Below are 144,179 nucleotides of genomic sequence, written 5' to 3'. Positions count from 1 at the left end.
ACAGTAGGGGACTTTAACACCCCACTTTCACCAATGGACAGATCTTCCAAAATGAAAATAAATAAGGAAACACAAGCTTTAAATGATACATTAAACAAGATGGACTTAATTGATATTTATAGGACATTCCATCCAAAAACAACAGAATACACATTTTTCTCAAGTGCTCATGGAACATTCTCCAGGATAGATCATATCTTGGGTCACAAATCAAGCCTTGGTAAATTTAAGAAAATTGAAATTGTATCAAGTGTCTTTTCTGACCACAATGCTATGAGACTAGATATCAATTACAGGAAAAGAGCTGTAAAAAATACAAACACATGGAGGCTAAACAATACACTACTTAATAACGAAGTGATCACTGAAGAAATCAAAGAGGAAATTAAAAAATACCTAGAAACAAATGACAATGGAGACACGACGACCCAAAACCTATGGGATGCAGCAAAAGCAGTTCTAAGAGGGAAGTTTATAGCAATACAATCCCACCTTAAGAAACAGGAAACATCTCGAATAAACAACCTAACCCTGCACCTAAAGCAATTAGAGAAAGAAGAACAAAAACACCCCAAAGTTAGCAGAAGGAAAGAAATCATAAAAATCAGATCAGAAATAAATGAAAAAGAAATGAAGGAAACGATAGCAAAGATCAATAAAACTAAAAGCTGGTTCTTTGAGAAGATAAACAAAATTGATAAACCATTAGCCAGACTCATCAAGAAAAGAAGGGAGAAGACTCAAATCAATAGAATTAGAAATGAAAAAGGAGAAGTAACAACTGACACTGCAGAAATACAAAAGATCATGAGAGATTACTACAAGCAACTCTATGCCCATAAAATGGACAACCTGGAAGAGATGGACAAATTCTTAGAAATGCACAACCTGCCAAGACTGACTCAGGAAGAAATAGAAAATATGAATAGACCAATCACAAGCACTGAAATTGAAACTGTGATTAAAAATCTTCCATCAAACAAAAGCCCAGGACCAGATGGCTTCACAGGCGAATTCTATCAAACATTTAGAGAAGAGCTAACACCCATCCTTCTCAAACTCTTCCAAACAATATCAGAGGAAGGAACACTCCCAAACTCATTCTACGAGGCCACCATCACCTTGATACCAAAACCAGGCAAGGATGTCACAAAGAAAGAAAACTACAGGCCAATATCACTGATGAACATAGATGCAAAAATCCTCAACAAAATACTAGCAAACAGAATCCAACAGCACATTAAAAGGATCATACACCATGATCAAGTGGGGTTTATTCCAGGAATGCAAGGATTCTTCAATATATGCAAATCAATCAATGTGATACACCATATTAACAAGTTGAAGGAGAAAAACCATATGATCATCTCAATAGATGCAGAGAAAGCTTTCGACAAAATTCAACACCCATTTATGATAAAAACCCTGCAGAAAGTAGGCATAGAGGGAACTTTCCTCAACATCATAAAGGCCATATATGACAAACCCACAGCCAACATTGTCCTCAATGGTGAAAAACTGAAACCATTTCCACTAAGATCAGGAACAAGACAAGGCTGCCCACTCTCACCACTCTTATTCAACATAGTTTTGGAAGTTTTAGCCACAGCAATCAGAGAAGAAAAGGAAATAAAAGGAATCCAAATTGGAAAAGAAGAAGTAAAGCTGTCACTGTTTGCAGATGACATGATACTATACATAGAGAATCCTAAAGATGCTACCGAAAAACTACTAGAACTAATCAATGAATTTGGTAAAGTAGCAGGATACAAAATTAATGTACAGAAATCTCTGGCATTCCTGTACACTAATGATGAAAAATCTGAAAATGAAATCAAGAAAACACTCCCATTTACCATTGCAACAAAAAGAATAAAATATCTAGGAATAAACCTACCTAAGGAGACAAAAGACCTGTATGCAGAAAATTATAAGACACTGATGAAAGAAATTAAAGATGATACAAATAGATGGAGAGATATACCATGCTCTTGGATTGGAAGAATCAATATTGTGAAAATGACTCTACTACCCAAAGCAATCTACAGATTCAATGCAATCCCTATCAAACTACCACTGGCATTTTTCACAGAACTAGAACAAAAAATTTCAAAATTTGTTTGGAAAAACAAAAGACCCCGAATAGCCAAAGCAATCTTGAGAACGAAAAACGGAGCTGGAGGAATCAGGCTCCCTGACTTCAGACTATACTACAAAGCTACAGTAATCAAGACAGTGTGGTACTGGCATAAAAACAGAAAGATAGATCAGTGGATCAGGATAGAAAGCCCAGAGATAAACCCACGCACATATGGCCAACTTATCTTTGATAAAGGAGCCAGGAATGTACAGTGGAGAAAGGACAGCCTCTTCAATAAGTGGTGCTGGGAAAACTGGACAGGGACATGTAAAAGTTTGAGATTAGATCATTCCCTAACACCATACACAAAAATAAGCTCAAAATGGATTAAAGACTTAAATGTAAGGCCAGAAACTATCAAACTCTTAGAGGAAAACATAGGTAGAACACTCTATGACATAAATCACAGCAAGATCCTTTTGGACCCACCTCCTAGAGAAATGGAAATAAAAACAAAGATAAACAAATGGGACCTAATGAAACTTCAAAGCTTTTGCACAGCAAAGGAAACCATAAACAAGACCAAAAGACAACCCTCAGAATGGGAGAAAATATTTGCAAATGAAGCAACTGACAAAGGATTAATCTCCGGGGCTTCCCTGGTGGCGCAGTGGTTGAGCGTCTGTTTGCCGATGCAGAGGACACGGGTTCGCGCCCCGGTCCGGGAGGATCCCACATGCTGCGGAATGGCTGGGCTCCTGAGCTATGGCCGCTGAGCCTGCGCGTCCGGCGCCTGTGCTCCGCAACGGGAGAGGCCACAGCAGTGAGAGGCCCGCGTACCGCAAAAAAAAAAAAAAAAAAAAAAAAAAAAAAAAAAAAAAAGGATTAATCTCCAAAATTTATAAACAGCTCATGCAGCTCAATAGCAAAAAAACAAACAACCCAATCCAAAAATGGGCAGAAGACTTAAATAGGCATTTCTCCAAAGAAGATATACAGACTGCCAACAAACACATGAAAGAATGCTCAACATCATTAATCATTAGAGAAATGCAAATCAAAACTACAATGAGATATCATCTCACACCAGTCAGAATGGCCATCATCAAGAAATCTAGAAACAATAAATGCTGGAGAGGGTGTGGAAAAAAGGGAACACTCTTGCACTGCTGGTGGGAATGTGAATTGGTACAGCCACTATGGAGAACAGTATGGAGGTTCCTTAAAAAACTAAAAATAGAACTACCATATGACCCAGCAATCCCACTACTAGGCATATACCCTGAGAAAACCATAATTCCAAAAGAGACGTGTACCAAAATGTTCATTGCAGCTCTATTCACAATAGCCCGGAGCTGGAAACAACCTAAGTGTCCATCATCGGATGAATGGATAAAGAAGATGTGGCACATATATACAATGGAATATTACTCAGCCATAAAAAGAAACGAAACTGAGCTATTTGTAATGAGGTGGATAGACCTAGAGTCTGTCATACAGAGTGAAGTAAGTCAGAAAGAGAAAGACAAATACCGTATGCTAACACATATATACGGAATTTAAAAAAAAAAAAAAAGTCATGAAGGACCTAGGGGCAAAACGGGAATAAAGACACAGACCTACTTGAGAATGGACTTGAGGATATGGGGAGGGGGAAGGGTAAGCTGTGACAAAGCGAAAGAGAGGCATGGACATATATACACTACCAAACGTAAGGTAGATAGATAGTGGGAAGCAGCCACAGAGCACAGGGAGATCAGCTCGGTGCTTTGTGACCGCCTGGAGGGGTGGGATGGGGAGGGTGGGAGGGAGGGAGATGCATGAGGGAAGGGATGTGGGAACAGATGTATATGTATGACTGATTCACTTTGTTATAAAGCAGAAACTAATTAAAAAATTAAAAAAATAAAGTGTATCTATCTTGCCTAGATCTTACTCTCTAAATATCATTCTCTGCTGAAAGGAACCAGGGCTCCTGAGAAACGGCCGTTCCAGGGCTGGGACAGATGAACAAGGAAGGTACCAAAGTCCATGGGGTCAGATTAAAAGGACACAAGAGCCGACCTGAAGAGGCTCCCTGTGGTCAAATATGGGATGATTCGAATATCAAAAAGAACAATGCAAATATGCAAAAATTCATATCGGCAGTTGTGTAGCTTTTAGAGGTTTTCTTTATTTAAAAAATAGTATTTCCATTGCTTATTAAACCTAGGTGTCCTCATTTTTCTTGAGCGTTATCAACAATGGAGGAAAGGAAGTTTGTATCATCTTGGTTAAGGTCCTGTAGTAAAGGGAGCCACAGTGAGAGTACAGAGTGATCACACAGTCAGCATCAAACAAACCATGGCCCTTGTCTGGGATGGTTGTAGCTTTTGTGTGGGAAAGAGAGCGAGAAAGAGAGGAAAATGTGTCAACAAGTGATTGCAGAATGGATGGATACATCTATGGTAGGGTACTTCAGCTGGAATCATCCTCTTATAACTGGAAACCCAACTCAAGTAGGTTTAAACAATAAAAAGAAGTTATTGACGCATATGCAAGAGGTCTAGACAGTGCAACATCACTAAAATACAACATCATCCAAAAACTTGAATGGTCCACAGTGAGACAGAACTACACTGCTGAAGCAACTACATGCATGATCATCTGTTTGGCTGCATCCCACATGCCTGAAAGTCTTGTAATTGGCCAGCTGCAAGACTGAAGAAAGACCCCAGAGACAGTGACAGAGACATCGGTGATAGGTTGGACAGGGGATCTTACATGTCCGAAGCAACGTCCTGGAGTGACACTCCACCGTGTACAGCAGACGGCAAGCAGGACACAGCAGCAGTCTTCGCAACTCTATGGGGAGAAGGACGTTACCAGTTATAGGGGGAATTGACATCAGGTTGGCTCATCAGTTACCAGGGAAACCAGCGGCTGGGGCAGGTGGGGGCGAGCACATAGGCAGTTACTATTAAAGCCCTATGATTAAGAGGATTGGACAGTCATGTGAGTAGGGTGTAGGTGAAGCAGGGACTGGTCAAGCAGGGGATGTACAGAGAGCAAGAGAACAGCCATCTTGAAAGGCCTGACCCTACATCATCTTTCTACAAACTTCCTTTACTCCACAGTTGATAATGATAAAGAATAATGAGAACACCTGAGTTTATGAGGCAATGGAAACACCACTTTTTATAAGGGAAACTTCTAGAAACCATATGGTTCATTTTCACTGTATTTTACAAAATGTTACGGTCAATGGGATAATAGAACTATAAAACTGGAAATGAAAACCAAAACTGTCTTTATCAGTTTGAGAAACACTGCCCTAGTGTGGTGATTGAAAATCCTGGCTACTCCTTAGACTCACCTGGTGAGTTTTGACAACTAGTCATACTGGAGCTCATTCCCAGAGATTTTGATTTAATTGGCCTAGGGTGGGGTCCAGGCACAGGTATTTTTAGAAGCCCTCCAGGTGGTTCTAATGTTGAGAGAGTTGAGAACCAGTGGTCTGCATTTAGGCTGGCCTCAAATGAGACTTGAACAGGAATGTCATCAAGGACCTGTGTTCTCATAGCACTAAATGCTTATATTAGAAAAGAAGGAAGATCTCACATCACTGATCTCAAGCTTCTACTCTAACAAACTAGAAAAAGATGAATAGATTAAGTCCAAAGTAAGGAAACAAAAGGAAATAACAAAGATCAAAGAGGAAATCAATGAATAGAAAACAGCAGAACAACAGAGGAAATCAATGCAACCAAAAGCTGGTTCTTTGAGAAAATGAATAAAACTGATAAACCTCTAGCCAGAGTGACTCGGAAAAAAATAGAGAAAACACAAATTACCAAATGTCAAGAATAATAGAGTGGACAACACTAGAGATTGTACAGCTATTAAAAGGATAATAAGGGAATATTATGCACAACTTTATATCAAGAAATTCTATAACTTAGATGATATGGATAATTTCCTTGAAAGACTCAAACTATTAAAGCTCACTCAACAAGAAATAGATAACTTGAATAGCCCTATATTTATCAAAGAAATTGAATTTGCAGCTAAAAAAACCTTCTCACAAAGAATACTCCAGGCCCAGATGGCTTTACTGGTGAACTCTACCAAACACTTAAGGAAGAAACAATGCCACTTCTATACAAACTCTTCCAGAAAATTGAAGAGGAGGGAATACTTCCCAGCTCATTGTTTGAGACCAGCATTACCACAATACCAAAACCAAAGACACTACAAGAAAACATATAAAAATCCTGAAAATCCCAACATCTACTAAATAGACACCCATTCCTGATATATTCATCACTTGTTGCCTGCCCCTCCACAGCTCTTTTGAAAAGAAGTTATCCTAACTCAGGACTTAGCTCTTAAATGACCTTGAACTGTACTATGGCCTCCTTCTTCCTGGTTCCAGATGTTTGGACCCAACGTTAGCCATTTAACTTGCACCTGAAGACTGGCTTAAAGAGGTGTGCTGGAACCCAACCAAATGCCCTTCTCAGGAGGCTGACCTAAGAGACACAAAGGAAAGGAATAGTTCATGGTGGAAGCTGAGGATGGAGACTCATATTGACTAAGCAGCTGTGGCAGCCATATTAGAACCATGAGGAAAAAGGAGAGGAAATGGATCCAAAGAGTGGAATGGGGCAGATGCATAGGCACAGGCAGAAACTGCAAGAGAGAGAGAGAGAGAGAGAGTGAGTGAGTGAGAGAGAGAGAGAGAGAGAGCTAGTAATGAGGGAATACCCCAAGTTTCTGTCCCTTGTGAGGCCTAGCTCTTCAGATTCTTTGGGATTCATATAAGACACTTTATACTTGACATATGAGTGAACTTCTGTTTCTTATATCCAGAACCACCCTGACTAACCAAAATGCTCAATAAAAGAAGTTTCTTCCCTTCCTACAGGTTAAGTCCTCGGTGTCACTTAGCCTAAAGACATCAGAGGCTACCTTCTTCATTCCCAAAGGCCTCAGAGCCTTAATTGGATTCTCTTTTTTGTGTGTGTGCTCATTAAACAAAAAATGTTTTTATTGAGGCATAACACAGTAAAGCACACAAATCTTACGTATATACATCAAAGAATTTTTACACACACACACACACACACACACCCCTTTATATAACTACCACCGAGACACAGAACATTTCCAATGCTTATAGAAGGTTTACTTTTTCTACTCTCTGTGGAGTCGCAGATCAGATTATGAGCAGTTGGTTGGGTGTCCATGTGCTACGAACTGAATTGGGCTCTCCCATAATTCATATGTTGAAGTCCTAACCTCCAATGTATATATTTGGAGATGGGGTCTTTAAAATGTAATTAAGGTTAAATGAAGTCATAGGGTGGGGCCCTAATCTGATAGAATTGGTGTCTTTATAAGAAGAAGAGACAGCAGAGCTCTCTCTTCCCCCTCCCCCTCCCCTGCACACATAAAGAAGAGATCATGTGAGTACCCAGGGACATGGTGGCCATCTATAAGCCAAGAAAAGAGGCCTTAGAATGAAACCTACCTTGTTGGAATCTGGATCTTGGACTTCTAGCCTCCAGAAGAACTGTGAGAAAGAAGTTTCTGTTGTTTAAGGCACCCAGTCTATAGCATTTTGTTACGGCAGCTCAAGCTGTCATACCATGTGACCTATACCAAGAATGAAGAGAGGAGAAAGAAGTTTTGAAAAGAAAACTACCCTTGGTAGGAGCTTGGGCAGTTGAACCTAAAATGCAAGCAGGCGGCCTGTGCCCAGCATGGGACAAGGTTGAGGGGGAGAGTGATGGCAGCACAGCCTGGAAAACAGGCAGCCCCTCGGGCCTCCAAGTCCAGTCTAGTTCCAGGCTGATGTGGACATATTGCAAGGAGACGTTGACAAATTTGGAACTACAGTTAAATGTCAACCAACAGCCTCTCGTTCATCTGTCCCTTAGGAAGTGCTCCAAGACAGCCCAACAATCCATTTTATTTTCCTGATCCAAATGTGAGCCTGGTGGGTAGAACCATCTGAGCACTGACTTAACAGGAAAAACTAACCCCTCAGCACAGAATAGACTTAGCGCAATTTAGCAGCCGGATCAGCCTGGACCACCTCTGAAAAGTCAAGCTGTGCTGCTACTTCCTTCTGCTATTAAACGGTCACTACTCCTCACCTGGATATTGGGGAACCCTTGGCCAGGAGTAGCTGGGAGGGGTCAGTCCTGGTCCAAGCTCCCTAACTTTGTCATTGCCCTGTGGGTTGTCCCCTCATAGGCTTCTGTGTCCTAAGATGGCCACTCACTAAACTTGTCACTCCTTGTGTCAGAGCTTTTGTATCAGTGACTGAGAGCTTTTGGTCTCTGCCTCTGAAACTGCTCTATTTCTATCTCTAAAGGAGAGTTTTCTTGCTTCCATAATTTCTCTTCCTATTTGTTATGGCAACGCCACAATGCAGCCCCTTCACCCACCCGCAACGTGACCCACCACAGACGGCCGTCCTCTCTGGGCTCCCATGGTGGGGAGCAAGGGAAGGATACACCCCAAACTCGAGGTAGCGGGTGCCTCGAGGCAGGGGGAGGGGATGCAGTCAGAGAGGGACACTGGGGATTCACCTCTATTAGTACTTGTTTTTTTAATGAAATTATCTCATTTATTGATTTGTTTCTTTATTTCTGTCTTCCCTGCTCTATGAGAACAGTGACCCCAGTGAAGAGTGTTTACTGGTGTATCCTTGCCATCTAAAACCGTGTCTGGTAAGTGGTAGTAGGTATGTGATATTTGTTGAATGATCTTGTTAATCCAGGAGCAAGGCTGGTTCTCAGCTCTGAAGGGGAACACGATCTTTGATAATAATCATGAAAACAAATTCAAACACAAGGAAAGACATGGATTCCAATGGAGATATCTCTGAAATCAAACCTGACAAGCAATCTCCTTTTCCCATGATTATCTTTATAGCTCAAATACCATAAAGTCTCTGCAGCAACTGCCACCCCGTGAAGTGCATTTAAAGAGGGATAACACAGAGGGATACATCTATTTCTGCAGACGACGGAAAGTCTGTTTAGTCTCTGCCAGACTGAAAGGTGGAAAAGGCACCAAGGATATACCTCCACTTTCTCACCTCTTCTCTGTCTAGCTCCGACTTGGCTTTCAGGAGTCAAGGGAGCCTCCCCCAACCTCACATTCAGCTACATCTCCCCTGAGCTCTCACATCTCCCGGGCTTCGCTACCCCAGGGTAAATCCAGCTTATATTTGTGGGGTTACCTGGCTGTCTCCCTTGACACGCTCCGGGCTCTAGGAAGGCAAGGGCCTGGTGTTGGTCATGGCCATGTCCTTGGCCCAATTCATGGCACAAAAGAAGCTGCCGGAATGTTTGCTGACTGCATGAGGGCGGCAGCCGCACACCGCCTGCCCCGGAGCGCCTAGAAGCCCACCGCCCGTGACCCTGACGCGCAACACGGCACAGAGGCCAGAGAGCCAGTTGGAACCCACAGGCCCAGGTTTCCCAGAACAGTTTCTCTCCGGAACGTGGGTCTTCCACCTCGCTCAGAGTAACGGGGCAGGGCCTAAGCTTCTGAGATAGACGCCGGCCTTAAGAGAGAGGCAGCGCGAATCCTCTGTTGGCCTCTTTTCGGGAGGCCTGAGTCTGTGAAGGCGCCAGTGGAGCCGCCGGGCAGCCTCGAGGGAGACTCCCCGGGTGGGAGCTCTCTCCAACTGGTGCGAAGGGGCGGGCGAGGGCCTGTCCTCCTCTCGGAGGGCATTCCCTTTCTCTGGACCATGGGTACTGGGGTACTCCCCTCTAAATTCTGGGGGTCAATAATGTTTAGGGGTGTTCCTCAGTGGGGGACGCTCCGGGGGTTCCCCCCACCCGGGGCCCCGAGACCCCGGGGCCAGCCGTTCCCCTCGGACGCTCCCCGCGGCCGCCCTTACCTGCAGCCCGAGGAGGAGGGGCCGCTGCCCACGCCCCGCCCTGGCCCGGCCCGGCCCGCCAGCTCAGCGCGCCCGCCGCCCGGCCGCCCGCGTCCCCCGCACTCCGGACCCAGCCCGCCCACTCGCTCCGCGGCCGCCGCGCGCGTTCCCGCACCCCCCGCCCGTCCTGTTAGTATGTTTGTGTTGTTCTCCTTACGCCGGGTGATAGGGCCGTGGGTGTTTTGTATTTTTACGCCTTGTTGTATGTCCTGTTTCAGAAAAGCTGTGTAAAAAAGATTAACACAAAGAAAAGTCGACATACATGAATATTACCAACAGAGTGTAGAGCAAAACTCGCCCAACGGAGCTGAGCGGCCTCCTTCCCTCCCAGCCGAGCCCCGAGTGGCGCCTCGCAGGCTGGGCTGTTGATGGTGCTGGAACCCCTGTGCAAGTGGGTGCAGGGTCCCCGGAAAGCCTGGATCGGTATTTGATGCGCACTGCTCGGGCTGCAGACACCAGTCTCTCTCGGAATGTGTTTTGGGGCTACTCCAGGCTCTGGAAAGGAGGTGCGTGGTGGACATGGTCGGGCTAGGGAAAAAACAAACAAGCAAACACACAGAAACAAAATCCCAACCCTTGTTTCTGGCCCTTGGGTGACCATTAAATCTTCTACCACCGTGAAAGAAGGGGGAACGGTTGCTGGGGGGCCTCCAACTTCCTATCCCGACACCCCAACCTATCTCCCTGGTCAGCACTTTTCTCCCTTTGCCCACATCGGCTTTTCCAAACTCCACCTCCACCTCCACCCCCATCTCCCCGCGGTGGCTCTGAACACACACCCTCCCTGCCTGCTGCACAGAGCAGAGAGCACTCCTGCCTCCGACCGGACTTCTTTCAACCTCCTGCCCTCCTTCCCCCCGCCCTCACCAAACTTCGCTACGCCCCCGCCCACCTTTTTCTCTCTGTCTAAGGCCAGACCTCCCGAGCTCTCAAGCCATCCCCTCCCATTGGTTCTGCAACCTCAAAACCTTTCATTGTCTTCAGCCTCTTTCCTCTCAACCGTGTGCTTCTCATCAGCCTTTAAACAAGCTCAAGTCCTTCCCATCGAAGTCTCCCCCTTGCCTCCCCCTCCCCCTCCGGCTACTTCCAATCGCTCTGCTCCGCTTCCACATAAGCAGGAAGGACCCCCCTTGTCTATGCTCAGCCTAATTTTTAGTTCTGTTAAAATGAGAAATGAGGTGAAAATATCTAGACACCAAGAAACCTAGAGACCTGTCCAGAAGGTTTATTCTACATTCCCTTTTCTCTCTAAACAACATCATGCAGGTTTGGTTGTGACCGCACTGGTTTCCGTCTTCTCCTTGGTGTATTTAAAAAATAATCCGGGGAGAATTGGATCCCCTAACTTTTAGGGGAGCTGCCCCAGGGTGTCCACAACCAATCAACATGTTTCAAAGGGAAGGGGGAGGTCACCTTCAGATCAAATCTCCATTTTCTCCTCGAGGCAGGCCCCTCTGTTCAGTCATTGGCACAATTTTGGGACGAGAATTTCCCTCGGAACTTTTGAAAACGCTGCATATTCATTTTGTACCAATGATGTAAAATACGTCTTCGTGCTTGAAAGGGGAACACAGATTCTGGTGAGACTTTGAATCATAAACCGTCACAATTTGCTTTGTTTATCTTTTTTTTCCAGAAAGAGAAGAAAGCAATATAGCTCAATGGTGGTATTACAGGGTTTTCAGGGCTTTGGAAGAGAATTTAACCACGGGGCTCCTGGAGCCTCTTTGAAGCCAAGATTCTGGAAAGCATCGTCTACCTATGTGCTTTACTTTCTCGTCTCCTGGTCGGTCCGCCTCTGTTCTGCCGGGCCTCAGCCCCCACTGAGGCAGTGCTCCCTGGGGCCTCCCCACCTCCCTTGTCACTCCATCGCTGGAACCCCTTCAGTCCTCAGCATTCTGGCTGCTTATTTGGTTCCCTGACATTTAATTACACCACACTGTGGGGTCCTTGGGCTTTGCCAAAGGGTTCGGTGGGGGTGTTGTACTAAGTCAGGATCACGTTAGCCTTTCCTGGCCTCCTGCCATCTTGCTTTCTTGCCATCAGCTCCTTATCCCCTTTACCTTTCATTTTGCCATGGCACCTGCGAAACCTACCTCCCCATCATCTGAAGCATCTCCCCCTCCTTTGAATCTTGAGATCTACTGACACCCAGGCCCTCCCGGGAGGGAGTGGCTGTTTCACCTTCTGAAACAAGCCCTCAGGGCTTCCCTGGTGGTGCAGTGGTTGAGAGGCCGCCTGCCGATGCAGGGAACACGGGTTCATGCCCCGGTCCGGGAAGATCCCACATGCCGTGGAGCGGCTGGGCCCGTGAGCCATGGCCACTGAGCCTGCGTGTCCGGAGCCTGCGCGTCCGGAGCCTGTGCTCCGCAACGGGAGAGGCCACAACAGTGAGAGGCCCGCATACCACAAAAAAACAAACAAACAAAAGAAGCCCTCAGCATGATTTGTAACAGAAATGCTGGAGCCAGCTGTTAATTAAAAAGTATTTATCCACCTGTTCCAGCGCTGCTTTTTTCTCCTAGCTCCAGACTCACGCAGCCCGTAGGCACCTTGAACTCAGAATGCCCAAACGAGAGAGAACGCATCACCCTCCCTTCTAAGCAAGCTTCTCCTTTTCTCTGCTCTCATGATCGGCGTCCACATCCAAACAGGTGTCTGTGTTTTTCCAGACTGCTTCCTCCAGGCCAGTGCCAGCTCTTGCCCAGATAAACTGCTTCTGGGCACACCCCTTCCATCTGTCCTCACAGGGCAGCCACAGGCATCTTCCTAAAATGCAAATCTGATCCCAACACTACTCTGCATCAAATTCCCCAGTGGCTCCCACTGTCTGCTGACATCGCAGCTCATCTTCCACTGCTCCCTACCCCTCACCCCACGCTGCAGTCCACAGAGCTCTGTCGACTTCCCCAGTGGACTACACTCTCCCTCCGTCTCTGGGCCTGTGCATTTCCTATCCAGGCTCCCCTGTCCCCTCGCCATCTTAGGCTTCATCTTCAAGTCTCGCTTTTATCTGTTACTTCTCCCAGAAATCTTTCCCTGATCCCTAACTTGGAGTTAGGTGCCCTTCCTATGGTGGGCAGGGCATTAATAGCCTCTTCTATACAGCCACTATGGAGAACAGTATGGAGGTTCCTTAAAAAACTAAAAATAGAACCACCATATGACCCAGCAATTCCACTACTGGGCATATACCCTGAGAAAACCATAATTCAAAAAGAGTCATGTACCAAAATGTTCATTGCAGCTCTATTTACAATAGCCAGGACATGGAAGCAAGTTAAGTGTCCATCAACAGATGAATGGATAAAGAAGATGTGGCACATATATACAATGGAATATTACTCAGCCATAAAAAGGAACAAAACTGAGTTATTTGTAGTGAGGTGGATGGACCTAGAGACTGTCATACAGAGTGAAGTAAGTCAGAAAGAGAAAAACAAATACCATATGCTAACACATATATATGGAATCTAAAAAAAAAAAAAAAAAGGTCAGAAGAACCTAGGGGCAAGACGGAATAAAGAATAAAGATGCAGACCTACTAGAGAATGGACTTGAGGATACGGGGAGGGGGAAGGGTAAGCTGAGACAAAGTGAGAGAGTGGCATGGACATATATACACTACCAAATGTAAATTGGATAGCTAGTGGGAAGCAGCCTCATAGCACAGAGAGATCAGCTTGGTGCTTTGTGACCACCTAGAGGGGTGGGATAGGGAGTGTGGGAGGGAGGGAGATGCAAGAGGGAAGAGATATGGGGACATATGTATATGTATAACTGATTCACTTTGTTATGAAGCAGAAACTAACACACCATTGTAAAGCAATTATACTCTAATAAAGATGTAAAAAAATAGCCTCTTCTGCAGTCATAATAATATAAACGCTATTGGATTAGTTAAAATGGCGATGAACTGTCTTGGGAAGATAAGGAAGGAAAAGGAAAGTGTAGGATGTGTGGGTGCAGGAGCGTGCAGGCGGAGAGGTGTGTGATAAGACAGCTTCATCTTCTAGAATAGGAGGTTGGAAATCAGCAGATGATGGTGCAAAGTGAAAAAAAAATCAGTCAGTTATCATATAAGCATATGATTGAGAATTAGGGAGGTAAATACCAAAAGAACTGGCTTAAGAGTTTGAACGTTGCAGGGCTGGATTACGAGACTATTGCTATTTAACCAATATTTATTGTACAACTGACCAAATAAAAATTAAATTAGGAAGATAAGTAAAACAGGTCAAACCAGAGCCTCTCTGCTTGGGCTAGGACAGCAGAACTCGGCTCCAGCCCATCCCTGGCACTCTCACAGCATAATTCGACACTAGACAAACCATGGTTTCAAAAAATTCCCAGGAAACAAGAGAGAATCGCCAAATGACTTGGATGAGAAACAGCCACTTAAACAACAATTAATCTCTCTGTGATTCAGGATGAGAGAATTTTGCTGTATTTAGTTTCTACAGAGAAGCTAATGCAGGCATCTCCTTTCTGTAGTTTATTCAGCACCCAGAATCTAGAAGAAGCTAGAGTTACTCCCGCCCCGAAGCTAGAGCACCACCCCCCCACCCCGGTTCTCCTGGCTGAAGATGTGCCTTTCTTGTCCTTCACAGACATGTGAGGAGGTCTTGATAAAGCAGGTAGGGAAAAGCCCTGTTCCCCAAGCTGTCTCTGACAATGTGTAGAATTTTTCAGACACAATCTCGGCCAGTTTAAATCAAGGAAACTATATATTTTGGTTAAGTCCTTCCTGGGCCAAGTTTTTAGATAGATTTCCAGCAATGTCAATGCATGGTATATAATTATAGTATCTTCAAATTAGGAAGAGGCTGCATGAAGATGCTAATGCAACCTACTGCATTTAGAAAACCTTTCAGCCTGAATCACGTAGAACAGGGATGTATTTTTCACTATTTTATTTCACAGTCACATGTGAAACATGTCCTTTTTAAGCATTAGGAATTTATATATTTATAACATCTGCAAAAGAGAACATTACACGTGGGGTCTGCCCCGAGGATTTCCAGGAACACCTCTTTCTGTGTGGTTTGTAACACAGAATTTTTTGAGGTGTGTCCCCAGGGTTTGCCTCTTTATCTGAGAACTTTCACACCTATGGCTATTCCCAAGAATGGGCCCTGCCCTACGCACACACACACACACACACTCACAGAGCCACAGAACAGAGAGGTGGCCAACCCAGAGGAAGCACTCCAGAGGCAGCTGAGCCAATTGCCCTCCCTGGCCTGGGGATTAGGAATTGGGTCACCTAGAGACGGGTCAGTTAGTACATTCACCAAAGTTTAGGCTCATGAAAAGACCAGCTGTGTTTCAGCAGAGATGAGAAAGCCAGTCTGCAGGGAGAGAGAGAGAAAGAGAGTGAGAGAGAAAGAGAGAAGGGAAAAAGCAGATGTACTGGGAAGCAGAGATGAGAGATCTCGTGTTCTGAGAGAGACAGGTCATTGGGCAGAGACCAACAGAGGCCAGGAGACAGTGACCAAGCAGTAGAGTGAAGGACAAAGACACAGAACACAGTAGGAAGAAAAGAGAGACAGAGTCATAGACTGAAAGACAAAGGGACAGGGCGATGGCACCGTGGCTCCCCACATGTCCCTCCACCCCTAGCCTGGCTGCTCCTCGGCCCAGGAGGTAAAGCACCACTTTCCTGTCCTTTTCAGAATAATCCGAAATCTGGGTGATTCAGTCACCAGACAGTGCTTGGGACTGAAGGGAGCTCGGCTTCAGTTTTGTGTCTGTTCTGATAATTTATTTTTACCCTTTTCGGGGAGGGGGCATTCAGTGTTTTGTTTTGTTTTTCTCCAAAGGGAAGGGAATTAAGCATGACAGTCAGTATAACAAAACTTGCTATATATGCCTCTGTTCAGACAACGGTATTTTTTCTCTAACTGCAGTCATTAAGTCAATGCTGCTGTAGGTGTGACACTTAAGTGACTGGGTTTTTATTTTCGTCCCCAAGGTAGAAAACTCTTGCCTACTTTCTTACTGTGCACTGGTTGGGTGAGGTGTCCAAGATTGTTCTGCAGCTTCAGAGAGCCAGGAACGGTTGATCCATGTAGGGCTCTGCCTTTGTCATCCCTGTGGAGTAAAAACCCCACAACAGCGGGTTTTGAGACTGTTCTGTCCACCAGCTTGTAGTGTGTAGTAGGTACTCAGTAAATCCTAGAATGGACAATAAATCCTGGAATGGACAAGGAACACACAAACAAGTGCCCGTGGGTATAACCAGGGCCCAGGCATGGGAGGAGGAGAGCACAGGGGGCCGAGGTCCTGGGCTTCAGGGGTCTCCCCCATTTCCAGTTGGGCCCCAGTGGCCCCTTTCCTGACGTGGGGCTGGCTGTGACGCTGCCTGGATGGAGTCAGGGCGGGTCCTGGGTTATGCCTGCCCTGGGATAGCGGAGGCTCAGGAGGAAGTGGGAGCGAGCAGGCTCACTTCCGGTCTGGCTCACGGCAGAGGAATAAAGCCGGCTCCAGGGTGGAGCTCACAAGGGTGGGAGCCACAGGGATCTGAGAGAGGGACCTGGGCTGCCCTTTTCTCATCACAGCGAACATGCTAGGCTGGGCTCCGATGAGGCCGCTGCCATCTCCCCGCCCCATTTCTTCCTGTGTCCCCGCCTCAATTCTGCAGGGGCAGGGGGGAAGGGAGGGTGCCCAGCCCAAGCCCATCCCAGCTGTGCAGAGGGGTCGCAGGGTCTGGGAAGACTGCCCCTCTGGTCACCACCCAGGTGACCTGAAGTGTCACAGAGCTGCAGTTGCCAGTGGTGGGCTGGGCTGCAACCTCCCCAGCTGTCCCAGGGGGAGGGTTGAGGCTGCCCCCTCCTGCCCCGCCAGCCCCACCAGCCCTGACAAGTTAAGGCAGCAAGGCCAGCGCTGCTCTCCCAGTTTTGATTCAGTCGTTCCTTCACTTGTTCATTGACTGACTGCCTCCTCCCAAGAGAACCCAAGGCCCAGTGGCCCACAGAAGGTGCTCCATAAGCATCAGAAGCAGGACGAAGGGCTCTCCCTTTTCAGGTGTACTTTAGTCTCTGCATTTCACCAAAGGCTGGTGAGTCCATTTTCTGAGTTTCTGGGTCCGAGATTTCCTTTAATTTTCTTCCTGGCTTCGGGAGTCCTGGGGGGCCCTCGTCCCCTAAGGATCCTGTAGTTTTCACTCTATTGTCTCAGGCAATGACTGTTGCCACATGAAGTTCAAAGCTGTACTGGTTATCAACATTTTTGAAAGTCATCTGACTTTGTTTCCTCTGCTTGAAAGTTGGGAGAAGGCTTTATTTTTCCATCAAGTTTAGGAATTTCACCAGAATATATCTTAGAGTCGGGTTGGCTTCTCATTTGAATTGGTACAAGATGACCCATCTTACTTCATTGTAACAATTTAGCAAATATTAAGGGCTTACTATGTGCTAGGCACTGTTTTAAGTTCTGGGAAGATAGCAGTGAAGAAAACAGAAAAAACTCTGCCCTTGTGTGCAAGGGAGGGTGGAAGGGAGGGAGAGGGAAATAGGAAGAGAGAAAACACACAAGTTTTGATTACTGATTCCGTTCCATTGATTTATTTAGAAACTTCAGGAACTTTTCCCCCCATATTAAATCTTCACACTTTATCCTAAATGTCCGGCATTTGCCCCGAGCTTTGCTTCCATCTCTCCATTAATTTCCCCCATTTGCCACAGAGGTTTCTCTTGCCTATCTCGTTTAATAATCCAATCTCCTCTAATCCTATTCGTCACAGCTTCCAGTGACAAGCTAATGTGACGGGCACCCACTTGCCCTGCACTGTCCTTGTCTGATCACCCTGAGAACTGGTAATAGCTGTTTTCTAAAATCTTCTTTCATTTCATGTGAGACATCCTTTTCAGAGAATAGGATTATCAATACAATTTCACTGCTTTCTTCTTTTACTTCTGTGCTTGGGGCTTTCTCACTGAGATCAGATTAGTTTTCTTCCTCTTATATTCAGACTTCCTTGCAGTTCATGTGTAGATCCAATGAGAGCAAGTGTGTTTTTTTTTTTAAATCATTAAACCTTGTAATATATATTCATTCAAAAGGGAGGAGAGAGAGGAAATCGGGAAGGAGAGGAGGGGAGGGGAGAAGACAGGACGATTTAAATAGGCCCCCCCCTTCTACTCAGAGAGCGCGTGCCCTGCAATGAGCAGAGATCGGAGATGTGATGGGAACCTGTCGTTCTCTCCGTGGTCTAGCGTCCCACGTGCCCCTTATATGCGAGCATCTCATTATGACTCTAATATCTAAAGATGTGTTTTTCAAACAACAAGACCCATAAGATAAACCAACTACTTCATCTGCCCAACCAAAGAAACAGCTATCTCTTCCCAACTGAAGGGGAAACTGGCTGAAGTGGATTTTCAATAGATGGTACTATACCGTAGAGAAATTTATGGGTAATTTAAAGGGTTTTCATGAGTGACTCTGACTATATGGGATAAAGTCTTACATGGAGATTTTCGAATCCAATCCTCAGGTAAGATGTGACCCCCTTGTACTAGACGTCTCAACCGCAGTGTCTGGGATGCCATAGCCCCTTCTGATGGCCAAAGTGGGCAGACCCCTCTCCTCAGAGACCCCAATTTATAGGCCCCCCCTGATAATCTATGGCTTGGTACAAATAGGCCACATGAGCCAATCAGATTCTCCCTCTCTGAAACCTGAAACTGGAACCACCAAAGAAGGAGGCTGCTAGCTATGGCAGCTGAGGCTTGAAAGTCACACACTGCCACTTCTGCAGTTCCCTACTGGTCACACAGGTCAGCCCTCTTCACTGGGAGGGAACTTCATGGACACAATTCACTAACTTAACATTTATGGGTACCTGTGATGTGCCAGGCACTGTTCTAGGTTGTGAGGATATAGAGATGAACAAGGTCCCGGTTCTTATAACACTTACCCAGAGGGCCGCTCTAGGCAAGCAAGAAATAGGTACATGAGCAAGGTGGTCAGAGAACAGCAGAAAGCCCTGAGTTTTGGAGTGAAGCCATGAATTTTCTCTGCAAGTAACTATTTTCTTTTTGAGAAACAGCTCTCAGCTTTCTATTGGGTTCTGTTGTTGTTTGTAAGATTAAGTATGGAAGAAGGGTCGATGATGAGGTTAAATAGCTAAGGGGGTAGATTGTGGAGGATAAACGTCATCAACTCACTTTGGCTTCAAAACCAAGGAACATGCTTCCTATATTTTGAGAATTCCCCACCCAATGAACTCACACCTCCCCATGGCGGAAGCCAGATCGTTTCCCAGCCTCACTTGCAGACGGGGCAGAGCATGTGACTTAAGACACCACCAATGTGATGCATTTGCATGAGGCTAAGTGTCACTGAGAAGCAGGTGCCAAGGCATCTTCTCTAGAGAGGATGACAGCAGATCCACCCGGCTCTCAGAGGCAGCAGGAGCAGGCACCCCAATGGTGGTGTCCATCATCAAGTGCACTCCCAGGGCAAACGACGGTGTGAGTGCAATGGGGGTTATCCACACAGATGGCCTCCTTGCCTGGTTCTCTGTTTTCCTGGAGATTTTATGAGGTACCTAATATCCTTTAACAAATTCCTTTCCAGCTTAGACCAGCTAGAGAGGAGTCTGTTGCTTGTAAACAAGAACTCTTGCTGGTACATGAAGGGAGAACAGCAATAAACAAGATAATTTCAGATAGAGGTCAGTGCTAGGAAGAAGTTAACACACAGTGATATGGATGGGCATCTCCTAAGGAAACCTAGCATGACATTGGAACTGACTGCGTGGCAAACCATAAAATGCAAATTATGTATCATCACTCACGTAGTATCTACAAACATGTAACAGTGAACAACAACCAAAAACACAAGATGTGAAATGATGTGAAATGAGAGTGACAGGCTAGGGCAGGGGCTATTTTTGATAAGGTGGCCAGGGAAGCCTGTCTGAGGAGGTGACATTTGAGCTGAGACCTGAAAGATGAGAAGGAACCAGCCACGCAAAGATCTGGGTAAGGAGAATTCTAGGCAGAGGGAGCAGAAAATATAAAGGATGAACTGGGGAAGTTGAGGGATAGATGGAAGGTTGGTGTGTTTAGTGGGTAAAGAACCTGATGAGGGACTTCCCTGACGGTCCAGTCATTAAGACTCCGAGCTTCCACTGCAGGGGGCACAGGTTCGATCCCTGGTTGGAGAACTAAGATGCACAGGCCGAGTGGCACAGCCAAAAGAAAAGAAGGACATGATGAGATTGGACAGTAGATAGGGGCCAGTTCATGTAAGGCTTTGCAGGCCATGGCCAGGCATTTGTGTTTGATTCTAAGGGTGGTGGGAAGCCATCAGAGGCTTTAAACAGGGGGTGATATGGTACTGTGGTAGCCAGTCTCTAAAATGCTCCCATTGATTCTCACCTCCTGGTATTTACATGCTCGTGTGGTCCCTCCCACACAGAATATAGCTGATGAGTGTAACCCTAGAATACTGCAGAAATGAGCATGTGACTTTCAAGGCTAGGTCATAAAAGACATTGTGACTTTGGGACTTCCCTGGTGGTCCAGAGGTTAAGACTGCACTCCCAATGCAGAGGGCCTGGGTTTGATCCCTGGTCAGGGAACTAGATCCTGCATGCCGCAACTAAGAGCCTGCATGCCGCAACTAAATATCCCACAGGCTGCAACTAAAGGAGCCTGCACGCTGCAGTGAAGATCCCTCCTGCCGCAACTAAGACTGGTGCAGCCAAATAAATAAATAAATACTAAAAAAAAAAAAAAAAAAGACATTGTGACTTTGTCTTGCTCCCTGAGTCATTCCCTCTGGGGAAGCCAGCTGCCATGTTGTGAGGATGCTCAAGCAGCCCAATGGAGAGGCCCACTGGTGATGCACTGAGACCTCCTGCCTACAGCCTTGTGAGTGAGACACCTAGGAAGCAGATCCTCCAGGCCCGGTCAAGCCTTCAAAAGACTACAACTCCAACCGACATCTTGACCACAACTTCACGAGAGACCCTGAGCCAGAACCACCCAGGTAAGCAGCTTCAAATTCTTGACCCATACGTGTGTGTGATCATAAATATTTGTTGTTCTAGGCCACTGAGTTTTGGGATAATTTGCTACCTGTACCCATTGTTACGGCTGGTGTCTGTTCTGCTTGGCAGATGCCCATGCTTTAGTAGTTGTTAGGTATCTTGGCTATTAGCCCTGAGTAGGAGTAATGACACAGAGAGGAGGTAGAGTCATGAGTGAGGGGAGACCAAACGGTGGAGGCAGAGAGAAGGGCAGCACCCTGGGGAGGGCTGGGCCACTCATGCTACTTTGGGGAGGACAGAGCAAAGATCTGCATCCAGGTTGTTTTCCTGGGTTCCCAAGTCTGTGTCCTCACTGTAAATGCCCCACGACTTCGGGTGAGATGGGTGAGCTCTCTTCCTTATTCCACTCCGAGCACTTTCAGACCTGAGGCTGGAGGATGGGGCTGTTGTCCTGGTTCCCTCTCTTGGGCCGAGTAGAGCGCTCCATCCAGATATGTGCACCGGCCACCGGCCAGCTTCCTCCACGCAGTTATGACCGCATACTCACTGCACGTCAGCCTCCCCAGCCAGGTGGGAGAGGGGCTGTGTGAAGGGAATCCATTTCTTCATCTCCTTCCATTAGGAGGGGCTGGATTATATGGACTCAGATTCTGAGCTATGCTCCTCTTTAAAAAAAAATTTTTTTTTGTTTATTTGGTTGCGCGGGGTCTTAGTTGCAGCAGGCGGGCTTCTTGACTGTGGCTTACCGGCTCCTTAGTTGAGGCACTCGGGCTCCTGTTGGGGTTGATTTCAAGGACATTTTAATGGGATTTAGGGATGGGAGGTGCTGGAATTTCAGCTCACTCTAAATAATTTCTTGAAAATCAGACACATGGCATTAATTTAAAAAACACTAAATAGAAAAAGTTAAAACAATACAAAAATATAAAAAGTGAACTCCCCTTACTCTTCCCACTCTCTGATTATTTAGATTATCTTTGGTTTTTCTCTAATACAAATAGTTCTGTGATGCACATACTTGTTCACATTTCCACAAAACCTTGAGCAAATATTTCTAAGGAATAGATTCCTAGAAGTCTATCTGCACATTTTACATATGCTGATGGGTTCTCCCCATTGTCCTTCAAAAGACTGTACCAGCACAAAAGCCCACGCTATACAGGAGCACGCCTTTCTTCTTTCCAACGTTAGATATTATCACTTTAAAAATTTGCATTTCTCTGATCCCTAGTGAGCATAAATGTCATTTCTCAACTAGTGGTCATTTGAATTTCTTCTCTTACGAATTGCCTGTTCTTGTTCTTCGACCATTTATATCTTGGAAAATAAAGCTTCATCCTTTGATATGAAGGGACTCTGCATATTTCAGGTTATTATGCATGTTGTACCTAATGTCTATCATTTGCCTTTTGTCTTTGATATGGTCTCTAGCCCTACAGAAGTTTTCCATTTCTATGAGGTCAAATCTGTCCACTTTTCCCTTTAGGGCTTCTAGATTTTGTCTTGCTTAGGAAAGTTTTCCCCACTCCAAGAATATAAAAAATATCATATTTTCTTCCAGTGCCTTAATAATTCTGTTTGATGGCTGATGTCAAATTGTCCTCCAGAAAGGTTTACCAGTTTACATCCCATCAGCCGTGTGTATGAGCCCTTCCCCACACCCTCACCAGCCCTGAGCATCCGCAATCTTTTCAAATCCTTGCCAGGAGTGAACAATTTGTATCTTGTTGTTTTAATTAGCATTTCTTTAATTATCAGTGAGATCCAGAATCTTTTCATATGGGTATTAGTTATTTGTATTTCTTTTCCTGTGAACTGCCTGATGGTATCTTCACCTTGGTTTTTCTGTTGGCTGTCAGTCTTTATCTTTTGATAAAGCGCTCACTGTTTCTTAAGGAAACAGTCTGGCCCCGTGTGGTAAATTAGTGCCCCCGGTTTGTCCTTATATCTCTGCTGTCTGTTAGCAGCATCCGTTGCCAGCTGCTTGGTGCAGTGGGGTGGGGGAGGAGCCACACGCCCCCGGTCACCTTGTCAGCCTCCTGGGCCTCTCCTGCTTCCTGTGCCTGCCTGCCCTGCCCTTGGTGCACCCCAAAGGCCAGCCCCTCCCTTTACAGAATCCTCTTCTGAACATTTATGGGTAGATTTTCACCTTCAACTCAATTCCAGCTATTTGCCTTTCACTCTTCAGCATCCTTTACTCCTCATAAGTTCTGATAATGAGGATATACCTTTGTAGTTTCTAGCCCATGATAGATTTTTAAAATATATATATATATAAAATTAATTAATTAATTAATTTTTGGCTGCGTTGGGTCTTTGTTGCTGTGCGCGGGCTTTCTCTAGTTGCGGTGAGTGCGGGCTACTCTTCGTTGCAGTGCTTAGCCTTCTCATTGCGTTGGCTTCTCTTGTGGAGCATGGGCTCTAGGAGCGTGGGCTTCAGTAGTTGTGGCTTGCGGGCTCTAGACCGCAGGCTCAGTACTTGTGGTGCACGGGCTTAGTTGCTCCATGGCATGTGGGATCTTCCTGGACCAGGGATCAAACCCGTGTCCCCTGCATTGGCAGGCGGATTCTTAACCACTGCACCACCAGGGAAGTCTGTTTCTTCTGGTTTTAAACTGTATTTTCTCCAAGATTTCAGGTCTAAAATCATTTGGTAAAATGTTTATTTTACCCAAGACATTTTAACAAGCTTGCATTGTCAAGCCACACTCTCATTCACGCAAACCAGATGACCACGGAGACGTTTTTGTATTGGTAAATAAATAAATAAATGAATAAATGAATAAAATCAGCTTCTAGACCAGAGGCTGCCAATCAACCCATCCTGGGCTGGGTGCCCGGTAACCCTGACCACAAGGAGGTGGAAGAATGCCAGGGGGCGCTCTTTACAGGCCACAGACCCTTCTCCAGTTAATACTAAAGTCTCAGGTGTGGCTTCTTGGGCAGTCATTTATTTGTATTAATATTGGCCATCAATAGATGTAATAATAATATCCCTGAATTGGTCAGAGGCATCTTTCAGGCTTCCCGGAGCCTGGGCCCACTGGATCTTCCATGTTGGAAACTCTGGGTGCCCTCTCATCCTTTTCTTGTGCTCTTTTCTGTGCTCCATCCTCTCCCTTCTCCTTCTTTGGTCCTCTCAAAGTCTGATTCTCCTGCTCTCATCCATCTCTACCTGTCTCCATGCCTTTCCCAGTGTGTTCCACAGAACATCAGACTCACCAGATGGTCCTGACAAAAAGGACTCAGGGGTCGAACACATTTGAGCAATGCTGACTTAGTCAACCTCTTGGAGGTGGGTTGGCACGTGAGGGCCCCTTGCGAAGTCCTTCAGGGAAGACAGCTTTTCACTGTGCTTAAGCAGCCAGTACCCCAGGCCTGCAGGAGCACTGCTCTGTGCACCCCTTATCAGCATTCTGCAGAACTAGCATTTGCCAGGCCTTGCCATGGGGAGCGCTGGTTCTCAGGCCCCCGGGTGGGAAGTGATTAAACAGCGCTGTTTGTAGTGGCTAGAGGTGTGTGCTGGTGTAACCGTGGATGCCCAGGGAGTTCTTTCTTCCGAAAGAACCTGGAGCCAGAAGTGACACATTTCACCAACTCCCACGGCTACCGGCTGATCTGAAAGAGAAGGCAGAGTCAGAAGCAGGAGCCAGATGGCAGACCAGCCTCCTGGGCCGGGGAAGACACAGAGCTGCAGGGATTCCCAGGCTGCTTCTTGGGAAGTTCAGCCTCACAAGCTGGTGAACTGAAGCAACTCTTCGCTCCAGGGGACTTATGAGAAAGTTAGTGGGGCAGCACACAGCCTGGGAGAACTGCTGAACAACCAGGCCTCCCGATGGCAGAATAATGGCCGCGCAGGGGCCTGGGGAACCTTCTCTCCAAGGCACTGCCATTAATGTGGCTCAATTTCACTGACACCCCACCCCCACCCGGCTCTCCCATTCAAGCTTCAAAGTCCTGGGAGGGAACATCTGATTGGCCAAGTGGATCAAGCAAACATGCCAGGGGACCCTGTGTGCACTGGTCTGGCTTCTGGGAGGGGAGGGCCCAGCAGCCTCCAGTTTGCCTGGCTCCTCCTGCAACCAGTAAATGGGCCCCTGGCAGTGTGCCAGGCTTGTTGGGGGGAAACCAAGGCCCTGCAGAAAGCAGTTAAGGAAGATTCAGTACTTACAAGGCCAGGTTTTGAGCAGGTGAAGAATAAGCATCATCTGAGGTTAGTCCTGAGGCTCCTGAATCAGGAAAGCTGATGCGTCCAGAAGATCCAAGTTTGGCTGCAGGTGCCCTGGCCAGACTGGTCAGTGTCAGTCACACCAGCTCCTTAGAGAGGAGGGTGGAGGCTCCACAGGAGCCCTCTGTGCGTGGCGAAAACTATTCAGGGCTCCTTTCAGAATGTGGGCTTGTTCTTCTCAAGAAATCCTTTTGTTGTGTTTCTGAGATCTAGCAATAAAGGTCCCATTTAGTGAAAAGAGTAACAGTGAAAACGACAGCTAACATTTAGGAAGTGGTTACCAGGAGCAGGCACAACCCCATCATCTCTATTTTATAAATCGGGAAACTGAATCACACAGAGGCCACTCGCTTGCCCTGGCTTCAGACTCACAAAGAGGCAGATTTGAACCCAGGTCTCTTAACTCTGGAGCCTACACCCTTGGCCCCTGAGCAGTACTGCTTCTAGGTCTTGGTCTGATACACAGGCTGACCATATGTCCCTGTTTATGCTGGTTGTCCTGGCACAATTATTAACAGCGTCTCCTTTCACTCACCAAAGTGTTCTGGTTTGGATGACAAATTTTAAGGAAAGTAGGGTAGGTGGAATCAGGATTAGCATCGCAAGATGCTGATGGGCACAGTTTGGAAAACCCAGTCCACAGCTGCTCTCATTGTCCCAGAACTCTGGCTCTCAGTACTTTCTCCCAGGGTGGGTCTGTATTATATTAGTGACATGGCCTTCACTGCCCCTGGATACTCGGGCACTTTGTAAGGAAGGCTTCCAGGATTTCCATATCCCAAGGCTCTTTGTTTCTATTTGGACAAAGAGCTTAGTTTTCTCCCACCCCCCTACATCTACTTACCAGGGTCTTCTCCCTGTTTTCATACACTACCAGGCTAGGAAAGCAGCCACTGTGGTCCCTGGTGCTCCCAGGTAAGGGCAGCTATGCCCTGAGTGTTTTCTCCAGCGTTGGGTACCGAAGATTAGGGCTTTGGAACCTTCTTGTCCATACTTGCAGGTGAGTCCTGGAAGCAGAGGCCTGGGCTCTCCACTTGGACTTGGCTATCCTGGACAGAGTGCTGATGGAAAGAATGATATTGGGTGCCATCTAGCTGGGCACTGAGGAGTCAGAATTGAATGAGATGCAGTCCTTTCTTCAAACTGTTCACAGGCTGGAGGGAGGGCAGACTCTGCTACAAAATCTGCCCTACAGTTAATAAGTAAAGCTGTGGGCACAAAGTGCATCTCAAGCACAAAAGAGGAAATGAACAGAGAATGTGTATCGGTCAACTACTGTCATAACAATGCTGCATAACAAATGACCCCATAATTCAATAACTTACTGTTACAAGCATTTATTTCTGGCTCATGTGTCTGCACACTGACTGGGGCAGCCCTGACAATTTCAGCTGGGCCTGGTTAGACTGGCTCCTGGGCATGGATTACATGGAGGTCTACCCTGCCTCTCATTCTCCTGGAACCACTGGGCCATGCAGGGAAAGGTGTGCTTGTGGCAATGGCAGAAACATGAGTGGGCGGGCTCTGCCACCAGCTCATGCCAAGGCTGTACTCCAGGTTTTGTCTCCAAATATCTCATTGGCCGACGCAAGTCACATAGCAGAGCCCAAGAGCAAAGGGGCCTGGAGGTATACCACTGCCAAAGTGGGAAGGCAGAGAAGTAAATATTTGCCAAGCAATAATCCAGAACATACAAAAGGCTTCACAGAGGAGGTGTCATTTGACCTTGCTCTTGAAGGAGAAGTTGGGTTTTTCCAGGTGAATATGGGATAAGGCACTGCTGTCAAAGGGATGAAGTGTGCGTGTGTGTGTGTGTGTGCGTTGGAGGCAGGTGCTGTTAGGGTAGTGGTGGTGGCCTGGTCATAGAGGCCCCCTGAGCCAGAAATCTGGCATGTCCTTTCTTTGAAAACAAGGGACTTCCCCGGTGGTCCAGTGTTAAGACTCTGTGCTCCTAATGCAGGGGGCATGGGTTGGATCCCTGGTTGGGGAACTAAGATCCCACATGCTGCGTGGTGCGGCCAAAAAAAAAGAAAAAAAAAAAAACAATGCCCTCTGGGTTCCCCACCCTAGTCATTTTCTTTATTTCCAAATTCTAAGACTTCAACTATGTGCCACCAAATACAAGTTGAAGACTCTTTTCAGCAAGGAGTCATACTGGAAAGTATTAGTGCTTGTCCCTACGTTGGGGATTTATGCCAGTTTCACTGGGCATAAATCAGCCAATTTTATAGCCCGCCCACCCCCTTTTCAGAATTGAGGTCTCCAACCTTGCTCCTAGCAGCCACCCTTCTTGGCTGTGACCACCAAAGCCCTCCCTGAACAGACTTTGTGGGGACAAGTCAAGTCAAAGATGAGGTGAATCAAAGTAAAGAACTCAAGAATGGAGGGCTGGGAAACCCATTCTAAAAGGACTGGCAGTGAGCAGGGGACCCACGCACGCACAGAACAGGGGCCAAACAATGGTGGGAAGGATGGTTACAGGACAGGATGCAGGTAGTTACAAACCTTGACAATGTAAAAATAAGAACTCACAACATTTGGGAGGGGGGAAGAGATAGGAAGTGGGTGAGCTCATTTCCTCATTCTAAATCCACAGGCTGTCAAGAGATGCCATCTACGGTTGAAGCATATTTAAAGAACGAATTCAGTCTCTGGATATTTTTCTTTCCTTTTAATTATTTGCAGCTTGGCAATTTCTTTAGTTACATTTATGCTTCTTATTTATTTATTTTTCCTTTCTGTTAAACACTTTTTCCAAAAAGAGCATGTACTGTGTGAACACTTTTTGGTAAAAATTTCCATCAATCTACCTGTCCTTTTCTCTGAATAGGTGCATAGACAGATGTCTCCATCGATGCTTCTGGGGGTGCTGGCTTTCCAGAGCACTTGAAAATTTTCTTTTTTGTGCTCTTCAGTGTTACTGGAAGTTCTTTCTTTTTATTTATTTATTTATTTGGCTGCTGCTGGGTCTTAGTTGCAGCACGTGGGATCTTTTAATTGCTGCATGTGGTCTCTTTTAGTTGCAGGGCTCTTTTAGTTGCAGCATGTGGGATCTAGTTCCCCCACCAGGGATCGAACCCGGGACCCCTGCATTGGGAGTCTTAACCACTGGACCACCAGGGAAGTCCCTTGAATTTCTTATAATGTGCGTGCACTATTATTGTAGAAGCAAAGCCTTTTATTTAAAAACTGAAAATATATTTCTGGAAAAGAGAAAATCGGGCGCTCCCTTCTGGCTCGTTCTTTCTGCGTGCGTTGCCGGACTGTCTGGTTCCCGGGTGGGTGAGGGGGGCGGCCCAGCCCCTAGGAGGCGTGGGTGCGTGGCCCGGGCACCAGAGGCCCGGCGGCGCCGCTTCCCCAGCTCCACCAGCACGTTTGAACCTTGGGGACCCGGCCGCGTGCAGGGTCTGTGCTCCATATGTCGCCGGGTGACTCAGTGCTGCTCTGGGCCTACTTCCTCATCCGGAAACCCGAGAAGCCATCCTTGGCCTACCTCATGTCCAGGTTACTGTGAGGGATGTGTGATGTGCAGGGTGTGAGTGTCCACAGTGGAGTGGTCACTAGAGAGACATTAATACACTCTGCCATCATAGGATTCGATTCTAAGCCACGGTGCCGCCACCCCAGGCTAAAGGTTAAATTGGAGAGGAGAGGGTCAGGTGGCACTGCCGGCTGTTTCCAGGTCCCAACAGCCACTCTATGCTGCAGCTCCATCTAGTGTCCACATGGGGACACAGGCCCATATAACTGGCTTAGGGTAAAATTTCCATACTTGCAAATGGTAAAAGGCTCATTAGGCAAACAGGACCTAAATACGACCAGTTTAAAACATTCCTCCCATACAAAGGTTTGGTATTTCAAAGCAAGCATTATACAAATTCAGCACTTATAAAGATGTGTGCATCCTTTGTTTGATAGGACAGCAAATTCGTGCAACAAATGATATTTATAATAATTGACATTTATTGAGAGTTTACGATGTGCTTGGCACAATTCTAAGTGCTTTCATTATGAGTTCATTGCTCTACAAAGCTATGAAACCAGGGGGGGGTTGGAGGTACTTACTGTTTCGCTTTAAGATAAGAAGCCTGGGGCACACAAAGGTAAAAGTAAAACCTGTCACTCTGCTAATTTCTGAGGGGAGGCAGAGGCTGCCTAGTGGGCCAGAGAGGAGGAGGGAGCCAGATGGGAAGCTACTGCCAAGCTCAGGAGAGGGAGAATGGGGGCTGAGACAGCCCTTAGGGACTCAGGCTGGATCTGAGGGGAGAAGGAGAGCTATGCGGAAGGGCTCACTCTCCAGTTTGAGCATCAGGGTAGTTAGAGGCTGTGATCTGAGAAAGCGGACAGTAGTTAGCAGTTTGAACATATTTACAGTAATTCCCCTACATACAAACCTGCAAGTTGTGAACTTTCAAAGATGCGAACGTGCATCTGGTTGCAGCAAGGAACCTGTGCCATCAGCGTCAGGTGTGAGTGAAATTGCAGCTTGCCCTCCGTCTCCTATTGCTGACGACGATCCTTCAGCTCTACCATCTCCCACCTCCTCTCCCTCCTCCAGTCAGTAACTCTTCTTGCCTGTTCACTCGATGCCGGCCCCTGGATGCCAGCTGTTGTACTGTACTACTGTACTTCTCAAGGTTCTGTACTATAAGATTAAAAATGTTTTCTTTGGGCTTCCCTCGTGGTGCGTGGTTAAGAATCTGCCTGCCAAGGGGGCACAGGTTCGAGTCCTGGTCTGGGGAGACCCCACAGGCCGCGGAGCAACTAAGCCCATGCGCCACAACTACTGAGCCTGCGCGCTAAAACTATTGAGCCCGTGCACCTAGAGCCCGTGCTCCACAAGAGAACCTACCGTAGTGTGAAGCCCGCGCACCCTGTGCACCGCAATGAAGAGTAGCCCCCGCTCGCCGCAACTAGAGAAAGCCCGCACGCAGCAACAAAGACCCAAGGCAGCCAAAAATAAAAAATTTTAAAAATGTTGTTTTTTTGTTTTTTATGTATTATTTGTGTGAAAAGTATGATAAACTTATTACAGTACAGTACGATATAGTTGATTGTGTTAGTTGTGTACCTAGGCTAACTTTGTTGGACTTGCGAACGAGCTCTCAGAACGGAACTCGTTCATATGTAGGGGACTTACTGTATTGAGCACCTACTACATGCCAGGCACCATGGCTGTAGATTTCAGGTAGAAGACACGGCCCCTGTCCTCATAGAGTCGAGAGCCCCGTGGGGAAGGCCGGTGTCCCAGGTGATGATGAACGCTTGCCGGTGTCCACAGATCTGTGAAGGACGGTGCAGCGGGCCGCACAGGGTGGAGTGCGGGTGCGCCTGCGCTGACAGGCAGGTGGGGTAGGAGGCTGGATGTGGGAGGTCATCAGCTTGGAGGTGATGGCCTGGGGACAGTGGGTCTGAGAGAAGAGATGGCAGGGGAGGAGGGTACACATCGGAGATGGATATGCCCTGAGAGAACAAGAGGAAAAGGATTTACTGGAGCCGGAGAGAGGATCTGGGGGGAGAGGGAGCGGCCACAGGGCTCAAATGTCAGGGGAGGGCCAAGGAGGAGAGGAACTGGACAGGCCAGAGGAGTTGAGAAGGGAGCTGAGCATGAGCAACTCTTCCAGGAAGGGAGGGAGGGAGGGAGTCAGGGCCATGGTTGGAGGAAAGTGTTGTTTCACTGTTTGTTTTTAGCGAGGAGGAGACCATCTACAGGCTGAGGGGAAAGAGCCACTGGAGAGGATGAGAAGGAGGCCTGGCGGAGGGCAGGGAATCCTTGGAGGGAGCACAGATCAATCACACATGAAAAATGAGAACCAGGTAAGGCAGAGGGGAAGGTGGGAAGGATGGGTATAGATTTGGGCAAGTTTACCAGGAAAAAGGATGGAGTAGGGTGCAGGTGGAAGCAGCTGGGACGCGGAGGGAGCTGCCCCCTGAAGGCTTGGAGTTCCTGGTCGTGAGGAAAGCAGGGCCCTGATGAGGGCCTTGAGGAGAGGAGAGGTCTGGAGTGCCCCTGGATGGCAGGAGAGGGATGGGGTTAAGGACAGTGTGTGGTGGTTGGTTCTGGCGGGACTCCTGGCAGAGAAACTTTAAGGATCAGAGCAGAGGAGGGCTGATGAGAGTGTCACGAAGGCCTCTGACCCAGTGGGCCAGGCCGGGGAAGGAAGGGACAGGAGAGGACAGGCAGACTGAGAGGAGGGACAAGGAACAGTATATCCTCGGTGGGGTCAAATAACAGGGTGTGTGTGGACCAGAGTAGAGATGGTGGCTCAGGAAGTTGGGGTCAGAGAAGGGATTTCTAGGATTTTAGAAGAGTCACCTTTATGACAAGCCCTGCGTGTGGCTGGGGAAGTGGGTCTCTGAAGGCAGGTGAGGCTGTTTGCTGTTGGATAGGCCGGGGCTGTGGGCCCTGCTGGGACATGGGGAGGGGGTCTGGGGGTAGAAAACAGAGTCCAAGTCTTTGGTGAAACGGGAGAAAGGGCTAAAGACCCGGTACATGAGGCAGAGTAGCGTCAGTGGCCTGAACCTCAGAAGGGGAGGGGTTTTAGGGGAGGGCAGGCGGGGGGGTCTGGAAGGGGCGCCAGCAGGGGGAGCAGAATCCTGAGCCCCTACAATGATGTCTCTGTCCTGGGTCCACGCGGCTTCAAAGGAACAGCGTGCCTCCACTTCCTTCTGAACTTCTCTCAGGACTGGGCGCAACAGCAAGTATTAAGAACACGTGAGAAGCAGGCCACGGACCAGAAATCTCTAACTGCAGGCTGAGCTGAGCGAGAAGGGCTCTCCGCCAGTTCACCTCACCCGAGGCTGAAGAAAAACACCAAATGCACATACAACCTTATTGTGCTGCTTTTAATTACGAAAGATGTAAAATGATGCATTATAAAACTTGGAAGCTACTTTATACAAATTCCAATCTTTAAATATTGTTTAACAAGGGACCTGGGAACTAGGATACTGGCGGGAAGTCTGATTAGTTGCTGTGATGGTTCCATCACGAAGCAGTGGAAGACACATGCTTGGAACCGTCTGTGCATGAATCAGAAGAGCCGATGAGAGGCGGAGTTGGAAATGTCTTCAAATACGCAAATGGACTGGAATATAGATTTCAGTTCGGGTAATATACAGTAGACTTAGGAGAAATGAAACAGGACAATGGAGAATTCATGTTGACCTTGACATCATCAAAGTTTCTCCTGACACTGTATGTCCTAAAAACCACAAACGTACAGAAGGGAAAAATAGAAAATACAGATAGGTTTTTAGTGCTATGCTGTTTAACTGCTAGTAAATGAGAGTAGTACAACCATCGATTTTTTGTGAAAAACTAAATACTGAAAAATAGTTTACTCTGAAGTCTGCAGCCACTTCAGATGCCAAGGACCACGCCTGGTTTGTTGCAAAGGCAGCAGTGAGAAGGTCAGGGCGACCCCTGTCCATGGGTGTCCTTGACACCATGTAAGCAACGTGGGTTATATAATGCCCAAAACCTTTTCACAGGAAAAGATGGGATGGATGGACCTCAGGACAAATTGAATTCAGTGCTAAACCTCACTGTCATTATACCAACCCAAACAAGTCACTTTTCCCAAGAGCCTCCGTTTCCACGAGTCCCTGGTGAATGCCCAGGGGGAGCACACTTCGTCCTGTAGGTCTCGGGGTCTCTAGCTGTAAGACTGGGCTGCTGTGCAAAGAGTTGGGACCCTGACACTAGTGATCCCTGTGGGTAAGGCACTGTGTAAAGAGCAGACTATCCTGGAACCTCCATTTTTCAAAAAAACCTCTTACAACATCAGCACTCCTCCCTGTCTGAAAGGCCAGATCAGATTTGGGGGTCTCTGACACAGGAAAGGCAGCCAGGATCTGGCTTTTTTTGGCACACTGGGGTGCTGTGTATGATGAAAGGCCCTTTTACTTTAACAAAAAGTCACTGCCCTCTGAGATCGGGAAGTTTAACTGGGAATATGGCTTCGAAGGGGAGGCCAACTGCCTCTCCCTGAGCCAGAGCTCAGGCAGGGAGGACTCTGGTTTGACTTCCTAATTCAGTAGCGGGGGTTCAGGGTGAACGTGAGGCGGGAAGACTTGGGCTCCACAGTGAAGATGGAGCAGTGCACGATCGAGGTTACTGGAAAGACTGGAGGGAAGGGATCCCCCTGAAGACAGAAGGAAATTGGACAAGGTCTGGAGAGGTTAACAGCCCAGGACGCTGTGACAGACCCCTCCGGCCACCAGGCACATGTGTCAGATTCAGACCCACAAGGTGCAGCCTTGCTTCTTTGGGTGGGAGCAGTCTGGACCCTTCAGCAACACCCCTGGTGTCTCCTGGAAGGACACCGGCTGTCTGGGCAAAGGCTCCGACATCTTCACCCCTCCTTCAGTGTGTCTGTCCTCTCTGTGCTGTCCACCCATGCCCGCATTCGGCCCCGTTGCCCACCCTCCTCCCCAGACGGCTTCCAAACCCACCCATCAGGTTTCTGGTCAAGGGCTGGCCTGGACTAAGTCAGAGGGGGCAGGTGGTGGTGGAAATATAGTAATACTGTTTTGTGCTAAGAAACTGATGACTAATGATGGTTTCATAAATTAGGCCTTCATTTTACTATAGACTATTTCTTCAACCTCAGAGAATGAATCTCTTCCTAACACAATCGAGAGCAAAACCTGGGTCTGAGAGGGAAGATCTTTTGAGGTGGCCAGGACCCCTGAGGTCCCGGCAGGTGGGAGGCCTCAGTTTGCTGACCCATTCTGGATGCACTCAGAAGACAGTTTCCACCTACCTGCGTACTCTGGAGGAGAACAGGGCGTGCAGTCTAACCATGGATTTGGTCACCTAGTGTTAAAAGCATATTAAAGTGCGTGCTTAACTTAACCACAGGCACAAGTGTTAGAAAAGCTGAAGCTCTGAGAAGATTTGGTAAGGGATAGGAACAGTGAAAGATTAGACTGCCTCACAGCAAAGCAGATTCATTCATTTGTGCATTCATTCACTCATTCACGTGTGCATTTGACGCACGGTTCTGCAGCACCTGCCCAGCGCCAGGCACTTGTTAGGTGCTAGGGGTTCGATGATGACTAAGGCACAGTCCCTGCCCTCAAGGAGCTTAACAGTCTAGTGGGGTTACATGAACCACCCCCATTCCACAGAGAAACAACTTCCCTTTGCTGCTGTGCAGCTGCTGGATGGGCCCGATCCAGACCTCCAGCCACTCCCTCCAGCTGGTCTGTAGAGAGGGAGGACTGTATGGTCCGGAACTTGTCTGGAGGACTTCGTGTGTCTCTGAGATACTGCAGCCCCCTTTCTCTCTTCCCCAGCCTCCAAGAAGAAGCACCGTTCTCTTCAGGCTCATCTATTACCAGGGGATTTTTTTTTTTTTTTCAGTGACTGAATAAAATAGTCTTCCTTTTCCTCTTGTCCATAGGAAAAGGGGTTCTGAAGCAGCAGAAAAGAGATTACAAACTGGGGCGGGGGGAAACAAATTAGAATTCAGTTTGCTTAACTCAAGTCTGTTCTTGGACTTGTGGTAAAAAGCCTTCTTCACGTTAGAATTGAGGCCTCTGAGAGCCCTGGCCCTCCGCTCTGCCCTGGAACATCCTGCCGCCGCTGAGCCACGATGGCTGGATCAGAGAAAGCATCGTGGGGCTGTGGTACCGTTGCTGGAAGCTGAGCCAACTTCCGAAGGCCTGTGGCCCCTAACCGCCCCCCACTCCGGGTCCTTTCTTCAGTGTTGATTGAGATCAGTGGTTCTGAGCACTACACAAGGCTACTGAGGCCTCTTGCTATATTTTTACACACTGACCGATTAGATGGCCAGTAAAAGATTCATCGGAAGCCCCAGAGCAGCCTGCCTGCAGCAACAGGACCTGTGCCGCAGGCCTGAGGGGCGGCGCCCAGCTCTGTGGTCTAGAATGAGCCACGGCATCTGAGATGGGACCTCGTCTGAGAGCTGGGAACCAAGGAATTGGTTCCTTCGGTGTCAGAGCCCGTGATAACTAACGCCCAGGGCTGCAGCTGGCTCCGTCCTATTCCGTTCTGTCTCAGAAACAAGCCCTCCCGCCCCGTTCCCTTCTGTTCACAGTCGGTCAGCTCGAAGCGCCTCTTCAATAGAGGGGTCGAGCAGGCCCAGGCTGGAATCACTTAGCATGCTGAGTCCGTCCAAGCTCAGGGGTTCGATCTGGAGCTCTTCTTCCAATGGAAACGGAGTGTCCACGTTTAGGCTGACCTCGGGCATGCCTGCCAGAGCACTGCCGAGGTCTTTGAACAGGCTGTTGCTCGAGTCTTCTGGAAAGGGCAGCGGGAGGGGAAAACAATGCGGATTAGGAGGCGTGAGGGCCCAGGTCACTAAAAGGACACAACTGATGACAACCCCCAAAATGCCGTTCCTGTCATCTTCCCGACCAGGACAGTCATAACCTGTGTCCCAACCACTCCTGGGCCTATGGTTTTGCTCTGGAATCCATGCTCTTTTCAGTCAGCCCCACAACTCCCAGTTTTGCAGGTTTTCTCCCTTGGAACAGTTGTCAATCACGGGAAGTTAAGTAGTTTGGAAAAGGCTTGGGTCACCAGGCCCCTTCCCCACCGCCTCACAGGCTCTGGGGCTGGACACCTGCATCTCAGAAAGGTCAAGTTGAGCTGCAGGACTTTCATTTTCTGCTTCATATAATGTTATGTCGTCTAAACTATCTTACAGTGGTATCTGTAGAAACACAGTGAAATAAAAGAAGCAGCACTCACCTGTCAGTATGGTGTTTGGGAAATTCTCGCAGTTGGAATACAGGTTTGGTCTCAAATGAAAGGAGTCCTGTGGTTCTCGGGGACCTTGTTGCACCAGGGGCACCTGGAAGCAACAAAGGTCACGTTGTAAGGGACCATCTCTGTTTCCAAGGACAGAACAGTGCATGCTCCGGAAACAAAACCAGACATGAACGCTCTCTTACAGTCCCTTCTCTCTAGGATCCCAGAGTACCCGGCCCCTGCGACAGCCTACACAGAACATTCTGCTCAGGCAGGGGGATGCTGCGGTAGAGGAGGGGTCCCTGAGGGCCACACTTGTCCCTGTTTGCACACTGCCTGGCCCTCTATGTCATCCCAGGAGACACCACTGGCCATGGTTTCTGTGGGCCCTCTGGTCTCAGCTACCTCCCCTCCTCAGCACACAAAGGCCTCTGGAAACTACCACCTGTGGAGCCCTTCAAAAGCCCTGTCTGTAACCAAGGAAGTGATGGGCTCTTTTCCTCTTTGGTTTCTAGAAAAAAGAGAAAGCAGAACCTTCTCCTTCGCTCAGAGGGAGGAACCACAGGCAAGCCCCTCTCTGCGAGAAAGCCTCTATGAGGATGGGTTAGAACTGGGGCCTACTTTACTTATTTATTTTTTTTATTTTTATTTTTTTGTTAATGAAAATTTATTAACTATATAACCTTTGAGTACCAGAGAAACTTCAATATGTACAGATCACCATGAAGTTCCCAGTTTCTGGGGCCTATTTTAGGTGCCGTTCCTGAAATTAATTTTTAAACTATTTAAAAAAATCTTTCAAAAGTAGGAGTTTCCATCATTTTTTCAAACACACGGATTCACCTAGACTCAAATGGCTTCTTTAGAAATTGGGGAGGCAAGGACTATTGGTTCTTACCACGAGGCTTCCCCATGGCCTGTTCAGGAAACATCTGTCTTTATTTATTTTACTGTTATTATTATTAAGTTCTGGAAAGTGCTCTTCCTTCTCTCCATAATATATCCTGGAGCCCAAGCCATAATTATTGAATATTATAAAATCTAGGGATATTAAAAAATGGTCTGTGTTAGGAAGAAACTAAAAAGCAAAAGCAAAAGCCTGAATGAAAGTACCTTTGGGATTGACCCCTGCCCCAGCCAGGACGAGCTCCCAGGAGGCCACACACTGTGCGGGGCACAGCAACTCAAGCCGAGGCAAAGCCCCTCCCTGGGTCTGAGTCTCCTCAACATGACAGACAGATCTGTGAGTTGCTACGGTTCCTTCCAGCATCAATGACTCTACAATTCTATGGCTAGAGTGTCATCACAAGTCTTCTACCACTTGTTCAAACAGGTCCTCTGCTGAGGCCTGACAATTAAATAAGGCAGCCAGCACCAGCCTCTAGGGCTTGGGGCAGTGCCAGGCTCTCCCAGCCGCTGAGCACACCTGAGGTCAGAGGAGTGCAGTACTGAGTCTGTTTGGTGGGGGTTCCACGCATGGAAGAGGCCTGACTGTAGCAGTTCCTGCTCCGAGGAAGAGGCAGGCCCCAGCGACCACTCACCTGCTGAGTAAAGGCTGGGCCTGGCCTCATGGACTGCTGGTCAAAGCTCACATCTGGGAAGAAGCTGGTCAAAGATGAGCCCTTCAGGAAAGAAGGAGGGGACCATTTAGCTTGGAATTCGGGGAGACCTAAGCGTTCCCTCCTCCTGGTGTTCCCGGTGGGACTCACCTGGGCCGTGAGGAGCTGGAAGTCTGACTGGGGCAGCGATGGGGCTGCCTGGGGCTGCTGAGCAGCGGGCTCCTGGGCGTGGGGCTGCTGCAGCAGAGGCTGGGGGAGGTCCTGGGGTGTGGGGTAAGGAGGCGGGGGTGACACTTGGGCTTGAGCTTCTGTGGACAGGAAGGAGAGCGGGCTTCGATCTGAGGATACCATCTGAAAAACAAAGCCACCAACTACTTAGCTTCTGAGTTTCTAGTAGTAAGTCCTTTATGATTAGGAAATGTCAAAGTGAGGAAAAACCCTGAGATTTTCCTCACCCTGATAGTCTATACTATGCTCTGAGAAGCCCAGTTCTGTATGCTTCAAAGTATATCTCAAATCTCACTTCCCCAAAAAACATTTTCCATTCAATGACAACTTCTATTGTCTTAAAAAACAAACAAAACAAAACCCAGCCAATTTAACCAGTTTCATCTCAGTTTTCTCAGTGAAAATCATGTTTGTGTTTTCACAGCCAAAACTTCTGGTTAAAAATGGAAGACTGAAAAAAGTATTTAGCTCTGCTGTCTCCCAAAACTCTCCTAAAACCCCTAAAACAACATTAAACAACCATAAACATTAATAAACAACACTAAAACGTAAACAACATGAAAGGATAAGTAACAACACGAGGACAAAGATAATGAGAAAGAAGAAAATGGCAACAAAATTTGGAAAATGAAAAGCAGATGGACAAGTAGTAGCTGGTTGAGCAGAGCTGAGAAAGCCAAATGCTAAGCTGGCAGCGGGGAAAATCAAGAGACACTCTGGTTTACATCACAGAATCCCTAAAGGGGTCTGGAACTGGGGCAGCAGGCAGCAACGGGTGAAGATGGAGCTAAACCTGGAGGAGCTCATGGGCAGCAGTTAGGTTCCAGAGCCCTTGCACGGCGGGAGACTGAGGGCTGTGCTCTGGAGAGAGTACAGCTCAGGGTCTCTGGATGGGGTGCAACACACCCCAGAAGGCGAGGCGCTCCTGAAAACACAGGGCTTCTGAGAAAGCCCACTATCGCATCTTGAGTCCTCCACCTCTCTTTCCCAACTCAGCGCTCAGAGTGCTGGGATCCAGGCACATGCCAGGAGCAAGATCGGGATAGCATCCTTTGGGGATCTGACCAGGCTGGGAGAAAATCCAACTTATGACACCAGAGGTTCCCCAAGGAAATGGCTGAGCTAGATCACTCTACCATGAAGACCATATTCAACAAGCCCACCCACCTACACAGAGCTTCCAGTCAGTTTTTGTGTGTGTGTGTCCTGTTCATAAACATGAGCACGGTGCCAAGGATCACCAGACCATGAGGAAAACATGTGAATGAAAGTCAGAGACCCAAGCAGTCAAACTGAGAAAAGAAACTTGGAGAAGTCTATGTAGGAAGAAGTAGTCATGAAAAACAACATTATCATTAGAATATTTAGAGCTATTAAAAAATCCTTATCTGTTAGAAATACATATTAAACTATCTGTAGTATGTACCTCTATATACATTTTTTTAAAGTAGGGATATGGAGGACTTCCCTGGTGGTCCAGTGGTTAAGACTCTGCACTTACAATGCAAGGGGCGTGGGTTCGATCCCTGGTCGGGGTACTTAGACTCCACGTGCCGTACGGCACAGCCAAAAAATATATACATATAAAAAAAAAGTAGGGATATGAATAAAACAAGATTATAAAAATGCTGATGATTGTTGAGGCTAGATGATGGGTATAGAGGATTCATTATATTATGTTCTCTACTTCTATGCAATTTGGAAAATTCGTATTACAAAAAATAAAAATAAAAGAAACCGGAATAAAAATGACCACTAAAAACCTCAAAGAGATCAAAGATGATATGGCATCCATGGAATAAATATGATGCTATAAAAAAGGAACATTCAGAGAAGAACAAAAAAATTCTTGGCAATTTAAAAGTATGAGAGCAGACATGAAAACCTCAACATAAGGGTGGAAAATAATGGTGAGAAACTCTTCCAGAAAGAAGAGAAAAAAGACAGAGAGAGAAAAGAGGAGAGAAAAAATAAGATGTTAGAGGAAAAGTACAGGACATCCAACATTCATACATTCAAGAGAAAACAGAGAAAACTGAAGAGAAGAAATCGTTGAAGAAATAATTAAGGAAAATTTCCCAGAAATGAAGGCAATGAGTTTCCAGATTGAAGAAACTCACCAAAGAGCCAGACTCATATAAAGCCACATTATCTTCAAGTTTCAGAACACTAGGGACAAAAAGAAGATTCCACAAGCCTCCCGAGGGGAAAAAAAAGGAAATTTAATTCAAAGTATTAAGAATCAGAATGGCATTGGAATTCTCAATAGCAACTCTAGAAACTAAAAGGCAATGGATTAATACCTTCAAAATTTCAAGAGAAAATTATTTAAAATTTGAATCGTATGCTTAGCCAATTATTAGTTAAATGGTGGGCAGAATGAAGACACGGTGAAGTCACACCAGGTCATATGTACTCTTTCTTATAAAGCTACTAGAGGATTCATTTTTAACTGTATTGAGAGATCTACCCACCCCTGAGAGCTTGGGATTGAATAAGTAATACATACAGAGAAAAAAGTAAGACATTTATTAACTCCCAGGAGAAAAAGATGTTCATTTTGTTATTTCATAGTAAACTATAGTTCAACTCTGATTGCATTATTATAACCATGAAAACACTAAACACTGAGTACTGCTCTAATCAAAACTATAATAAACCACATTGTGAAGATGAGGAGGGTGAGTAGGAAATATGTGTGGGGAGTGGGGAGTGAGGGGATTGGGGGAGCTGAAAGAGAACTAACCCCTAATCTTCCATGGTAGGATGTCATTAGATAGTACCTAACACTAAAAATCTAGAACAAAATAAGCATGAAATAATGCTGATATACCAAAAAGAGTAGCTAGTCAAAAGTAGCCATCTCCACGCAGTGAGATGGGGAGGAGGGGAAGGGAGGGGAAGACAACTGTAATTTCACAACAAGCCCTTTAGAAGTATTTGACTTTTTAAATTATGTGCACGAATAACATTGATTTAAAAAAAATATTTTAAAATATTAAGCAAACAAAAAATGAAAATATCTTTAAAAGGATGCTTTTTATCTCTCCTTAAAATGTAACTAGAAAGCAGGAGTAATATTTAAAATCCTATAAAATAATCGTGCAAAATAGAATAAAAGGCAATCCAATAACATGAAAATAACCATTAAAAAAACCGTGAAATACCCTCTTACCCTCTCCCGAAAGGGATTACTCATATAATAAAGATCCCGTAGCTACTAACTGGTAAAGAGTGACTAATAACTGGACCTGCTAACTCCTTCTGCTGTGCTCTGTCAACTCTTTCTTGCTAAATCATTACTCATTTATAGTGAAGTGGTGAGTAAGTGATGTTATAATGTATCTAGGGAGTGACCAACAGGTTAAAAACATATTCATGATGGTAGTAAGAGCCACCCTAAGAACTTAGAATAGAAACAAAGTCAACAAGTCAAAATATGACCTTCCCACCCTAAATTTCTTTCTTTTTTTTTTTTTTTTTGCAGTACGCGGGCCTCTCACTGTTGTGGCCTCTCCCGTTGCGGAGCACAGGCTCTGGACGCGCAGGCCCAGCGGCCATGGCTCACGGCATGTGGGATCTTCCCGGACCGGGGCACGAACCCGTGTCCCCTGCATCGGCAGGTGGACTCTCAACCACTGCGCCACCAGGGAGGCCCCCCACCCTAAATTTCTGTAACAGGCTTGTGACTTCAAAATGTGCCTCTTTCTAAACAGATTTATTTGGGTCCTTTTACAGAGATATGATCCTATTGTACTTAGTATTTCATCAACAATAGAAGTATTGTTGATGAAATCTGTTGTTGTAATTAGGGAAGAGGTCTAATCCAATATCAAAGCTTCAGGAAGGTATTTAAATGTCTTCCTTGGCTTTCCTCTGTGGCTCAAAGTGCTCATAGAGTCAATTATTGATTTTCCATACCAAATTTAAAATCCCAACCTGGCTTCCCTCAGCTATTTCACACATGCCTGGATTGAGCCCTCTATACCCAACCCTTTCCTCCAGCTCCAACTTCACCAGAGTGCTGCAAACTGTTCAGCGTTTGCTTAAGAGCAATCAACACAACAAATCTGCTGTTGGAAAATCATTAGTGCATTCTGAATCATTTGATTTCGCACAGAAGTGAGAACTGACTGCATTTCAGACCTCACCAGACAGTGCTCGGTGTGAGGACCTAATCCAATTCCTAACTGCTTCAGTCTGTTTCGCTGTTCATTTGCTTTTACCTGCGAGGCAGGATACGGCTTCAGTGGGCTGGTTGAAGAGAGCTGTCTGCTGAAACTCTGATGTGCTTCGGGGCCAGGAGAAAGCGTGAGAGGGCTGACGGGAGGCTGCCTACGCCGAGAGGGGCCGCTCAGGTTTGTGGTGGAAAGAGACGGGTTGCTAAGGGAGAAGAGACGGAGCGAAGAGTGAAGCGCAGAGGCCTTGGGAGTAGATGCCTGTGGGTGGCTGTTGAGGGAAGAGGAAAGCGCTGTCTTATTGAGCGTGGCCTGGATGGAGGGGTTGCTTCGAGAACTCTGCAGACCTAGAAGACAACACATTCACAAGTTACTTGTCATAATTTCAGACCAAATCTTCTGTTTTCCAAAGATTAAAGAAAACTCGACTTCCTACTACTTGTATTTGATGATGATTCTGTATGAGAAGGAGCTCTGGGCAACTCTCCTACTGAAAATGGTACCAACAGCAAAGAAAAGGTACACTCAGACTGAGAGGGACGATGCCATCAAGATGAGAATGGCTTTTTTTCAAGAAGGAGACTGTGTAAACCACACTGGGAGAGCAGGACTAGGTAAGCGGGGTGGGGGCAGCAGAGGCGAATGTTCAGTGTACTCTGTTCCCACCCAAGGAACAGACCCCAGGGCTGGACAACCAATTCCGCGCAGGGCCCCTGGAAGCCTCTGTCCCAGGCGCACAGCCAGGACCCTCAGCTGCCTTCACTGAGACTCGTGGCTCTCGGGGAGCTGCCTCACTGGGCCTGGCCCTTTAAACACCCTGAGCACAGCAGCTAAGGGACACTCTCCCATGTCTCCTGCCCCAGGGCTCCTTTCTCTTTGTTTTTCTGGCTCCTGAGAAGTTGTTATCACGGTCTACTCCAATTCAGGGAAAAGGAAGCTTTTGTTGGTGCTTTGTTTTATCTGAAGGGGAGGGGTGTGAATTTTAGCAAGAGAAAGAGAGTTTGGGAAAGGCATTTCCATGACACATGCTGCAAGGGCACAAGCTCCACGAGGCCAGGGACCCTGTCCTATGCCCTGCTGACTCTTTGGCACCTGGCCTGGAGCCTGACAGAGTGGCTTCACTCCATAAATGAATGCTGCTGCTGCTGCTGCTGCTGCTGTGGTGCATCTCAGCGGGCGACCCCCATTTTTCAGAGCTCGGCCCACTATTCCTGTACCAGCAGCTGGGGTGAGCAGAACTGTGTGTTGTTTCATGTCGATAAAAAGTTAAGTACTAGATTAAAATTATGGAAATGAAGAAATGACAAAATAAAGCATTTTCAGCTGGCAAGTGATTTTTAAAAGGTAGGAACAATGTCTCTTCGACCGCTCAACTCCCCATGGAAAGGTCAGAGATGGAGCTGGCTCAGATAAGAATTAAAATTAGAGCTAAAGATATGAATTTAGACTTTTTAAAAACCCACCCATTCAGAAAGAAAGCACACACATCTTAAAAAATGTATGTGCAACCTTGCGTACCATGAATCTTTAAGGAGTGCATAGAAACTATAAAAACTTAAGCACAAAGGCTGTACTGGAGAATGCCAGCTTCCCCAAAACCCAAGGGAGCTAAGTGCCAATGCTGCTTTACTCATGTGACCTTGGATGTCCTTGTTCAGAGCCTTCACCAAGGTCACATAAGTAAAGCAGCAATATAATAAAATGACCCCAAAGACCCCAAAATAAAGATGGTCTCTGGGGCTTCCCTGGTGGCGCAGTGGTTAAGAATACACCTGTCATTGCAGGGGACACGGGTTCGAGCCCTGGGCCTGGAAGATCCCACATGCGATGGAGCAGCTAAGCCCGTGCGCCGCAACTACTGAAGCCTGTGCACCTACAGCCCGTGCTCCACAAGAGAAGCCACCGCAATGAGAAGCCCACACACTGCAGAGAAGAGTAGCCCCTGCTCGCCACAACTAGAGGAAAACCCACGTGCGGCAATGAAGACCCAAATGCAGCCAAAAAAACAACAAAAAAAGATGGTCTCTGAAATCGATTCTTCAAACCCAAAATTATGTAGCACAATGGCAGCATTGCTGTAATCATCAGAGAATCTTCCAGGTAATCACACTGACAGACCATAACTGAGGATCCTTTCTAAAGGACATGGTCTACACCATCATTCCCAGACCCCTTACGGCCAGGGCTGTAATACCTGTCCTAGACATTGACAAGAGTGTCCGTCAGGGTTCAAACAAAAGTAGTCATGTTTCAACATGTGGTCTGAGCTGCAGGCACTCAAACTCATACAGTAACAGCCAAGTCACATGATGGGTAGCTTTTTAGTACAGCTAGATGCTACATCTTTAAGCACTTCTGAAAATCTGAACCAAGAATTTTGAACTGTGGTAGATTTCTATTTAATATACATATCTATTAAGTATAAACATTTTCCTTGTATCCATTGTAAATTTTCTAAAATTCAAGATATTCTCTTTTGAAATCCAATGGGAAGTTGGAGGGATCTAGAGAGATATTTGTAATGATTAAAGATCATCATATGTTGATAAGAGCTACAAACATTGTTCAGCTAACACAGAATAGAATGGACACTTATTCCTTGACTCTCAAATCTGATTCTCCAAGTCCCTGGGACACACGGGCTGGTGAAGACAATAAAGAATGAGGTTTCACAGAGCTCTCCAGAGCTCATCAAATCCAGCAGAAATAGAACCACCAAAGTGAAATGTCAGCAGGGTTGAGAGCTACAAGAGCTAGTGAGTTATTATCTCTAACTCAGATGCAGTCATTCTCATTCTATGATTTACTAACATGCCACCTGGCCAGGTACCACCTACGGTTAAGCCACCAGGGGACACAAACAAGGTCCTTATGGAGTGGGGAATACTTACCAGAAGAGTTTCTTATGCCCAGGTGAGTCATGGCAGCGGGAAGGTTGCCCACACTGTTCCCCACACTCATACTACCAAAGAGGTGGTCACTGGTGTCCAGGGAGGCAGGCAGGGGTGCTGAGTAGTGGAGGTTGGTTAGATCTGGCAATGACCCCCCAGTGTTCAGGGTTCCCAGAAAGGGTGAGAGGCCCATGTTTTGACCACTGTGTGGAAAAGCGCTGAGAAAGGAAAGATAAGTATTACTTTCTGAAATGCATTCCGCTGCTCGGGGGAATAGGACATGTATGATACTTTTCCTTGTTCAATAAAAGCAGTTGGTACCAAAGATCTAAGTCCTCGTGTAGACTCTGCCTCTTCCTTGTTCTGAAAACGTGCATCCTTGGCTTAACCTCTCTGAAGTGCAATTTGCTTACCTGGTATGTTGGACTAAGGATGCCCACCTTACAGGAATATTTTCCGAGATAAGAGCAGATTATTGATGCAAAAGTACTTTGAAAATTATAAAGCACTATATACAATGTGAGGCACTGCTTTGTATTTATTCAGTTCCTTTTGCTACAATGCTAAATTATCTTTCCTACCAAAAAGAGTATCTCTGTATCAACCAGGTGCCTTCCAAGATATATTTTTTCAATTACAGTTTTCATAAACTTTAAAGTGAGAAAGAGATGTGACCATTCCTTTGTCAGAATCTGTTGGGTGGTCACTCTGTGCCCAGGCACTGGGCTAAGTGCTGGAGGTGGGATGATGAATGAGCAGGGTGTGTGCAGGCCTGGAGCAAGAGTACAAACGGAGGACTAGTACACCGTCTAGTTTAAATTTTTTAAAGTTATAAATCAAATCAATAAATCTTTAAATGAGTTATGTTCTATGTTTCTGTCTTGACAAATTGTACCTTTGTAATAGCCTGGAAGGCCAGATTCGAGTTTAGACTTCTCCGACTCCTTGGAGCTCCACACTAGAACGTGCAGAGAGGCAGCCCCGACCCTCAGTCCACGCCACCGTCTCTCCCCCAGCCCTGTTCTGCACCACAGGGCACGCTTATGGATAGCCCAGCCTAGGGGCCAGCTCTGGCCAAGCTCCGCATCCCCTGTGGCTCCTTGGACTCCTCACTCCACGGGAGCAGAGACCTCTGAAATGTGGGCCCAGGGAGGGGCTGTGTGGCCCCGGGCTGAGGGGGCACTGCTCTTAGAGCTCACGGGCAGGCCGGAGACAGACCGGTAAGGCAAGCGATTGCAGTACGGCAGGAAGCTCGCTGGGCCAGGTCTGATACAAATGACGCTGGGAACGCAGAAGCGGGAGTTGGGGTTGTGAGGATGGGTGGGGAAGGGAAGCCTTGACCAAGCACATGACCCTGCGCACATGAAACTGCAAGCAGTGCAGCATGGCCAAGGCGTCGGGGCAGAGTGGGGAATAGGGGACAGGAGATGAGGTGGGGGAGGCAGGTAAGGGAGAAAACAAGGGCACGATGACATGATGCTCTGAAGAGTCTGGGTCAGGGATGGCAGGAGACAGGGAGCCCAGGATTAAGCTGGAGCATCAGAATCACATTTTAGAAATGTCACTGTGGTTGCAGCGTGGAGGATGGCTTAAGGGGGCAGAAAGAGAGGTGCGGGGAGCCAGTCAGAAGCGCCTGTGTGGTTCAGGTCTGATCTAGGAAGAGAACAGAGAGGCTGAAGAGGAGGAGAATGGTTGGAGGAAGTGCCGCTAGCCAGGAATGGGGCACGGGGAGAGATTATGAATTCGATTGAGGACACCAGACTCAATACAGCGCACACCAGCAGAGCGCCTCCCGGGGCCAGCCACTGGCATCAGTGCCTCAAGAGACTCGGACAGAGCAGAGAGAAAGAGCCATAAAGAAAACAACCTGCAACATAATACCATTTAGTAGTGCAGTAAGTCCCCTACATACGAACGAGTTCCATCCTGAGAGCACGTTCATAAGTCCAATTTGTTTTTAAGTCCAACAAAGTTAGCCTAGGTACCCAACTACCACAACTGGCTATATACCACTGCTTTTACGCTTGCTTCCGGACATGCTGGGCTTGAAATAAAGACACTGTAGTACTGTACTCTATACAGTACTGTAAAGAACACAAAAGCACAACCACTTGTAGAGGATGCACGCACGTGACCATGTACACCAGATACGTGAACTAACTTACGTGATTGGACACGTGAACTCACGTTCACATCTTTGAGAGTTTGCAACTTGAAGGTTCATGTGTAGGGGACTTACTGTACAGTGACAGAACCTGATGGTATAAGGTATGGAGGGAATGACCAGCAGGCTGGAGGGGGCCTCCTGGAGGACGTCTGAACTGAGTTGGAAGGCTCGAGAATTCAGATGCTCAAAACAGGGAAATCATTTCAGGTAGAGTTCCCAGCACAGGCAAAGCAGAGAGGCACGTGATTATATTGTGTGCCCTAGGAACTTAGCTGCCACAGGAAGGTCAAGTTTAGGCGGGGTGGATATGATGGGAGATGGGCCTGGAGGAGGAGGGAGAAAGCACATGAGGCTTAAACTGACGCGTTGATGACAAGAAGCCAGTGGAAGGTTGAGAGCAGGGAAAAGACATCATCATTCTTAGGACAGACTTGGGGGAGGAGGACAGGGTGTGAGGAGCAGAGCCTGGAGGCAGAGAGGTGAGTTATGCTGCTGCTGAAAAGTCAGACAAGACACAATGAGAGCATGGAGGTGGAGAGACAGGGAGGGGTTCTGGAGATATTTAAGGAAGTACTCAAGGATGACTCCCGATTTTCTGCCATGGGGACCAGTGGAACCACCCCTACCAGGACAGGGAACACGGAGGCACACCAGCAGACTGGGGATAGGGGTAGGTGGTGGGGTCAGACAACGAATTCTGTTTTAGACACTGAGTTTCTGTAATACGGGAGGACCTGTCATGGGATGTCTCCTGAGGACAGCTCCATCGGAACAGTGCGGGTGGAAGCCCGGCCACAGTGGGTTGAGGAATAGACAAGCAGTGAGGGGGGCCTCGAGAGTAAATACTCTTTCAGAAAGTGTGGCTGAGAATTCTGGAAATGAGAAGGAAGTAACTAAAAGGGAATGCAGGGTCACGGAGGGGCTTTTTAGTGCAGAATCCTTAAGTATATTTAAACACAGAGAGAAAACCTTGTAGAGAGGGAAAGGCTGAAAACATAGAAGAGGGAAGGATAAGCAGGAGAGAGAGGCCTCAGGAAGGGTCAAGGACATGGGTGAGGCTATCAGTCTTGAACAGAGGGACACCTGTATCCCTAAGACTAGAAACAAAAATGGATGGCGAGGGGGGAAGTAGGGGCAGGAGGGAAGCTGAGCATTCATTCCTGATGGTCTCTCTTTTCTTAGTAAAAGTAGGACTGGGATAACTATGGAGGCTTGAAAAGAAATGGGGAAGCAGGAAAGGTGTCCGATTTGATGGATGAGGAAGAAGGATGATTTTGGTTGTAGAAAAACTGAATGTGATACTTTGTCTCTCGGATGGCTGGTTGCAGTGTTAAGGCCAAGGACTAGGAAATAAACTTGAGACCCCAGAGCTGCTTGCTATGAGGGCAGATGGGCTCTCTGACTGAGAGAAGAAAGCTCCATGGGTGCTTAGGTCGGAATGAAGGCAGAAGGAGGCGGGGGGAAGGCTGAACAGCGTCTGGCGGCACAGAGCAAGGATGGAGAAGGTAACTGTGACAAACATGACCCAGGTCGTCAGTGACATTCAAAGCAATTTCTCTCCAATTGAGAGGAATACAAGTTGTAACTTCCCAAATATAGTTGTGACCTGCTGGAGTCATCTCTTGGATCTGATATAAGGCAGATTATGTTCTCCCTCATTCAAACCCCTCTGATGATCCTGACCTTACTCTGAGTCAGGTTACACCAGCCTCCATACTCTGCAGGCACGCTCCCGGCTCACTCAGGGTCTTGCTGCCCCCTCTGCCCTCCCCTCCCCTTCATCCAGGTTCTGGTGAAATATCATCTGATCCCAGACACCCATCATTGCCTCTCTCCTTACTGTGCTTTTTCTTCATTGCATTTACCAACACAGGGCATATATTTATTTGCTTAATTGTTTTTGCCTATTTCGCTCCACTAGAGCATTAGCTCCTTGAAAGCAGAGACGTGATCTGTTTTGTTCACTGCTCTACCCCAGTGCCTAGAATTAGGGGGTCAATCAATACCTGAATGAATAGGAGTCACTGAATAGAATTCTATCTCTAAGTAAGAACAAGAAAGCAACTTTCCTTATCTAAGAAACAGCTCCTTCAAGATTCTCGGGGGTGGGGACAAGGACAAGGGCTTTAAAGTACCGTAGCCCCCTTCTGAAATGTAGGCCTTAGGGGCCTCCCTCACTCACTTGTCTGAGGATTGAGCCAAAATGAGCTCTTGAGAAGAATCTCAGCCCTATCTGTGGGGACATCCTACACCTCTAGGGGTGCTGGTCTTCTCTCCAGGCATGTGTCCTGGCTGGCTTTTTGAATTTCCGATCATCTCGGCTCAGCGGGCTGTTAATTACATGCGTTTGTATTTAACTAGCCAAGAAGAATGCCTGCACTCCAGCTACTGAGTATGGAGTGCCCTGAACTCACTGCAGTTAGATACCCAGAGAAGGCTTTACTGGGGGGAATGATAAATAAGACGGCCTGATGTAGATTTAGTTCCTCTGCAGACCCTCTGAAATGCGTGCTTGCACTCAGCTAGATCAGGCAAGGGTCCTGATTTCAAACCACATGATCTTGGCCCCGGAAAGAGCTGCTGCTTCTGAGCGGGTTTTGGTTCCAAGCCCGTGGGGCAGCCCTGAGGGATGCTGTGGTCAACAGCCCCAGGTGGCCCCCCCAGTGCTCTCGGGACACCGCCGTGCGTCCCAAGGGCTCAGTCCTCTCTGCGAAGACCTGTGCGAGAGTCGCCCAGCGTCTGTGTCACTCAAGTGATGGCACTGATGGGCTCTGTCTTCGCGTCTTCACGGTGTCTGTCAACGTGTGGGCTTCCTTAACTGTCGTCTCCGTGTTCTTCCTTGGTCCCAATTTCCTCAAGAACGTCTTAATCTTTTAGTACTACATATATTTTTGAAAGCTGTCTCAAATCTTTCAGGGAGTAAAGTTGTATACTCCTAAATACGTTAATTAATTGTTCCATAGAAATTCTTTTTATATTGCAAATTTTCCTATTTATGCATCTTGCATTAATTAAAAAAATTGTGGTAAAACATATATAACATAAAATTTATCCCTTTTAAGTGTACGGTTCTGAGGCATTCAGTATATTCGTACAAACTCTCCAAGTTAACTTCTGTGTCAGCAAGTTGCCAGGGGCCCACAGCTGCCAAAGGTGCGAGGCTGGTGGGCCCCTCTCAATGCGGACACGCTTCTGCTTCTACCCATGGAGTTGTGTGTTTACTGAGAGTCAGCTGTGTTATTCTCTAATATATTTATGGTGGTTTTATTTGTTATTGCAATTATGTAATATAATTACTTTAAATGAAATATGAGTACCAAAAGGGAGTTGTTGTTTTTGTGAAAATTCAGTTGACTTTCAACTTATGTATAACAAGTGAAATTTCTCAAGAGTTCTCTGATGAAACAGTAAGACTATCCTTTTGGGAAAACCTTCAGGTTGCCCTCTGAGCCAAGAACTGAAAGAACATTGCTTACCTGCCACCTCTGACATCACAGGATCGAGGGCGCCCTGACAGGGACTGGATCTGGGGAGAGACACAGAAAGCTGGGCTTACTCACTGTCAAGCCAAATTCAAGTTTTTAAAAAGTGTCTTTGCAGGTATCTTGGGACTCTAGTCAGTGCAAATGAGAGTCAGCACATATAAACAGCATCCCCACAAAGCAGCCATTTGAGCTTTGACTAGACTTTTCCAGGCATAACGGAGGCATAATATTAACAAATTTTCTTAATTTGATGCTTTATTAATTTATCTTCTAGATGAATATTATTTTCTTATAAAAGGCCAATATTTTTCATACAGAGCTTTTAAATAAACATTCATTTTCCAGTTGGCCTGAAAGGAAAAGAAAAGAGAAAAATAAAACAGGGTGAAGAAAGAGGAAATTAATGTCAGTAGAAAAAAAATATTTCAACTAGAATCTAAATTCCAGGATGGGGGGGATTTTCATTTTGTTTATTACTGTATCCCTGCACCCAGGATGCCTGGCAACAGGTGCCATATATATATATATAAAATGAATGAACCTATTAACTCAACTCTTCGCCCAGAAATGATTTATGGAGAACTGCAAATCCATAAGAACTAAGAGAGATGAGGGGAATTCCCTGGCGGTCCAGTGGACAGGACTTGGCGCTTTCACTACCATGGTCCTGGGTTCAACCCCTGGTCAGGGAACTAAGATCCTGCAAGCCGTGTGGTATGGCAAAAAAAGAACTAAAAGAGGAGACGAACACCTCTTCCCAGAGAGAGCACGTCTTCCCTGGTACCTGGGGAAGAGTGGATGCCACTGCCCCCTTTGTGGGGAAGATACAGTTGTCCTCTGATAAAAGCGTCCAAGACCACCTGGGCCTCCATAGCCAAAGACAGTGGGCTGCTTCTCCTATGTTTAAGTATGTGAATTTTAAATCTCTTTTTTTCCCCAAAAGACTAAACATCAAAACATCTTGCTTTTTACAAAAGACCATTCAAGCCCACCCTAATGCTAATGATGACTTTGGTAGACTTGGCAGAAGAAACTGGAACTGACTAAAGGAAGCCTGAACAGGTGGTGATGGTCAAGCACGAGACAATACAAGCAACTGCAACAGCACATCTCAGGGCCAGGGCAGACACACTGTTTTCTTTCAAAGGCAACAGCTTCTCTATGGGAAGAAAGGCCAACTCAGGTACTGCTGGGACCTCCCTCTCTTCCACAGCAGGTGAGTTTACAGAGGGAGCCATGGTGGAGACAGGGACAAGTACTCGAAGGCTCTCAGAAACCATTTAACAGAGGACTTCCTTTCTGACTTCTGGAGGATTCGGGTCAAATCGCCTTGATTAAAGAAAGTAATATCTGGTAAACCAGCAATTCTGGACAGAAGCTGGTGACTGGCAGGCGGTGTTGGCTACAAAACAGAAAATTCTGCCTGTGACTTGTAACCAGGTTTCAGTGCTTCTTGTAATACAAATGAGATGTGAGGGACCAACAGGTTTTTCTGAATGGGTAAATTCAGAAAATTAGGAAGGCAAGAGATCGCTGTACTAATTCATCAACACAACAATGATAATTTTTATTTGAACCATCATTCCCTAGTACATTCTTCCTATCTCTGTCCCCAGACATCCGCTCTGCCTTTTTTCCCAATTCCTCTTGTTTTCTCCTCAGCAGAATTTGACGATGACCTCTGAAGTACAAATATTCAGTGACAACAAACATAGCTGTCCACCCACCTCCTTGGTCTCCCACAGCTGTTTTGGCAGTGGCTTGGGAACGTTTAGCAGATTCTCTTCCTTCAGTGGGCTGGGGAAAGACACAACTAAAGGGGAGAAGAAACACATTCACTATGTTAGAAGGAAGCCATCCCACCTTTGGCCAAACCAATTATCTTTGTAAAAATGATGGATTTAACACATATTTATTGACTGTCTACTAGGGAAGGTGTTTTGAGCGTTACTATGGGTGTGGCATAGGTGAGTAAGACATGGATTCAGCCCTTGAGGACTTTATACTCTAGTCAGGGGAAAGGACAAAATGTGAATACCCATGTCCGGAAGGAGAAGCTGGGGGGAGGCCCACAAGAGCGAAGGCTCAGTGTTGCTCAAGGGTAGACCAGGAAGAGCCCATGCCGGCCTCTGGGGCTTGGCACCGAGGCGAGTCCTTTAGGGACATAGGAAATGAACATCCCCAGAGAGGGAGGAATAAGGACAAAGGCCTAGAGAGAGAGAAAGTGGTGGATGACTACTGAGCAGAGCTGCTCTTTTCAACTGGAGTGTAGGGAAAGTAAAGGAGAAGGGTAGGAAGGTCGAGGCGAGATCAGGAAGGGCCCTGCAAACTTGGCGAGGAGAGGATGGAAGGAAAGGGATGAGGAGAGACCCACAAAAGTCCAGGAGAGAGGAAATGAGGAAGATAACAAAGAGAGAAGAATATTACATGGAAGACATGGTGGCAGTAAAGCTACCTGGTCATAGGCTGGGACTGGGGGATAAAGAGGAATTGAGAACCCAGAGGACTGAGGCTGGGCAGCTGAAGGGCCCTCTCCTGGCTCTTAAAGGCTGTAGAACAGCCTGGCTTTGTATCAAGGGACCAATCCAGGGCTTTCTGCTTCAACATTCTGCCAGGTAAAAGAGGAGTGCTGAGCCATAAAAAAGGGAAAACTTGTTCTCAGAGACAGACAAGAAGACAAAGGGCCAACGCTCAGGAATTAAGGGATCTGATGTTAGGAAGGGGATTCATTAGAGAGACGGGGGACGCTCAGAACTAAGAATGCTGTTAGGTTCTGGCGACCATGTAAGCTCCAGGGTGACTGTCATGACTGTCCTGTCTTAGCCTCACACAGGATGACAGACCCCAGAGAGAAGCCACTTCAAACAGACTGAAGTTTCAGAGTAAATTCTGAGAATGAGGCAATGCTCTTTACAGGTGACCTACTCAGCAACGGCAGTCATTTCTGCTCAAATATTCCAGGCTTTATCAATGATCCCAGGTGTGTCTTAATCCTGATAGTCAAACCACTCTCTTTGGAAAAGCTTATTTTGTCAACCTTCTTGTTTTCTTCCTTTTCTTGGCTTCCTTGTTAACTTGTCTAACTGTCAATGTAAACTGCTTCAGAAATGGAAGTTCCACGATGGCAGGGCCTTTATCTTATGCACTGGTGGGCAGTGCTTAAAATAGTACCTGGTAAACACTGGCCCTACAGCCCTCTCTCAACAAACTGGAGGACAGGAATAATAGGTTTGAGAGCCTTTATAAAGCCATACAATGACTCAAGAATTAAAAATTTTTTCTGTAATGTACCGCTAGATGATAGGAAAAGTTTCAAGGGCTGAGTGAGGTAGCTTCATGACTCAAGGCTGCTTCTTGTAAGAGTTTGGTCACAGGAGTATGGCTGGAGTGTATTCCAGCACCGTAAAGGGGATTGTTTCCTTAGAGTAGTTCATTGTTTTCAGTCTCTTCATATCCAAGATTGGTTGGGAATTCTTCAGAGAAGTTATTGGGGGAATGCAAACAACCTTGAAGCCATTTCTTTATCTCTGTCCTAGTGGATTAGATATTTATTGCTGTTTCAACTTTTCATGGTTTTACTCATGGCCTAAAATGGCTTGCCCAGAAACGAGTATATAAGATGATGAAAGAGAACTGTGCCTCTGGCGCAAGATGCTCCTCATTTATCATATTCCCCACGAGTCCTGACCGCTGCGATACATAAACCTAATTTAGTTGTTCACTTCTAGTTTATGAAAATTAAATTCCAGATTATAAAATTTTAGGGAAAAGAAAACAGTGCCTGGTACTGAATGAATAAATGAACTGTGTCAGACCTTCATTTGTCAATGGCTTTGAGAGTCATTTAGTAGATCTCCAACATTACTTTTTTTAAAAAAATTTATTTAATTTATTTATTTTTGGCTGCATTGGGTCTTCGTTGCTGCACGTGGGCTTTCTCTAGCTGCGGCGAGCAGGGGCTACTCTTTGTTGCGGTGCATGGGCTTCTCATTGCAGTGACCTCTCTCATTGCGCAGCACGGGCTCTAGGCACGCGGGCTTCAGTAGTTGTGGCACGTGGGCTCAGTAGTTGTGGCGCACAGGCTTAGTTGCTCCGCGGCATGTGGGATCTTCCCGGACCAGGGCTTGAACCCGTGTCCCCTGCATTGGCAGGCGGATTCCCAACTACTGCGCCACCAGGGAAGCCCTCCAACATTACTTTAATCAGCTTTATGAAACTCATTATCTTCTGCAAGATTTGCAATTTCATTCTGCAATCAGTTTGCATTTTCCTCACATTATTTATATCTGTCAATTACTGACTCACAAAACTTTCTAAACAGGCAGAGAAAGACAGCTGAGGAAGGAAGGATATTGGAACAACTAATGGCTTAAGTGACCAATTTATTAATATTTTCATGTGATTACAACTTCTGCTTCCCTGCACAACCTTGTGATTGTGGGACTGTGGGACTGAGATGATGAGGAGCCTTGTAATCTAACCACACATTTCCTTTCTCGTGGCCTTGATCATGGCTAGCCTTAATTTTATAGAGCATCTCAGAAAAGTAAACCAATCAGCAGTTGTCAGCGTTTTGGGAAGTCCTAAAAACACGAGTATTAACTAGTTCAGATGTTGAATGAAGGTTATGAATACTAAAGTCAGTATCCCACTCAGCACAGGTAGGTGAAATCAATTCATACCTTCCCCATGTATGTCGTTCTCACCATCACAGAAACCTAGTGGGAAAGAAAAAAAAACACTTTTATGTGGTGCTTTCACCTTTATTTATTCATGAATAAGTAAGTCTTTCTGATTCAAAATAGAATTTCGAAAATTCCAAGGCAATTTCAGTACACTGATGGTCAAATCAGTGTACATTAGCATTTATAATAAAATTAAAATAGATATGGCTAATTTAAGTCTAAAGTTGGTGCCTCTCTACTTTTCTTTAAAATTATCTCCATCTTAAAATTTTTTACTGCCTCTGTCCTGAAAGAAGAACAATTTACAAAGTCTGAGAACCTCTAACCAAATCACAAAGAAAAGGAGTATATAGATCGAAACTCTCTTCCAAATGCTTTATTGTGCGGGGAAGGGGAGGTAACTAAAAAAGTCTACATCACTGTTTCACACTCACCATGCGTGTCTAGAGAAACAAACTGGAAGTTCCATGCTGTGTACTGTTATTTATATTTCTTGCAAACAGTCATTTTAAAAAGAAACTTGGGACTTCCCTGGTGGTCCAGTGGTTAAGAATCCACCTTCCAATGCAGGGGACGCGGGTTTGATCCCTGGTCGGGGAACTAAGATCCCACATGCTGTGGGGCAGCTAAGCCCGAGCGCCGCAGCTACCGTGCACGGGAGCCAGAACTAGAGACTGCGTGCTGCAAACTACAGGGCCCATGTGTTCTGAAGCCCGTGCGTCACAACGAAGACCCCGCATGCCGCAACTAAGACACCCCGACGCAGCCAAAAAATAAATAAATAAATAAATAAATAAATGAAAATTTTTTAAAAAGAAACTTATCTGGAGTCTCAGTCAATTTAAATAGTATATATGATAGCTATTCACAAAGTTTTAAAAAATTTGACTTGTAAGGAATTCTGATCCATAAAATATATTGCAGATGACAAGTAGAGTATATCCTATTGCTCTAAGCTAAAACCAAAGAATTGTGCCAAGAATGTAATACATTAGCATTCTCTGTGGAGCAATCAAATATACCATATGAGTTTTCAGTTAAGATCAGGACAAATTTTTAAGTTTTAAGCCTTTAAATATAACTTACTTAAGGTTTAAACATGTTTCTGAATAAGCTTAACCTATAAGTTAACCTGATTAGTCTATAAAACTTAAGCCAAATGTCTAATAACCATACACTGAACATAATTAAGTTCCTGCACTGACTGCTAGGTGTGGCCAGATGATACAGTGTAGGTGAGAAGATAGAACACGGAAGCAAATTCTGTAACACAGGCAGAAGATATAAAATTTTAGTGGCGCCCTGGGGCTGGGCAATACTGAGAATCCCCAGAAGCACTAAAATTAAAAATTAAGAACACTCATAAAGACAGCATTTCTCTCAGGCCCACAGAACAGAATCCAAGTTAGTGATTTAAAACTCTGTTTAGTGCACATAAAGACTATTTGGGGAAGCTTGCTAAAATGCAAGTTCATGGGACCAAACTGCAGAGATTTTGGTTCAGAAGCTGTGAGAATGGGCCCGGGAATCTACATTTTTAACAACCAGCTCAGAGGACTTTACTGCAGATGGTCTCTTAGAGAGACCTGGACTAGGCTGTAGCTTAGTCATGATCTAACACGCCTACTGAAGACAGGCAGTGTGAACCGAACACTAGGAGACAGGTGCGGGTAGACGAAAGGTGTGGCTCTACAATCAGCACATCAGAAGGAGGGGGAGAAGCTTCTGATTCCTAGTTTGGCTTCCCTGGGACCCTCATATTGGTAACTTGACCATTCAGATCACTTAAAAAGTGACAATTCTATTACAGATAAAAAGTGAAGTTTGACACGGCAATCTGGTATAGTATGTTGAAGCATCTCTTTATCATTAAGGCACCAATCACTCTGGGTTTAATAAATAAGGCCAGTTTTCCATTTAAGTAGTAAGTCTGACCTGTCCCTGGAACAGACTCAACTGATGGCTACCTTGTGGAACTGCCTGAGTGGGGAGCAGACACCCCACATAATATCCTCTCAGACTGGGACAGAAAGAAAGCCTCGTGGAGGAGGTGGCACCTGAGTTAGTCACGGAAGGACAATGACGGGGATGATAATAACAAGAGCCACTGTGACTGTTCTCTTATTACATGCCAGGCACTTACATGGATGATCTCAGGTCATCCCCACAGCAACCCCATGAGGCAGGGGCTATTATCACCCCCAAGATCACATGCTAGGAAGTCTGAAGCACAACTCCGGCCTGTGTGCCTTCAGAATATCCAACTTGCTTCACCTGGAGGAATTTAGACACTCAGGAATGAGGATGAAGGGGATGCCCCAGTGTAAAGATAGGAGGACAAGGAAGAGGGGGAGGGTACAGCAGGGGTGGAGAATGGTGTAGTCTGGCTGGAGCTCAGGATGGGAGGAAGGGGAGATGAGGCTGGATTGAAGGTGTCTGTGAGTAATCTGGCTTGATGCAGGGAATAGAAGGTTTTGGTTAGAGAAGTGACATGATTAGAGCTAAGCTTTAGAGAGACTGTTCTTGCAGCAGTGTGAGATGGATTGAAAGGAGAAAGCCTAAAGGCAGGGAGACCAAGTGGAAAAACCACTGTAATAGTCCAGGCAAGAAGGAAAGAAGTAGGGTATTTATTGCCAGTGAGGACAGAAAAGAGGCGGCAGATCCGAGATACCCTGCAGGGAGAACGAACATGACCCGGCTACTGAATGGGTGTGAGGGGTATGGGAATGAGAGTAATTCAAGACAGCTAACTCCTGGTTTAGAGTTTAGGTAACTAGAAGGATGGTGGTGGCAATAACTGATATGTTAGCATCAAGCTAATGTATAACCAAAATATCCACGGTTGGATGTTTACTACTGGGTAAAAAATATCATATGATACAACTATAAGTAAAGGGATAAACATAAAAAGGAACGAGTTGTGACTGGATATCTAGAAACAGAGGAAACTCATATCAGTTCCACAGGGGATGGAACAGCCATGACCAAGGCTGCATCTGTGTTCCAAGAAACCTCGAAGTCTCAGAGTCACTGAGGGCTGACCTAGTGTAACGGAGACCATGTTCCCTCTCCCTACTCCCATGCCTGACGAATCTAAAATAACTCCTAGCACAGCCTTGATTTGCTGAAAAGAGGCAGAGGCAGGGGGTAGATCCCTTAACCAGAGTGTGTCCTTTAAGAAGTCTCTGGCTTCAGCCTCCCCATTCTGGGCCCTCCTGTCATCTGGGTGACACTCTTGCCCCACTTTAGATCTGGGATGCTTTTGCCATCCTCCTCTTCCACCTATCCGTGCAGCCAAGCTTCTTTCAGGGTTACTTGCATTTTAAACGTTAAACGAAATTGAGTTATTTGTAGTGAGGTGGATGGACCTAGAGTCTCTCATACGGAGTGAAGTAAGACAGAAAGAGAAAAACAAATACCGTATGCTAACACATACACATGGAATCTAAGAAAAAAAAAAAAGGTCATGAAGAACCTAGGGGCAAGACAGGAATAAAGACACAGACTTACTAGAGAATGGACTTGAGGATACAGGGAGGGGGAAGGGTAAGATGTGACAAAGCGAGAGAGTGGCATGGACATAAATACACTACCAAACTTAAGGTAGATAGATAGTGGGAAGCAGCCGCATAGCACAGGGAAATCAGCTCTGTGTTTTGTGACCACCTAGAGGAGTGGGATAGGGAGGGTGGGAGGGAGGGAGACGCAAGAGGGAAGAGATATGGGAACATATGTATATGTATAACTCACTCACTTTGTTATAAAGCAGAAACTAACACACCATTGTAAAGCAATTATACTCCAATAAAGATGTTTAAAAAAAAATAGTTAACTGCGCTGGTCAAAGGTGTTGCCTCTGGCAAGGTCACTGAGGTGGGAGGCAGGCCTCTTTCCCTGGGGAGGAGCTCAGGGCTGTAGTTCTAAAAGCTGGTGACACTCAGCATCTACCGCTCTGGGTGCAAAGACGACAACCCTCATGCCCTCTTCTGCCCGTAGCTCTAGATTGCCCCCTGAAAGGACAGGGACCACTGCACTCGCTGGTGAGGAGTGGAAGGGAGATAGGGACAGTCCCTAGGCTATGGGACAGGGCAACGGGGCAAGTGTCACAGAGTACCCTCATGCTTACCCATTGGGGGGTGTGTGTGTGGGTGTGGGTGTGTGCCTGTGAAATGACAATTAAACTGCACATGCTGCCAGGGAAATTATCAATATTTCTCTTTATAGATTCTGGATAATTAAACAAGAAGAGAGAAATTATAAAAACCTTGTTTGGATGTATAAAAGTTTATTTCTAGCATTTACATCAACTGCTTACCATGGATGCCTAATTGCCGTGCAACTCAATAACCATTATGAAAATTACTAACTACGTATCAGTCTAATGGCTTTATTTTCTTGGGACACAAACCTCTGCTCATGAATGTATCATAGTTTATTGTTTATGTAGTTAAGCTGTGAGCAGATGCTCCCTTATCATCTGCTCATAAAAATAAATAAGTAAGTAAGTAAGTAAATAAATAAATAAATAATGGGAACATTAACTGAGGTTACATCATTATGCTCAGGAAAGATTCCCAGGGAAAGAGCAGTTATTGCTTCTGCTCTGGAGCCTAATTCTGGGCTTCAATTATATTTTCCCATCACTTTTTAAATCTTTACTTTATTTGGTTGGTCCTATAATAAGAAATACCTTTTGGAAAGCTAGTCGATATTTTTAAAGTCCAAAAGGAAAGAAAATGAAAAACTTTAATGAATGACAGGGGGAAAAGTACATGAAACTATTTAAAATAGCTCCCACCAACAAATATAATTCTCCAGAAATAATTCCTATCCTTGGAGACTTGAATAATATTTTAAACACACTGGCTTTCCCATGTAAACACATCCATATTTGGATGTGTTTCTGAGTTCTGCTATACTTGCAAGGCAACTTTGCAGAAGCAGGCACACAGTTCAGACATTCAAGCTGGAGGTCGGCCCACCTTCCACGGTTGAGAGATATTGGGGCCCAACGGTTTCTAACTGCTGATGTGAAAAGGAGTGACCCAGGAATTCTGCTCCAGGATTTCTTTCTTTCTGCTTTTTGTTTTGCTCTGTCTACTAGGATCAACACAGACATTCTTTTGCTTTTCTTATTCATCCTCACTCACACCTTCTGACATTTCTCACCTCTTCCCTCAGAGGCTACATAACTCTTGGCATAAATACTTTACTCAATTAATCACTTGCTTTAGGTTTTTTTTTTTTTTCTCTCTGCATGCAGGCCTCAAGATCTTGTTACCTATGATTTCCCTGTTCTCTCTAGGCCTTTGGCCCTTTCTAGAGAACTGTAAACTTTAAACAGAGGGTGACACGAATGAAGGAATGGCAGAGGCAGAAATGCAGCTCTTTTTTGGGGGTTCCAGGTTAAAGCCTATCAGTCTGGCTCCCTCCCAATCTGGGGAGACTAAGCTCTTGCTGCACCTTGTTTAGGCTTATACATGCCTATAGTCTACCTATAACCCTACCTATATGGAAGCTAAACTACTCTATCTTCCCGTATATCCTACTTCTCTAAGTGGTGAGCAGTGGACCCATATCCAATTCCAACATAACTGCCAGCTTTACTCTCATATCCCCATGTGTGGAAGCATAGCTAGGCGGTCCTAACCAATTCTATAAGAGCTCATACTTGACAAACTGTTCGGGTAAATGTAGCATCTCTGAATTTCACCAAGGGAACAAATACAGTATTATTACAATGATACAGGGATTATTAAATCCCATCCCTACTATATGCAAGGAAATAAGACCTGGAATATTCTCCTCATAAGGAAAAGAGACTATTTAGGGTTTAAACTACCTAAAAAGTAAAGAAAACTAGAAAAGCTAGCATTATCTTGGCCAAAGATTTATTTATTCCCATTTCAAGACCAAACACACAGCCCTATTTATGGACAAGAGTCAATGTGCATAAGGAATGGATAGTTCAGGGCCATTGTTCCTACTAGATTGTAAGCCCCAGAAAGGCAGGCTTGGTCTGTGTCTTAGAGAACCAGACTTGGTTCACGTGCAGGTTAGATTCAGCAACTAGAGTGTGCTCTGTATGCATAAGCCACTGAGTAATTTCTCCACACTCTCCGTCACTGAGGACTCCTCTGTGCCAGGCACTGTGCGGAAGGTAAGACCATAAGACGCTGACTGTAAGAAACCTCCTGGGAGCAGAAGGAGAGAAGCACATCCATGAGAAAGGCAGTCAAGTGACACAGGTGCCGAGATGGCCATCTATAGGTAGGAGCTTTGGGATGTTAGAAGGACATGGGGAGTTCTGGGCTGGCAAAGGGAAGAAGGTCAAGGATGGCTCCACAGACGTGGGGACAAAGCTGAGGGCCCTGGTCAGGTAAGCCCGGAGTAAGTTAAGAGAGGAGGAGATGGGAAGAGGATGGAACATTAATAGAAACCGAAGTAGTTCACCCACTTGGGGGGAGGGGCTGGTGAGTGAGCAGAGAAGGGAGAGAGGTGGGCAAGGGCCAGATCCTGGAGTTTGCGTCATTCCAAACTGAGAGATTTGGACTCTCTCTGGGAGGTGAGGGGGTGGCACTGAGATTTTAAGCAGGAGAGGAATATGATCAGAAGTGGGTTCACTCTGGAAGCAGACAGCATGAATCTTTTCCCCACTCCTGGTCCCCCCTGGCCTCTCTCCACTCCTTTACTCACTCTGGTCCCAGGGAGGTGGAACGATGACCTGCAGCAAAGAGGGGAACAAGTGAGCGGGGGTGCCGGCTCCACTCTGGCTCGCGCTCCTCCTGGCCAGGGGCGTGCCTTCCCTCGGAGAGCAGCCTCCCTGCCGGCCCTGCCCTGCAGTCTGACCTCGGTGCTCCTGCAGGAGGCGGGGGCAGAGGGCGCCCTGGGCCAGTGCTGCCGGCCACTGAGGGAGCCAGTCTCCCTCTGGGGTTCTGTCTTAACAGCCACAGACCCACAGAGAGAAGTCACTTCCTCTTGTCAGGAAGAAAGGTGGTATTTACCTCCACCCGTCACTTCTACTTTTATTTCTCAGTTTGTCCAGACTCTGGATGGGAAAAAAGGACTTTCAGAGAACCCAACATAAAACTGGATTGGGAGGACATAAGACTGGAAATAAGGAGACCAGTTAGCAAGTTGTTATGAGTCCCTATAAAAATGATGAGGGCCTGAAAATGGAAGAGTGTGGAGTAGAGGAAGCTGGAGGGTCAAGAGATGCCAAGAAGAGAGAATTTGCAGAGGAAGAGGCAGGAGAGAAGCTCCATTCTTATTTCATCATGAGCACACACGCATCTCCCCTGCCAGGAGTTTTTCCCTGAGGACCACGAATCGGGGAAATGCACTCGCAGTTTAAGCTTTTCTCTCTCCCGGTTCCCATAGGACAGAATGAAAAGGCACAGATGCTGTTAGCATCGGGCCTGCATGTCTTACCCATGTATGAGGCAGGCCAGGCCGACTGGCCCCCTCCTCCATAGGGGTCCTGGGGCTTGGTGCTCAGAGCACTCGTGTGAAGAGCAGAGTCAGAATTGGTCCTAATGGGGGGAGGAGAGAGTCTGGCTGAAAATCCATTTTTCCTTAGTGAAAATGCAATGTTCTTTGCTGAAAATTACCAACAGGAAAGAAGGCAAGAATAACAGATTTGCAATTATCCATAAAATGAGGGGTCTGGACCTACCTGAAGTCCCTTAGATCAGTAACAGCCTCTGAGGATGGCCCACACCCAAAAGATTGTAATTTGTACTTGTATGATCTTTTCCTTTGAAGCTAATGGCATAATGATCTGGTTCAACAAGGCAGACCCTGGATTCATGGCTTCCTCTAAGAAACTTCCCAGTTTTCCTCGCAACTCAGAAGATCACTGTGATCAGTATATTCTCTGTGGCTGCACTAGCTTTTCCCCATCTGAGAATAACTCCTCCTATACGAAGGATCACCGATAGCAGTGACTCTCAAACCCTTCCAGGGAGAATGCAAGGTCGAGACAACTTTCAAAATAACCCTAATGTGTCCTTTGCCCTTTCACTCTCGCTCTCTCATGAGCACAGTAGTTTTCCAGCAGCCTTGTGACCTGTGATGTCACCGCAGGCTGAATGCACAAGCAGAGAATCGAGCTATCTTCAAGAGATTTGTAAAAGGTACAACAATGCCACTCTTCTCAGTAAATTTTTTTTGTTTCAGAAAATATAACTGTGCTTCTTAAAAAAAGATATTTATTGACATGTAATGAGTTTATTATTATTTTATTTCTAAATGCATTAATAAGTATCTTCTATAAATCTCTCAATTTAATTTCCAATATCAATAGCGAAATACAAACAAATATACTCACACAAACAAACACTGTTTGAGGGCCTCAATGGCTTTTAAGATTGCAAAGGAGTCTTAAGACAAACATTTTGGGAACCGTTGAACTATAGCAAATTTCTGGAATTCTCCCAGACAGCTCCAATTTATATTTAGCTTCAACTCTAAGAGATATTATTTACTTATCTCATCCAAGGGTCAAACTGTCTGCCATTAAAAGAACTTGTGAGAGACTTGAAATTAATCTAAAATGCTTCTTTGTGGGCTGTTCCAGGTGATGGCCTCCTGTGGCCACCAAGCCATGTGGCTTGATTGTGCACCATGGCTGTGTTGTGTTCAGACAAAGGGAGAGGCGGTTCAGAACCTGCATGAAAAACAGGAAGAGTGTGGACTCTGGGATCAGAGAGCCCTGGGTTCAGATTCTAGCTCCTTTACAGATTCAAAAAGACTCAGGAGAATATCAATCAAATGCAGAGAGACAACTGGGAAAATCTGAATACAGACTGGGTATTAAATAATGTTAGAAATTACTGTTAATTTTGTTAAGTGTAATAATGGCATTGTGGTTATATTTTTTTAAAAAAGGTTCCTATCAGACTTATACTGTTAGATATATTTACAGGTGAAATACTTTATCTGGCCAGTGGTGGGATGGGGGTGTGGGGGACGGCGGGGTAGAAATAGAAGCTGAAGGATGGGCACACGGAATTCTTACAATTATTTTCTTTCCAACTCTTTTTTGTATATGTTAAAATTTTGCACTAATTTTTTTTTTTAATCCCAGTTCCATCACATATTAGCTAAGTGGCCTTGGACAAGTCATTTATAACCTCTTAGAACAGAAACTACTACTCATTCTTGTAGAATGTTATCAGGATCGAAAAAAATGACCTATGTAGAACACTTACCACTGGGGTCCAGCTCAAAGTGATCATTTAATAGCTAATGTATACTGAATACTTACGATTCCCAAGTTCCTTATGTATCTTATTTAATCCTCACAACTACCCCTTGATATTGGTACTGTTATCTCCCTTTTCCAGATGAGTAAACTGAGGCATAGGGAAGCTACATAACTTGCTCAAGGTCACAGAGTAAGAGAGGCAGACCCTGTTATCCACTCAGACCTCATGTTCTCACACTGCTGTAGTGTCCCGAGCAGACGTTCACTACCTGGTGGGAGATTTGGGTTCCTTTTTTTTTTTTAAACACTTCATATAAACACAACTGATATAAACATACTCTGGCAAATGGATGATATATTAGAAAACATCAGGACAATCAAGGTGACTGGCTTAAAGTTTATTTCTACTAGAAAACAAGCCATGTACCTGTTAAGTGCAGATGTTAGCCTGAACCCAGGGTGCTTCTCTTCCTTCCAAGGAGGCTGCTGCCTTTAAAAACCAGAATAACATAAAAAGAAAAAGAAGTTCAATCCACGGGGAGCAAAGGAGAACCTCCAGCCTGGGTTTGAGAACTGGCTCCTCTATTAACCCAGCTGCAAGGCTGACCTCTCCAGCTCCTGTGATTTCTGATTTCCATGATAAAAACTATCACAAATCCATGGGAACAGCAGGAGCAAATGAGATAGCTGGGCACATAACAAGGTTTTTTTTGGTTTTTTTTTTTTTTTTTTAAAGGTTAAACAAGCACCTTTGAATGCCTTTTGAAATGTTTCAAATCTATGACCAGTTCCTCTCTGGGGATGTGAGGTCTTACTCCAGATGTGTGAAAAACTACACCTTGTCACATACCCCGAGTGCGTGGAGTGTGTGCTTGCGGGTGCCTGGCCAGACTGGAAGCAGAAATGCTGCAACCCCACACAGATGCCCATGAAGAGGAATAAAACTGTTACAGTAGCCCAGTTTATGAAACTATGAATCTGACTAATCCTCATGCTCTGGAAAGCCTAAGACAATTTTTCTTGAATACAAATTTTTAGAATCTCAATTTGGAGGTATCCTTTTATGATTTAGAATAAAATATTGTGCTTGCCCTACAACCATGGATCCCAAGATTCTTAAGCGCTACTGAAAACCTACTTGAGGTAGGGGCCAGCTGTCACCCATCTTCATATCGACCTTTTCCAGGTCCTGACTACATTATCCACAGTAAGTGTTGCCAGGGTTTGTCCCGAGAATGGATGGAGAATAGATCTCAACCCAGAGAGCTAAATTTTCTCAATACGTACATTTCAAATGCCTCTTAAATCTGACTAGGTGATCTGAAAATGATACCATGTATCCACCGGATGTAACAATCTTTTCAGTTAATTTTATATTCTGTCACCCTCAGTATTCAAAAACACTCAACGTTTTGGTATATATTCTCTATATACAAAAATACTCAGAGAGGCCCTAGGTCAAATCCACTATGCAAATTAGTTTTAGGAACTTACTAAAGCCTTACGTTTCTTTCAGTAGCTTATCAAGACACGTTATATATTCAAATATAAGAATAAAAAATCAGAGTATTATGTTGGTAATTGTATTCGAAATGTGTTTCTATTTGGTCTTTAAAATGAAGATCTAGATTGATTTAAATAACTTAATTTTAGACTTTCATATAAGTCTATGATTATACATGGAAAGACTTAAGTTTTATAAGAGAAGACAAGAGTCTGTGCTTTAGATTAGAAATTTCTAAAACAACATTCAAGGCAGATACAATAAAGTGAAACCATCCAAAAATAGCACATGCTCCTCCTATCTTTGAAAATAAGGCTTGCTTACCTTGGCCAACTCTCATCCAGGGGCTGCGAGGCGTAATTAGCTCCAAATGTACTACCATCAAAGTAGAATTTTCAATAAAGGAAAAATATAATGAATGGAAAGTTGAAGCATAACTAAGAGGCTGGAATCGTGGGGGAGTTCAACAACTTTTTTGGCTCTTATCTTTATCTCTACACCCGACATCTCTTCCTCCATGCTTTGTCTTATCAACTTCCTCTGGAAAAATCTATTCTATCTTCTAACCAGTGCCATCTTTGCATGATTCACATGGGGTGTTTCTTTTTTTTTTTCTGCCTGCCCAACATCTTTTACTTTCAAGAACTGCTTCCACCCCGACCCGAAACCTGGTAAAGCTGTCATTCTGTGTGGGCCTGCCTGCCCCACAAAATGTACACAGACCCAGTATTTCCAGTCAAGGTAACTTATCCCCCTGTGACTGGTTCAGGGGTGGGCTCATGATACAAACAAGGGGGAAAAGGAGTGCCCCCAGCTGAGGTGGTGAGCCCAAGGACCACGTGGACCTGGGTTTCTCTCCCTGGAAGTCAATTCAGAGGTAGCACCTCACAGATACTGAATCTCGATGCTATTGTACAAACTCCTGGATCTAGCCCCTTGGGCTTCTAGTGACATAAGCCAATAAATTTCCTTTTTTCCAAGTTGAGGGTTTCTGTTTCTTATAACTAAAAGAGAGCAGCATTAGGTTTGTGGAGAAATGTGAACTTCCTTGGGTTGTCAGGAGCCCTGTTTTATAATTTCTGTATTCTTCACTGGGTCTAGCCTGCCTTGGAACATATTCCAGGTGAAATGGAAATATGGAAAAACAAATGTGATGCTACACTATACATGCTGAGCACAGTAGAGCCGTTTTGGTTAATTTAGTTAATTATACCTATAGAATAGACTTCTTAAAACATTTTAAATCATATTATTCTCCTGCTAAAAAATCTTCAATGATTCTGTATAAAAGAAGCCATCATCAGCTAGGGCTCAGAAGGAAATGGGAACCAACAGAGAAGGACCCTATCCTACAGACAGAATCTGGCATTAGTAAAACATGGGCACTAATGAACTCTTCATGAAATATTTCCTTTGCCAGAAGCATTAAGATCACAAGGTTCACTTCCTGTGTATTAGTTTTATCATGTCTAGTTACCTTCTTTCTTAATCTGAATCTTAGTCAAGGCAATAAAACAGAGATATTTTCAAAAGAGAGACCAGATGTTTCTTCAACACCAAATATTAGGCTGAATGTATGCAAAGTACAGATGAGAACAGACTGCAGAAGGAGACAGAAGAGGAAAAGGTGATAAAGAAATAAGAAGGCCCTCTGAGAGGAAGCACATCAGTATCTCTGTTGGCAGAGCCATTAGGGAGAAGGCATTGAGCCTTTCTCTTTCCTGCAGAGTTTGATGAATCTCTGTCCAGAAAAGATAAATTTCAGAGGCAGAAGTTTACCACTTCCCTCAGGACACTGCCACCCTTAAAGTCCTTAATCCACTTATCTGGCACCTGTAATACAAATTAGAACGCAGTGGTGTAATAGTACTGCAATGACCAAACATCGATTATTTCAATGTTGAGGTCTAAGCCAGCATTTTAGCCTTTCTGATGTATATTAACAACATGGAAATATAGTAAATTCCTGAAATTTTAATATGAGTAGGCTGAGGCATCAAAAGTTAAAAGATGTGACCTCTGAGCTCTCCCAATTCTCACCATTCACATCTCACTTAATGGATATTCGGAAACCCAACAACTGTTGGCACCAAGAGAACCACTAACGTTAGTAACCACTAATGTCAATAGCTTACAGCTAAACTCAACAGAAGAAAACCTAGAAAAGGTTTATTTGTTCTTCTGAAGATTTCAGAAAACTTTGCTCAGGTGGCTTTAATTACTCTACAACGCTAATATGTCCTAAAGAACATCCTAAAGACAGAAAAAATACCCTTATCTGTAAACTTGAATTTACCATTTAATTCAACAAACATTTCTAGAGTGCTTGCTAGCTGCCAGCAAACAAACAGAACAGTAGCAGAGGTGACAGGGTTTTTAACAAGCCAGATCAGCTCCTCACCCAGTACTACATTAGTTAAACCTAGGTCAAAAAACAGTCCCACAGGGACTTCCCTGGCGGTCCAGTGGTTGAGACTTTGCCTTCCGGAGCAGGGGGTGCAGGTTTGATCCCTGGTTGGGGAGCCAGGACCCCACATGCCTCGCTGCCAAGGAGCCAAGGCATGGAATGGAGGCAGTATTGTAGCAAATTCAATGAAGACTTTAAAAGTGGTCCACATTAAAAAAAAAAATACAAAAACAAACAATCCCACATTATAATGGGCCTTTTTATTTATCCCCCTGTGCACTCCTTTTCTGGCTCCTCCTCTTCTGCCTTCAACCCTGATGGTCCAGAGTTTCTGTGGCCTCACAGCCTCTCAGCCCACATCTGCTTACACTGCTCTCAAAAGGACAGGATGGGGAGAAGGGTCTCAGTATCATGGGTGCCATGTAGAGTGGGAGCAGGGCGAGAGGCTGGGGACTCCGGGCACAGCCACTTTGGGAAGAGTGTCCTGCCTTCCATGCTCACCTTGGTCGGTCCCACCCATGCCTCTGGCTCCATCCATCATCCATAGTCCAGTAACTCATAAATCCATACCTCCAGCTCCCAACAGTTCTCATGAACTTCAGTCTCAAATTTCCAACTGCCTACTCAGCTTCTCCACCAAAAGTACCTAAAACCCACTCATCATCTTGCCTCTCGCCTGCTTGTCTTGTTAGGAGTCCATCGTATGTAATGGAGGGTGCCGTCCACCCAGGTGCTCCAGGTGGAAATGCCAGTCATCCCGGGCATCTCTCTCCCCAAGTCCCTGCAGTTCTGTAGTGGAAAATCCTTCCCCTAGTGTTCCTGCCTCAGTCCATCGACAAGGGGACTCCTGCTCCTTCTCAGCTCGGGGAGTGTCAGAGGGAAAGTTCTCACGCACTCTTTCCCAAAGGAAGGGGAGTAGCCCTTCTGTTGATATGACAGGACACCTGCTGGCCCATTTCCCCGTGGGTGGGGTCACTGAGCCTCAGAAGCTCCAAACAAGTCCGACCCTGTCTCTTTCTTGTGCTGCCTGCTCGTGGCTGGTGAGCACAGCCAGGTTCTTCTTTTGGCTTCCTGTTCCCATGAGGTAAGGGCACCTGGGGAAGGGCTCAGGAACTGCCTTCTTGAGCAGCCTGGGGGAGACCATGTTATCTCCTGCCCTCTGTAGCTCCATGTTCTTCCAGGCACAGAGTTTGTGGGGCAGGTTCATTATGGTCCATGCAGCTGGCGGGGTAAGTGAACTCCAGGTCTGGCGGGTTAATAGAACCCACCCACCAAGACAAGTGCCAGAGTCAGATTTAACATATAAAACTGACCACAATTTGGTTCCTTCCTAATTTCTCAACCATGTCTTCACCATCACTCAACTTCCTCTTATCCTTTTATCTCCAACTATGTCCTACCAGAATACATCTAAAAGTCAAACATGAAGGGAGGTACATGAGTGAGATCTTTTTTGAGTCCCTATGTGTATGAAAATGTCTTCCTGTTTACCTCAGCACGTGAGTGACAAATAGGCGGCATGTGGGATTTTGAAGTCTAACTATTTTCCCCTTAAAACTCTAAAAACTAGCATTTCCTTATCCTCTGAGATGGAAATCCTTAATGGGCGTTACGTAAAAACTGGGTTTTGTGATCAAGTAAGTTTTGGAAACCCTGGATTAAAGACAAGAAGTTTCTTAACTGCCAGGCTTCTCAGAGCCCTAATATAAACTGTGAAGCTTCAAGAAGATACAGAGAACCCAACATTTCTCAAATATAATAGGCAGTGCATTTCAAAGAAACAGTGTTCTATAAACTGACATCCTAAAATTTTCATCTCATTGTATGAAAAGAATCAAAGCAAGGCCTGTTCCAAAGAGGAAACCCATTCCTAACTTTGGCGGGTCTTAAGGCATCTCTTCATGACTGTTCACCCTAGTTTTCTGGACACAATATACTCTCAAACCTTGTTGGGAATGTAAATCAGAAAATTTCTAAACATTTGTTTTTCTTTCTTCCTAAAAACACATCTCTTTTAGAGGAAGGTGCTTCTTATGATTCTTCAGTGTGTCCCCCTTTTCTTCAATGTATTACCCACAGGTCTGAGATAATATTATATTTGCTGTAAATTTATGTTAATAGTTCAGAAATTCAACAGGATGGTGTTGGGGATACATGTTTGCTGCCTTTGAGGAGTGAGAAGGGCTGCTGAAGACACGAGCAGCTGCAGGAAGGTAGGAGAGCCTCTCCTCTGAGTTCTCAGGCCCAGGCCCCCAGCTGGGGACCAGGCAGCACCTCTCCGCTGCCCTGAGTGCAGCCCCAGGCCAGATCTCAGGTGGGCAGTGCCCTGGTCTCTGCTTGTGGCGGCCCCCATGCCAACAGCAGAGCCCAGAGCCCACTGTGCCAGCCTTCCCTGCTATGATGGCCGCCCACTGCCTACCGCGGGAGGAATGCCCTTGTGCCAGGTCTCCGCTGCTTGTGGCTGCCCACACTGTTAACAATGTTCATTTGAGATCATAGGACTGAACCCTTCTCTAAGCCAGTGTGCGCGTTCTAAAATAACACCCAAGCCAAGAAACAGCTGGAAGAAGAAAATTCTGAATACATTTCTTCTCTTTGTTCTAGCAAAGATTCAAACCGGTGTTAATACTTCCGAATAATAAAACTTCATTAAGGAGGTAATAGACTGGTGAGAAAGGCAACCATTTTAAGCAGATTATTGCAAAATCAAATGAATGCAGGCCAGGAGAGGAAAGATGGAATTGCAGCCCTCTTCCCCATCTTCTCCTGAATATATTCATATCTTCGACATAAAATCATCCCACTTTTATATTTTACTAGGAGCTCAAGGTCCCTTGATTCTTCAAGAGACTCGCTGTTTATTCATGGGCAGGCCTACGCTAAAGAACTCTTTTGAGTCAGCAGATGTCAGTCTCAGGACCCCCGTTAGGTGCTTCAGAGAGACATCTCATGGTCTGTGAATCAGACTTGTACTGTCTGATGAACAACTTTAATTCATCTGTATATTTATTTGGTTCTTGCTTCTCCTGCCCTTAGGAATTGATCTGCTTTGCTGCTGCTCTCATGAGTTGACCCGTATACACAGTCAAGTTCTAACCTATGACTTATTACCTGAAAAGAGATAGAGTCACCTGAACACACAGTGAAGTCTTCCCTCCGGCACTTTGCACAAGCTGTTCCCTCCGCCTGAAACATCTTCTCCCGGCTGTCTTCCTCCCTGCATATCACAACCACCTGAAGTTATTTTCCTTTAATAATTTTTTCTTTTCTTTTTTTTTTTGACCTGTTTGTTGTCTGTCATCTCCCACAGGACTGTAACTCAAGAAGGCAGGGACACGTCTGTCTCATTCAGCTCTGAGTCCCCAGTGCTTAGAACAGTACCTTGTACAGAGAAGGGGCTCTGTGAATACCTGTTAAATAAATAAACATGCTACCCCCTCACTTGTTACCTATCCTTCAAGCCTCAGATTTTCCTCTGGGATGCCTTCTCCGTCTCCCCAAGACTGCTGTAGGCTGTGCTCCTCTGAGCTTGCACAGCCCCTACGCTGCATCACCTGCAGCTTGCCACACTGTGCTGACACCGTTCGCTTGCCCAGCTGCCTCTCCCACTGAGCAACAAGCAACTTGAGGGCAGGGACTACGTTACGTTTCCCATGATATCTAGAGTGTCTAAATGGTGCCTAACACTAACTGTTGTTAAGTGAATGAACATTTTCCTCTGTTGCTTTTCTTCAATCTCCTCCTCTTCTAGACAGTCCTCTAGTTTAAAAAGCTGTGAGTACATGCATATATTTAGACTATACTTGCTGCAAAAAGGATTTGAGATAGCTATAAATATATCTATATGTATTATAATATTTAGAGAGAACACCTACAAGGGAAAGAGGGAATTGAGAATTAGAAAAAGATATAATGTTAGTTACATCAAGAAACACTCTTTTACTTGAAAATTCCAAGCAATTTAGACAGTGGTTCCAGGTACTACTCCACCCGCACACGTGTGAATTAGCTGAAGTACTGCCTGAATTCTCCTTTCCTTTTGCATTCTATGTAAAAGTTATTACACATTCCAGAAAGGAATTTGAGGGGTACTGGTGGTTAAATGGTAGAATTCTCGCCTCCCAGAAAGAAATTGGAAAAATCAGTTATCAACTTCATTTTCCCTGATAATGGTCACATAATATACAAAATTAGAAGTCAAGGTATCTCAATGGACCAAATGTGGTGTGTCCCTGGGGGTGGAAGAGAGGAGAAGTAAACATTCATTGCCTCACATTGACAGAAAACTGCAAGAAGCCCAAGGGCAAGAGAAGCAGTGGTTTCCTCTGTGCGACCCCCACCCCCACCCCGCAACTCCTCCCAGGGGGTCTCTCTTGAGTGTGGTCCTGGGGACCACTGAGTGCTGTAGCGAGGGAGGGGCTCAGGCTGGGGGGTCAGCTTGACCTGGGCTGAATCTGGGCCCCTCCAACCTCAGCAGTGGAATTTTGGGCAAGTTACTCTGACGCTCAGTTTCCTCATTGGAAAATGGGGGTTAAAAAAAGTAAACTGCTCAGTAAGTATTGAGGACTAAATGACATATGAATTGCCCAGCACAGTGTCTGGCATGGTTAGGTGCTCAGCAAACATAAGCGTCCTCCCCCCACTTCCTGGTTTCTAGGCTGGTGAAGCGAACTCTACCATCACTGCCAGGAATCCAGCTCTGCAGTAAGACTTACCCCGCCTTTCTCGTCTTCCTCCACCCCTGCGGGTGAGAAGAGTGAAGTGAGAATGCAGGCCCTCCTCCCACAAAATCCAGCTCAGGTCTGTTTCCAAAAGCCCTGAGCACAATGCTGGACCCCCAGCAGCACACCCCACTCTGGCCTCATAAATAAAATTGTCAGATGAATTCACAATCTCCTTTTCTTTCTTCCTACTTAATAGCATAGAATTTGGTGTGAGTGAATATCACTAGGTAAGATTTTCCTAAATACCAGCTTTATATTTCAGTTGTCATCTATTGAGTTTGAAACTCCATAAATAGAAAATCATATAAAATTTCTTCTGTAAGTTCTAGCAGCAGGTCAGTGGGTCAACAGAAATAAAAACAAATCACCTATCTGACTGTTTGTTTTAGCTAGACAGATTAAATCTATCTAACCTGATTCAAAGTCATGTTTAATTCTGACTTTGCTGATTTCTGAAGAAAATGCTGAGAAGGCCTTGCAATGGGGCTGAATTACATGTTGTTTATGTTCAGTTACTTCATTAAACTGAACTTTATTGACACTTTCATAAAGTAAACACCTACAATGATCCTTCCAATTTTTACCTGTGGAGATGTTTCTGGTTTCCAACTCACTTATTTTTATTGCCTCCGTTCATCAGATAAAATTAAGATTTTGGGGCTTCCCTGGTGGCGCAGTGGTTGGGAGTCCGCCTGCCGATGCAGGGGACACGGGTTCGTGCCCCTATCCCGGAAGATCCCACATGCCGCGCAGCGGCTGGGCCCGCGAGCCATGGCCGCTGAGCCTGCGCGTCCGGAGCCTGTGCTCCGCAACGGGAGAGGCCACAGCAGTGAGAGGCCCGCGTACAGCAAAAAAAAAAAAAAAAAATTAAGATTTTGAGGCCAAAGGGGAATGACAGGGAAGATACATCCTGAAAACCTTTCAAAACTTATCCTCTCCTCAGACAATGAAAAAGGATATTTGTCGTCCTGGCTTGTCCCCAGACCGTCGGTGGAGGGGGTGGAAGCGGGTCCGGGACGGCCTCTCCACCAGCCCGTGGTGGCGGGTTCCACGCACGCTGTCAGCTGGGTGGAACGCCGGCTGCGGAGAGAAGGAAGAGAGTTGGCCTGTGACCGTGACATTGCCACTCACCCTCAAGAACACCAACTGATCACAACAACAGATGACAAGGCTGACTTTATAATTTTACTGGTGTCTATGACTGTGCCTTGAGTCAAGGTAAATAAAATGCAGCACATGGAGCTATTTCTACATCATTACAGAATAATTTAAAATAGTGTTTAGGGTGTGAAGATGAAAGCTGAAAGAATGATATATTAAAAGTTGTCACAATTTAGAGACTATGGATTCATACATCAATCCCAGGAACTGGGAGATAAGCATGAAATGTAAAAGAGGTATACTTAAGACAGAAACGAACTGAGTACCTACAGCGTGCAGTGTGCAGAAACATAGATGTGGCATCCAGAAATAAAATGGAATACCTACTGGGGACTGGGGACTACTTGCTCTATACGGTGTCTTTTTATATTTTTGATTGACTCGACAATGTTTAAAAATTCAGGTTTGGGGCTTCTAGTGAAAAATCTGAACATCTTGGCCACACTGGTCCCAAATTCCCACTTGGCAATGGGGACTGAAATTGAGAGTAGCTGCTCTCTGCAGGTGGGACACCGGACCACTCACTTCTTACGTTAGACATCTGAGTTTGTGACCCGAGTCAAGGTGAGAAAAAAGAATACTACCTGAATACAAGTGGGAAACAAGTCATTATCAACTCATTACACCCCAAATGGCACAAATGAAAATACAAACAGATTAAAGATAAATCCATGGTCAATAAATACAAAGTCTTTTATTAATGGAGGCTTGGGTGACATTCTTAACATTTTTGAGCTTGGCATCATAAAAGGCCACCTTTTTTTTGTTTTTAACATCTTTGTTGGAGTATAATTGCTTTAAAGTGCTGTGTTAGTTTCTGCTGTATTACAAAGTGAATCAGCTATATGCATACGTATATCCCCATATCCCCTTCCTCTTGCGTCTCCCTCCCATCCTCTTTATCCCACCCCTCTAGGTGGTCGCAAGCAAAAAACCAAATCCTAGGCTGGACCATTCTACCTCACATAATGGGGCAATGTGTATACAATATTATGCCAGAGATGTTTGTGAAATACATGAAAACAGATTTTCTTTTATGTAAATTGAATCATATGTCAAATACCTAGCTTACTATGAAAGGAATCCTTTGACGGAGTATGTCTTTCTGGGGGAGCTTCTTTTAGTTAAGAATTGGTCGCTAATTTTTCTTTGTTAAACACACAGATTTTCTCATGTTGGACTTGGGAATGACTCCTATTTCTCCCGAGTGGACTGATAAAATGTCTGGACTAGTTTAGTTGAACAGTTCTGTCAACAAAGGGTCCCAGGTCCCAGCCTGTCTCAGTTCTTCTCTATTTTTACAATCCAAATCTATTAACTCCTAAAATAAAGAGATCTTACTGAGGAACAACCCCTGGTACTGGAAGAAAAATATCCATTGTGATAGGTAAGGTGGATGTTGATCTCAGACAAGAGAGCACACTAGTCTAGGGAGTGACAAATTGAAACATCTTTGTTAATCAAGAGGATGAATACCCAAGGCACACTTTATCAGGACCTGCTTACACAGTAGACATAATTTTAAGAGACAGATTACTTTGTTCCAGGATAAAAGAAGAGGGAGGACTCTCTGGTAATAAAATCACACGAATGTTAACTGTACTTGAAAACAACATTTTCCTCTAGGAGTCATAGAGCACAACTACTGCCAGACTGAGCTCCCAGAGGCCAGCCTACAGAAGGGGCACTGAGGGTCTTTAGAAGGGGATCCAAGGGGACTTCCCTGGCGGTGCAGTGGTTAAGACTCTGTGCTTCCACTGCAGGGGAACTGAGATCCTGCATGCCGCACGGCGTGGCCAAAATAATAAAATTAAAAATTAAAAATAAAGGGGGGGGATCCAAAAAGCAGAAAGCTCTTGGAATGTCTTCTGGACTTCCTATTACACATATATTTTCTATTTACACTTGCCTGTTTTGCCTTAACCCCTGCTGGCCCAGGTCCTCTATTATTACTTGGACTCAGTGTGTGTGTATGTGGAGGGGGGAAATCTCTGGCCACATTTGAAATTTCCTTCTCTTCCTCACCGTGGAACAAGTTCAACTCTCTGCCCCTGTAGTAGCTGATCTTCTTCCAAACTACATTTGACTTTAGCCCTCTCAACTCACAAGGCCTTGCCCATCAAATGAATTAGAGCAGTTCAGCCCAGGAAGCTGGAACTGGAGGAGGTTTCACAGTGAAGGAGTCTGTTAAACACTATGGTGTTTGGTAGTTGGCCTAAGTCTCTGGATCCCAAAAAGCTAGGGACAAACAGACACACAGTTCTCCTGTTCCTACCAACTTCCAATCTCGTCCTTGATAAGAGCTAAAATTCTGTTATTTAAAAATGTATTTCTTAAGCTAACTTTAATACAAAAAAGAAATAAAACCCTACCACCCTGAAGGTCAAGTACTTCATTTTTTCTGTTCCTTTTCAAGTTTTATCCATAGTTTTTACATGGTGGTACCCATAGCACATTTATTTTTGTGATCTATTTTCCGTACTTAACATTTTATAAACAATCTTCCATATATTATGTAATCCTTACAGCTATTAATTCAATAAGCATACAGTATTTCATTTCCAACGTTCATAAGGCCAAAACTCCATTATACAGTTCAAAGAACTTGTGGTTTGGAATCAAAGAAAACAGTCTCAGTCCAGAATCTTTCACTTACTAACAAGTTACTTGATCATCTGATAACTTCCTCACAGGCTTGTTGAGAAAACGAAATTAGATTATGTGTGTGAAAGCTGCCTTATCCCAAGGATACTGGGTGTTACAGACTGAATTGTGTCCCCCAGAATTTGTGCATTAAAGCCCTAATCCCCAATGTGACTGTATTTGGAGATGGGGCCTTTAAGGAAGTAATTAAGGTTAATTGAGGTCATAAGGTAGGATCTAATCCATAGGGCTGGTGTCCTTTTGAGAAGAGGAAGAGACACCAGGAGGACACGCACACAGATGAAAGGCCATGTGAGGACAAAGCAAGAAGGCAGCCATCTGCAAGCCAGGAAGAGAGTCCTCAATAGAAACCAACACTACCAACACCTTGATTTTGAACTTTGCAGCCTCCAGAACTATGAAAAAATAAATTTCTGTTGTTTAAGCCACCCAGTCTGTGGTATTCTATTAGGGAAGGTCAAGCAGGCCAATACACTGGGCATCAGAAGGAGGATGGATATCCAGGTGGTGGGACACTGGAGAGCATCTTGTTAAAGGTGAGGCCACCCTGCAGAGCCCTTCTGTGGACAGCAGGAGTGACATCATCGTTAGGGGCATCCTCCAGCATTCTGAGCCTCCCACACCCATCTGCTGCCCATGCCATGTCACCTCTGAAAGCTGCAACCTGGGATGAATGCCTGAAAAGAATGTTGGCAGGGCCTTGTGACTTGCTTTAATCAATGGATCATGAGCACACGTGATATACATCTTGTCCAAACAGAAACTCTCACACCCTTCCTTCTGCCATGAGAATGCCATGTCCCAAAGAGCAGATGCTGCTTCAACCTCAGTTGCAGAAGGGGAAGATACAGGGAGGAGGGCACAGCAGGGAATATGAGTGAAAAACAAAGGTTTGCTGAAAGTCCCAGAGTTTTTGAATTGGTTGGTACTGTAGCAAAGCTGACTGATATGGCAGTGATGGCAGAGAGACTGCAGTGAGATGGAGAGTCCTGCTTTCCATGAAGAGCAACAAGCCAAGTGTAAAGTCAAAAGATCCTGCAAATTGGTGCCTACATGTTTTAAGGAGGGCCTCAGGCTCAGGTTCTGACAAGCACCACCCTATCTGAAAACGTGGGACCCAGACGCTAAGCAGAGAAGAGAGGACTCCTGCGCACCCGTATACAAAAGCTCCTCCACACTGATATCTGGGATCTGGTGCTGGACTACGCATAGGTAGACCGAGCACATTCTTAGGATACAAGCAAGAAAAGGGCAACACAGAAGAGGAAGACTCTATTTGAGAGACTGTCCAATAACATTCAAAGTATTCATTGTGGGAAAAATCAGAATTTAGCTGGATTTCCTTATCCTTTTGTTTGTTTGTTTGTTCTGGATGGCTTAATAGTTTTTATTCTGAAATACATAGGGATGGGAGATCCAATAACCTCTTCAAGGCCCGGGCCAGCACTGGTCTTACTGCAGGGCCCCAGGCACTAGAAAGTGGATGGGAACGGCACATGGGGAGCGGCAGTGTCCTTGCTGGCTGTCTGAGATAATGCAGGGGTGAGGTTGCACCAGGAGGCTCAGTAGGAACCTGAGCAGTGAAGGGGTGGCCAGAGAATTCTGTTTCACATTGTGACTGAACTGCCAGGGCCTGAGCATGGTGAGGAATGACCGAGTGGTAACCCAAGGCAGGGGAAAGGTGGATTCTGGGCTTAGGTCCCCAAATCTGAGAGAGGGTAGACTAGGTGGAGCACAGACCAAACACCAAGGTTCCATGAACCTCAACAGTGAAGGACAATGAGGCCGGGGCGGGAGGGTACAGGTGCTTCCTGAGTTGGCAAGTAGCTAGCCATAGGCAATTCTTAGTTTCTGTGACTGGGCTTTGTGGGGAGGAGGCGAATTCAAAGCAGTTCAAGGTACTTCTGGGAATTGAATGTCCACTTGCAGAGAGCCCCCGTCTCAGGCTCTCCCCGCTTTGCAGGATTGCATGCTCCTGATTGTTTCTGAAAATACCTCTACGTGGATGGCAAATTGGTTCAGGTTTCCAGGTATTACGGTGGCTGATAGAGCAGGGGTGACATGGCTAATGCTGATAGCAGAACTCTTTCCGACGTGAAACAGGACACGTGAATCCTCCAAAAGAAGCAGCGTTGTGGATTTGCAGGGCAACGGCAGACAGGACCACACTCTCAGAGCACTCCCCCAGGGACCGAGACCTCACGCAGGTGTCTTGACATGCAGCACCATCTGCAGTCACCTCACATCACCTGTGAAAGCTGCAGCCTGGGGTGAATGGCTGAACGTGGCAGCTGGATTTCCCTACCTTTCCTGGGAGGAAGATTACTTCCTCTAATTAGACACTATTGATCTATCAATGTGACCTACATTTGCATTGATTCTTTTAGCAGACGTACCGCATCACTGGCAGATCATTAAGTTTGTGGCTAATTAGAAACCCCAGATCTTTCTTACATGACTAACAAACCACAAGCAGATTCCTACTACTAAGCCCATGTTTAGTCATGAAATGAGCTAAGTTTGAGAATTGGAGAGTTGTTTATTGCCAACTCAAGGAGACTGTCATTATTGAAGGTATATATGCTATAGCATATTCTTTATACGTGAATGACCAAGCCACACTTCTTTCTTGCAGCAAAATCAATTCTCGCTTACAGCTGTATTTCTATACGATGTTATTAAAAGCAGGAAAAATGTAATTTGCAACTTCTCTCAAGTGAAATATAGACTTGTAAATGCTAGTAGGATGACCAAGTACATTCCTGAATTGTAAGAAGTTCTACTGAGTTTTTAAAAATATATTTAAAACATTTGAGAAGACAGAGATTAAGCATATTAATGGTTCCTTTGCAAAGTCTTGATCCAGAATACCATAACCTCAGTATCTTTACAAGGGGATGCCCAATCACTATTCTCAAACAGAAACAATTCTACATGAGACAACTCTCAGCAGCTTCATTTGTAGACATTATGATAACTAAAGCGCAAGAAAAAAAAAAATTCCTGTCAGAGCAACAGATATTTTTCTGGAATACCACTGTCAATACTAGAAATACATATTGACAGGAGTTGCACTGGATGTGATGATACCATTATTTTACGGTATGAGGACAATGTGCTAGCCTGAACCAGGGGTCATTTATGTGACAACTTCACCCATCTCAGCAGAAAACCAGGAAGCAAAGAGAGTCTCCAAGCAACAAAAACAGAACCCTCCAGGAGAGCACTTGGAAGGGAGCCCCTCAGGGTCTCCACTACACCTTACCTGAGCCTAATAAACTGGACCACCTGGCTTTTCAGCCCAGAGCAGGTGAAAATAAGGTGGGGATGAGCAACACAAGGGAACAGGGGCTGCTGGCTTATCAGAGTGATAAGCAAAAGGACTGCTGACCATGATGGAATCCAGCTCCGTGCTTTCCTTCTACAGATGAGAAACCAGGACGCAGAGAGATGAAGTGATTTTTCTCACGGTCACACAGCCTGGCAACTTGAACTCAGGATTCTGAGCCTCCTTCAGGGTTCTCTTCACCTCACCATTTTGCCTCCTTTGTTCAGTCGCCCACATAAAATTTTTGAGACTGTAAGTGGATTTTTGCTGACATATACAGAAAAAATAAAAAATATTTTTCCAGAAATGTTCCAGACAAAATTCTATTATGTTCTCATAAATCTACTGATGACCCAAGATTCAATTAAAGGGTAAGAGCCCTGCTAGGGTATCTGGCTATCTTGCAGTATAAACAGCATACTTACCTTTTATATTGGATCCAACAGTCTCATTTGGGGTAAGTGTCCGACAATATTTTAGAAAGGTTAGCTACAAGTCCCAAGGCTATTTATTGACCTTCCCATGCTTCTCCTATAGAATTAAAATGCTATCTCAATCCTTCTAAATTCCTCTATATATTTGAGCCCCCATCTGTTTCCCTCCTCCCCAGTAGAGCTAGAGGTGGAACAGGAGACTGGGTAGAAGTTTAACAGATCATAAAGGCACTACTAGACATGGTGTGTTAATGCTTGGCTCTGAGGTCACCCTCGCACTCACTAATTTGCTCTACAGGACCTCCAGCCCGCCCACAATGCTGTTTAGCTCTTCTTTCGTTCATGAAAGACTAACCCCTGGTTCTGAATACATTTCTCTGGGGGAAGAGTGGAGACTTTAAAAGGGCAGGAAGGCAGATTCCCTGAGTTTGTAGCGCTTCTTATTTATATGCAGGCTATAGTTAATGGACGATGTTATAGGTCCCCTCTTTTAAAAAGAGTCGAACAAAGGGACAACTGTGCCTCTCTTGGGAACCCAGCTGGAGATCATTCCAGCCACAGCCAGGGCTTCCTCTGGTTCTCATGATGAAGGGAGGGAGGGAGTCAGGAAGACCTGCCCACTGCAAAGAAGAGGCTATTAATTCACTCCCTGGGGGCTAAATGGAGCATTTTAATTCTACCTTACAAAATGAGCGGAATAAAAAGGATTTCATAGCTTGGTTAGAGACTCTATTATATCACCATCAAAACAAAACGAAACAAAACCACCTTAAAATGTAATTCAAAATACTTTACAAATCTCCAGGATCAGACGTGCCAGCGCTCTGCCAGCCTTCCCTGACCTCAGCTCCCCAGCCTCTTCCTTTGCCTTCTGCAGTGTCAGAATTGGGCAGCAGCTGGTGCTCAGCCACGCCAGAGGGCTAGATCTTGAGTTCACAAAACTGTAAGGCTCCTAACTTCTGGGAATAAGGTCAGGCTTTTCTCCCAGCAGTCGGCAAGTGCTACACTATCTTCAGGCTGGTCTTAGTCCAGTCTCACAGGGTACTTTGACTCTCAGGGCCCCTGAATCACCTGAGTGGGTGGTTTTAATTTTATTTTTAACATTGAGACTATGCCTTTTTTTGCCAACTGAATTTGGGATCCAATCTTCTCCCAAGGACCAAATGGGTCCTGCTGTAAGGATGAAAAGAAGCTACAAAGAGCAAAGCAGAGCAGAGAAGGTGCTGGCACCCAAACCTTCTAACCTGTGACCTGGCCTCTCACCATATCTGTATCCCATGTGTTGCCCCTTCCTAGTCCTTATTTTTAAATGATAGGTAAAAGGGAAAAAAAGCTAAGATAAACTAAGGATAAAGATTACTCTAAAAAATGACAGTGATAAAACAGCTTGTTTTTTAAGGCAGCAAAAGTCCAAACAGAAAAAAGAAATCAAAGCAGTCAAAATTATCTCAGAGGACCGGGAGGAATAATCTGTAAAAATAAGAAATAACAACAAAGCATAAAACATGCCCAGAGTGCAGGGTTTAGGGTTCATGGTGGGGCTCTTGTTCCCGGAAGAGGCAGTTGAGAAGGTCAATATCCCAGCTGGGGCTCGCACAGGCATCTCACCTGGAGAGGCTGGTGGGTGACATTCCGCTGACCTAGCGGACTGCAAGCAGTGAGACCTGTTATTCTGCCCCAGCACCTTCCCTCTCGGCCCCCACATGGTGTCTGTGACAGTAGGTTCCAACACACATTTGATGAATTATTATTATGTTTCTAAATAATTAGGATCCAAAGCAGAGTGTGTGATGTATATAGGGTGTAGAGAAGATATTAGAAGCCCTGTTTCCACCACTCAGTTTTCTATTTTTTTGTGTAATAATATAACAGTACAGGAGTATGTATATATAACTAACAAACAAAAACGTAACCAGATTGGGGATACAAAACTCTTTTTTACTACTAGGATGCATGATCAAAAAGTTTAAATGACAAAATGTTGAGAATTATTGAAACTGGTGATGGCTATATGGGAGCTTAGTATTATATTCTTTCTACTTTGGGGGATAGCTAAAATTTTCCATAATAAAAAGAATTTCCACTTCAAATCCTCAGGGATGGGGATGGGCATGGGCACGGCAGAGGTTAATGCAGACCCCAAGCCCCTGCAGGCATATTACTGTCTTTCCTGGAAATACCACACAAGCACCCACAGAGGTAGAAGTTTTAAACTGTCCATTCCCATCCCCACCTTCCTGCCTGGTGCAATGTCTTCAGTGGAAAGAGAGGCCTTCTGTTGAGTGCAGTTCCCCTTTGGCTCCTAATATGATCATGACTAGAGAAATTAGTTCTGGGTCAATTGGGTCTGCCCATTTATTTCCTCCAGAAGAAGCTGATTTGCTTCTTATGTGATGATGGAATGATGGAAAGGAACTGTGGAAGGGAGGAACTGGTTTTTGTGAGCTAAGACTTGAGCAGTGACAGGACAGGGCAGCAGGTGCCTGGCCTAGAGGCAGGTTAAACAGGAAAGCAACTGGCCAGTAGAGTAAGGCCAATTGTGTCCTCAGAGGCCAGAGGGGTCAGATAGGTATTTTAGGTCAGGTAGGAAAGGAGTCGAAGCATCTGAACGCGGCTTCACCCCATCACCTGCCTCTTCCTGCCGTATGAGACGGAGGTGAGGAAGAGTCATGTGTGGGCGGGGACTGCCCTTCTTCCCTCTTCTTTCAGTCTCGCTGCATCCTGAATCACGCCAGATACACCACTGTGATTAAACTTGGTAAGATACTTCACTGAGTTTAAAAGTGATCTGTAATTTGGAATTAAAAAAAAAAAAGTAAGGGGGATAAATGCAACAGAATTGACAAAGTGTTGAAAATTATTGAGGTAGTCAAAAGGCACAAACTTCCAGTTTTAAGCTAAACAAGTTCTGAGGATGTAATGTATGACATGGTGACTAGAGCTAATAATGCCATAATATCTGAAAGTTGCTAAGATAGTAGATCTTAAAAGTTCCCATCAATGAAAAAGAAATATGTAACTGTGTGTGGTGATGGATGTTAACTAGACTTATTGTGGTAATCATTTTTTTGTGTGTGTGTGTGGTATGTGGGCCTCTCACTGTTGTGGCCTCTCCCGTTGTGGAGCACAGGCTCTGGACGCGCAGGCTCAACGGCCATGGCTCACGGACCCAGCCACTCTGCGGCATGTGGGATCTTCCCGGACCGGGGCACGAACCCGTGTCCCCTGCATCGGCAGGCAGACTCTCAACCACTGCACCACCAGGGAAGCCCTGTGGTAATCATTTTTTAAAAAATCACATGCAGGGCCTCCCTGGTGGCGCAGTGGTTGAGAGTCCGCCTGCCGATGCAGGGGATACGGGTTCGTGCCCCGGTCTGGGAGGATCCCATATGCCGCGGAGCGGCTGGGCCCGTGAGCCGTGGCCGCTGGGCCTGCGCGTCCGGAGCCTGTGCTCCGCAACGGGAGGGGCCACAACAGTGAGAGGCCCGCATACCGCAAAAAGAAAAAAAAAAAAAAAAAAAAAAAAAAAAAAAAAAAAAAAAAAAAAAAAAAAATCACATGCATATTTAATTAAGAAACTAATAATGCAATATTACCCAAATAAAAGTAAGCACATGCTTATTTATCATGTTCCATATTTCAGAGAAGAGACATTAAGGATTTATGCCATAAGTTTATTTACAAACATATCTAGGATGCTGAGTTCAAGAGTTTGATCCTTTTTTCAAAGAGACTGCACATCTTAAAATGCTCCTCTTCATATCTGTCTCATGGATTATTTTTTAAGCAGTTGGTGTCTTACTATAAAGAAAGGTGCAGTAAATCCAGACCCAAAGTACAAAGTCATCATAGCTAGTAACCACCACTTGTTTTCCACTGAAAATGGTAGATTCTTCCCTGGACCCTCCTCATAGTGGCTGCTACGGACCACTGAGGCTGTGAACCTCCGAATGCTCTGTCCCAACACAGTGCTGTTGGGAAGCTCGGCGAAAGGCTCAGAGACAGAAGGTGGAAGAAATGGCAGCGGCACACCAAGCCCTCCTTTCCTGATGACCTTGCTCCCCTGTGTACTGTGGTAATCATTTTTTGCAATATATACACAAAGCAAATCATTATGTTGTATACCTTAAACTAATACAATGTTATATGTCAATTATACCTCAATAAAACTGGAAAATATTAAGACTGGTGATGAGTATAAGGGGGTTCATTATTCTATTCTCTACTTTAGGGTATATTTTACATTTTCAAATAAAAAGTTTAATTTTTTAAAATTAAAATTGTGACACTATAGTAAATTAAGGGTGTCTTTTTCAGCTTTAACCCAATAACTTACAGACATGCAAAAAAAGAGATGAAAGCTAAGTGTTTTACCATATGGCCTGCAAAAATTATTACTAAAATACTTTTCTTCACATGACTTTAAAGGACAAAATAAGTGTATAATTTCACAAAGGGACTAGGAAGGTATATCATAAAAGAAAATGTTTCTAGAGGGAATAAAATAATCTGGAATATTTAGTTAGATATAACAGCACATGGCAATTCTAAACAAATCATACTGAGTTTAAAAAAAAACAGCAAAATGTACATCCTGCTTTTGATTTAAAAGAGCCTTGGGGGGCTTCCCTGGTGGTGCAGTGGTTGAGAGTCCGCCTGCCGATGCAGGGGACACGGGTTCGTGCCCCAGTCCGGGAAGATCCCACATGCCACGGAGCGGCTGGGCCCGTGAGCCATGGCCGCTGAGCCTGCGCGTCCGGAGCCTGTGCTCCGCAACGGGAGAGGCCACAGCAGTGAGAGGCCCGCGTACCGCAAAAAAAAAAAAGCCTTGGGTACTTTTCCTCACCGGACCCACTTGCTCATGAAGAGGCACACATAGTGTCCTGTTCATCCTGGATTCATACAGTCAGTCACAAGAGTTAGGAACGCCCTTCCAGGCCTGTCAATCCCACTACGCAGCACCCTCGCCGCGGCCATCCAGCCTCTACTAGACCCCACAGGGGATGGGACCTGATGATTTTCCCAGGCAGGCCACTCCTTTTTCATACAGCCCTGCTTCTGGTATATCTTCCCTTAGGCTGAGCTGTAAAGTATCCTTGGGGGAATCTCTTGGGGAATCTGCCCAGATGAGAGGTTTCTAAAAATTCATCATTATAAGGTCGTTCTTCTCCATGAGGAGCCAAGTTACCAAAAGTAGGAGGACTGGTCTGTGGGACCAGGTTCTCCATTTAATTTGAGTTCAAACTGCAAATGAGTCTGGGTGCTTGTTTGGAGACTCCAAGTTAAGTGGGTTTGGCATTCCTTTTGTCACCTAATACAAAAACTGGCAGGGCTCATAAGGAGGAAGTCTTTTCTTCTCACCTGCAAGTGCCCCCCTCTGCCTACAGACAGGGGAGAGAAATCCAACCACTCAGACGTGAGCTGGTGAGAGCTGGTGAGAGCTGCCATCCTGAACCGGGCCCCTCCTTTGGATGGGTGAATGTGCTACTGACAGCTTCTTGGTTCGCAACAGTAGGGCAGGGTCTCTCCCTTACAAGGAAGGTGGGCCTTTCTCCAGCTCTGGCCTGTGACTGGTGAGGTAAGCCTGGTCAGCCCTGCCTATGCAGGCGCAGGTGGCCTCACTTCCAGGAAGAGGGAGGCGTGAGGAGGGATGTCCCATTTTGATCCCAGAGCCCCGCCCAAAAGGGCTCTAGGAGCTACCCAGCAGCTAGTAATAAAGCTAATAAAGCTAATGATCTGGTCCTCCATCGGCTCCCTGAGTCAGCTCCCCACCAGTGAGAACCCAGAAAAGGGAACGGTGATCAATCAGCTTCCTCAACTGCCAGAATGTTATGGTTCAGCTTCTCAGATTAGGCACCATTAACACAGCCCTAACTAACTACTTTACCTGGCACCCTAAAAAATGGATAAGGAAAATTATCATCAGTGAATTTGGTTATTTTTGTGGGATTTCAAAGTTTTGAGGTGACTGTATTTCATCTGATGCTCCAACGGTGGAGGTGTGCAATCCGCATGGAGTACAAAACCAGAGATTAAAAGTAAAATGTTTCATCAATGCAATAATTCAGGTGTTTCCTCTAAAGCCACCAAGAAACTTATTGAGAAATGCTAAAAAAAAATTTTTTTTTCATTTTCTGTGTATTTTTACTTGTTTGTGCTTAGGGAATTTTTGACATGTTTTGAAAAATTTTGGAGTTTCTGGAAATAATTTATGGTAATGGAGAGACTGACAAGTCATAGGATTAACTGTCAGTGAGATGTGCCACAGCTGGGAAGGGGACAACCAGTGGGAGACTTCTGCCTGTGTCAGGATAATGACTGCCCCCTTTCTCCTTTCTCTTCCCTATAAACCAGCTTTACAGCTGTGGGATTGTGACTTTTAATAAGGAAAATATATTTGGTCTTCCTCCTCATTTCTGGCACAGAGCTCCTTTGGAATTTCCTAAGTGATGAGAGCAGCAAAGGTGTTTTTCGTTATGTTAATCAGGCGACTTTTGGAACACACCAAATGGTAGGGGCTGGTTGTCAGAGAATCAACCCTGTGATTAGAGGGTTGAAACTTTTAGTGTCCCCTCAGCACCACTAGAGAGGGAAGAGGGACTGGAGGTTGAAGCAATCGCCAATGGCCAATGGCCAATGATGTAATCAATCATGCTTCTGTAATGAAGCCTCCATAAAAACCCAAGAGGAGAGGGTTTGCAGAACTTCTGGGTTGGTGAACACATGGAGATTTGAAGACAATGGTGTGTCCTGGAGAGGGCACAGAAGCTCTGTGCCCCTTTTCCAAATACCTTGCCCTACACATCTCTTACATCTGGATGTTCATCTGCATCCTTTATCACATTCTTTTATAATAAACTGGTAAGTGTAAGTAAATGTTTCCCTGAATTCTATGAGCTGCTCTATTAAATTAATTGAATCCAAAGGAGGAGGAGGTCATGGGAACCTCCGATTTACAGCCAAGTTGGACAGAAGTTGTAGGTAACTCGGGGACCTAGACTTGTAACTGGTGTCTGAAGTGTAGAGGCGGGGCAGTCTTATATAGGACTGAGCCCTTAACCTGCATCACTGGATGCTGTCTCTGGGAAGATGGTGTCAGAATTGAGTTGAATGGTAGGAGAATTGCTTGTTGGTGTCGGGAACCCCCTTCTGCCCATGGTGGAATTGGGTGCAGAACCCTTAATAGCCCACTCAGTCAAACTATGGATAGTAGGGCCAGGACATGCCAGGCCAGGGCACAGTCCTTTTCCCTAAACCAAAATCTAGGACTGCCCACTTCCCCAGGGCTGCTGTTCTCCAGTGGGGAAGAGCAGAGAAAAGGCAAAGATCCACACCTTACAGGCATAAAGCAAGAACTTGCTTCTTGGTGGTTCTTAGATATGGAAGAACACATGGATCCCACTTACAGCCATCAGTAACTAAGAAAATTCAGGCTCTGCTGGAACCATTACTTTTAAAGACAACCAACCCGCTTAGATCAAATTATTTAAATAAGAAATATATTTACATTCTTAAATAAAAGATGGACAGTGAAGAGACAACCTCCACCCCTTGTTCCCCTCTCTCCAGTTCCCACCTCTCAATGGGTAATTACATTATTAGTTTCTTGTGACTCCTTCCAAATACTGATTATGCATGTACAGCAAATACGTTATTATTTGTACCCCCCTCCTTTTTTACACAAATGGTAGCATACTAATACACTGTTCTGTACCTTTTTAACTTAATTGCCAATTAAATTTCTAAACCTGATTCCAATTTCTTAGAAGTTCTTTCTCTAAATTCTCAAGATATAAAAATAGCCAAACAAGGACTTCCCTGGTGGTGCAGTGGTTAAGAATCCACCTGCCAATGCAGGGGATACGGGTTCGAGCCCTGGTCTGGGAAGATCCCACATGCCACGGAGCAACTAATCCTGTGCACCACAACCACTGGACCTGCGCTCTAGAGCCCGCGAGCCACAACTACTGGGCCTGCGTGTCACAACTACTGCAGCCCGTGCACCTAGAGCCTGCGCTCTGCAACATGAGAAGCCACCGCAATGAGAAGCCTGTGCACCGCAACAAAGAGTAGCCCCGGCTCGCCGCAACTAGAGAAAGTCCATGCGCAGCAACAAAGACCCAATGCAGCCAAAAATAAATAAAGTAATTAATTAATTAATTTTAAAAATAGCCAAACAAAAATATTAGAAAACTCAACAAAATTAAAAGTAAAAACCATCAGAGAACATATACCAAGGCTATAACTGGATCACTCCCTTCTAGACAGTTCATCTTGGCCAATTTCTCTAAGCCCTTATATCTATCTCAGGATTACCTAGTCCTCAAAGCCTACGATCACTACCCTCTTCCCTTTCACTGCCTCCCTCTCATCTCCATTTAACCACAGCCACGCCTCTCCCCTGGGGGATGGGGGTGGTGTTTGAAATAAAACTTCATGCTCTGTTCTTCTCCTCTCACCCCTGTGTCTCTTCCCTTCTCCACAGCTAAGTTTCCTGATGAAGGAGTTGCCTCAACTACCTCCTCAACTCCCACTCACCCCTCAGCCCCTGACCCTTCTACTCCACTGAAACTTCTCTCCCCAAGATAACCATTGACTTTCCTTGTTACTAAATCCAACTGGACGTTTTTCAGCTCTTAAGTTACCTGACCTCTTAGAACCATCTGAAATTACTGACAATTCACTCTCTTTTGAAAATGTTCTTCTTCTGGCTTCTGCGACTCCATGCTCTCCAGTTTCCTTCCTACCACGGTGGTGTTTCTTTCCAGTCTTCTGTGCTGACTCCTGAACTTCCCGACCATCCTTTAAGTGCTGGCCTTCTTCAGGACTCTGTCGTGTAACTCTTTATCTTCAGCACGGACCTCTCACCAAAGCTTCAGACTTGTAGTTCAACAGCCCACTGGACAACTCTTCTAGGACTGCCTGGCAGGCATTTCAAACCCAGCATGTTTAGAAACGAATCTGTCATCTTCCTCCCATACCAGCTCTATCTCGTGTATTTCAGATGTCTGGGAAAGGCACCACCCCACAGCCGAGCCCTGGAAGCTTGGGGTTCTCCTTGAGCACTTCCTCCCAGCCCCTCCCCATCCCAGGCATCTCCATGTCTGGTCACTCTGACCTTCCAAACACTTCTCAAACCTACTACTATCCTCAATTTCCCATCTACCCATTCCCCGGAATTACTGCAACAGCCTTATAATTGGTCTTTTTGTCTCTAATCTTGTTTCCTCCAATCTAGCTTTCACAATGCAGTCAGAGTAATCTTCCTAAAACACAAATCTGATCACATCATTCAGCTACATAAAACCCATTAATGACAGGATTTTAAAAAATAGATCCTAACAAGCCAATTAAAGTTCACCTGGAAAAATAACTATGCAAGAATAGCCTGAAAAAATCACTGAAAAGAAGCATGAGAGTGAATTAATCCTACTAGAATTTTAAAGTGTAATATAAAGCTACAGTAATCAGTTAAAACATTGTGATTCTGATGTATGAATAGACACATAAATCAATAAAAGAGAACGGGAAGTCTCGAAATATAAGCAAACACATGTGGCAATTTAGTATATGATAAAAGTGGCATTTCAAATTAGTGGAGAAAAGATGATTATTCAATAAACAGTGTTGGGACAACTGGCTAGCAAACTGAAAAAAAATTAAGTCAGATTCACATTGCATACCCTACATTAGCATAAGCTCCTGATGGATCAAAGATTTTAAATCTAAAGATGAAAGTACAAAGTATTAAAAGAAACAAAGAGAAGAAGACTTTTTACAAAGCCCTAGAAGCCATTGAAAAACATTAAAGTTTGATACATAAAAAAATGTAAATGCCTGCATGGAAAAAAAAAATCCCATCACAAAAAAAGATAAACGGCAAACTGGGAAAATATTTACAACTTATAACACAGATAAACGACTACTTTTTTTTAATATATAAAGAGCTCCTAAAAAGTCAATAAGAAAAAGATCAACCACCCTAAAGAATTAAGGGCAAAAGAGATGAACAGTTTGTTCACAGTAAAGGTAATACATAAACATAAGAAAAAAGGTACCTCACTCATAGTAAGAGAAATGTAACTTAAAAGAACACAGAGACATGATTTTTCATCTATAAGATTGACAAAGATCAGTTGATAAAACACTGAGCTGGGGAGGATGTGGGCAAACAGGCACTTTCATACATGGCAGGTAGGGATGTAAACTGGTGCAACTTCTATGGAGTGTGAACTGACACACCTATCAAAGCTATAAATGCATATACTCATTGCCCCAGCAATTCCACTCCTAGAAATTTTTCTTGCAGTTATATTTGCATGTGTATAAAATTATATGTGTATAAGGTTGTTCATTGAAACTTAGTTTGTATTTTTTTTAAAGTCTGTAAATAACTTAAATGTTCATCATTGGAGAACTAATTGAACAAATTATGGTAAATCCATACAATAGAATACTGTGCACTCAGAAACAAACAAAACAAAACAAAATAAGAATAAGGATGCTCTTGGGGAGCTGATATAGAAAGATCTTTAAGATAAATTAGTGAAAAATGCAATGTACAGGACTGTGTATGGTTAGCTACCTTCTGGGTAAAAGGGTGGGGTGAACTGAATTATATATTCACATTTCCTAATACTGCATAAAATATCCCTGAAAGAATAAACAAACTTGATAACGGGGGTTGCCTGTAGGGAGTGAACTGGGTGACTAGGACAGAGATGGAAGGGGTATTTTCACTGCACACTCTTGATTATCTTTAATTCTGAACCACATGAATATAAATACATATATATTCAAAAACAACTAAAATTAAAATTGAAGAGCATATTACAAAGCTACAGTAACTACACTCATATGGAAATGGACAGAGGAAATGGGCAGCCATATCAATGTAACCAAACAAACAGAAAGGGACTTCCCTGATGGCGCAGTGGTTAAGAATCCACCTGCCAACACAGGGGACACAGGTTCAATCCCTGGTCTGGGAAGATCCCACACGTCTCAGAGGAACTAAGTCCGTGCACCACAACTACTGAAGCCTGCACACCTAGAGCCCATGCTTTGCAACAAGAAAAGCCACCGCAATGAGAAGCCCGTGCACCGCAATGAAGGGTAGCCCCTGCTCACCGCAACTAGAGAAAGCCCATGCGCAGCAATGAAGACCCAGTGCAGCCAAAAATAAATAAAATAAATAAATTTTAAAAAACAGAAAGAATCATATAAAAAATAAATTATTCAAGAACTGAGACAACAGGTTGGACACAGAAGAAAAAGGGTGGGATCTCTGTCTCAAGGCTCAAGACAAAATAAATCCCAAAGTAATAACAGTATTAGAATACTAGTATTTGTATTAATATGGGTTAAAAAAAATGGGTGAGTGTTTGAGAAATCTTGACACAATAAAGGCCATTTAAAAAATACAGATTATAACACGGAAGTCACAAAAAGATCAACACATTTGCCTCATAAAAATCAAACAGAAAACTCCCAAACAAAAAAAAAATTACTAAATGGAGAAAATATTTGGAATATATATGGCAGATTGTGGTGGACAGACTCTAAGGTGTCTCCTGATGATCGCCACCTCCTGGTTCATGCCTTTGTGTAATTCCCTGCCCTTAAGTGTGGGCAGGACCTGTGACTTTTTTCTCACCAATAGGATATGGCAATGGAGTGATTCCATTTTGATATTTGAAAGTCTCTGTCTTGCTAGCAGAGGCGTTGGAGAGACTCCTCTTCACTGACCTGGAAAAAGTAAGCTGCCCTGACATTAATGGCCATGCTGGAGAAGCCCACGTGCCAAGCAAGTGTGGGTGGCCTGTAGGAGCTGAGGGGAGTCTCAGGCAAGAAACTGGTGCCTCAGTCCTGCCACCACAAGGAAATAAACTCTGCCCAAGGGAGCTGGGAAGCGCATTCTTGGTTCAGCCTCTGATGAGCCCAAAGACTCAGCCAGTATCTGCACTGCAGACTGGTGAGACACTGAAGCAGAGAAACGAGATAAGCCGTACCAGACTTCCCACCCACAGAAACCGTCAGATAATAAAATGTGTGTGGTTTTGAGCTAGAAGCTCATGGTAATTTGTTACACAGTAACAGAAACCCAGTACACAAAAAGCCAATTTCCTTAATACATAATAAAGAAGTCTTAAAAACCAATGAAAGCATAGAGTACTCAACAGAAAAACAGACAAAAGACTTAAAAACATAGTCTACAGAACAGGATATAGACAAACCGTCAAAGAAACATAGAGATGCTCAACTTGTCTTTTGTGTTATTGTCCTTAGCACCTTAGAACAGTGCCAGACAAGTAGGGGCTGCTCAATATTTATTTGTTGAATGAATGAATAAACTTCACTCATAATTAAAGGAATGTCAATTGAAACAATGAGATGCCATTTCTTACCCAATAGATTAGCCAAGATTAGAAAGATGGATATAATTTGAATAGATGTTTCTCCAAAGATGATATACAAGTGGCCAGTAAGTACATGAAAAGATGCTTAACATCACTTTTCATTAGAGAAATGCAAATCAACTACAATGAGATATCATCTCACACACATTAGGATGGCTACTATGAAATCCACAGAAAGTAACAAGTGTTGGAGAGGATATGGAGAAATTAGAACTCTGTACACTGTTGGTGGGAATATAAAATGGTACAGACAGTATGGAAAACCATATGGCTGTTCCCCAAAATATAAAACAGAATTGCCATAAGATCCAGCAATTCCACTTCTAAGAGTATACTGGAAAGAACTGAAAGTAGGATTTCAAAGAGATATTTGCACACCCACGTTTACAGCAGCATTATTCACAATAGCCAAGATGTGGAAGCAACCCAAGTGTCCTTCCCTGCATGAATGGGTAAACAAAATGTGGTATATACATACAATGGAATACTATTCAGCCTGTAGAAAGGAGGTGATCTTGTCACATGATACAACATGGATGAACCTGGAGGACATTATGCTAAATAAAATAAGCCAGTCACAAAAAGACAAATACTATAAGATTTCACTAATTTGACCTCGAGTGGTCAAATTCACACAGAGAGAAAGTAGAATGGTGGTTACCAGGGGCTGGGAGGAGAGGAAAATGGGGAGTTGTTATTTAATGAGAATAGAGTTTCTATTTTGCAGGATGAAACAGTTCTGGCTACTGATTGCACAACAGTGCAAATATACTTGACATTACTGAACTTATGGTTAAAAATGGTAAAGATGGTAAATTTTATGTTATGTTTTTTTTTAATTTTTACCACAATTTTTTAAAGTAGGTATATTCTGTGGTGCAGACAATATGAAAAAACAGACACTCTCATAATGTTGGTGGGGGCAGAAAGTGTAACTACCTCTATAGGGACTATTTCGGTAATATCTACCTTAATTGTAAATGTACACATCCTCTTACCCAGCTATTTTACTTCTAGGAACATATCCTACAGGTATTACCCTTACATAAATACCCAAAGATACATATAACAAGAACGTTCACTGCAGTTTGCTTTGTAATAGTGAAAAACTAGAAAGTCTAGGTGTCTAGACCTCAGTAAGAGACTGGTTAAGTAAATGATGGGATAGCTATGTGAAAGTATACCATGCAGCCATTGAAAAGAATACATATCTTTATGTACGGATATGATGTCCAAGACATTCAAGTTTTACCTTCAAGGTGGAAGTTATTTATTATGGCATGGTTCCATTTGTGTAAAGAGAAAGTGTATATATATATATATATATATATATATATATATACACACACACACACAATACATGCTTGCATATACACAGAAAACTCCTGGAAGGGTGCAAAAGGAACCCTTGGCAATAAGTACCTCTGGGGATTAGACTGGGGGAGAGTGTCAAGGAGAGAAAGGGAGACTTTTACTTTTCATTTTATATACTTCTATTTTATTTGAGTTTTTGTAACAAACATGTATTACTTTTACATAAAAATTAATTTGGAAGAATAAATAAGTGAGCAAGCAGACAAGCAAATAAAGAAATATTTCCCCAGTATCTTTACATTGCCCTTAGGACAAAATCTAAATCCCTTAAAAAGAAAGTAAAATCCTTCGTAATCTGGTCCCTGTTTTACCCTCCAGTCTCACCTCTCACCACCCCCAACTCACATGCAATCTATGCTCCAGTCTCACCAACCTCCAGTTCCTCAAACACGACACGTTTTCTCTCGCCTCCAAGCTTTGCCAGATGCTGTTTCTTTTGCTTGGAACGCTCCCCACTCCAACCTTCAGTCACATGGCCCTCAAGTCCCAGCTCAGACATCTCTTCCTCCAGGAAATCTTCCCTGGAGCTCCCCCTACCCCCAGTCTGGGGTAGGCACCCCTCAGATGTGTTCCAGCCGCTCTCTAAACCCCTCCGCCCTGGGTTTATCACATGGTCTCACAATGACTTGTAAAATCATTTGCAATTTCCCACCGGACTGAAGTTCCTCCAAGCAGTGACCATGCCTGTCTGGGTCACCGCCCTATCTCTGGCATCAAGCACAATGTCTGGCACATAGATGGTGTTTGATACATTATCTGTCAAGTTGGACTTTCATTACAAAAGAACTATAACCACATTATAGACAAATTAGGAACACAGAAGAGGGGAGGTGGAATTATAATCCTACCACCCAAACAAAAGCACTGTTTCCACTCAGTGTTTTTGTTCCCTGTGCATGATTTTTCATAGCTGTATTCCCAAGCTGGACATTTTGACAAGACCCTCCTGACACAGACATTTTGGTCGGGGAACGTTTTGCTACACCCTGTGAAAACATGAGACTTTTATCAGCCAAAGTAAAGATTGCTGTTTTTATAATCAAGTAATTTGCACAAGAGACCACAGACATCCCAGACTCTTTCTCATCACTAACCTACCTCTCATTCGCCAGGACTTTTACTTTGTACCCCATTAATTACTGGATTGTTTGAACTCGTATGAGGATGGATTACTATTATAATTTTTTAGAAAGCAGTGATTTGGGATTTCTCTGGCAGTCCAGTGGTTGAGACTCTGCCCTTCCAGTGCAGGGGGCGTGGGTTCGATCCCTGGTCGGGGAACTGGGATCCCACATGCTGATGCTGCTGCGGAGCAGCCAAAAATATAATAAATAAATAAATTAAATTAAATTAAAAATAAAAGTAAAAAAAAAAAAAAAGCAGGGCTTCCCTGGTGGCACAGTGGTTGAGAGTCCGCCTGCTGATGCAGGGGACACGGGTTCGTGTCCCGGTCCGGGAAGATCCCACATGCCGCAGAGAGGCTGGGACCGTGAGCCATGGCCGCTGAGCCTGCGCGTCTGAAGCCTGTGCTCCGCAACGGGAGAGGCCACAGCAGTGAGAGGCCCGCGTACAGCAAAAAAAATAAATAAATAAACAAATAAACAAAAAGCAATGATTTGCTTACTTGGTTAACTTTTAAAATTTAGTACTCCTTCTCCCAAATAATCACTATAAAGAAGTGTTAAAACATCAATATAATGTATGCGTGGCTGAAGAAACTGTTAAGAACTTCACTGATGATGTCCCTGACAGTGGTGAGGTCAAGAATAAGAAATCACACTAATGCCCACACACCCCTCTCCCCACCTCCCTCCCCAGGTCTATAAAGAGAAGTTTGAGAATCTGAGAAGAAGCCCACGTAAGGCACAAGTGACTCCTCAGAGCACCTCTGAGCCCTGCCTCAACCCTCACTATCCTCCATCATTTACCCTCAGCCTGAGATTAAAGGTTGGCAACAGGGGAGAAGACTCAGACATGAGATTTGGTTCTATGTTTTGGTCATTACCTGACTTTTTTTTTTTTTTTGCCACATTAAAAAAACAAAAACAAGAAAAACTAATGTCTCAGTGGGAGTGTCAAAAGGTTCCTAGGGACAAACCAGTTATGTCCTAGCAGCTGTGTAGAAACTTCATACACTCCTCCAACCATCAGTGCATACAATTTTGTACCTCCTTTTAAATTGTTCCTTTAATATAGTAATACAAGTATTTTTCCATGTAGCTGCAGAGTCTTCACACTCATAATTTTAATACTGAGCAGATGTATCATATTTTATTCAAGTCAGTTATTCACTATGACAAATAATACTGCAGCATTATCATACCTAAAGTTTTCTTTTCACACTTTGGATTACTTTCTTAGGCTAGAGTCCCAAAAGTAGAATTCATCAAAGAATATGAATATCTTAACACTTCATGCATATTCTTAAACCGCTTTCAAAAAGATATATACTGGGACTTCCCTGGTGGTGCAGTGGTTAAGAATCTGCCTGCCAATGCAGGGGACACGGGTTCGATCCCTGGTCTGGGAAGATCCCACATGCCACGGAGCAACTATGCCCGTGCGCCACAACTACTGAAGCCCGCGTGCCTAGACCCTGTGCTCTGCAACAAGAGAAGCCACTGCAATAAGAAGCCCGCACACCACAACGAAGAGTATCCCTTGCTCACCGCAAGTAGAGAAAGCCCACGCGCAGCAACCAAGACCCAACACAGCCAAAAATAAATAAAATTTTTAAAAAAATGATGTATACCGATTTACAATATCTGTAATAACATATACAAGAACAAATTTCATTATCTCCTTACCAACATTGAGTATTAACTCAAATTTTTTCCTAATTTAATGAGCAAAAAGGCTAAATTACTACTTTGATAATAATTAACCTTTATTGGCATTTACAACGTTCCAGGCACAGTGCTATATGCTTCATATACATCATCTCATTTAATTTTACAAGAACCTTTTGAGATGGTATTAATGTTATCCCCATCTTATGGATGAGGAAACTGAGGCTTAGAAAGCTTATGTTCTTGACTGCAAAGCTCAGCAAGGGTGGAAGCAGGCTTTGAACCGAAGCTGTCTAAAGCCTGAGTCCATATGCCAACCACCCCTGCCCATGGTATCTCATTATTGTTTTAATCTACGTATCATTGCTTATAGTGACAAACACACTCCCAAAGATCTCTTTGCTGGGTGAATTTCCTATTTCCTGATTTTTCTATCCATGGCAAATACAAAGAAGTCCAAAGGGTCAAAGGTAGCTTAAAAGTCACGGTTTCAGAGCCAAAGTTTTGACAATGGGCAGGACAGAGTCTGTAGTAAAGCAGATTGGAATCAAGAGAAGACTGTCTACAGTTACTACAGGGACTAGACATGGGGCCTTTGCCATCTGCCTTTCCTCAGTGGCTGGATGGTAAGGCTTCAAGGGCCGGATGTAGGGCAGAGAGAATCAAAGAGGGGGGTCGAGCTTCTGGCCCTCCAAACAGCCTCAGAAGTTCCTAAAGAACTATCTCACTCTATTCTGGGGTGTGAAGGCAAGAGGGCGGCTAATACCAGCCCTAATGATGTCACAGGGTTAACAAATGAAGAAATCAGGAAATGGTTTCTTTTTTTCTTCAAAAAATACTCTGGTTGAATTTCCTCAACAGGTTTCAACTTCTGCATTTAGAGAAAACAGTTCTGTTTTAGTAATTCAACAAAAGAATAAAAAAACTGCCGGAAGTATTGCTAGTAGCTACAAGCACAAACTCCACAATCAAACAGCCAGGACTTGAAATCCGGTGCTACCATTTATGGCTGTGAGATCTAGGGAAGCTTCATAATCCTTCTTAGCCTCCTCTGTCCCCCCCTTAAATAGAGACAGTAACAGAACCTACCTCCGGGTTATTGGGAAGAGTAAACAATGTATGCAAAGTACTTAGCAATAGTGCCTGATCCCTGGTACAAATTCGGTACATTTTCACCAGGAGAGGCAGTGGTAGAAGTGATGGCACTAAAATACTAACAGTAGTAACCTTGTTAGGAAGGAAGGAAGGAAGGCAGGCAGGCAGGGAAGGAGGGAAGGAGGGAGGAAGGAAGGGAGAGACGGAAGGAGGAAGGAGTAAACTTCCTTTTCCACTGCACTCAGAAATGAAGGGTAAATATGCTGGTCAAATGGTATGGAGTGGCTAAAAAACTCTAGACGAAGTAAGAAGAATTTGATTCTGGTATCAGCTACTTACTAGATGAGAAACATTAAGCTAATCATCTACTTTTTCTTACTTTCAAGTTTCTGACCTATAACATAAGAGTGTTGCATCAAAAGAGCTACAGGGTCTGTTCTGGTTCTAAAAATTCTGCTTCATCTGCCAGGGCAAGCAGTCAATATGGAAAGATCTCTGTTCCAAATCAGAGCCGTCCTTTATTGGCAGAAGCCCAGTCAAGGCTATGCTTTGCTTCCCATAAATGTTTCCCTTTTAATGTCCTTCTTCTCTCTGCTTCATTTTGAGTTACATTTTAATTTATAAGCTGCTTCAAACCTTTCAAATGATAGTTCTAAATTAATTAATTCTAAATTAACCCTGAAAACTACTTAGAGACCAACAGGCACAGACTGGTAGAAAGCATGTCTTGAGCAATTTCATGAACGACAAGATGGTGGGTGAGATACTGAGAAGAGATAAGCACAGCCTCTAATGCAACAGCAAGTCCCTGAGTTCTTTAGGTCATAGGCATCCTGGCAGATGCGGCAGCCACGGCAGCTGGGGAAGAGTCACGACCTGTGTGGCCATATCTGCTTTTGTTGACCACCCCTGCCCCCTTCCTCACTAGCTCCCTGATCTTTCGGACCCTGCTTGCCTTTGGTCTTGTGCTTTTTTTTGTTATCTGAGCCCCCTTTTTCTTTGTGGCTCTAGTCTCCCAGTTCTAGCTTTTCCTGACCAAGTTCCAGTATGAAAATCTCAGTTCAGGGGAGACTTAAGACCAACTCAACGAGAGGTTTCCTAGATAGTCAAGGGAAGGGCGGAAAGTAGGATTCCGTTAGCCAAAAGACTTCTCAGGTGGCTGACAAGTGAACAAACAGATATAACCTAAGAGAAGGAACCAAGCAAAAGTCACATTGAAATGGGCACCTGTTGGCCCCCGGGGACTAGAAAAAGGCATCTACCCAGATGTGAAAAAGAAAGAATAAAACACTTTCCTGGGCTTCCCTGGTGGCGCAGTGGTTGAGAGTCCGCCTGCCGATGCAGGGGATACGGGTTCGTGCCCTGGTCCGGGAAGATCCTACATGTCGCGGAGCGGCTGGGCCCGTGAGCCATGGCCTCTGAGCCTACGCGTCCGGAGCCTGTGCTCCGCAATGGGAGAGGCCACAACGGTGAGAGGGCCGCGTACCGCAAAAAAAAAAAAAAAAAACACTTTCCTAACTGAAAATGAATTGATTTAGTGTGTCCATACTTGTTTAATTTGCAAAATAAAAGCAAAAGCCTGGGACAGATAAACCTGGGTTTGAGTCCAGACTCCAACACTTAACACTTTGGTGACCTTGAGTACGGTTACTGTTTAAATGTCAGTAAAATGGGGATAATAATGCTTATCTCAGAGGGCTAATGAGAGGATTAAATGATACGGGGTTCACAAAGCATAGTCAGGTACTCAGTAACTGTACTCTTCTCCTCACCACCGCTAAACTTCTATCTAATTAACGCCTGTGGGGAAGTGTTTTCCCTTGTACTCAAGGAAACTAGCATAAAAGAAGGTAGTTACCACAGTGACTGTCTCTGCCAAGGTTACAGGAGAACATGGATAGGCGAGACCTTTCTGAGGTCACGTCCCCAAGAGGCTGGGGGTGAAGACGGAAGAGGGCTAAGATGTTAGTTAGCTAGCTGTTGCTGAGGCAGCCAATTTCTATACCCAGGGAGTTCCCTGAAGCACAGACTATTGCCTTTGAACGGGAAAACCACCTTGGTACCTGACATCAAGGCCTGTGTAGAATCTTCTACAGATGTTATCCTGACTCCTGGAAAACATCCAAAGTAATCATAAACAACTAAAGCTTCATTTTTAAAGTCTAAAGTATAAAAACTGGCTGTTTCATAACATAGGGACCAATTCTGACTGCTGACTATTGTGAAACTTTGCAGGGAATCAGAACAAAACTTTGGCTGTTTCTACTGCCAAAAAGTGTGAGAATTTAAGTTTAGTTAGAGACAATCACTGCTTTAAATGTAGTGCCTCTTCTCACTCTCTTTTATGATTCAGCAGTCAGAGGCTGGAACAAGGAGAAAGGTAAGAGGATTATTTCATATTAATACGATATGAACTTAACATGAAATCAAAATGCAAGGAAATCCAGAGACCTGGGCTCTGTCCTGGTGCTGGCTCTGACACCACCCAGGTCTGTCTTCTTTATGTGGATATTCCCTCTACCTTTCCTGGAAGCTGCACTGGGTCAGGGGATCAACACATAGCCTAGCTGACCCCACGAGAGGCCAATGAAGACTTTCCACAAAAGTGTTTTCATCTAGTCAGTGAAGAACGAGTAAGACGTAACTAGCCTGTCCAGAATTTAAGCAGCTTTATATAAACAGCAAAAATTCTTAGTTCTCTAGCCCTAGAAAGGGTACTTGCAATGAAAGAGGGGAAAATGATACCAACAATTTATTGAAGTTAAATTAGAAGGCTGGTATACCTAGCTTCCAGTATTTCACTCAACAGGAGAGTTTGTACCAGGAACTTTGCAACATGTCTTGAGCAATAATTATGTGTTGGGCACTGTTCTAAAGACACACGTGTACTAACTAATTTAATCCTCACAACGACGTTATAGTAGGTACTATTTTTTTATTTTATTGTTATTTTAAAATATTTATTTTATTTATTTGGTTGTGCCAGGTCTTGGTTGTGGCAGGCTGGCTCCTTAGTTGCGGCAGCCATGCTCCTTAGTTGTGGCTCGCCAGCTCCTTAGTTGCAGCATGCACGTGGGATCTAGTTCCCTGACCAGGGATCGAACCCGGGCCCCTGCATTGGGAGCATGGAGTCTGAACCACTGAGCTACCAGGGAAGTCCCTTAGGTATTACTTAGTAGCCACATCTCAGACTAGTGAACTGAGGCACAGAGAGGTTAGGGATCTTGTCTAAAGTCACAGTGACAGTTAGTGGGGAAACTGGTAATCAGATTCCCAGACTGACTCCAAGGACTGCACTGTTGACCGCACACTGAGATACCAAGACAGAGCGTGAAAACTGTGTTTATTTTGATGCACTGGATGGCAGGTTGTAGAGATTTATGGAAGACATTTACTGAAGATGCTTTTTTTCAAAACAAGGACTTTTGTATTATTAAAGGTTTCTGAGAGACCCATTTGTTTAACCCTCAAGAGGCTCACAAGACAGTTCTTGTGTGAGACGTCTCCACAAACTAAACCTGGACTGGAGGGTGAAACCAGGCGCATTGGTAACTCATTCACGGGACATTTACTATTCAGACGCACCTAGACCTGCAGTTGGGGTGGGTGGTATGTGGCTGCTGCCCTCAGTCCCCACTGCTGCACCACCCTGACCTTCGAGGACCTGCAGAGCTGGTGGCCTGATACTATGTCACACGATTTCAGAAGAGCCTCCCAGGTTTTGACCATATGAACTATGCATCTAGTTTCTGACGCTGCCCTGAGCTCATCCCACAGGGCAAGTCTGAAGTCCTCGTTATCTGCTCTATTCATGCCACGGAGTCGCAGGGGGAAAGAAGACTCTGACCACGGAGAAGACAGTGTAGACCTGATCATTTGGAGCCACACCCACAAATTCCAAGACTCTTGAAATTTCTGATTATGTGGCCAAAGTCTGGGAAATATTTGGGTCTACTAGACTCTGAGAAAACACATTCTCTTTCAAGAATCTGCTAAAACCAAAGCTGAGAGCCACCACCAGTGACACAAATTGAAAGGCAGGATTTAGAGCGGTCCTAACTGAATCCCACAAAGTCCTAGCACTCAGTCAGTACTTGTTGAGTGAATAAATCTATATTCTCATTAGCTTGATCAATCACTAACACTTGACCGCTAACTACAGGTACACCTTGCTTTTATTGTGCTTCGCGGATATTGCATTTTTTACAAATTGAAGGTTTGTGGCAATCCTGCATTGAGCAAGTCTACTGGTGCCATTTTTCCAACAGCATTTGCTCACTTCGTGTCTTTGTGTCACATTTTGGTAATTCTCGCAATTTCAAACTTTTTCATTATGATTATATTGGTTGCAGTGATCTGTGATCAGTGATCCTTGACGTCACTATTGTAATTGTTTTGGGGTACCATGGACCGTGCACATATAAGACAGTAAGCTTAAGCAGTAAATGTTGTGCATGTTCTGACTGCTCCACTGACCAGCCGTTCCCCCATCTCGCTCCCTCTCCTCAGCCTCCCCGTTCCCTGATACACAACAATATTGAAATTAGGCCAATTAATAACCCTACAATGGCTTCTAAGTGTTCAAGTGAAAGGAAGAGTCTCATGTCTCTCACTTTAAATCAAGAGCTAGAAATGCTTAAGCTTAGTGAGGAAGGCATGTTGAAAGCCGGAAAAGGCAAAAAGCTTGGTTTCTTACACCAGTTAGCCAAGTTGTGACCGCAAAAGAAAAGTTCTTGAAGGAAATTAAAGGTGCTACTCCTGTGAACACATGGATGATAAAAAACGAAATAGCCTTATGTGATATGGAGAAAGTTTCAGTGGTCTAAACAATATCAAACCATTCCCAACATTCCCTTAGGCCGAAGCCTAAACCAGAGCAAGGCCCTAACTCTCTTCAATTCTATGAAGGCTGAGAGAGGTAAGGAAGCTGCAGAAGAAACTTTTGAAGCCAGCCGAGGTTAGTTCATGAGGTTTAAGGAAAGAAGCCACCTCCATAACATAAAAGTGCAAGGTGAAGCAGCCAGCAAGTGTTGATATAGAAGCTGCAGCAAGTTATCCAGAAGATCAAGCTGAGATAATTAATGAAGGTGGCTACACCAAACAACAGATCTTCAGTGTAGATGCAACAGCCTTCTATTGGAAGACGATGCCATCTAGGACTTTCATAGCTAGAGAGAAATCAATGCCTGGCTTCAAAGCTTCAAAGGACAAGCTGACTTTCTTGTTAGGGACTAATGCTGCTGGTGACTTGAAGTTGAAGCCAATGTTCATTTACCATTCTCGAAATCCTAGGGCCCTTAAGAATTATGCTAAATTTACTCTGCCTGTGGTCTATAAATGGAACAACAAAGCCTGGATGACATCACATCTGTTGGCAACATGTTTGCTGAATATTTTAAGCCCACTGTTGAGACTTACTACTCAGAAAAAAAAAAAAAAGATTCCATTCAAAATATTACTGCTCATTGACAAGGTAAATGGTCACCCAAGAGCTCTGATGGAGATGTACAATGAGATTAATGTTGTGTTTGCAGGTATGAACCTGCTAACACAACATCCATTCTGCAGCCCATAGATTAAGGAGGAATTTCAACTTTCAAGTCTTATTATTTAAGAAATACACTTCAGGGACTTCCCTGGTGGTCCAGTGGTTAAGACTCCGTGCTTCCACTGCAGGGGGCACAAGTTCAATCCCTTGTTGGGGAACTAAGATTTCGCATGGTGCACATGGTGCGGCCAAAAGAAAGAAAAAAAAAAGAAAGAAATACACTTCATAAGGCTATAGCTGCCATAGTGATTCCTCTAATGGATCTGGACAAAAGTCAATTGAAAACCTTTTGGAAAGGATTCACTATTCTAGATGCCATTAAGAATATTAATGATTCATGGGAAGAGGTCAAAATATCAATGTTAAAAGAAGTTGATTCCGGGCTTCCCTGGTGGCGCAGTGGTTCAGAGTCTGCCTGCCGATGCAGGGCACACGGGTTCGTGCCCCGGTCCGGGAAGATCCCACATGCCACGGAGCAGCTGGGCCCGTGAGCCATGGCCGCTGAGCCTGCGCGTCCGGAGCCTGTGCTCCGCAACGGGAGAGGCCACAACAGTGAGAGGCCCGCGTACCGCAAAAAAAAAAAAAAAAAAAAGAAGTTGATTCCAACCCTCATGGATGCCTTTGAGAGATTCAAGACTTCAGTGGAGGAAGTAACTGCAGATATTGGTGGAAACAGCAAGAGAACCAGAATTAGAAGTGGAGCCTGAAGATGTGACTGAATTGCTGCAACCTCATGATAAAACTTGAACATAAGTTGCTTCTTATGGATGAGCAAAGAAAGGGGTTTCTTGAGGTGGAATCTACTCCTGGTGAAGATGCTATGAAGATTATTGAAATGACAATGAAGGATCTGGAATATTACATAAACTTAGTTAATAAAACAGCAGCAGAGTCTGAGAGGATGAACTCCAATTCTGAAAGTTCTACTGTGGGTAAAATGCTATCAAACAGCATTGCCTGCTACAGAGAAATTATTCGGGAAAGGAATAGTCAACTGATGCAGCAAACTTCACTGTTGTCTTCTCTTAGAAGTTGTCACAGCCTCCCAGCCTTCAGCAGCCACCACCCTGATCAGTCAGCAGCCATCAACACAGAGACCCTCCACCATCAAAAAGATCACCACTTGCTGAAGGCTCAGATGATGGTCAGCATTTTTTAGCACTAAAGTATTTTTAATGAAGGTATGTACCTTGTTTTTAGACATAATGCTATTATACTTAATAGGCTACAATATAGTGTAAACATAACTTGTATACACGCTGGGAAACCAAAAAATTTGTGTGACACGCTTTATTGCAATATTTGCTTTTTTGCAGTGGTCTGGAACTGAACCTGCAATATTTCTGACGTATTCCTATATATGAATAAAAGAGTATTCCAAAAACATTATCAAAAGACAAATGACAGTGTGAGCAAAATTATTTGTAACATTAGATATACATTGTAACATTAGATATACATAATATTAGATATACATAGGACAATGTGTATATCTAATATTCAAAGAACTCCTGCAACTTGATAAGGGGAAAAGAAGGAAAACTGGGCAAAGGTTATAAACAGGAAATTCCCAGAAGACATCTGAATGGCCAATAAATATATGAAAAAAGTGTCAACCTTACCAGCAATCAAGAAAATGTTTGAAAATAACATACCCATGATCTCATGCAGTCCTTCTACCTGAGAAGTAGAATCATTGTCCATTTTTTATAACTGAGAAAATTGAAGCTTGAAGAGGTTTTAACTCAACCAATAATTGGCAGAGCCAGGACTTGAATGCAGATTTGTCTAGTAAAAAAAGTCTATGTTTGTTCTAACATGCTGCCCTATCCAATTATTTGTGTGTGCTCACATCCTCTTGGTCGAGTCACTTAACCTCTCTAATTAGACTCAATTCTCTCATCAGCAAAATGGGATTCACAAAAGTACCATCACATAAGGTTATTGTGAGAATTAAATGAGATACTGCTTATAAAATGCTTGGAACACTGCTTACACATGGCAAATATTCAACTACCTGATTCATTCATTCAATAAATATTTAATGAACTCATATCATGGCCAGGCACTGTTCCAGACTTCAGAAATACAGCAGTGAATCAAAGTGCCCTTGACCTCATGGAGCTTACATTCCAATGGAGGAAACAGAATACAAATAAGATAAATAAATAGAAATATACAGTATGTTGGATAATGAGAAGGAGAAAAAAATAAAACAGGAAAGAGGGTGAGGGGTTATGATTTTAAAGAGGGAAGGCCTCACTGAAGAGAGATATTTGAATAAAGAGCTAAGAGAAGTGAGGAAGTAAGCCATTCATATTTCTGGGGGGAGAGCATTCCTGGCAGCGAGATCCTAGGGAGGGTCCAAGGAGCAGAGAAAAAGGCCAGAGCAGAGTGAGCGAGAAAGGGTGCCGGACAGATGTGCAGCAAGTAAGAGCAGAGAGGTAATGGGCCTTATGGGGCAGTGACTGCACTTTGCACTTTGGTTTTACACTGTGAGATGGGAAGCCACGGGAGGAATCTGAAAAGAGAAGTGATACAATCTGGCTCATCTTTTAAAAGGATCACTCAGATGGCAGTGCTGAGAATAACTGAAAGGGGATCAGGCAGAAGCCAGCACACCAGTCGGGAGGCTCTTTGTAAGAATGCAGGGCAGAGAAGACACTGGTTCAGACCAGGGCAGTCAAAGTCTGGCTATATTTTTAATGTAGAACCAAGAATTTGCTGACGGTTCAGATGTGGGATGTGAGAGAACAGGAGGAGTTAAGGATGAGTCCAAGGTTTTGGCCTGAGTGACTGGAAGAACACAATTGCCATTTGCTGAGATAAGTGTCCAGAACAGAGGCTTCCTGACTGTAGGCACTGTAGAACAATGAGAAATCTAGGGCGCTCTGGAATCCAACCAGAAAGGCAGAATGGGTGGCTGACATCAGGAAAGTGCATCGGTCACTGTTTCAGGGCAGGACTTCAGTCCCTGGGAGAGAGGCTGATAAAAACAAGGCACAGGGATACAAGGCAAGTTACCATGGGATTCTGGCACTCAGGAACCAGACAAGAGTCCAGTTATCAGAACCGAGGCACAAGGCCAACAATGGTGCCTTGAAGCCAAATTACAGAGTGTGAGGCAGCCTCAGTCCCTCTGCTCAGCTCTGGCTGGATCTTAGAGACGGCAAGAGGCTGGCTAGCCAGAGGTCACATGGCCCTCAGAGCCTGGGGAAGAAGGCTACACCAGAAGCCAGAAACCAGACAGACGTGACTCCATCTCTGTCCACAGCTGTATCATCAGGGAGGTGTCGGCATGTTACAGACTGATTCCAGTCCTTTAACATACTGTGCAGGGCCACAAGGCCAGATCATTATATGAAAGGTGCAGAAACACGAGTCCCTCCAAGAGGGGGTCCCATTTCGCATATGTCTGATACCCTATGGGGGAGGGAGGAAAAGGCAGGTCCTAGGATCCGAAGAGTTGGGGGTGACAGTTTGCCAAGGAACTGTGAAATAAAAGCAAGAAACATTTGGGGGGCCAGATAGGAAGCAACTGTAGCTACCACCACCTTCCTGTCACCGAAAGGAGAAAAAGCAACCTCAAGGGGAATAGTTCAAACAAAGTGGGTAGGGGGGGAGGCTGCTCTAGACTGTGATGCTGGGGGCTGGCAGGGTGGGTGGTTCCATTTAGAAGTACAAGATGAAGCAGAGACTAACTTCTGAGTGGTCTAAGCAATGTCTCGTGTGTTCTCTGACTCCTTCCTAGACACTGATTAAATTGTTTTCCACACACTTTCTTTCCTAGCTAGAGTATAAGACATTCCCACCAAAATACAAAGAACTTCTTTTAAAGTTAATGCAAGTGGGGAAATATCTGTTGCAGCTCATTGTCTGATGACTTCATTAACGTACTTATTTTCATATTTTATTATAAAGATATATATAACCATCCCATGACTTGTTATAAATACAATAATTTCTTCAGTTGGCACTAAAAATGAAATTGTATTTATTTTCTAGAAGTGACAGGTTAATACACGCTATCAAACAATTAAATAGTAAATCTTCAATTTTCTAATATGAAAATATCTGTACAAACTTGTTTTTTCTTGAGTCACATTTCTCTGACAGTCATAGATTTTCTATGCATGTTTGTATACTATAAATTAATGGCTTTTTCAGTGTTCACAAAAGTTCTCTATGTTTAAAAAAATTAATTTTTAAAGCAATATATGAGAGGTATTGCAGAAAGAACCATGAAGCCCCAGTGAAATGTGCTAGGCAGCCTTGGTCACTCACTAGTCAAGGGACTTAACTGTGTACACCAGCCTCAAGGCCCCTGTGATTAAATTTTGTGCTTCAGTAAATATGCAAACTACTTATGTCATGAACTTTGGAGTCATTCTTTTTTCTTTTAGTTTTTTTTTAACCAAAGTATAGCTGATTTACAATGTTGTGCTAGTTTCTGGTGTACAGCAAAGTGATTCAGATACACACACACACACACACACACACACACATGTAGATTTCCCCCCTCTCCTTTGGAGTCATTCTTGAATAGTCAATACTTGGGATCTTAGATCTGCAAAGGCTAAGGACCTAAGGTAATAAACATTCAGGCTAAGGCAATAAATATTCAAATCAGAGTCAAAATTTTTGTTAGGTTAAATATCTTTGCCAAAAAGCAACAAAGCCACATGTATTAATAACATTACAAATATTTCGACTCTTTGAATAATTCTACCTATGGGAATCTATGTTTCAGAAATACAGATGACTCACACACCAAGATGTTTATTACTATATTATGTATAATAAAGAAAAATCAGAATCAACAAAAATATCCAACATATAGTGAGAGTAGTTATGAATTATAAGTCATATGTGAAGAAATATTATTAAACTATTAAAATTATAAAGTATCTTAACTTAGGGAAATAATGATTAATAATGGCTAAAAATTTTTTAAAGGATATAAATACAGATAATGATCTCACCCATATAAAAGATGAAAAATAACTAAAATAAAACATTCAAATGGTTATTTCTAGTTTATGAAATATAGATAATGTTTTCTGTTCCTTTTTCATTTTTATATATTTTCTAAATTATATACAATGAGTATGTATCTCTTTTACACTGAACAACAAAGAATTAAGAACCAAGCTATAAACAATGTATTACTTTTCCTGAATGTAAAAGTTTAAAAATGGAAGCTAAAAAAGAAAAAGAACACTAGAGCCAATGTTTTTCTGCTACAGTTCTGTGTACACAACCTGTCTCTCAAACTTGATTATAAGCTTCTTAAACGGACATTCTCTGAGTTATCTTCATAAGCCCAATAATATCTTTCTCTTAACAGGCACTTAGTAGATACTTATTAATGGGTAAAGTCAGGGCAAGTCACAGTAGCTGTTTAATGTATAAGGAAAGTGATTTTAAGAGTCAAAACAAGTATTTCTTTGGTACCTACATATGCTTGGACAGGATAAAAATGGTTGGGTTTGGGGAGGGTGGTGCTTTGGTCTGACAAGCACAGAAACAGAGGTTTGCCATGAACATGGAAGACTGTGAACAGTACCCTCTATGGCAGAAAGGCCAGCACCCTGGGGCCAGCGGTTCTCGCGCTTGCTTTCTGCCTCACACAAAGCACTCAACTTTCAAATGCAGGACCCATGTTCCAGCAGGTATACCCGGGGTGTCCCCACCCTCCAAGCGCTCGCCCACTTCTCAATACAGAAGCCAAAAGCAATGCTATGTGGGGATAACCTTGACTTAGTTCCAGTTACCTTTTAAAAATAATACTCAAGCACTGACAGCTTATTAATAAGAACAAATTGCTTTTGACACAACTCACCACGGAGCCCAGTGCTCTGTGGGTGACACCTTGGCTGCGAGACACCACAGTAACGATAAGACAGCAACAAGCACCGATGGCTCCAGGCACGGGCACAGTGCCCCACACGCACTATCCTGGTGTCACCTTCACCAGGACCCTGGGAAGCACACTATTAACACTGCTATTTTACAAATGCAGACACGGAGACTTTTAGACTTAAATAGTCAGAGCTAGAACTCAACCCAAGCCGATGCCAAAGCCCGAGAGGTAGTATGGCCGTAGAGGTAGCCACAGACGAGTTGGTAGAAGTAATTAGAGTGGTGGTAGCGGCGGGATGGGGGTGGGGGTAGGAACAAAACCAATAACAAGAGGAAAGACGTGCAATGTGCTCACCTTGTGCCAGGCACTGCTCTAAGAGTGTTATATATATTAACTCACTTATTCCTCACAACAAAACTCTGATATCAGCATTACTGCCATCCTCACTTTACAGGTAAGGAAACTAAGGCTGAGATGTTAAGTGACTTGTCCCAGGTCACCAGGCTGGAAAGTGGCAGAGACTGGATTTGAAATCAGTCCTACCTTTTGGCCATCATACTATGCAGCCTCTGTGTTGCGCTAAAGCTTTTACTCTAAAGCAAAATGTCCATTGGCACTTCAGTCCTCGTGGTATTTCTTTTCCAACAGACCCCTGATTTTATCCAATAGATGGACTTCTCAGGAGAAATTCCCATCTTTTCCTACTTTTCTGGCATAAAAAATTTAAATTGATGTAATACAGTTCAGTCTTTAAAGCACTATTTGGAGTATCCACGCTATTTCTGACCCTCCATGACATGAACACTTAGGAGCACGTGAAAGGCAGAATGAAACTGGCAATATTCCAGGTCTCTTGTTCAAGTTCTCATGGATGCAGATGTTCCTAATTCAGTGTGTGGAGTCAATGTTCCCTTGTCCCTTATATAATATCAAAGGCCTTTATTCTGGATGACTAGAGATTCATGAGTTGTCTACTTTACTCTTTCACTCTTAAGTTTTCTATTCAACACGTATGGTTAGATAAAAAGGGAAAAAAAGTACTACTCAAATCTGTATTAAAAATACGACAACCATATTCTTGGTCACAGTTCCTATTTTGGGACAGATGCACATTCCAAAACTATTAAGTAAGCCCCTAACTTTCTGTGCTTCTCACTGTTTCCTTAGGCAGAAGAGAAGAACATCTCATTGGAAGTCAAAATCAAAGGTAAACCAGGGAGCAAATCAAGCACAGAGATAGACAGTAAAAAAAAAAAAAAAAAAAAATCACAGTTGTAAAGTGCACATAGTTTGGGAGGTACAGACTCCTAAATAGAGTTTAGGGAGAAATTCAGAAAAATAACATTCGCTGAAAAAGAAACTAAGACATAACATAAAATAGATATTAGTAATCAGTGAAAATCTTTCCTGGAAATAACGCACGCTAAAATAATTAGTAAATATGGGCTTCTACATCTCACGCATAAGCCCAAGGTCACTGCCCTATCTCATTATACCTAATAGTATTTGGATAAAAGGGTATTGTTTCGGGACTGACAGAGACCATGCTGTACCAAAGAGCAGGGCTGGCTAAGATTTATGAACTTGGGAACAAAATTCCCTCTCACTTTTAAGTTTTCAGCAGATGACTATGCCACAAAAGCCACAAACTCTGCTGAAGGAGCATACATAAACAGAATTTAGTTAGTGGCTTGGGAAGGAGTCAGTTATCTTTACACCCTAGTTCCCTTAACTCACTCCAGCTCCCAAATCCCTTGGTCAGTGCTTCCATGCCTCCTATTATCTCAGTTTATCTTATGGATAATTATTATTATCCCTATTTTATATACCAAAAAAAACAAACAAAAAAACGCTTAGAGAGGTTGAGGGAAAGCCCAGGATCACAGATCAAAAGAGTGATAGAGCCAGGACTCAAGCCCAGGTCAGCCGGACACCCAAGCCATACTCCTCATCACACCACAGCCTCCTCCTGTGTGGTACCCAGAGGAAGCAGAGGCTTAGGATAAGTTCACCTTGCAGTTCACTGCCAAAATTCCAGGAGAGGGAACTAGAGGAGAGACGGTCAGGAAATATGAGGAGCTGGGAGGGAGCTGAAGGTAGAGATAGACGGAATTTCTGAAGACCAATAGATGGCACAAGAGGCTGTTCTGACGTCTCTGCGGAGACTCTTTCATCTGTGACCCAAGCCATAACCATTTTGGGATGGTCTCTGAGATTCCAGGATCACTCTTTTTTTTTTTTTTTGGAATTTTTCAATTTTATTTATTTTTTATACAGCAGGTTCTTATTAGTTATCTATTTTATACACATTAGTGTATATAGGTCAATTCCAATCTCCCAATTCACCCCATCACCACCACCACCCCACCTTCCCCCCTTGGTGTCCATATGTCTGTTCTCTACATCCGTGTCTCCATTTCTGCCCTGCAAACTGGTTCATCTGTACCATTTTCCTAGGTTCCACATATATGCGTTAATATATGATATTTGTTTTTCTCTTTCTGACTTACTTCACTCTGTATGAGTCTCTAGATCCATCCACATCTCTACAAATGACCCAATTTCATTCTTTTTTTATGGCTGAGTAATATTCCATTGTATATATATACCACATATTCTTTATCTGTTCATCTGTCGATGGGCATTTAGGTTGCTTCCATGACCTGGCTATTGTAAATAGTGCTGCAATGAACATTGGGGTGCATGTGTCTTTCTGAATTATGGTTTTCTCTGGGTATATGCCCAGTAGTGGGATTGCTGGGTCATATGGTAATTCTATTTTTAGTTTTTTAAGGAACCTCCACACTGTTCTCCATAGTAGCTGTATCAATTTACATTCCCACCAACAGTGCAAGAGGGTTCCCTTCCCTCCACACCCTCTCCAGGATTCGCTGTTTGTAGATTTTCTGATGATATCCATTCTAACTGGTGTGAGGTGATACCTCATTGTAGTTTTGATTTGCATTTCTCCAATAATTAGTGATGTTGAGCAGCTTTTCATGTGCTTCTTGGCCATCGGTATGTCTTCTTTGGAGAAATGTCTGTTTAGGTCTTCTGCCCATTTTTGGATTGGGTTGCTTGTTTTTTTTAATATTGAGCTGTATGAGCTATTTATATATTTTGGAGATTAATCCTTTGTCCGTTGATTCATTTGCAAATATTTTATCCCATTCTGAGGGTTGTCTTTTCATCTTGATTGTAGTTTCCTTTGCTTTGCAAAAGCTTTTAAGTTTCATTAGGTCCCATTTGTTTATTTTTGTTTTTATCTCCATTACTCTAGGAGGTGAGTCAAAAAAGATCTTGCTGTGATTTATGTCAGAGTGTTCTGCCTATGTTTTCCTCTAAGAGTTTTCTAGTGTCTGGTCTTACATTTAGGTCTCTAATCCATTTTGAGTTTATTTTTGTGTATGGTGTTAGGGAGTGTTCTAATTTCATTCTTTTACATGTAGCTGTCCAGTTTTCCCAGCAGCACTTATTGAAGAGACTGTCTTTTCTCCATTGTATGTCCTTGCCTCCTCTGTCATAGATTAGTTGACCACAGGTGTGTGGGTTTATCTCTGGGCTTTCTATACGGTTCCATTGATCTATATCTGTGTTTTCATGCCAGTATCATATTGTCTTGATTACTGTAGCTTTGTAGTATAGTCTGAAGCCAGGAGTCTGATTCCTCCAGCTCTGTTTTTTTCCCTCAATACTGCTTTGGCTATTTGGGGTCTTTTGTGTCTCCATACAAACTCTAAGACTTTTTTGTTCTAGTTCTGTAAAAAATGCCACTGGTAATTTGATAGTGATTGCACTGAATCTGTAGATTGCTTTGGGTAGTATAGTCATTTTCGCAATACTGATTCTTCCAATCCAAGAACATGGTATATCGCTCCAACTGTTTGTGTCATCTTTAATTTCTTTCATCAGTGTCTCATAGTTTTCTGAGTACAGGTCTTTTACCTCTTTAGGTAGGTTTATTCCTAGGTATTTTATTCTTTTTGTTGCAATGGTGAATGGAATTGTTTCCTTAATTTCTCTTTCTGATCTTTCATTGTTAGTGTATAGGAATGCAAGAGATTTCTGTGCATTAATTTTGTATCCTGCAACTTTACCAAATTCATTGATTAGCTCTAGTAGTTTTCTGGTGGCATCTTTAGGATTCTCTATGTATAGTGTCATGTCATCTGCAAACAGTGACAGTTTGACTTCTTTTCCAATTTGTATTCCTTTTATTTCTTTTTCTTCACCATGATCACTCTTGGCTTCAGGCAGAGCAGCCCTACTTCCATGGGGGCAGTGGCCAAATGCAGGCTGCCCAGACTTCAGGACCACAGCTGAGGGGTGTTCAACAAGGACTAACCGGGCCACAATCTTCTTCTGTGGAGGGGCCGACTTACTCATTTCCATCTTTCCTCTGCTTCATACAGACATATGTTTCTGCCACCACAGTACGTGCTCAAGAAATTTTTGAATTTATTTATTGATTATCTATCTATCAATTAATGAGAAGTGAAAAAGAAGAGTAGTTAATCCTCTCTTAGAGGAAGTAAGGAACAGGAGAACACAAAGCCCTCCCAGCGTCAGTATGCTGATTCAGATGTCTACCTGCTTTCACACACACACACGTTTGTGTGTGTGGTGTGTATGCATCCAATAATTTAAGGATAAGCCCTTCTTCACAGCCTTTCAGATTAACTTCCCTCATTTATTGTGTGGAATTCTGCCAAATGGAGACATGTGATTTTGCAGGCATCTTCTTTTGAAATATTGATAAATGTGCTTCAGAGTAGTGAAGTGGAAGCTAAAATTTTTTATTTTTTTAATTGAAATACAGTGATTTACAATGTTGTGTTAGTTTCTGGTATACAGCAAAGTGATTCAGTTATACATATGTGCACATGTATATTTTTTTCATATTATTTTCCATTATGGTTATTACAGGATACTAAATATAGTTCCCTGTGCTATACAGTAGGACCTTGTTGTTTATCTGTTTTATTTTAGTTATTATTTAAAAAATAAATTTCTTTATTTATTTATCTTTTTATTCTTGGCTGCGTTGGGTCTTTGTTGCTGCGCATGGGCTTTCTCTAGTTGCAGCAGCTTCTCTTGTTGCGGAGCATGGGTTCTAGGCACGCGGGCTTCCTTAGTTCTGGCATGTGGGCTCAGTAGTCGTGGCTCACAGGCTCTAGGGCACAGGCTCAGTAGTTGTGGTGCACGGGCTTAGTTGCTCCGAGGCATGTGGGATCTTCCCAGACCAGGGCTCAAACCCGTGTCCCTTGCACTGGCAGGCGGATTCTTAACCACTGCACCACCAGGGAAGTCCCTATCTATTTTATATATAGTAGTTTGTATCTGCTAATCCCAAACTCCTAATTTATCCCTCCCCACTCCCTCTCCCCTTTGGTAACCATAAGTTTGTTTTCTAAGTCTGTGAGTCTGTTTCTGTTTTGTAAATAAGTTCATTTGTATCATAGTTTCGATTCTACATGTAAGTGATATCATACGGTATTTTTCTTTCTCCGTCTGACTTACTTCACTTAGTATGATAATCTCTAGGTCCATCCTAAAATTTTTTATATGAAATTTAATCAGAATACTTTTTCTTTCTTTCTTCCTTTCTTTCCTTTCTCCCTCCCTCCCTCCCTCTCTCTCCTTCCCTCTCTCTCTCTCTCTTTCTTTCTTTCTTTTTTGGCTGCACTGCGTGGCTCGTAGGATCTTAGTTCCCGGACCAGGGATTGAACCCGGGCCCTCGGCAGTGAAAGCATGGAGTCCTAACCACTGGACTGCCAGGGAATTCCCCCAGAAAACTGTTCTTGTAATCCAAACAAGCACTTTAGCCAAGACACAAAAATCTCACTGACTGATGAAGGAAAGGAAGGAGGGGAAGATCATCTGAAAGCACTGGGTTTTTAGAGGCAGGTGAAGCCTTAACCCAGTGCTTAAATGGGGACTTGGGCACAGCATAAAGAGGGCCAATCGCAGGAGCAGCCACCTGCCACGTGGCGCCTACTGAGACCTGAAGTGTGGCTAGTGTGAGCGAGAAACTGAATCTCTAATTTTATTTCATCTTAATTAAAGATGTAAATCTGGCTCGTGACTACCATACTGGACAGCACAGGTCTCGGTGGGGTGGGGAGAACGGGAAGAGCAGAGGAAAAATAGAGGTAGAAAGTGATAAATACAAAATTCCTACTTCAAAATTGTTCCTGAGCACTATTTGTGTTAATAACTGATGGTTGTTTCACACTTGACAGTTTCCAAAGCTCTTCTGCATTTTATTCTGCATTCACTAGATGCTCATAACAACCCCATCAAGTGACTGTCATTATCATGATTCACAGATGAGGTTTAGAGAATTCCGTGGTTTGCCTGAGGAGGCTCAGTAGGAGGATGGGCTGCAGACCCGCCAGTCATTTAACTCCAAGCTGACAAGGTAGCATCCAGGAACCTCAGCTCTTCCTTCAGGAAAAAAGAAGTACAAGATGGACAGATCCCTATCATCTCATCTTTCTGCCCTGCACAATCTGCGAGGATATTCAGTGAGAATCAGCCTCTCTTGTTTCACTACATAAGCTTCTCACCTTCTTGGAATTCAGCTCCTCGAAGCTCAGAGTGTTCCCTGTGCTGTGCGGTGGGTGCACAAATCTCCACCCTTCATCCAAACCTGCTTCTGCTGCCTCTTCCCCCTTGTCAGGTCCCATAGCCCACAATGAGGAGGACAAGGGCCTGGAGGAGCTCTGAGAGATGCACTTCGACTACAGAAATTGGAGGTGTTTGGGATTATCATGGTGGAACATTTTTTAACTTACTGAGAAATTCTTTGGCCTAGTATATGATCGACTTATACATACAACACATACACACACACACACATATATCCTATGAATAGTGAAAACAACCCAAATGTCCAACAATAAGGGAGCAGTTCAATAAATTGTGGTGCATCCATGTGATAGAATATCATAAATCACTAGAAATAATGTTTTTGAAGACCATTTAAACATAAGAAACTGTTCATGATGTCAAAAAGATACAAAACTATACATGCAGTATGATGTTGATTTTTTAAAAAATATTTACAGTCACAACAAAACTACTGAAAGAAAACAGCCAAAATGTGAACAGGAATGTTACCTGTTTTCTATAATAAGCATCACTTTTACAATCAGGAAAAAAAATGTTGTTTTTAAAATTTGTCTATGAATATGTAAAAAAGGTTATCTTACCTTTTTAGAGAAAAAAATTATAGAGAATAAATTTTTGAGCACAGGGAACTATACTCAATATCTTGTAATAACCTATAAGGGAAGAGAATGTAAAAAAAGAATATATCTATATTTATATATGGGTAAATGAATCACTTTGCTGTATACCTGAAAGTAACATACCATTGTAAATCAACTATATTTCAACAAAAATTATAAAAAAGTATTTCAAGGACCAGGGCTTCACTGGCAGAAGGCTGAAGAAATGATATAATATCTGATTTTACATATTTTATATTGAGTAGAAAATAAAAGGGACTTTTATCAAAAAAGCATTTTGTATATAGTAATCCTCATTTGCTAATGATATCACTCTATATTTTGAGTACTGACTCAACTGTTACAGTGAATTAAAAATCTACAATTGTGCTGTCACATTCTCCTCATTTTACTAGTTTTTGCTTTTTGCAATTTGTTGCTATGTTATTTTATCATGTACAACTCAAATAATGCTATGACAATTACCAAATACATATACCCAATGGGTTTTTGTGAAAATTAAATAATCTATGTAGTGAGCTTAATGCAGTGTGTGGCACATAGCTCATACTCAACAAATGTTGGCTATTATTAACAGTAGTATTTTGAGGTTAATATTGCTACTTCTGTTTTCCATTTGTTTGAATTTAACCAATGTACCTTGCCACTCGTTTTTTTTTTTTTTTGGCTGCGCTGTGCAGCTTGCAGGATCTTAGTTCCCTGACCAGAGATTGAACCCGCACCCTCGGCAGTGAAAGCGTGGAGTCCTAACCACTGGACCGTCAGGGAATTCCCTGCCAGTCATTTTTTAAAGAATCTGATAAAACTTTTAAAGGAAATTCAGCAAAGGAAAGCCATTAAAATTGAACTAGGAGTCAAAGACTCGATTTTTAAGTTCTGCTTCTCCAACAATACTTGCTATGCAAACTCTGGGCCTCACTATACCCACTTGTATTGGTGGTGGGTCTCAGAAAAATCACCATTTTGCATCTGGCCAAGTCCTTCTGCTTGCAATAGGGCTTTCTCCCTTTGGCCACCAGATTGTTCCCTAAATTATAAACTCTCAGTTATAAACAAGATGACGCAATTTTTTAAAAATGTAGTAGTCAGAAATGTAAAAAAGTGGGATTAGTTTTTAGTGATATAATTTTTTTTTCTATTTTTTTTTTATTTTTTATTTATTTATTTTTTTTGCGGTACGCAGGCCTCTCACTGTTGTGGCCTCTCCCGTTGCGGAGCACAGGCTCTGGACGCGCAGGCTCAGCAGCCATGGCTCACGGGCCTAGCCGCTCCGCGGCATGTGGGATCTTCCCAGACCAGGGCACGAACCCATGTCCCCTGCATCGGCAGGCGGATTCTCAACCACTGCGCCACCAGGGAAGCCCTAGTGATATAATTTGAAAGAACTAGGGGGGTTACGTGAAGGATGTGAAAGGCTACAACTGTACCCAGATAGCACTATAAAAAGAGATGCCCTCTGTCCCTCTCTCTGTAGCTGCCTGACAATCAGGTGGCACAGCCAACAGGCACCCTTGCTGTTACGCAGGCTGCAATGCACTGGAGAACGGCAAGCCCTCCCCTAACCAGAAGAGACAGCCTTAGCCCTAAGACAAGAAGATAATGCCCACTTCCTCTCTCTGCCTTCAGTGTACACACGCCAGGCCCTGCCTAGAAATAGGAGGGCTGTAACCCTAGCCACCCCTGACCAATGACCTGTCCCTTGCTAAGGATTATCAGAAATTAGCCTGAAAAGCTTATTTTGGTTTACTCATCTGGTAAGTTTGTGTTCTCTGAGTAAGGGCCCAATGGTTAGATGAAAAGAATGTACTTTTAGATCCTCCATTAGGATAGAAAATTGGTCTTTAGCCAATATTAATACAGTGTTATGCTTACCAACTAATGTATTAAGGATCAAGTAGAATAAGAGTTGTGAAAACATTCTGTAAACTCCAAAATTATCTATAAACATGAAAGGAAGTGGACTGTGTTTAAATAAATAATTATAAGCAACTTAACTAGAATCAAAAATATCTGCTTCTGTTCCATGTTCATGGATTAGAAAACTCAGTATTAAAACATCAGCTCTCCCCAACCTGATTACAGATTCAGTGAAATCCCACTTAAAATCCCAACACGACTTTTTGTAGAAGTCAAAAAGCTGAGTCTAGAAATCTATGGAGGGCACTTCCCTGGTGGTCCAGTGGTAAAGAATCTGCCTTCCGGGCTTCCCTGGTGGCGCAGTGGTTGAGAGTCCGCCTGCCGATACAGGGGACACGGGTTCGTGCCCCGGTCCGGGAAGATCCCACATGCCGTGGAGTGGCTGGGCCCGTGAGCCATGGCCGCTGAGCCTGCATGTCCAGAGCCTGTGCTCCACAGCGGGAGAGGCCACAACAGTGAGAGGCTGGCGTACCCCCCACCAAAAAAAAAAAAAGAATCTGCCTTCCAATGCAGGGGACGCAGGTTCGATCCCTGGTTGGGGAACTAAGATCCCACATGCCGCAGAGCAACTAAGCCTGTGCGCCACAACTACTGAGCTCATGCACCTCAACGAGACAGCCCATGTGCCACAAACTACAGAGCCCACGCACCACAACTAGAAAGAGAAAACCCACTCACCACGAGAGAGAAGCCCATGCACTGCAACAAAGAAACCGTGTGCCGCAACAACAAAAAAAGATTCTGCATGCCTCAATGAAGATCCCGCATGCAACAACTAAGACCCAAGGCAGCCAAAACAAATAAAGCACTGTGATTTAAAAAAAATAAAAAATAAAAATGGTTAAAATGGTAAATTAGATAAAAACTATGGATAAGCAAAGGAACTAAAATAAGCAAAACAACTTCGAAAAAGAAAGTTGAGGGATTCCTGCTACCTGATTCCAAGCCTTCCTATAAAGGTATAGCAATGAAAACAGTGTGATATTAGCAAAATGACAGGCATAGAGACCAATGGAACAGAAGACAGAGTCCAGAAATAGACTCACACATATATATGGTCAATTGATTTTCAACAAAGGTGCCATGGCAGTTCAATAGGGAAAGGAAAGTCTGCTCAACAAATGATGCTGGAACAATTCAACACCCATATGCAAAAAGAGTGGTCCTCCAAACCATACTTTGCAACACATAAAAAAAAATTTTACTTGACATTACCTAAGCATAAAACCTAAAACTATAAAACTTCTAGAAGAAAACAAAGGGAAAAAAATCTTTGTGACCTTGAGTTATGCAAAGAATTCTTAGATAAAACATAAAAGACACAAATCATAAAAGAACAAATTTGATAAATTGGACCTCATCAAAATTTAAAACTTCTGCTCTTCAAAACTTTAAGAAAATTAAAAGATAAGCCACAGACTGGGATAAAATATTTGCAAAATACATATCTGATGAAGAAATGGTATCCAAAATATATAAAGAACTCTCACAACTCAATAATAAAAAAATGAACAACTCCATTTAAAAACTGGGCAAAAGATTTAAACAGACATTTCTCCAAAGAAGAGATAAGAATGGCAAATAAGCATACACAAAGATGCTCAACATCATAAGTCATTAGGAAAATGCAAATTAAAACCACGAGATACCACTACACATGCACTAGGATGACCAACTTTTTAAAACGGATACACCGGGGCTTCCCTGGTGGTGCAGTGGTTAAGAATCTGCCTGCCAATGCAGGGGACACGGGTTCGAGCCCTGATCCAGGAAGATGCCACATGCCGCAGAGCAACTAAGCCTGTGTGCCACAACTACTAAGCCTGCGCTCTAGAGCCTGTGAGCCACAACTACTGCAGTCCACATGCCACAACTACTGCAGCCATGCACCTAGAGCCCGTGCTCCACAACAAGAGAAGCCACTGCAATGAGAAGCCCGCTCACTGCAATGAAGAGCAGCCCCCGCTCGCCACAACTAGAGAAAGCCCATGCACAGCAATGAAGACCCAGTGCAGCCAAAAATAAATAAAAATAAAATAAATTAAAAAATAATAATAATTTAAAAATAAATAAAATGGATACACCACCACCTCACACCCATTAGGATGACTACTATCAAAAACAACAACGAATAACAAACAAAAACAGAAAATAATAACAACGTGGAGAAATGGGAACCTCTGTACACTGTTGGTAGGAATACAAAATGGTACAGCCACTGTGGAAACAGTATGGGGGTTCCTCAAGCCATAAAAAATGGAATTACCATATGATCCAGCAATCACACTTCTGGGTATGTATCAACAAGAATTGAAAGCAGGGCTTCCCTGGTGGCGCAGTGGTTGAGAATCTGGCTGCTAGTGCAGGGGACACGGGTTCGAGCCCTGGTCTGGGAAGATCCCACATGCCGCGGAGCAACTAAGCCTGTGAGCCACAACTACTGAGCCTGCGCGTCTGGAGCCTGTGCTCCGCAACAAGAGAGGCCGCGATAGTGAGAGGCCCGCGCACCGCGATGAGGAGTGGCCCCCACTCGCCGCAACTAGAGAAAGCCCTTGCACGGAAACGAAGACCCAACACAGCCAAAACATAAATAAATTAATTTTTAAAAAAAGAATTGAAAGCAGGATCTCAAAGAGATATTTGCACACCTGTGTTCATAGCAGCATCATTCACAATAGCCAAGATGTGGAAGCAACCCAAGTGTCCATCAATGGATGAATGGATAAACAAAATGTGGCATATATATATACAATGAAGTATTATTCAGCCTTAAACAGGAAGGAAATCCTGTCACATACTACAATATGGATGAGCCTTGAGGGCATTATGCTACATGAAATAAGCCAGTCACAAAAAGACAGGTATTGTGTGACTCCACTTATACAATGTACCTAGAGTAGTCAAATTTATAGAGACAGAAATTGGAATAGTGGTTGCCAGGGGCTGGGGAATGACGCGGTAGGGAGTTGTTGTTTAATGGGTATGGAGTTTTAGTTTTATAAGACGAAAAAGTTTAGGAGACTGGTTGCACAACAACGTGAATATACTTAACACTACTGAACTATACACTTAAAAATGGTTAAGATGGAAGGGAGGGACCAAGATGGCGGAGTAGAAGGATGTGCTCTCACTCCCTCTTGCGAGAACACCAGAATCACAACTAGCTGCTGGACAATCATCAACAGGAAGACACTGGAACTCACCAAAAAAGATACCCCACATCCAAAGACAAAGGAGAAGCCACAGTGAGATGGTAGGAGGGGCGCAATCACATTAAAATCAAATCCCATAACTGCTGGGTGGGTGACTCACAGACTGGAGAACACTTAGACCACAGAAGTCCACCCACTGAAGTGAAGGTTCTGAGCCCCACGTGAGGCTTCCCAACCTGGGGGTCCAGCAACGGGAGGAGGAATTCCTAGAGAATCAGACTTTGAAGCCTAGTGGGAATTGATTGCAGGACTTCGACAGGACTGGGGAAGACAGAGACTTCACTCTTGGAGGGCACACACAAAGCAGTGTGCGCATCGGGACCCAGGGGAAGGAGCAGTGACCCCAGGGGAGACTGAACCAGACCTACCTGCTAGTGTTGGAGGGTCTCCTGCAGAGGTGGGGGGCGGGCTGTGGCTCACTGTGGGGACAAGGACACTGACAGCAGAAGCTCTGGGAAGTACTCCTTGGCATGAGCCCTCCCAGAGTCTGTCATTAGCTCCACCAAAGAGTCCAGGTAGGCTCCAGTGTTGGGTTGCCTCAGGCCAAACAACCAAAAGGGAGGGAACCCAGCCCCACCCTTCAACAGTCAAGTGGATTAAAGTTTTACTGAGCTCTGCCCACCAGAGCAACAGTCAGCTCTACCCACCACCAGTCCCTCCCACCAAGCCTCTTAGATAGCCTCATCTACCAGAGAGCAGAGAGCAGAAGCAAGAAGAACTACAATCCTGCAGCCTGTGGAACAAAAACCACATTCACAGAAAGACAGACAAGATGAAAAGGCAGAGGGCTATGTGCCAGATGAAGGAACAAGATAAAACCCCAGAAAAACAACTAAATGAAGTGGAGATAGGCAACCTTCTAGAAAAAGAATTCAGAATAATGATAGTGAAGATGATCCAGGACCTCAGAAAAACAATGGAGGCAAAGATCGAGAAGATGCAATAAATGTTTAACAAGGACCTAGAAGAATTAAAGAACAAACAAACAGAGATGAACAATACAATAACTGAAATGAAAACTACACTAGAAGGAATCAATAGCAGAATAACTGAGGCAGAAGAACGGAAAAGTGACCTGGAAGACAGAATGGTGGAATTCACTGCTGCGGAACAGGATAAAGAAAAAAAAAATGAAAAGAAATAAAGACAGCCTTAGAGACCTCTGGAACAACATTAAACGCAACAACATTCGCATTATAGGGGTCCCAGAAGGAGAAGAGACAGAGAAAGGACCAGAGAAAATATTGGAAGAGATTATAGTCGAAAACTTCCCTAACATGGGAAAGGAAATAGCCACCCAAGTCCAGGAAGCACAGAGAGTCCCATACAGGATAAACCCAAGGAGAAACACACTGAGACACATAGTAATCAAATTGGCAAAAATTAAAGACAAAGAAAAATTATTGAAAGCAGCAAGGGAAAAATGACAAATAACATACAAGGGAACTCCCATAAGGTTAACAGCTGATTTCTCAGCAGAAACTCTACAAGCCAGAAGGGAGTGGCATGATATATTAAAATGATGAAAGGGAAGAACCTACAGCCAAGATTACTCTACCTGGCAAGGATCTCATTCAGATTATATGGAGAAAGCAAAAGCTTTACAGACAAACAAAAGCTAAGAGAATTCAGCACCACCAAACCAGCTCTACAACAAATGCTAAAGGAACTTCTCTAAGTGGGAAACACAAGAGAAGAAAAGGATCTACAAAAACAAACCCAAAACAACTAAGAAAATGGTCATAGGAACATACATATCGATAATTACCTTAAACGTGAATGGATTAAATGCTCCAACCAAAAGACACAGGCTTGCTGAATGGATACAAAAACAAGACCCATATATATGCTGTCTACAAGAGACCCACTTCAGACCTAGGGACACATACATACTGAAAGTGAGGGGATGGAAAAAGATATTCCATGCAAATGGAAATCAAAAGAAAGCTGGAGTAGCTATACTCATATTAGATAAGATAGACTTTAAAATAAAGAATGCTATAAGAGACAAGGAAGGACACTACGTAATGATCAAGGGATCAATCCAAGAAGAAGATATAACAATTATAAATATATATGCACCCAACATAGGAGCACCTCAATACATAAGGCAACTGCTAACAGCTATAAAAGAGGAAATTGACAGTGACACAATAATAGAAGGGGACTTTAACACCTCACTTACACCAATGGACAGATCATCCAAAATGAAAATAAATAAGGAAACAGAAGCTTTAAATGACACAATAGACCAGATAGATTTAATTGATATTTATAGGACATTCCATCCAAAAACAGCAGATTACACTTTCTTCTCAAGTGCACATGGAACATTCTCCAGGATAGATCACATCTTGGGTCACAAATCAAGCCTCAGTAAATTTAAGAAAAGTGAAATCATATCAAGCATCTTTTCTGACCACAATGCTATGAGATTAGAAATGAATTACAGGGGAAAAAACGTAAAAAACACAAACACATGGAGGCTAAACAATACGTTACTAAATAACCAAGAGATCACTGAGGAAATCAAAAAATACCTAGAGACAAATGACAATGAAAACACGACGATCCAAAACCTATGGGATGCAGCAAAAGCAGTTCTAAGAGGGAATTTTATAGCTATACAAGCCTACCTCGAGAAACGAGAAAAATCTCAAGTAAACAATCTAAACTTACACCTAAAGGAACTAGAGAAAGAAGAACAAACAAAACCCAAAGTTAGCAGAAGGAAAGAAATCATAAAGATCAGAGCAGAAATAAATGAAATAGAAACAAAGAAAACAATAGCAAAGATCAATAAAACTAAAAGCTGGTTCTTTGAGAAGATAAACAAAACTGATAAACCATTAGCCAGACTCATCAAGAAAGAGAGGGAGAGGACTCAAATCAATAAAATTAGAAATGAAAAAGGAGAAGTTACAACAGATACCACAGAAATACAAAGCATCCTAAGAGAGACTACTACAAGCAACTCTATGCCAATAAAATGGACAACCTGGAAGAAATGGACAAATTCTTAGAAAAGTATAATCTTCCAAGACTGAACCAGGAAGAAACAGAAAATATGAACAGACCAATCACAAGTAATGAAATTGAAATGTGATTAAAAATCTTCCAACAAACAAAAGCACAGGACCAGATGGCTTCACAGGTGAATTCTATCAAACATTTAGAGAAGAGCTAACACCCATCCTTCTCAAACTCTTCCCAAAAATTGCAGAGGAAGGAACACTCCCAAACTCATTCTATGAGGCCACCATCACACTGATACCAAAACCACACAAAGATACTACAAAAAAAGAAAATTACAGACCAATATCACTGATGAATATAGATGCAAAAATCCTCAACAAAATACTAGCAAACAGAATCCAGCAAAACATTAAAAGGATCATATACCATGACCAAGTGGGATTTATCCCAGGGATGCAAGGATTCTTCAATATATGCAAATCAATCAATGTGATACACCATATTAACAAATTGAAGAATAAAAACCATGATCATCTCAATAGATGCAGAAAAAGCTTTTGACAAAATTCAACACCCATTTATGACAAAAACTCTCCAGAAAGTGGGCATAGAGGGAAACTACCTCAACCTAATAAAGGCCATATACGACAAACCCACAGCAAACATCATTCTCAATGGTGAAAAATTGAAAGCATTTCCTCTAAGGTCAGGAATGAGACAAGGATGTCCACTCTCACCACTATTATTCAACATAGTTTTGGAAGTCCTAGCCACAGCAATCAGAGAAGAAAAAGAAATAAAAGGAATACAAATTGGAAAAGAAGAAGTCAAACTGTCACTGTTTGCAGATGACATGATACTATACATACAGAATCCTAAAAATGCCACCAGAAAACTACTAGAGCTAATCAATGAATTTGATAAAGTTGCAGGATACAAAATTAATGCACAGAAATCTCTTGCATTCCTATACACTAATGATGAAAAATCTGAAGAGAAATTATGGAAACACTCCCATTAACCACTGCAACAAAAACAATAAAATACCTAGGAATAAACCTACCTAGGGAAACAAAAGACCTGTATGCAGAAAACTATAAGACACTGATGAAAGAAATTAAAGATGATACCAACAGATGGAGAGATATACCATGTTCTTGGATTGGAAGAATCAGTATTGCGAAATAGACTATACTACCCAAAGCAATCTACAGATTCAATGCAATCCCTATCAAATTACCAATGGCATTTTTTACGGAACTAGAACAAATCATCTTAAAATTTGTATGGAGATACAAAAGACCCCGAATAGCCAAAGCAGTCTTGAGGGAAAAAAACGGAGCTGGAGGAATCAGACTCCCTGACTTCAGACTATACTACAAAGCTACAGTAATCAAGACAATATGGTACTGGCACAAAAACAGAAATATAGATCAATGGAACAAGACAGAAAGCCCAGAGAAAACCCACACACCTATGGTCAACTAATCTATGACAAAGGAGGCAAAGATATACAATGGAGGAAAGACAGTCTCTTCAATAAGTGGTGCTGCGAAAACTGGACAGCTACATGTAAAAGAATGAAATTAGAACACTCCCTAACACCATACACAAAAATAAACTCAAAATGGATTAGAGACCTAAATGTAAGACCAGACACTAGAAAACTCTTAGAGGAAAACATAGGCAGAACACTCTTTGACATAAATCACAGCAAAATCTTTTTTGATCCACCTCCTAGAGTAATGGAAATAAAAACAAAAATAAACAAATGGGACCTCATGAAACTTAAAAGCTTTTGCAAAGCAAAGGAAACCATAAACAAGACAAAAAGACAACCCTCAGAATGGGAGAAAATATTCACAAACTGATCAATGGACAATGGATTAATCTCCAAAATATATAAACAGCTCATGTAGCTCAATATTAGAGAAACAAACAACCCAATCCAAAAATGGGCAGAAGACCTAAACAGACATTTCTCCAAAGAAGATATACAGATTGCCAACAAACACATGAAAAGATGCTCAACATCACTAATTATTAGAGAAATGCAAATCAAAACTACAATGAGGTATCACCTCACACCAGTTAGAATGGGCATCATCAGAAAATCTACAAACAACAAATGCTGGAGAGGGTGTGGAGAAAAGGGAACCCTCTTGCACTGTTGGTGGGAATGTAAATTGATACAGCCACTATGGAGAACAGTATGGAGGTTCCTTAAAAAACTAAAAATAGAATTACCATATGATCCAGCAATCCCACTACTGGGCATATACCCAGAGAAAACCATAATTCAAAAAGACACATGCACCCCAATGTTCATTGCATCACTATTTACAATAGCCAGGTCATGGAAGCAACCTAAATGCCTGTCGACAGACGGATGAATAAAGAATATGTGGTACATATATACAATGTAATATTACTCAGCCATAAAAAGGAACGAAATTGAGTCATTTGTTGAGACGTGGATGGATCTAGAGACTGTCATATGGAGTAAGTCAGAAAGAGAAAAACAAATATCGTATTTTAACGCACGTATGTGGAACCTAGAAAAATGGTACAGATGAACCGGTTTGCAGGGCAGAAGTTGAGACACAGATGTAGAGAACAAACGTATGGACACCAAGGGGGGAAAACCGGAGTGGGGTGGGGATGGTGGTGTGCTGAATTGGGCGATTGGGATTGACATGTATACACTGATGTGTATAAAATTGATGACTAAGAAGAACCTGCAGTATAAAAAAACAAACACACAAAAAAAACAACTAATGCTAAACTTTCTTTGGGTTATTTGTATGGAAATATGTTAATATAAATGTTTCAGACATTACATGAAATTTCTAAAAATCTTATATATGTTCTGGTATAATGTTATAAGTCATAATTCTAGTTATTACTTTAAAACGTATATCTCAGAAGTAACTAAATTTCCTCATCAATTGCATTATTATGAACTTTCATCCAATCTTTAACCGTGGTCATTTTTAAGTCTTTGTCTTTTACAGACAGTTCTGGGTGTACTCCGAAGCTTTTGCAAAATTGTTCCTATAAAAGGGTTTCATCTTCAAGGAATTCATGGAAAAGACTCTGACAAGTACAGCTTTCTGGAAACTGACTATACTGCTGAACTGAATGAATAAGCATTTTCAGAACTCTAATGGAAAACTGATGAATTCATAAAAGTGCTAACAAAAGACCACAATGAAAAAGAAAATTAATTACATGGGACTGAGTGAACCGATGAGGATGATTAAAATATTTGTGACTTTCTGTTTGAATAAAAAATAATAATAATAATCCCACAAGGACTCAGAGGCAAAAAATATACAAATCAATTTTCATTGCAAAGTAAAGGCGCTGTTACAGTGGAGGATTACTAGACTGAATGTCAATATTATGACATAGTACAAGTGTGTTTCATGTTTGGTAATTGCAATCATTGTTGCTTTTGCTGTGGTCATCCATTTACAATGTTTGGTGTCAGTTTATTTATCTCTTGTAAAAATAAAATACAGTGTGTGTGTGTGAAAAAAATAAAATAAAAAGTCAAAAAAAATGGTTAAGATGATAAATTTTATGTTGTGTTTTTTTAACCACAATTTTAAAAAAAGAAATGAAATACCAAGGGCTGGAGAGAATGCAGAGTCACTGGAACATTGCTGGAATGTGAAATGGTATAGCCACTTTGTAAAACAGTTTGGCAGTCTCTTACAAAGTTAATCATACACTTACATTTGATCCAGCAGTTCCACTACTAGGTGTTTACACAAAAACTGAATGTGAATATCTTTACTCCCAATTGTCAAAAGGTGGAAACAATCCAAATGCTCATCAAGTGATGAATGGATAAACCAATTATAGTACCTCCATACAATGGAATACTACTCAGCAATAAAAAGAGTCAACTACTGATAACTGCAATGTAGTGGGTTGAATCACATTCCCCCAAAAAGATTTATTCAAGTCCTAACCCCAAGTACCCATGAATGTGACTTTATTTGGGAAGAGAATCTTTGCAGATGTAAACAAGTTAAGATGAGGTCATACTGGATTAGGGTGGGCCCTAAATCCAATGACTGGTGTCTTTATAAGAGAAGGAAGGGGGAGATTTGGACACAGACAAACAGGGAAGAAGGTCATATGGAAAGGAGGCAGAGAGTAGAATGATGGAGCTACAAGCCAAGGGACACCAAGGACTGGAGGCAACCAAGAGAAGCTAGGAAGAGACAAGGAAGGATTCTTCCCTAGAATCCCCAGAGAGCATGGCCCTATGGACACCTTGATTTCACAGTTCCAGCCTCAGAACTGTGAGAGGATAAATTTCTACTGTTCAAAATGTAAGCCACCTAGTTTGTAGTACTTTGTTATGGCAGCTCTAGGAAACTCATACATGCCACAACATGGATGAGTCTCAAATGCAATTGCTAAGTGAAAGAAGAACTATCCTTCTGATTCTGTTTATAGGACACATTGGAAAAGGCAAAACTACATATCAGTGGTTCCAGAGGCTGGAAGTAGGGGATGGGAATAGATTACAAAGGGATATTAAGGGAACTTCTGGGGGATGATGAAACTGTTCTGTATCTTGATTGTGGTGGTAATTATACAACATAACCTGTAAATCTACAAAAGGTCAATTGTATTGCATATAAATTACACTTCAAAAATGTTTGCTTAAAAAAAAATTTATGCTTCTGGGATTCCCTTTTTTTCTCAGTTTGACAAGAATCCTGGGAAGGAGCTCCTATTGGCCTAATCAGGGATAATGTGAGGATCAAAATAACAATAATAGTTATAGATTATAAACCATGGAAAAAAATAAGAAATCACAAAACCACAAATATAGAAATAAATAAATAAATGTATAAATTGAAAGTTTGATGAGAATCAGGATAAAGTATCTCCTCACAAAATACCTATTAATTACAAAGGAGAAGAGTAACTTCAGAGTGGAGAAGACTGACAGACACCACCTTAACTACGTGATAAAAGTGAATATCATGAAAACGGAAAATCACCCGCTTAATGGGATACAATAACAGAACCACTTTTGGCTATTCCTGCCAAAGATGCATAATCTGCATCCAATCATGAAGAAACATCAGACAAACCCCAACAGAGGGATATTCTAAAAAAGAACTGGCCTGTGATCTTCAGAAGTGGCAAGGTCACAAAAGTCAAAAATAATTTCTTTAATGTCAAAAATAAAAGACTGAAAAATTGTTCTAGACTGAAGGAGACTAAAGACAATGTATGTGCTCTGAACTGGATCCTTTTGCTGTAGAGGACAGTAATGGGACATCTGGTGAAACCTGAATGGGGTCTCAGGATCAAATGGTAATAATGCATCGCTGTTAATTTCCTGATTTTGATGGCTCTATTCAGGTTATGTAGAACAGCCTTGCTTGTAGGAAATACACAGTGAAGTATTTTGGGTTGACAGGGCATTAGGTCAGCAACTTATTCTCAAGGGTAAAAATACAGTTATTTTTACTGTACATCCAACTTTTCTGTAAGTTTGTGATTGTTTCAAAGTTTAAAAATTACTCAGAGAAAGAATCCTGGGAAGCCCTGGGGTTGTCACTTCATCCCATCCCCCAGTACACAAGGAAAAGGACACTATAGTACATTCTATATTCCTCTAAAGTTGACAGGAAAGTACCACAAAATCGGGATTTCAAACACAGCATATCTTGACAAAGTTCTATTTTCTGAAGCATGAAATCCAGCATAAAGCAGAGATCTACTTTATTTGCATACTGAATGACCCAATGGCCAACATGTAAGATAGTATGATCTATAGAGGTAGATTTCTAATATAGGCAGTATTATAGTGAGATTCCAAAGTCATTAAAGACAAGATTCCAGTGTACTAAGGTACAAATATGTTCATATAGTACTTTTTCTAATCACATTACATTTAAGAGTTCCTATTAGCACTCCCAAATGGAAATATCCATTTAAATAATATTTCTGCTTTACAGGACATCATCAAACAAGTGAACCAGATTTCACAACAAAGAAATTTAACATCGAATCTTAAATTGTATAATTAGAATGTCAGCCTCCTAATTATTCAAAGACTAGGATATCTAAATCTAATTCAGATCTTAAAAACAGTATAATATACCACTGTCTAAATCACCAATTCCACATTGTTTTGAACAAGGCTCTTCACTAATATGAATGATTAAAGCACCCTATGACACTGCACTAATCTAAATGCAATATAGGGACTTCCCTGGTGGCGCAATGGTTAAGAATCCACCTGCCAATGTAGGGGACAGGGGTTCAATCCCTGGTCTGGGAAGATCCCACATGCCGCGGAGCAACTAAGCCTGTGAGCCACAACTACTGAGCCTGCGCTCTAGAGCCTGCAAGCCACAACTACTGAGCCCATGCACCACAACTACTGAGCCCACATACTGCAACCACTGAAGCCCATGCATCTAGAGCCTGTGCTCCACAACAAGAGAAGCTGCTGCAATGAGAAGACCACGCACCTCGACGAAGAGTAGCCCCTGCTCACCGCAACTAGAGAAAGCCCACGCGCAGCAATGAAGACCCAACACAGCCAAAAAAAAAGTTAAAAAAATTAAAAAATAAGTGCAGTATAGACCACTTATCTATGCTGTAGATTTGTCCTGTCCAGCATGGTAGAAACTAGCCACATGAAGGTAGTGAAACATGGCTGGTACAAATTAAGATGTGCTTTAAGTGCAAAATACACACCAGATTTTAAAGACTTAATTTAAAAAAAAGAAAAAAAAGAATGTGAAATATCTCATTAATGTTTTTTAATATTGATTCTATGTTTAAACAATAATATTTTGGATAGATTGGGTCAAATAATTATTTAAATCATTTAAATAATATTAAAATTAATTATACTGGTTTCTTTTTCTTTAATGTGGCTACTAGAAATGTTTAAATGACATATGTGGCTCACATTATATTTCCAATGGACAGTGCTGCCTTAGACCATTTGTGAAATAACACTATCTTATGCTGCAGTAACTAGGAAAAAAATAACAATGGACTTCCCAGAAGAACACTGAACTGTATCTAAGCCCAGTTTATCTTCAAGATCTCATCTTTTTTTTTTTTAATTTATTTTTGGCTGCGTTGGGTCTTCATTGCTACACGCAGGCTTTTCTCTAGTTGTGGCGAGTGGGGGCTCCTCTTCGCTGCAGTGCGTGGGCCCCTCATGGCGCTGGCCTCTCTTGCCGCAGAGCACGGGCTCTAAGCGCGTGGGCTTCAGTAGTTGTGGCTCGCAGGCTCCACAGCACAGGCTCAGCTTCTCCGTGGCATGCGGGATCCTCCCAGACCAGGGCTTGAACCTGTGTCCCCTGCACTGGCAGGCGGACTCCCGACCACTGCGCCACCAGGGAAGCCAAGATCTAATCTTTTCAAGGAAAATTTTTGCTTCTCTTTTTACACTCCACTCAGCTCAAAGAAAGTAAGTATCTCAGGTACCTGAAACTCGGAGGCACTGCTCCGCAGCTGGCTCACATTGGGTAAGGATCCTCCATGGTACTGTGTCAGGCGCAGTTGCTGAAGCTTCTGAAATTGAACCTGGGAACACAGACATTTCAAAGCTGTTGAGAGATGACGGCAAAGATCTGAAAGAAGCATCAAAGTATGGTGTTGTGTAGCAAAATGGTTCAAGAGTGAAAGTCTTGGCTTCAATTTCTTCTCTACTTAAAACCTTCAGGTTTCCAGTGCTTTCTGGGTTTTGATTAGTCTGTTTTTGGAAAGAATGTACCCCTGTGCTAAATGTCCCAGCCATGACAGTGAGGTACTCTTGCACGGTCTTTGAGTGTATGTGTGTGGAGGCACAGCAACAAAAGAATTTCTTAAAAAAAACTAAGCCACTGTCCATGACTCTAACACATTGACTATCTTCCCTTCTCCATGCTCTTTTCCAGTCTCCTTTTACATTTATGTGTAATAACTGCACAGGGGTGATCACAACATAGGTACAATCTTGCATGCTTACATCATAACTCTTTTCTATGATATTACATAAGCATTTTTAATGGCTATATAACATTTCTTCTTCTGAATTATTTCCTTAGAACGCATTGCAAAGAGTGATTACTAAGTCTCTGGGTTTGGGCCTTTTGATGGCTCTCCATACACACTGCCAAAATGTTTTCCCAGAGGGTATACCAATGTATACACGAGAAAACGGTTTGACCAAAAACTCACTAACACTGGATATTATCATTAATTGGGGGAAAGACGGAGGTCAACTGAACAGGTATAAAATGGTATCCCACTGTTTTAATATGCTTTTCTTCTGTAAGTTCTTCCTTGCTTCATTTTTCAAAAGGCAGTAAACTGGTTACAGTTCTTGTAAACCCCAGAGTGGTCCAATTTGGTCTTTAAGAATTCTGCTTCTAAAATAATAAATTACCTCTGTGGTTATGTAACCCTTGGCACTTGTAATTCATGTAGGGAAGAAAGGGTAGATAGGAACTCCGAGGCAGACTTTTACCCTTTCATTACTCTCTGTCTTTGTCTAATAATAATAAAAACTACCAGACATGAGCCTCTAAGATGAGCCAGATGCTGTCCTCAGACACTCTGCCCACTTTATCCCTAACCCTCTCAGCAATCACCAAGGGAGACCACATGATCCTGCTTTTACGAACGTGGAGACCCAGACTCAGGGAAGTTCAGACACCTGCCCAAGGTCACACAGCTAGAGGAGGCTGAGCTATGGCTAACTCAAAACTCACATTCTTATTTCTGCCATGTACCTTTCCTTTGTTCCATTTCTCCCTCAATGATCATACTATTCACAAGCTCAGAGAAAAGTTTGGTTGACCAAAAGCATCGCTGCACCTATGAAGCACTCTGATTTTTTGTCTTTACATTTATTGTGAAATTTTTCAAATACGTACAAAATAGAGACGAGTACAATGAAACCCCATCTCTTCATCTTCCAGCTCCAACAATGATCAACTTACATCCAATCTTGATTCACCTTTACCTCCTCCATCACCCACTGCACTCCACTGAAAGAAATCCAGGCATCCTAGCATTCCATATTTCAATATGCATCTCCAAAGATAAGGACTTGTATCTGTTTGGAAGTTTTAAAGGCATGTAAAACCCTCTGGCAGCCTTAATTTCCTTATACCCACTGTACTTGATTTCTCAAACATACTGCACAGTAAAACTCTATTAATCAAAACCCAGATCTGAGAGCCAAATATGAGAAGGAAGCCATGATGAGCTTTTCCCATCTATCAGCTAAGTTATAAAGTCTCAGCTTTTGATGTTGACATTCTCAACCAGAAGCATCTGACTCTATCCTTGAAAGTCTCTAGACAAAATTCTCAGCCCCCTTGATCTAAAGCCTTTGATTCCTTCTTGCATCAATCCATCCACTTAGTCACTTACATAAAAACGTTTAACTGTGTGCCAGGTACTGTGCCAGGCGCTAGCTTACTAAGATGAATACGTGCCAAAGTTCCTACCTGCAGGGAGTTCTCACAAAGGCTTCAACTCTTACCCAAAAGCCTTGACACTTCAACCAAGCTAAGTTCTAAATCTAGCTAAAGATTTGCCTTCAACTGAGCTTGAGGCCCTCTCATGGTCGTCCATATCTGCTGTCCCTACCAAACTGCCCATTTCTAGAGTCTTCAGAGACAGTTGTGCTACAGTAAAAAGAGCACTGGATTTGGAACGGGAAGACCTGACTTTGTAAACCGGAGCTCCCACGTGGTTGCACAGATTATTCTGCTGCCTACTTCACAAAGACGATGGAAGGATTAAAACAGAGAACAGACATGACAGTGGTATGTAAAGTGTACAGGTCAGGACAACTGCTCAAAATATTATCATTATTGTTGATATCCTCAACTACCTCCTAAACCTTTGAGTAATTCTGACATTTTTCTCTTTTGAAATTTAGAGCCATTGAGCTAGAAAGAAACTTAGAGACTGTCTTCAATACCGTCATGCTTACTGATGAGGAAAATGAGGACCAAAGGATGATTAGCCTGAGGCAGAGGTCATGGACTGGCAGGCAACAGGACATGGTTAGCCTAGAGAGTTCTGTTTGACCCACATGCTACTGACCCACTCAATGTTTTAAATTTTTAAATTGCAAGAAGCCACAAAAATCTGGATTTCCATCTTGTCTTGATTGAAAGATCTAATGACACTGAACCCATATTCTTCATGGCAACAGTGCATGGAGCTAAGAAATGCCTGCCCCCTTAGACAGGGCTTGGGTTCTCCAGTTTGCCCGTGTCCTCACTGTACCCTGTTACTCCTCCACTATGGCCCAAGATCAGCTACCATTTACCATCTCATTCCTCGCCCCTCCACTCATTTTCCTGACCTGCCTCACCCAGTACCTTGAGTTAGCAACTTTTAGCCTATAGTCACACACTTTTAGTGGAATTTCCTCCAATGTCTATATGAAATGAGATCTAAGTCTCACTAATTCCTTTTGAAAAAGTCTTGTAGTAGTCAACACAATCCCAGCAGGCCTTTTCACAGAAATTGATAATTCTAAAATCTGTAGATGTGCGAATGACCTAGAGCAGCCAAAGCAATTTTTAAGAACAGTAAAGGTGGGAGACTTAAGTTACCTCGTTTCAAGACTGACTATAAAGCTATCATAATCCAGGCAATGTGCTGTTGTTCAAAAGAGAGATGAACAGATCAATAGAACAGGAGACAGTCCAAAAATAGACCGACATATACATGGCCAGTTGATTTTTGACAAAAGTGTCAGAGCAATTCAATGGAGAAAGAAAACTTTTCAACAAATGCTGCTGTACAATTAGATATCCTAATGGGGGAGGAAAAGCAGTTGAGCATATAGACGTTCAGAGTGACAACGATAATTAACCCCCAGCTCTGCCTCTTACCAGCCATGCAACCTTACGTCTCAAGTCTGTTTGCTCTCGCGCAAAATGAGGATCGCTCCAAATACACAGTCCACAGGGTTACTGTGAGAACTACATGAGATAATGAATGTAAAGTGATCAGCACAGTGGCTGGCAAAGAGATAACGCTCCATATTCAGCCCAAATCTAATCTTTCTAGTCTCCTCTATTCTTCTCAGGCCTCACTATGCCATAACATATCTACTGTTTGTTTTAATATAAAAGTAATCGTTTTTCCCAAATATTCCAGCAAAATTTAACACTCCAGGTTGATGTGCTATTGGTCGTGTGGTTTCTCAACACTACCAGTTGTCCTTCAAAGCCAAACTTCTTGAACAAGTTCCCAACCCTGTCCCACTTCCTCCATTCAAGGCCTCAGTGCCTCACAACCTCCCTTCCACCCAGCACACCGTGGACGCGGTGGCTCTCACCAAGGTTACCAACGACCTCCACATGACTGGACCAAAGAACGAGTCCTTATCACATCAGACCAAGTCAGCAGCACGGGGCTCGGCTGGTCCACATGCCCTCCTCTTAACCATAATCCTCCTGGCTCTCCTCCTACCTCTCTGGTTGCTCTTCAGTCTTCTTTGCTGGCTCCTCCTACTCTACCTCCCCTTTAAATGGTGCAGCTCCTTGGGCTTCTCCTAGGCCCTTTCCATGTTTCACTCTATGTGTAGCAGGGGTTACAAACTCAAAAGCCTATGGGTGCCAAGTATGGAAGATAAGTAAGCGAAGCAGCCTAGAATCACTGTGAGGAAACCATAGGGAGTGACGGGGACTGTGGCAAACTGAAGGACACACCGTGCCCTGTCTAAGGGGGGCAGCGGCTATTCAACTCCAGGCAATCGCTGCCATGTGGAAATGTAGGGTAAGTGTTGTTAGATGATCTCTTTTTTCAAAAGAAGCCAGAGTCCAGATTTTAATGTAAAATCACAATATTCACTGTTGGCCCTAACTGAAAAAAAAAAAAAATCAGAGGGCCAAATTAGAATTTAGGCCACCAATTTTTAAGACCTTTTCTAGAATTTCTTCCTAGGCAGCAGAATCTACTCCTGCTGCTACACACCAAAGATTCCCACTAGCCTAGACTTCTCTCCTGAGCTCCAGGACCATATATACAACTATCTGCTGGCTCATCTCTACTTAAATGCCTCACAGGCACCTCAAACTCAGCACCTCCTGACACTGAGTCAGCTCCCGCCTTGCTCCTGCCAGCACTCCCTCTCTTAGCAGAGGATACCCTGAAATGGCTCAAGTCCGAAAGCTGGGGATCATCCTTGAGTACTCCCTCTCCCTCAACTCCCTCATCCATTCACCAAGTCTGGTCCTGTCTACTTCCTATCAATCTGTTCACCTCTCTGCCTCCCTGTTGCTACCACCCTTGCCAATGCCACCATCATATCTCCTAGACTCCAAAGGATTTCCCCGCTACCTCCTCCTCCTATCTATCCTACATTCTGGAGCTAGAGGCATTCTTTCAAAATGCAAATCTCCCCTGGTTCAACCCCTTCAATGACTTTCCATTGTCCTTAGGATCAAGTCCCAAATCACCATGAATGCCTCATCTCAAATTACTCTCCTCATCCCCTTGCTGAACCTCTGTCCCCTGTGCCTAAAACACTCTCCCCTCCCTCAACACATGAGCATATACCCTCACATGCCTTCCCCACTCCTACTAACCCTTTACGCCACTAGAAGAGGTGAGGACTCCCTACCATACACTCCCAACTGTTCCCCTTTCGTACTATTCATCAAAATGTGTCCTGACTTGTCAAATGAATGTCCTCCCCATTAAACCCTAAAATCTATGACGAGACACTACTATATCCCCAGTGTCCATCCTAACCCCCAGCACACACTAGAGGCTCAAAAAGTATTTGCTAGACAAATTAATAAGATCTTTGAAGCAAGGTACCACGTCTTCACCTCCCCCCACCCCTACACCCCCCCACTGGGGACTCAAGTACCAACAAATTAATGAATGAACAAAGGAACAGCCTCTTTCCAGGCATAACTGCCTCCACTTTTTTCCCTCTCCTTATCATCCCAGGTATCACCATTGAACTGATCCTCCTAGCATTCTCTTAAAAATTTTCCATTGCTTCCAGGTAAGACTGAACCCCTAAAGCTAGAATGAAAATTTCTCCATAATCTAATCTACCCCACCAACTAAACAAACAGGATTTAACTCCAACTCTGAAGGACTGACTCTGATTATATGGAGAAAAAGTCAAAGCCCAACAGACTCAGAAAGGAAAGAGTACCTAGATTGATTAGCGATGTCTGTTCCATTTATAAGCATGCCCACCATGGGCTAGTAATGGAAAATCAGTATGTCTGCCATCTGGTTATCAATAATGAACTGGATAGATTCTTCTCCATCTGAGATCTTTGGACCCTTGGAAGTTCAGACATATGCTTGGGGATCTACGAGTTCTCTACAAGAAGTGTTTCAGTTTTATAATTTCATTATGAAAGTTACCCTTAAAATTTTAAATGAGCAAACATTACTAGGCAAATTCAGTGTTATCGTTTGCCTTTGTGTGTATGAACACAGTGGAGCCAAACAGTATTTATTATTTTACTTGCAATTGGTAGAGAGTAGAAAAGAACACAGGCAGAATTAACATGTAAATAATGCCCTGTACAAGGTGAAGGACAAAATGACATCATAATTTTATAGCAATTAGAATAGAGAAAAGTGGTGGCTGAATTGAGTTATCCTATGGGGCAGAGTTGATCAGGCTTGCTAAACTCAAGAGAATCTGAGCTACAGGGTTTAGCACTATCTATATATATTTCTTCTCATCATGATAGAAATGCAAGTACAAGAGATATTTCACTTTCTCCTTAACCTGGCTAAAAGAAAACACCATCAAAAGTATGATAAATGGCAAGTGACACCTAGCCTCAGGAGTGGGGGATCATGACAGTTTGTGGGGTGAACTGTGGCCAACCAGAGAATACATGCTCCATTTGAGGGGGCAGCCATCACCCAGCTCCAGCCAGCTGGCTGTCACATGGGAAATCAGGATGAGTGTTATCGGGTCTCCCAATTATAAATGTATATAAATATATATATTTAAAATAGAGAGAAAGAATGAAATTTTGATTGTACATTAAAATCTCCAACTTTGATTTCTATGAAAAATCTCCCAATTCTGGCGACAGATTCCAGAAGTTTTCCCAAGCACCAATGGCCAAAAAATATCGCGTCTGCAGCTCAGCGAGCCAGGGACCACCAGTTTGCGACTCGGCTCTCAATTCTCCTTCAGGCTGCCCCCAACCCCGCCCCCGCTTCTGTACATCCTCCCCCATCCTCCTGATGGTCCTTCGAGGTCAGCATTCAGGATCCTCAAGGCCTGCCTGCCCCGCTCACGCTGACCCTCCTTCTCTGCAGTTCTGCGCGGACACTCCTGTTGGCTCTCCATCCTCCACTGCCTCCCTCGACAGTTACCTAACCTCGCCGGGTGTTTGTCCAGGCTGGCGCCTTATTCCTCCTGGACCCTCCTCCGTCACCAGCAACGCTGTACACCTTCCCAGTTCTCATGAACCATCGGGGCTGAAGTCAGTAAACCGGACCGATACAGCACCTCCATGGAGGAACAGTAGCGAAGTCCCACACTCGACATGGAATCACATCTCGATACCCAGACAGACCCCAAACCAGCCCGGGGCCAGCCCTGGATCCACTGGTGAGCGGAGCTCTCCCGAAGGAGCGGGTGGGTGCCTCGGGCCCTCCACGCCGAGCAGTCCGGGAGGACTCGCGGGCGGTGGATGTTCGGAGCAGTGAGAAGCCGCACCGCCCGCCTCCAAGCTGTTTGTGATTTCCTCCCCGGGCTCCCGGTCACCCTCCCCCTTAGGCCGCCCTCACTCGGCGGCCCGCCTTCCCGGGCTCGGCCCCTTCCCATCTCCCCGTACACACTGCCCCGCGACCCTCCCACCTCCGCGGCGACAGCAAACCACCAGCGGGTGTCGGAAGGCGGGCAAGCGCCGAGGCCGCGGCCGCGCCGGCCCCGCTCCCGGGTTCCACTCCGCGGGCGCGACCCCGCCCGGCCCCGCCATCGCCTCGGCCCCGCGACCTCTCACCCGCCGCGCGGGGCCCGCCCGCGGCCGTGGCCGCCCGCCCGCGCCGGCCCGGGCCCTCACCCGCGACAGGGTGAGGTCGGTCATGAGCTGCTCGAAGGCCCGCGTCTCCTCGGCCTGCCGCTGCGTGTGCAGCGCGATCTTCTCACTGAACTTCCGCGGGTTGGCGCTGCCCGAGCCCGGCGAGGCGGCCATGGCGCGGGCCCGGCGCCGGCAGGAGGAGGAGACGGCGGGCGCGGGCCCTGCGCCTCGGCCCACCCGTCCGTCCGCAGGCCGCCCCGGCCGCCGCCCGAAGCCCGTCCTCCGGCGCGACCCGGCAGAGGAGCCGCCGCGGCCCCACCGCCAGCGAGCGGCCGGGAGCGCGCCGAGGTCCGCCCCCGCGCGCCCGGCCCCGCCCTCGGCGCGGCCCGCCCGCCTCCCGGCCCCGACCCGGCTCCGCGCCAGCCACCGGAGGGCTTTCCCCGGCGTCCTGAGTCGGGCTCGCGACTCGCCACGCAGACACCGAGGAAACCCCGTCAGCAGAGGAAAACGCATCCGACGTGAGGGAGCAGCTAGGGTACCTTCTTTCCAAAACGCTCCCTCGTAGGGACGTCCTGGCCTTTGGATTTACGTTACAATTTTAGAACAGTTCTAACATCCTTCTCGCCCGGCTTCCCTCCAGTTATGCTGATTTCCTTCAGGGGGTGAAAACGGGGCGACCTACGCTTGAGCAATCCTCTCCCTCAGTTCCCACACTCTGGGGCCTAACGTCTGCCCTCCGTCCTCCGCCTCCCAGCCCGCTTCCTCCCTCGATTTGTGTCGCTGACAGTCCGCTCAGGCCCACCCAAGAAAAAAGTTACTAAATCTGGATCTCAGTTTCTAAAACCATCTCCCGAGTTGCCCGGAGTTGAGCCGGAGGCACCCTCCTCGCTCCGCCCCGGCCCTTTTTCCAGGCTCTTTCTGAGCATCCGTGGCCTCTGCAGACTCCAGCTCCAGTCAGACGTCAACTACCCGTTTATAACTAGGTTCTCAGCCTCACCGGTTTTCTACCTCTCCTGCAGCCCAGGAGCTCCTCTCCGTATGGATGTGGCTGTGTGTAAAGATGTCCTGGACGGCTCTGAGAGTGTGTCTGCGTTTTGTAAATTAGGAACTATTAGGGACACGCAGAAGAGTGCAGAAAATGATGTGAGCGACACCTACGCCCTCCACTATCAAGATTAAATGTATCAAAACATTTTGCTTCAGTTACTTGGTATTTATTAAAGAAATAGAAAATTAGACAGAAGTAAAACCCGACCCTTATTCTTTCTCCTTCCTCCCTAGAGATTGTCATCGGGCTCAAGTTGGTACGTATCACTCACATTCATGTTTTTACACTTTTACTACATACGATGTATGGCTCCACCAACTGCATATGAAATACCAAATTTGGCTTTAAACTTTACAAAAACAACATCATGCTGAATAACCTTTTGCAACCTTTTTCATTTACTATTGTTTTTGAAATTCATTTGCATTGATTCATTTGTTTTAATTACTATGTAGTATTGTAGTTTTCATATGTCTCATAGATTTTTTTTAGAAAATTTAATGAGAACATATCTCTATTAGCTAGAGGTTAGCTTGTTTTATTAAGTATAATTGGATTTATTTCTTCTGTTTTGTTTTGTGCCGTCTACCATGCTTTTTCTTTATATTTTATTTTCTGCTTTCCTGTTACATTGGGTTCAGTTTCAGAGAACAGAATTCATTCTAGATAGTTTAAGTATAAAAGGGTATAGGGTATAAAATGGCTTAAGGACTTGTTTGGAGGGCTGAGGAAGCAGACTCCAGGTTGAACGGTTCAGAAATGACCTTGACAGACATGCTGCAGAACCAGGCCACCAAAAGAGCCACTGCCTCTTCTAAAATCTGGAAGCCACCTACTGAATTGGAGAGCTGTCACTACACTTGCCACCTCCTGAACCATATGAGAAGAAGCCACTGTAGAAAAATCTGACAGTCCTCACCAATAGAAACAGCACATACACAGACTCAGCTTCACTTCCACCTTACAAATCCAATAAGAGAGAAAATTGGCTTGGAAGTGCCAAAATTGCATCCAGAATTCTAGCTGCAATAACATCTAGGAAATGTAGCCTTTCAGCTTCTGAAATATAGGAAGGCACAGGAGGACACTGGAATGGGTGTTGAGCTAAATCCTCCATTTTCATCCACCAATTCACCAATGCAAGGATCTATCATATCGAATTCTATTGCACTGAATGACTGTTTTTTATTTCCATGTTTCCGTTATCTAATTTGGAAGATAGTCATCCTACTTCTATTCTTATTATGGTTAATCTAATCTTTTTCTATTTAATTTTTTAATCAAATAAATACATGTGGATTTTTTTAACAATTGTTTTACAAGGCATACAATTTTAAAAAGAAGTAATGCCCAATCCCACTCTAATAAGTTTTTCCTGCTGTTTTGTGATTATTTTTCAGTTTTAGATGTTGACTATTCATTTTCTATTATGGGAAAGGATGCTTTGGCTCTTTTGTGCCCCCCAACAAAAATATGATTTTTCCCTGTTCCCATTCTTTCAATGTAGTTATATGATAATTCTTGGTAAGTCAATATTAAGTGTTTACACTGTACTATACTTCCATTTTTATACAACTTTTCTGAGTTCAAAACTGCCTTTGTTTTTTATTTGCTTAGATTTCTCTCAACTCATTAGAAATGTTTTCCCAAACTCTGATTTATACTATTTGGATTTTCAGCCCTGTCCTTCCCCTTTTCTGGTGCCTCTGGTCTTCTTTCTAAAAAGTTCCCAGAACTGTGAAAGACATTACTGAACCCATGAATGATCAGTTGTGGGGGGAATTTCTCTTCTAGAGCACTTTGCCTTCCTCCTCCATCCTGGACTGGTTGCTCTCCAGGCCTGCTGCACTGCTATCTGCTGGCTGACCTTAACATCATCCTGAGGGTTCCCTTCATCTCCTGTCTTCTGACCTCTGCCTCCTGTGTCCCAAGTTGTCCTCTTGCTCCATGTACTGCTTCATGTTAGTGGAGGACATTCTCCAATAGTTTCCTGAGAAAGAAAGAATACATAAAAGATAAAATCCTTGAGAATTTGTGTGTATGCAGATGTTTTTATTTTTCCCTCAGACTTAATTGATATTTTGGCTAAGAATAGTCTTCTTCATCGGAAATCCCTTTCATTTAGTTCTTTGAATGCATTGCTTCACTGTTTTCTCACGTCCAGTGTTGCTATTGGGAAGGCCACTCACATTCTGTTTCCCTTTCCTTTGTAGATGACCTGGTTTTTTGGGGTTTTTTTTTTTTTGAGGGCTGTTATTGTTTATTTATTTTCATTCCCCCCGCCCCCCATACTCTGAAGCCTTCGTGTTCTGATATTTTATGATGCTGTGTCTTGGTGTGGGGATTTTGTTGTTTGTTGTTCACTGCACTGGCATTAGGTATGTGTATGGAACCTGGACACTCATGCCCTTTAGTTCTGGGAAATTGTCTTATCTTTTTGATAATTTTCTTCTCTTTATTTTCTTTATGTTCTTTCTTTCTGGAAATTCTGTTGGTCAGTTAATGGATCTCCTAGATTGCTCTTCTAATTTTCTCATCTTTTCTCTCCTATTTTCTATTTCTGTCTTTTGTTGTTGTTCTATTTCCTGATAAATTTTCTCAACTTTGTCTTTCAACCCTTCTGTTAAACTTTTATTTCTGTTAGTGTATTTTTAATTTCTGAATGCTCTTTCCTGATTTCTGAAATTTTTAAAAATAGCATCCTGTACTCATTTCATGGGTGTGCTATTAATTATAGGTTATTTCTGTTTTTACATTTTCTTCTACTCCTTGTATTGTCTGTCTCTGTTTTGTCTGAGTTTATTTTTCAGTTTGTTTATTTTGGTCTCCATCTAGAGGCTTTCCTCAAACCTCTGGTGATCCTGACTCCACTCATAATTAAGACAGAGACACTAAATATGTATAGATTCCTTGTTTCTGGAAATTAAAATGTTTTAAAATAAGTATTTTATATATTCTGTAGCAGAGATTGCTGATTATCTCCCAATATTCATTCTTCCCTCCTTCCTTTATTAAAAGAAATACTGGGGCTTCCCTGGTGGCGCAGTGGTTGAGAGTCCGC

General features: G+C 43.8%; 2 protein-coding genes across 3 annotated transcripts; both read right to left on the bottom strand.

Moving 5' to 3' along the window:
- Positions 1-35,064: 35,064 nt before the first annotated feature.
- Positions 35,065-140,393, bottom strand: CRTC3 (CREB regulated transcription coactivator 3). 2 transcript variants are annotated; one of them, XM_081230127.1, is made up of 15 exons: positions 140,113-140,393; positions 132,527-132,625; positions 73,969-74,088; positions 66,202-66,263; positions 64,801-64,863; positions 62,597-62,697; positions 55,163-55,198; positions 52,208-52,293; positions 50,472-50,521; positions 44,829-45,046; positions 41,986-42,284; positions 37,682-37,882; positions 37,514-37,594; positions 35,973-36,075; positions 35,065-35,516 (listed from the first exon to the last, which is right to left on the bottom strand). In XM_081230127.1, the coding sequence occupies exons 1-15, from the start codon at positions 140,242-140,244 to the stop codon at positions 35,311-35,313; spliced, it is 1,857 nt and encodes a 618-aa protein (XP_081086253.1). In that variant the 5' UTR covers positions 140,245-140,393; the 3' UTR covers positions 35,065-35,310. The 2 variants fall into 2 exon arrangements, with proteins under 2 accessions (XP_081086253.1, XP_081086252.1); XM_081230126.1 differs by having other exon boundaries at positions 35,065-35,519; positions 140,113-140,392.
- LOC308614954 (cytochrome c oxidase subunit 7C, mitochondrial-like) lies at positions 84,249-86,043 on the bottom strand (the record flags this gene model as incomplete). Its single annotated transcript, XM_081229855.1, has 2 exons — positions 84,249-84,589; positions 85,957-86,043. 2 exons carry the CDS (start codon positions 86,041-86,043, stop codon positions 84,371-84,373), a joined length of 306 nt encoding a protein of 101 aa, XP_081085981.1. The 3' UTR covers positions 84,249-84,370.
- Positions 140,394-144,179: the final 3,786 nt, after the last annotated feature.

The sequence above is a fragment of the Mesoplodon bidens genome (genome assembly GCF_964165515.1).
Source record: "Mesoplodon bidens genome assembly, chromosome: 3".
In the NCBI taxonomy this organism is placed as follows: Eukaryota; Metazoa; Chordata; class Mammalia; order Artiodactyla; family Ziphiidae; genus Mesoplodon; species Mesoplodon bidens.
The sequence above is the reverse complement of the archived record's forward strand: the minus strand, read 5'-3'. Positions and strand labels throughout refer to the sequence as shown.

Coding starts and splice junctions, on each gene's coding strand:
- CRTC3 (XM_081230126.1), bottom strand. CDS start 140,244: ATGGCCGCCTCGCCGGGCTCGGGCAGCGCCAACCCGCGGAAGTTCAGT. Junction 64,864..66,201: donor CTGGATGAGAGTTGGCCAAG/GTAAGCAAGCCT, acceptor TGGTTTTTAAAG/GCAGCAGCCTCCTTGGAAGG. Junction 62,698..64,800: donor CTAACATCTGCACTTAACAG/GTACATGGCTTG, acceptor TCCCCCCATTAG/GACCAATTCTGACTCTGCTC.